Source organism: Rhinolophus ferrumequinum, chromosome 16 (genome assembly GCF_004115265.2).
Source record: "Rhinolophus ferrumequinum isolate MPI-CBG mRhiFer1 chromosome 16, mRhiFer1_v1.p, whole genome shotgun sequence".
NCBI classification, from domain to species: Eukaryota; Metazoa; Chordata; class Mammalia; order Chiroptera; family Rhinolophidae; genus Rhinolophus; species Rhinolophus ferrumequinum.
Window position 1 is genome coordinate 16,934,873 of NC_046299.1, and position 121,896 is coordinate 17,056,768.

At 39.8% G+C, this 121,896-nt stretch overlaps 2 protein-coding genes across 7 annotated transcripts; one reads left to right on the forward strand and one right to left on the reverse strand.

Moving 5' to 3' along the window:
- Positions 1-30,036: 30,036 nt before the first annotated feature.
- SMNDC1 (survival motor neuron domain containing 1) lies at positions 30,037-40,264 on the forward strand. 3 transcript variants are annotated; one of them, XM_033131296.1, is made up of 6 exons: positions 30,037-30,241; positions 31,437-31,556; positions 36,201-36,343; positions 36,962-37,123; positions 38,405-38,558; positions 39,032-40,264. In XM_033131296.1, exons 2-6 carry the CDS (start codon positions 31,437-31,439, stop codon positions 39,167-39,169), a joined length of 717 nt encoding a protein of 238 aa, XP_032987187.1. In that variant the 5' UTR covers positions 30,037-30,241; the 3' UTR covers positions 39,170-40,264. The 3 variants fall into 3 exon arrangements, with proteins under 3 accessions (XP_032987187.1, XP_032987188.1, XP_032987189.1); XM_033131297.1 differs by lacking the exon at positions 30,037-30,241 and adding an exon at positions 30,280-30,585 and having other exon boundaries at positions 39,032-39,966; XM_033131298.1 differs by lacking the exon at positions 30,037-30,241 and adding an exon at positions 34,177-34,368 and having other exon boundaries at positions 31,431-31,556; positions 39,032-39,966.
- A 5,672-nt stretch (positions 40,265-45,936) lies between these two features.
- Positions 45,937-119,025, reverse strand: MXI1 (MAX interactor 1, dimerization protein). 4 transcript variants are annotated; one of them, XM_033130683.1, is made up of 6 exons: positions 118,467-119,025; positions 100,397-100,529; positions 79,966-79,995; positions 53,157-53,271; positions 52,377-52,548; positions 45,937-48,486 (listed from the first exon to the last, which is right to left on the reverse strand). In XM_033130683.1, the coding sequence occupies exons 1-6, from the start codon at positions 118,726-118,728 to the stop codon at positions 48,323-48,325; spliced, it is 876 nt and encodes a 291-aa protein (XP_032986574.1). In that variant the 5' UTR covers positions 118,729-119,025; the 3' UTR covers positions 45,937-48,322. The 4 variants fall into 4 exon arrangements, with proteins under 4 accessions (XP_032986574.1, XP_032986575.1, XP_032986576.1 ...); XM_033130684.1 differs by lacking the exon at positions 118,467-119,025 and adding an exon at positions 101,610-101,980; XM_033130685.1 differs by lacking the exon at positions 118,467-119,025 and adding an exon at positions 101,679-101,978.
- Between the last annotated feature and the right edge of the window lie 2,871 nt (positions 119,026-121,896).

The following is a 121,896-nucleotide window of genomic DNA, read 5'->3' on the forward strand; positions in this document are numbered from 1 at the left end:
CATCTTTGTTATCAGAGAGAGACTACATTCATATAACTTTTATTACAGCGCATTGTTATAATTGTTCTATTTTACTATTGTTGTTCATCTTACTGTCCCTAATTTATAAACTTTACCATAGGTATGAATGTGTAGGAAAAAAGCAGTATAATAGGGTTCAGTATTCTCTATGGTTTTAAGCATCCACTGGGGGTCTTGGAACATATTGCCCACAGATATGGGGAGGTGGGAAACAACTGTATATCTGAAGAGGGGGCCAAGATAGAGAAATTGAGTCCCGGTGACATCATTGGAGCATTTGAATGTAGCAGCGCCTAAGCCAGCCTCCTACCCCCATGAACTTCTACACGAGACAATGAATGTCCAGTTTTTCCCTCAGTCAGTCCGAATTAGGAGTTCTCAATCTTCTGGGCACCTTCTAAACAAACATAAAGCAATGTGGCTGGTTCTAGTACCTGCTTCCAGTAGAATCTGCCCCATTGGTTGTTAGTCACACCTTGTTATATCTGTATAATGTTTTCAACTTCGTAAAGCATCTGGACCAACATGTTACTGCATTTCATCCAGCTCATTCTTCGTTTTCCCGTCTCACCTCCAGGTGATACGAGGTCCTCCCAAGGGGATGGATGTGGTGGGAGACAGAAGAGCCCTGACTCCCCAGCAGGCCCGCAGAAGACCCCTCCCTTTCCACATCCTCTTTCCTTGAAATAAAAAGTTAAGCATTTTAATAACTATTCAAGGAAACTCGGTCTGGAGACGGACATGGAAACACAGAGGTTCTTATTCACAGCAGCCTCATCCGTAATAGACAAAAATTAGGAGAACTTCCCAGCATCCAGCCATTGGAACCTCTGCATAGTGGAGTCGTATGAAGCCTTGAGCAAGGCGGAGCTCAATGTGCAATTGCCAAGAAATGCCAAGTGAAAAGGCCTGGTGTCGGAGGCAATTGTTTGAGGATTTTTAAAAGAGCAAAGCTAACGACACATGTGATCGTACACACACACAGACACTCTCTGGCAGAAGCTGGTCACAGTGTTGCCTCTGGGTAAGGGGCTGGGAGGCTGGAAGACAGAGATGAGAGCGACAGACTCTTTCTTCACCATGTGCCCCCCTTTTCACCCTTTGAATTTTGTACAGTGTACATGTTTGACCGATGTTATATTTTTAAATTAGATTGACTAATTACAAAATAGAAATACAACAACTAACCACTATAAAAATATACCCACTTCAACGTAAAGCCGCCACAGGGCTGAGCTGATCTGTGACTTGGATCCTTCCAGAAGCTTATTTTACCTGGATGCTGATGGAGGTGAGGTGGGGTGGCGGGGCAGACTGGGAGTCAACTCTGAGGGTTCCGAGAAGGAAAAAGCCTCAAGGGCTACTGGAGAAATTAGGCAAAATTTTAAATGAAATCTTTGTGTGTGGGGGGGAAGTGGCTGAAAGACATGGTTAAGGGGCTGCAGAGGCCTGCAGCTGGGAAGGAAGAAAGGCAGCCAGTTATTTTCTGGAGGAAAAGCAAGGTCCTCAGTACTCTGCACATTCATTCCATGTCTTAACATTTTCATTGTGTGCCTTCCAGCCAGGTATGAATCTGCGCTATGTCTGCAGAACCCAGGGCCTTGGCTGTCGCCTTCGACAAGGCTTCTGGGGGAACTTATTTTGACAACAGGTATATGGTTTGAAATCTTATGGGGGAAAAAGCCGTTTTAAAATGCACTGAACTCAAGGGGATTGAACACAGGAATGTAGGACGTAAGAACTGAAGCATCTTATGGGCCCAACTCCATCCCCAGCCCCTGAGGAGGTGGCCCCAGGAAAGCCAGGGCCACAGCCAGGAACAGCAGCGGAGCCAGAGAAACAGTTTGAGAAGGGCAGGCACCCAGCTTGGGAAGAGCAGGAGGGCTGTACGACTCCACCTGAACAAGTACCTATGCTTCAAGAGCCAGCTTGTTGAGGGCCAAATGCTTTTTAAATGCAGTGACAGCAACAACACAGCAATGACCAGGGGCAGCCCAGAACCCCCTCACCCGAGACCCTTTCAGGGACCCTCTCACACCCACGCAATGTCTGGGCACTCAGCAGGGGAAGGCTCTGCACACAGGGATAACTCTTGCATTAGGACATCACTGAATTTATCGGAGAGTCTGACCCTGAAATGTCCTGCAAGTCCCGTGGGGAAACCAGATTGATGGAGGGTGGAGTTGGTGAGCTTCGTCAGTGTCTTTGTCTGAAGCTGTGTCTAGATGGCCTTCTTTGCTATTTACTATTCCATAGTGTGAACAGCACACCACCTATTTATCTAGGGCACGGTTGGTGGTCATTTGGCTTGTTTTCACTTTGCAACCATCACACATCATACTGCTTTCGTCACTGGGTTTGTGCATACGTTCTTGTCGGTTCCTAGGACTAGGTCTCGGGGTGGAATTACTGCTCAGGGGTCCGGCCTGATGTTCAGCTTTAGAAGATGTGGTCAAAGAGTGTTCCAAAGGCTTTGTGGTTTATGCTCCCACCAGAGAGCTTCTGCTGTTCAGTGTCCTCACCAACACTGGGAATTGTGGGACAGCCTAGTTTTGGGAGATCCGGTGACTCTGTGGCTTTCATTGTGGTTTTACTATTCTTTTCTGTGGGGATAAGAATTTGCTCGGTGAGTACTCAATCGAGCATTAGGATTTCCCATGTTAAGTGTTGGTTCACGTTTTTTGTCCATTTTTATTTGAGTTGATTCTTATAATTCCCTTTGTAATTAATGTGCTGCAAACATGTTTTTCTCCATTCTGTGGCTTTGTTTTTTATCCTTTGTGTATCTTTTCATGAATAGAATTCATTGGTTTTTGATGTTTATTTCACTGCTTCTCAAACTATGTGTGGGTGATGGACCAGTTTTTTTTTCCCCATTTCCACCAGTGCTACATTGATGTTTCAAAATAAGATTATTAATGTAAGTTTAAAATTTTTTAAATACTAAGACAACTACTTAAAAAGAATTTTTTTTATAAGGGTTTGAGTCAAAACTGACGACATATGCTGAGGAGCAAGATCTCAAATGCTCCCAAGATAATTATGAAGGAAATCTTGCTGAAGCCTTCTCTGTGACTATGGCTTTTAATTCTTTATTAGGTTTTCCTCAAGTGAAGCACCTGTATTGAGCCAGACACATTTAGACATGTGACAGATGCTGTAGAATCTAAAACGGAGCGGATAAAGATATCACACTGGCCTGGAATGCTGAAAATGGAGCGTGGCAAGAAAACAAGAATCGAGCTACCAGACATGAAACAGAGGAACACTCAAAAACCAGCGTAATGACAAACTGTCCTCAAGCAGAGAAGTCTGAAAACAACCTGATTAAGAATGGAATATATTCTTCCCTAGCATATTTCTTGCCATATGAATGGTCTACCGGAATCAGAAACAGGGAACACAGTGATCTTACTCATTTATATGCCATCACCTAGAATGCTCTATGGGTTTCTCATTTTGAGGAAGAACTCTGCTAGCGTCAGAGTCTGGAAATGAAAGCAAATTAATTTTAGATGTGGCGAGATCATCTATTCCACTTGTTATTGCGATTCTTCATTAAAGTTTTGGTTTCATATCATCCAACATCAATTAATCTGCCCAGATGATATCTGGAGTACTCTCTAAACAACCAAGCTTTGGGGGAGTAAACTCAGTGTGGCCTATTTTAAACAGGTCTTCTTGAAAGGCCATAGTGCACATTCACTTTTTGTTGAGTTCATTTTTCCATGGGTCACTCTTCTGGGCCAACTTTTCCATACTGGAGATAAAGACAGAGACAGAAAGGCCGAGATATTGAAAAAGACAGTGCCTTGTGCCAGTTGTGTCTTCATGTGCAAGGATTACTTGCTCGTTTTTCCTGATCCCCTTTCCACTCGACTCTGATCTGGCAGATAAATGGCATAAAATTATAATTGAAAGTGGTGAATCTTTCCTGACTCATGTCAGTTTTCCACACGCTGGGCAATAATGGCAAAGGAATGGGAAGTATCTCATAGTCCACTGGCAGCACGAGTGTTCAGCTTGTGCACGAATGTGGACTGAGTGTGTTTATGGCACATGTGCATCTGTTGCGTAGTGTGTTGAGTATGTGTGTGCATTGAACGTGTGTATCTGTTGAGTATACTCGTATATTGAATATGTGTGTGAGGGTGTTTGTGTGTGCGTTGTGTGTCTGTGTATTAAATGTCTGCGTGTTGAGTGTGTGTTAAGTGTGTGGATATATTGAGTGTGTGTGTGCCTGCAGGTGTGCTGTGGTAGAGATGTGTGTGGCAAGGACGATAAAAACATACCCACTTTGGATCACACGTGCTGCATCAAGAATCCAAAGGGCTGCTCCCAGAGTCTGCTTTCTTTCGGGTGATGTGCAGCGTGGCACAAGTGGAAGAGCAGAGCGCAGCTATTATTTGTTTGGGAGGGATCCCTTGGAGTGATCTGGAAGAGCGGACAGGACAGCAGGGCTGGGCTCCGTCCCCAGCCCACACTGTGATCTCATGGCTGGTATCTTCTTAGTCCTCTCTTTCTTCCCTGAGACACAGTCCACTTTTGCTCCCTTTCAACTGAAAGCTAAACCTTAATTATCCAGAGAGAATGATTGGATGGGGCACAATTCATCAGAAAAGTGCGGGGGGAGGCGTGGGGTGAGGGCAAATTCACCATCAAGACATCGGCTCAAAGGCTCTTGGCCAGTTACTGATGTAACGGGTATAAGACCTTCAACTAGATGGAAAGCTCTTCAGCCTTGGGATGTTCCTTCACGTCCCCACCCAGCCCCCTTCCCACTTGGCACCATTAAGCTCTTAATAATAACAATGATAACAGCTAACACTGGGCACCTGCTCTGTGCCAAGCTCCACTCTAGTCCACAAGGTGCCATGTGATCCGGCCCCTGCAGACCTCATCCTTCTCGGCTCATACTGCTCCCTCTCTGTGCTCCAGCCACACCAGCTTTTTTTTTTCTGTTTCCTGACCCCACTGAGCATGTTCCCATCTCAGGGCCTTTGCGCTTACAGTTCCCACTGTCTAGAAGGCTCTCCTTCCAACTCTCAGCGTGGTCCACTCTGTCAAATACTGCTGAAAGGCCAACTGAGTTCAGAATAGAGCCGTAACCACTGAACTGGGGCAATGCAGACATTATCGGTCATCTTGACGGGGTGCTTTCAGTGGCTTAGGAACGACAGGAGCCCAACCGCAGAGCACAAAGGAAACGTAGGGTGAATAAGCAGAGACAGTAATTACAGAAACTTTTCCATGAGGGGAAGCAGAAAAATAAGGTGATGGCAGGAGAGAGATGTGGGGTCAAAGAGGGGTTTTGTTTGTTTCCTTTTAAGGCAAGAGATAAGAAAGCGGGTCTCCGTATGGATGGAAATGACACAGGCCTCTGGCATGGGGCCCAGATACAGGGGAGAGAGGGCATAATTTCTGGGAAGAGATATTTTGGAGAGGACCAAAGTGAAAACGGGGTCTGATAGGAAAACTGTCGGTTGCCAGGCAATGTTGAATTTCCTCAATAAATTTAATGCTCACAAAATCCTGTGAGGTAGAGATTATCATTCTTATTATTTTATAGATGAGGAACCTAAGGGCCTGAGAGGTAAAGTAACTTGTCCAAGATCACGCTGCAGGCAAGGGGAGGAGTTGGGATTTGAAGGCAGATTCTGACTTCTGGTTCAATTACAGGATCCAAGGGCAAGATTATGAAAGGTGAAAAGTCAACTCTTTTAAGTCAGAAAAAAGCCCAAGAGTATAAGAGCTACATCTAGAATCCCAGGTTTGCAATTCAGGTGCTAGAGAAATGGAATAGCTCCAGTGGTCTATAAATAGGAACGTTTTTAAGATTTTGTTTAGCTAGTTGCCCAAAAAATGTTATCTGTTGGCAGTGTTGTTTCTCAGTTGGGAGGTGGATGTTTGCTTTGAGACACGTTTTCTGTTTTGTGTGCTTTTCTCTGTGTGTTACATTTCACAAAGAAAGGTTTAGAAATAAACCTGAACTGCCTTATTGATGGTGGATGATATGTGACCATCTTCCCTCAAAATGTGGGCTGACTTCGTAGTTCCCAAACATGACCAGTCATCAGAACCACCTGGGGGGATTTCTAAAATGAAGAGTCACACCCAAGTCCAGGGACTCAGAATTCCCTGACCCAGGGCCCAGAAGTTGTATCATCAGAAAGCCCCCTATGACTCTAATGATCAGCCCACACTGGGAACTGCAGGCCTCCAGCACGCCAAGTCCGTTAAAAATCAATGTGTTCTGCAATGCTGCTTCCTAGGCCTTTGAGACACTCAAAATATGACTCATGCCAGACAGAAGGCTGGTTAATTCAACAATGCTGTGCGTTCTGCCCTACATCCTATCCTTTACCTTCCTTCTGATCTTTCCATTGCTTTGTACCATGGAAATAAGAAAACATATGCAAGTACAATGTGTTGTAAGAAAACGCCTTCAGCTTAAACACCAACGATCATAAAAATGATCTCATCTCTCCCCTGTATTTAGCATTCCTCTCGATAGCTCCTGGGGAAAGACCCCATGCCATCCTGAGAAGAGATCTCTGAGGGAGGTCAGGGCCATTTACACTTAAGTGGGAACCGACCAGCCTCCTAACTGAAGGGAACATAGCGGCAGTTAGGTGCTACACTTGCTGAGAAGGCCACAGCCGTGTGCTGGTCACGGAAGGAGAAGTTGTCCACACTTGTCTTTAATTTAGAGCCAGTTGAGAAACCAGAGTGACCATGGCCACTCCTGGAAGGGAAGGGCAGAGAAGCTCAGGTGGGGGCTGACGTCTTAGGAGAACGTGAGAGCTGAGGTGGCCAGAACCCGCCTTCGTTCATGATCCAAACTCCCGGAGGCCCTAAAGAAGCCAGCTTTGAGAGTATCACTTTCCCTCATTGTCTAGCCTAGAAAGAACACAATCGAAATAAGTTCCAGTTGCCACCCTTCCCCAACAGGAAAGAAGAATGGAGCGCGAGTTCAGGACTTGCTTTGCAATTTGAGTCTCAGGAATGCCTAAGAAACAGCAGCGCCTTCCAAGTGAAGATGCTCTATTGAAACTTGACTCACCCGTGGCAGTTTATTGTGTTTTCCCCCTCTCCTTCCTTGTGACACAGAGGAGTGAGGTGAGTAATACTCTTGCAGTGAGAGAAAAATAGATCCCCAAATGCCTTCCATTATGCTAAAAGCCTGTGTCACCAGCTGTGGCAGCAGGGGGTGTGGCCACATCTATTACAAGAGAAGAGTCAGAACTTCTGACTCCCTCTTCAGGGCTATTTGTGGTTCTAAAAGCGCAACAAGCAGGAACTAGGAACTGATAAGCACAGAGAAGTCTACAAGTCCTGCTGGGGGTCTTGTGAGAGACACAGGGGTCAAGAGCCCTTGCATGCAGGAGTCCCCAAGGCCACACAAAAGGAAAACAGTTGATCACTTTCTGCGGCCTGACACTGCCCTGCCCCTTTGCCACAGGCCTAAGAACTGCCTCTTCTTCCCCAGACTTAAAATAGCTAATATTTACTGAGCACTGTTACATGTTGGGCACCGTGCAAAGCATTTTGCACGGGTTATGTGAGCTAATTCGTGTGTGTACACACACACACACCCGGAGGTGGGTACTAACAGTATTTCCTTTTACAGATAAGGAAACTAAGGCTCAGGAAATTTCAGTACCTGCCCCCAAGTTACCTGGCTAATGCAGGACACAGACCCAGGTCGTCTTCAGAAGAGAGCCCTAAACAAACACAGCCATATTATATTGTCTGCTTGGCAGATAACATGAGAACTGGAGGAAACAAGAGAATATAGGGGGGGAATTCTGTTGCTTCATTTGTTTGTTTCATAGACTCTCCAGGTCTTATCTTAGAGGTAGGAATACTGATCAATGGTCCCAGATGCCCTAGAAGCATTTTTTGTTACCAAAGGCTTTGTAAAAGCAGGAAGTGGGGATGTGGTCATTGCCAGAGGTAGAGGCTTGCTAATAAGGCAACAGCAGGTACAAATCACATGTAATGTGAACCTCCTTTCTCCCTCACAAAAACTTAGAAGAAAATTGAAAAGCCTCCATCTTCCCCTATGCAGTGTGTAAAATATATATATTAAGTTCCAATATATCGGAAACATATTTTCCCCTTCTGGAATTGATCACATTATCCTCCTACCCAGCTGGAACAATGCTAGGAAGAAAAATGTTTGTCTCAATGGCATTTTCTTATTCAGCTAATTGATTTTTTAAAATAACAATAATGCTTGAACATCCAGCTGCCTAGCAGCTTTTTATTTGCACTACCATTAACTTCACAGCTGCTTTGCTGGTGACAAGTGGCACCACAGAGACATCAGCTGCAACTGTTAGTTTCTGAAAGAAGGGACATGAAAAAGGCCTGACCCCCCTCTGCCAAGGTCAGTGAGGACTTCAGGCTGATTTCAGCACCACAGTACCTGACTTCAAATGGAGGAAACTGCATGTGGAACCATGTTGGGTAGAAGGGATCTTGGAGGGGCACCTGGCTCAATTCTCTCCCTTTACAGATAAGGGGAATTGAGGTCCAGAGAAGTTAAGTGCCTTGCCTATGATCACACAGCTACCGTGTTTCCCCAAAAATAAGACCTAGCCGGACAATAAGCTGTAATGCATCTTTTAGAGCAAAAATTAATATAAGACCCAGTATTATATTACTTGATATTATATTATACTTGGTATATTATATATTATATTAGAACTGGTATATTATATATTATATTATACGAGACCCGGTCTTATTTTACTATAAGTATGTAATAGACATTTTTATATTTGTAGTAAAATAAGACCGGGTCTCATATTAATTTTTGCTGCAAAAGACACATTAGAGCCTACTGTCCGGCTAGGTCTTATTCTCGGGGAAACACGGTGGTCACCTCCAGCACTGGAACTAAAGCCCAGGCCTCCTGATTCCTTAGCTATTTTTTTTTTAATTTAAATTGAAGCAGACATACTGAAAAGTGTACACATCATACTCGTAAGTGTACACTTGAATTATCTTTGAGTGAACTCAACTAGGCGACCACTACCCAGGTCAAGACATGGACCATGTCTAGCAGCCCAGAGGTTCCCAGGCGCCTCCTCCCATTCACCACAAACCGTCGCCCTCATCAAAGGTCATCACGATCCTGACTTCTAACACAATCGTTACTTTGGCTCAGCCCACGTTCTTTCAATAAAGAGCCACTTTATGTGGAGTTTAGGTATTTGGATCTAAAAAGCAAATCTTCTGTTTTCTTGGAGTATATTAGGCAAAGTAGATCCCACAGGGATACCCCATGCCCATTAAAGAGAATGGGGTCTCCCGTGGGAGTGCTGACAATGTTTGGGAACTAGACAGAGGTGCTGGCTGCACAGCATTGTGAATGTACTAAAGGCCACTTAGTTATTCACTTTAAAAGGATTAATTTTATGTTACATGAGTTCACCTCAATAAAAAAAACTCATCACTTAAGACATGTACATTTCATTGTACATAAATTTAAACTAAAAAGAAACTGTAAAACATTCAATTAAAAAAAAAAAACTTAAAAATAAATAAATAACGAGCATATCCCGGACAAGGGCTCATCAATACCTTCCACGCGTCTAGCCCTGCAGTGCCTGGCCAGCAAGCCTCACATTGCCACCTGGGGGTTTTCCTCTGGCTCTCTTCTCCTTGCACTGCCATATGGCCTTCTTCCTTATCCCACCACTGAAATGCCCCTTATCAGGGTCATTGTCATGCGGGGTCTCATGCGGGGTCTCTGGTCCTGCTCCCCACAGAAGAACGCAGGATAGGGTGAGGCCGAAAAGGAACACCCACGGAGCCATGGATGGGAGGTTCATACCTCTCTAGTCTCGGTGGCGGCTGGGTTAGCAAACAGGAAGCAGGATCCACAGGATCTGCAGCCTTCCGCTTCTCTGCCAACCAACCTCACTTGCTAACTACAATCTGCTGCTGTACAATCTAACTGCAATTCACCACTGGCCAGCCAGCATTCGCTGCTAGCGTAGCCACGGCAGTTATATTAGTGGCCAATGGCTCACTGGTTACAGCTGACGGCCATTTGATCACAGTCAATGGCCATTTACTACCCGAGCCAGCACCTTTCCACGTGAGGCCAAGAGCCTAGAAACTGCACTCCTGGCTCTGTCCCCACATTCTACCCCTCCAGGTCTCGCCTCACAATCTACGCGACAAGCATCTTCCGCGAGGGGCCCTGTGCGAGGAGCCTGGAGGTGAAAGCAGTATTTTGGACACAGCCAGGCTCTCTAGGCACAGCCAGGGTTTCTCAGGGCACCACCAGTCCTTCTGGGTACAGCCAGACTTCCTGGACACAGCCAGAGTTTCTCAGGGCACCACCAGTCCTTCTAGGTACAGCCAGACTTCCTGGACACAGCCAGAGTGTCTCAGGGTACCACCAGTCTTTCTGGGCACAGCCAGGATTCTCAGGGCACCACCAGTCCTTCTGGGCACAGCCCATCTTCCTGGGCACAGCCAGGGCCTCTCAGGGCACTGCCACTCTCTCTGGGCACAGCCAGACTTCCTGGGCTCAGCCAGAGTTTCTCAGGGTACTGCCAGTCTTTCTGGGCACGGTCAGACTTCCTGGGCACAGCCAGGTGTCTCAGGGTACCTCCAGTCTTCCTGGACACAGCCAGGGTTCTCAGGGCACCACCAGTCTTTCTGGAACAATTATGGTTCACAGCCAAGGTGCTTACATATTCTTGATGGTGGCCAGTCGAGACATAGGAAGCAAACATTCACCAGTTCCACTACATGGTAGTACGTTGCCAAGCAAACAGTCAAGTGGTCCATCAAATCAGGGATGGAAGGCAATTCCCCATAGTCCACAGTCATTTGCCAGGGCTGTGCACTGGCCCTACAACGTGTGCCCTCCCCGCAGGGCGAGGGCTCCAAGTCTCCCCAACCTGGGGGTGAGGGACGACTCTGACCTCACCCGCATCTCCCATGGAGGATTTAGCAAGGGTTTCCTCCTGGGACTGCAAGTCCTGCATCCGGGCTGCCTCAGCAAGCACTTCCCAGCCCGCACAGCCGCAATGATCTTTGCTTTCTCCAGCTTATTCTGGCTGGGAAACCATCCACGTCTTTCCACTCCTCCACGGGGGTCCAGCTCTCCGGCAGCTGCTCCTCCTGGTCTTCTTGAGACTGACTGTTCATATGCACAAACTGCTCCACCGCCCTTCAGAGAGCTTTGGCCGGCACCGTAAGCTGCGCCATTTGTCACGCAGGGTCTCATGCGGGGTCTCTGGTCCTGCTCCCCGCATAAGAACGCAGGATATGATGAGGCCAAAAAGGAACACCAACGGAGCCATGGATGGAAGGTTCATACCTCTACAGTCTCGGTGGCGGCTGGGTTAGAAAACAGGAAGCAGGATCCACAGGACCTGCAGCCTTCCGCTTCTCTGCCAACCAACCTCACTTGCTAACTGCAACCTGCCGTGCTAAGTGCAATTCACCACTTGCCAGCCACCATACGCTGCTAGCGTAGCCACGGCAGTTATATTAGGGGCCAATGGCTCACTGGTTACAGCTGACGGCCAACTAGCCACAGCTGATGGCCATCCAATCACAGTTGACGGCCATTTACTACCTGAGCCAGCACCTTTCCACGTGACGCCGAGAGCCTGGAAACAGCAATCCTGCCTCTGTCCCCACAGTCATATTGCCAAAGCCAGCGGTTGGTTCTCTGTCCTCCTCTTGTTCAACCTCCTGGCAGAATCCAACCTAGATGACAACTGTCTTGCTCTTGAAACATTTGTCTAGGCTTCCGTGACATCATGTGTTTCTGCTTTTCTTCTTACCTCACTGGCCCTTCCTGATTCTCCTTTGCGCCTTCTCCCCTTCTTTGAATTGTACAGAGCCCAGGGCTCTGTTTTTCACCATCTCTCTTCTCTTCTCTAGCTGGGTGACCTCATCCAGTCCATCCATATGTCTATGACTTGCAAATAAGTTTCTCCAGCCTACACATCGCCCTTGAACTCCAGGTGTGGCTAACCAACTACCCACCTGACATCTCTACTTGGATGTCTCACACAGCTGAGACAGAAATAGGAATCCTTTCCTACCGCAAGTCTTCTCCCCAATTCAGCCTTCTCATTTTAAAAAAAAAAATTTTTTAACTGGGGAACAGTGTGTTTTTCCAGGACTCATCAGCTCCATGTCAAGATGTTGTTTTCAGCCTAGGTGTGGAGGGTGCAGCTCACTGGCCCATGTGGGAATCGGACCGGCAAGCCTGGTGTTATGAGCACTGCATTCTACCCACTGGGCCAACCAGACACCTGGCTTTCTCATTTTTATAAATGGCACCATCATCCATTTAGCTACTCAAGCTAAAACTTAGTCATTGTGCTTGAATCGTCTGGTTTCCTCACACCTCACTTCTAACACATCAGTACATCGTATTGGCTCTGCCTCCAAAATTTATCTTAAATCCAACCACTGTCTTCCATTTCCATCTCTGCTGCTCCAAGCCTGGTCCAGAGTCCCTCCATCATCTCTTGCCTGGACTATTTCATTACCTTCTAATAGGTCTTTCGTACTTCCCTCTTGTCTTCCTTTAGTCCAACCTTCACCCAACAACGGGAATAATGGTTTTAAAAGGTAAGCCAGGTCCTGTTAACACTCCAGTGAGTTCCATTCATTCAGAATAAAACCCAAACTCCCACAAGGTCAAGGGATCTGCTCCAGCTTACCTGTCCAGTCCCATTCCTCTCCACTGTCCCCTCACTCAGGACATTCCAGCCATACTCATCTTCTTTCTGTCCCCTGAATAGACCAATCTTATTCCTATCTCAGGGCCTTTACATTTGCTCTTCTATCTGCTGGGAGCGTTCTTTCCCAGGCTTTGAACAGCTGCCTCTTCTTACTATTATGACCTCAACTCAAATATCACCTCCTCTGAGAGACCGTTCCCTGGCTACCCTCCCTAAAAACAGCCTCTCTTGTTCATGATCCTCTTTGATCTTCTTGATAGCTCTTATCTGTACCTAAACTTTTCTTATGTATTTGAGGTTGGCTTATTTGATGGCTGTCTCCTCCTACTAGAAGATAACTTCTTTGAAGGCAAGGACTCATGGCTGTATTGCCAATGCTTTAGAACTATGTTTGGCAATAAAAACACTACATAAATATATGTTGACTGGCTGGATCTCATCAATTCATCTGAGAAGATGGGAGAGCAAAGTTATTTATCATAATATGGTCTCCATTACTTATCATTTCAGGATGCCAAGTTACAAGTAACATACAGCTAATCCTGGTTGTGTTAAGCAGTAGTAACGGAGAAGACGAGGAGTAGGCCCGTGTTCAGGCACAGCTGGTACAAGAGACTCAAGCTACATCACCACTGTCTTTCAATTTCTCCTTTTCGCTTTCTCTTAGTTCTGCTTTCCTCTGGATTGGTTCCATTTGCTGGCAAGCCCTATTCATGCAGTGGCTCCTGCCAGCTCTGTGCTTACATTCTACATTGTACAGTTCGGCAACCCCAGCAGAAAGAGAGCTGTCCTTTCCTAGAACTCCAGCAAAAATCTCAGAAATGACTTTCATTGGAACAAGCTGCATCACGTGCCCACCGTGGAACAACCACTGTGTCCAGAAGGATGGAATATGCTAATTAGTCAAGCCAAGTCACTCACCCACTCCTAGACGGGCGTGACGGGGAGTTGGCATTGCCATGAGTCGCATGGTTTGGGGGCAGAGGAGGAGTGGTCTTCTAAAGAAAACTGCAATACTATCACTAGGGAAAGAGATGAAAGTTGTAGAGAGAGAAAAAAATGTCCATCATGACTGTCTTTTTGTTTCAGAGAACTGAAGTTTTTGCCAGTTCCAGACGAACCTGCAATTTCAGAGCTTAAGGAGGAAGAACTGTCTGCCTACTGCCATCTACACGGCAGCCTGATGAACTCATCCCCCACTGAACCTTTACACGGCACTGACCTGTATCCCACCTCACAAGGCCGATGTGACCACTCCTACCCTAGAAGGGCTCATGCTTTGTCAGTCCCCTGTCTCTCAGCGGTGCTGAGTTTCATCTCTAAGGCCTGACCTCAGACGTTTCTCTCAACATCCTTGACTCTCGTTTCTGAGCCCTGCTCCAGGAAGCCCCTCCCTCTAGATCTACAGGTTTACCTTTGTTTTGCATCACTGTTAATCTTGGTTTTGCCTCTCACTTCATTGTGCCGGACTGCTCCTTCCGACCCCATCTGCTTTCTGACCAGCCTGGCTGAATCACTATGCTTGTTGCTACCCAAAGTCTGTCTTCACATCAGTCATTTTCCTCGCCAGGTGATTCCTTCCTTAATCTTCAGTGATGTGTCTGCTTACCATCACTAGTGTTCACTGCCCCAGAAAAGAAATGAGACCATCCCATCAGGTGCACAAGGAATACATGTAAGGTAGTTTTAAATGAGAGTCTCTCCTATACTAAAATATCTCTAAGGAAGGCCATTTTCCATTTTAAGCTGGAACTGGGCAATCTTTATGGGGAAGACATCCTCTCTTTGCCTGCTTTCACACAGAAGGAAGACCTGGAGATGAACTGATGACTACCTCTTGTAATTACCTTTCACACATTCACAGATTGACACTCAGTAGGTCATCAGTTTTCACTTCTCCAAATTCCATTCATTTATTTTAATCAAGTTTTCCTAACCCTTTCAGATGGTTATTCCCCATTTGGTCGCCTGAAGTTACCTGTCTTATGCTCTGGGGCTGAGATATGGTAATAAGAGCACCGCAGATTTTTCTTTGAGTCATAAACTGGGAGACAAAGTATTCTTCATAATCCCACTTGTCATTTCCAGTTTATTTAACTGCAGAAAGCCACTCTGATGGTCAGGTGAATTCCTACGCAGTGATCCTTTGGCACAGGTTTTCCCATTCTAATTATTAGGTCGGTGCAAAAGTAATCGTGGTTTTTGCAATTATTTTTAACCTTTTAAACCGCAATTACTTTTGCACCAACCTAATACTTGTTGGTTGGACCCATCTATTTGTGCAAGTAGAAACATAACGTTTATTTCTCTAGAGAAGCTGCTAACCTGACCCACAAGTGTAGTGTTATTCCCACCAGAATATAAAATCCACGATGCCAGGGACTTTGTTTAGTTACTACTTTATCTCCAATACTCAGCATATGCAGGCACTTAATGACTACAAATTCATTCATTCATTTATTCATTCATTCAACAAATGCTTATCGAGCATGTCCTAAAGACGGGACCGTGCCAGGTGATACTTGAGGTCAAAGGGATAAAAACAAGTATATCTGGGAGGCTATTTCAGCCCTAAGTAACAGCACTGTCTTAAACAATTAAGCACTTGTTAGCACACCTAAGTGGAAGTCCAAATTTAGATCAGCTCATGTTTGCTTGACCCACCACGAAGGATCCAGGTTTTCTCACAGCTTCTTCCTAAGACTTGCTCCCTCTGGGAGACGGGGAGACAGGAGGGAGAACTGCCAGTAACAGCTAGGGTACCAGAAAGAGAAAGAATAAATCTTCCTACAGGGGAAGACCCTTCCCAGAAGTCTCCAGCACTCCTCTTGCTTCTCAACGGCCAGAATTGGGTCACAGCCATTCCCGAATCATGGATTTAACCTCAGACCACTCAGTCCCTCACCTCACACTGAGGGTGGGCGGGCTTCCCCTGAAAAAAGGGGACTGTGCGGAGGAAGGGCGGCCCTCCGGACACGTGGAGGTTCTGTTAGGAAGGAAGGGGGGAGGCGCGGAGGGTTAGGGAGCAGCATCACCATGCACTGCGAGCGCAATGGGCGTTTATAAGGAGAGTCGAGGGATTGTTTAAGTGCCTGCCCAAACATTTCCATGTGATCGTTATAAGGGCTACGAAGTGGTAGTTCTCCTCCCAGGGTGAGTCAGAGTCACCCAAGTAGTGGTTCTGGTTCAGAAGGTCTGTGGTGGGGCCGCCGGGCGTGATTCTGATGGCCAGCCTGCACTGTACACCGGAGCAGGAAGCTAAGCACCGCCACCCCAAAGTGTGCAAGTAAGAATTCAGCACAGTCCCTACCCCACAAAGCTGACACTAAATGTCAAGTAAGAGATTTGACATATGTGCCAGAGGAGTCCAGGGGAAGAAAAGCTCCCCCTAAGCTAAGTAAGTTACTGGGCAAGAGTGGAACCCCCAAAGATGAGTAAGACTTCAATAGAGAACCTGGGGAGAAATGTAGCCAGAAGGGCACAGCATGAACCTGCTGGAGGAACCCTTGTCAAATTCATGCGTCACGTTTGTCAGAGGACAAACTGATCTCTGGTTAACAAGCCATGTTAGTACGTGAGAAAGGGAAGTTTTCTCATTTTGAACTATTGATGGAGAAATTGAGGTTTGTTTCCAGGATTCGGTGAATCAGCGTTATCTGATATTCCTGATACTTTGCGGCAACTATTCACCAAGCTTCCTCTTTGAGCACAAAGGGGGTTTTAAGAGACAATGATTGGGGCTTTCATGTATTTATATTTTAAAAATTAGAATCATTGGGTGGAAAATCCCTATGAGATCACCTCTCTGCTCTACCCAACCTGTGCAGGGAGGTGGGAGGCGAGGGATACACAGTGATTAGAGAAGGAGGCATTTAATTCCTTCTTAAAGCAAGCTAAGATAAACTTGATCAAATCCAGCCAGGCTGCAAAAGTGATTAAGAGGAGGTTAGAAACAACGTGGAGAATATGGAGGAAGTTTGTAAATTGGCTGGCAATTGGATTACATTTAAAGATTCAATTAGTGATAGATTCAGAATGGGGTTTCCTTTGGTGAGTTTGTTAACTCACAGGCAAGAGGCCTGGCGGTTTGCTGATAACACAGAAAATGAATCATGCGACAGTGGCTCAGCCAGGCTGGGACAAATGTCACCCACTCACTTTGATGGATGCACTCCCTGCATGGAAACATGTGGATTGATATTGATATTTTAAAACTCTACTCTTACTCATTGTTCTTGACAATTCATTTTCCATTCTTTGGTATACCTTCGTTGGTTGTACTTCTGCCGCCTCTAAACAGCGTTTTAGTGAACTCCAAATGGGTCTCCCATGCTCAAGGAGTTTTTCAGAAGCAGAAAGAAAGTTGGCAACAGACTTGCCATGCGTGGACACTCTGGTGGAATAGTGCCTCTCCCAGGTTTCAAGAGTGGTCCATATGTTATCTATTAAGTAGGTTCAGGGTGAGAACTCTGGGCAGGTCAAGAGGTATCACAGAAAGTATTAATGTGGTAACTAGATTCAGCAATGAGGAAACAAAAATACGTGCATAGTTTTAAAGAAGTCATACTATAAACTTTGTAAGAGGTTATTGTCTGGGGGCTCCTAGAAAGAAAACACCAGGCCACAGGGAAGAGGATTGGCATAAGCCAATGAGGGCAGAGGTAAGAGCTGGCTCACCTGGTTCCCAGCCCTGTACCCAACCAGCTTTGAAAGATGGAAGATGGGGCAGAAGCAAGAGCAGGCATGCGCAAGAGGGCAGCTGATGTGACGCGATGCAGTAGCAGAGGCCTCCCTACAAAGTTAAAGACGACTCACACCTGTTCAGCCAGAAGAACCAAACCTTTCTGTGGTTCCATCTTTCCTGGTTTGAGCCAGTCTCTAAGTTCAGAAAGCATGATTTCCCTAGTGTCACCTGTGTAGTCTTCTCTCCATGGTGCAACTGAAATCAATAATGCTGACAAGCTGAAAATGATTGAAAACAAAAGATAATGTTTTGAAGATATTTGGGCCTTGTTTTGGCAGGTGAGTGGCTTACACCCAATTTAGGTAGACTCATAAGGGTGCCTACTAAATCTAGGTTGGAAGCAAAGACCCCAGGAATATGAATAATGGGCATGAGTACTACTCCATAAAAAGTGATACTAAAAGCAAATAAAGATAGTCTATCACCTATAGCTGGGAAGAGTACAAAGAAAGTTTCACTAAAAAAGGTCCCTCTCCCAGTTTAAGCCAGCTGGTCTACCATCTGCTTATGATCATATAAGGAGGAGATCACCTAAGGAGGTGAATCCTTTAGCCCAAATAATTCTCTTAATGGGAAAATAAGCCCAGTGTGCCTTACTACCCTCAGGTCTCCTTACCTAAGCACGTGTTCAAAGTTCCCCTCCTTGGGTCTCTGCTCCAGGTTTTTTTCTGCTTTTCTCAGCATGATGTCTTTATCTTGGGAAAGTTTATCATGGCAAAAAAGATCTTTGTGGCTAAGAAATGGATAGAATCCATGTAATCAACTCAAACTCTGTTTCACTTGGGCATTCACTCATTCAACAAACATCAAGCACCATATTCTGGAGACCTACAGATAAATAAGACCCAATCCTAAAGGAAAATCAATGATGAGAGGACAGCGGAACACTAACTATAAGAGAGGTAAGTAAGCATAGGATGCCATGGCATCAAAAAGAAGGAGTGTGGGGACATCCATTTCTACCTGGAAAAAGGAGTCAGGAAAGCTTTCCAAGAAAAGGTGACCCTTGAGCTGAGGACAGAAGGGTGAATACAGATTAGCCAGGGAAATAAGAGAAGGAGAACCTTTCACAAAAAAAGCTCAACATTGGCAAAGCCACACAGGCACGATACTATGGCTCACTCAGAGACCTGCAAGTGATTTCGTATGACTAAGGCTGGAGATTTTATCAGAACCAGATCTTAAAGGACCTGCTAGGTGGTGCTAAGGCACAGAAACTATTTCCAAAAGAAATGGGAAAACCACTGGAAGATTAAAACCTGGAAAGTGACATGATAAGAATCGGGACTTAAAGTAATGATTCTGGTAGCAGAGAGAGCAGGATGACAATTTAGGAGGCTTCCAGGCTATAAATGATGAAAGATCAGACTAAGACAGCAGCTGTGAGAGGGGAAAGGGTTTGAGCTATGCAATGGTAAAACAGACAAAGTTGGTATCCCACTGAGGGAGAGAAGAAAGGAAAGGATGAGTCCAGAGGGACTCCAGACTTCCCTCTTATAGGAAAATGTGGCAGGTGACATCATTTCTTGAAAAAAAATATAAGAAGAGGAGCAACTTTGGAGCAAAGAAGATAAATCCCACTTTAGACCTATGTATGATAGGTGGCTCACGTAGATAACGGTCAGTTGATATTTAAAAATATGTTTTCTCAGTAAAACATGTGTTGGCTGTGAGTAGAGAAACTATATCTGTCTTATTCCAGTGCCCAAAATTGTGCCTGGCACATAGTAGGTGCTCCCTAAATACTTTTAAGAATCTTTCGGTCTTAGCAGTTTGAGTATGATGTGTCTAGCTTTGGTTTGATTTATTTAATTTACTTATCCTGCTTGGAGTTTACTAGGCTTCTTTAATGTGTAATTTCACCAAACTTAGAAAAATTTTAGCTACGATTGTCTAAAAAATTTTTCTGAATTATTTTCTCTCTCATCGTCTTTGGGGATTACAATTAGACCCACGTTGTGACTTTTGATATTGACTTCTGGGTCATCGGTTATGCCAGTGCTAGGGAGGAAGCAGCGACAAAGACTTGTCTTCATGGAGCTTATATTCTAGTGATGGGAGCCAGAGATAGAGACAGAGATAGAGATAGAAATATAGAGGTGGGTAGATATGTATATTCAACTGCCTTCTTGGCGTTTCCATTTCAATGTATAACAGGCCTTTCAAACTCAACATGTCACAAACTGAAACCATCCTACCTCAGACTCTTTGCACTTGCCGTTCCCTCTTCATGGAATCATCTTCTACCAGATATCCACACGGTTCACAATTCTTGTTCCCTTCAGGTCTCAGCCCCAACGTCAATTTTTCAATAATGCTATAAAATGAATACGGCTCATCCCCTCCTTCTGCACTCCCTATCCCCTTACTCGCCTTAATCGTTCTCCATAGAACTTACCTACTTTTTAAACTGTTGCTGTCAGTCTCCCCTCACTAGCATGTAAGCTCATGAGGGCAAAGCCTGGTCACTGCTGCATCTGTAGCACTGAGAAAGGAAACTGGCACAGAGTAGGTGTTCAGTACATATTTGTTAAGGAATGTTGAAGCTACTTGGGCAGAAGAGAGTACAGAGAAACCGTGAATGACGAAGGGACACTAGCACTCACATGCTGGGCAGCAGAACAAGAGCCTGTGAGAGAGACCAAGGTCCTGGCAGCCAAGGGGAGGAAACTCAAGAGAGAATGTGACAGAAGTCACCAGAGGGGTTTTCATAAGGATGCTGTCAAGTATTGCGAAGATCAAGAGGCATGAGAACTGCAGAGTGCCTTCTGCCCTTGCGAGTGAGAGGACCTTGGTGATTTGTGGCTGACAGTCATGTCAGTGATATGGTGGGAGAGAAAAGCAGGCCCCAGTGGGACAGAGTGGCAGCACGTGAATCATCGGGCCAGAGGCTGGGAGACAGAAGCCAAGGGACACCCAGAGCCACTGGAAGCTGGAAGAGGTAAGGACGGACGCTCCCCTAGTTCCTATAGAGGAAGCTCGGTCCTGCTCATACCTGGATTACAGACTTCTGGCCTCCAGAATTGTTGAGTAAATAAATCTCCGCTGTTTAAAAAACAAAAACAAAAACAAGGGCTGTGAGAAAGGGCTAGTAGGGAAGTAAGGCTGAGGCTGCAGGAATGATGGGATAATGATAGAGGAGGGGGGCGAGACGAGCTCAGCCCAGCTGGAGGGCTTTGCCTTGTGCAGGAAGAGGATGCAAGGAAGGAGGGAAGGGAGAGTTTGCTCGTTTGATGTACAGAGTCGAGGCTGCTACATATGGCTGTATAGCTTATGATCGATAGAGACAGAGATAGAGATAGAGATATGGACTTCTGGGTCATTGGTCATGCCAGTGCTAGGGATGAAGCCGTGACAAGCACTTGTCCTCACGGAACTTATATTCTAGTGACGGGAGCCAGATAGAGGACCACCAATTGAGGGACCCATTTTGCTCCCCAAGTCCTAAGTCCTAAAGTGGGGCTGTGTTGGCACCGTTTACTATGGAGTATCTAAACCATGCTTCTGTGGTATTGGGTGCCTTTTCCTGAGATTTACAAAAGAGGCCCTGTATAGAAGTTACATATCTTTAAATAAATACACCTACTAAACATTATATATTAAAGAAACAAAATATGACAGATATAGTGGAAAGCCTGTGTACTACTCTCTGATCCCAATACCCCTCCTTCTTCCCCAAAGAGAACCACCATCCCGAACTTGGTATTTTTCATCCCATGCATGGTTTCATATCTTTACTATACACTTGTTCCCATAAATATATTTTTGTATGACTTTAAAATTTGTAAAAGTGGTCTCCTACTGTACATATTACTCTGCAATTTGCTTTGTTTTTTGCTGAATATTGTTTTGGGGATTTATCCATGTTGACACATGTACCTCTAGTTCATGCAATTTTATTAATTTCAATATTTATTCATCTGTTGACTTTAATGCACCACATTTTTTTCCCTCCTTTTTTGGACATTCAGGTTGTGATTTTTCAGTTTTTAATTTTTAAAATCAAAGCTGTAATATATTTTAATGTGTCTGCTTATTACATATACAAGAGCTTCTCTCAGGCTGGAATTAATTGCTGGTTCACAAGGGATGCCCACCTTCAAATTAATAGATAATGCCAACTTGTTCTCCGATGTGGGTATAACAATATGTACACCCATCAGTTGTGCACGAGTGTTACCATTTTGGTTTTCTTTTTTTCTTTTCAGGATTACATTTTCTCCCATTGGATGGGTTATAGTTTTTATGGACATACGCCTGGTTACTTATAAGTTGAGTATTTTTCCTACGTCTGTTGGCCATTTGGGGTTCTTTCTGTTGTAAATAGTTCGTTCATATGTTAGCCTCCTCTGTCTCCTCATTATCTTTACTTTTCCATTGGGTTATTTGCCTGTTTTCTTAATGACATATAGGATTTTAAAAAATATTCTGGTTACTAATTCTTTATTACAAATACGACCTCATGGTCTGTGGCATCTCTTTAACTTTTTAATGGTACTTTGGTTGTATACATGATTTAAATTTTAATATAGTTATATACTTTTTTTCAATCTTTTCAAGGATGAATCAACACAAATAATTTTTAGCTGTGTGTGCTGGTAGTTATCAAAGGAAATTATTGCCAAATGACCTTTTCTTTTCTCTGTACAGTAAAAGGAGAAATCAACCAAAAGTTCTCTCCAGCAAGAAAACGCTTCAAAACATTAACGCCTTATATCTTATTACAGTAATAACCCGATGAAGAAACTGATATCACGTGCCCACGTGTCAGAGAAATATAACACTAATTTCAAGATATCTTTAGAATATTCTCCAAATTCAAATACAATGTTCACTGCGATCAAAAGTTTGCTTCTTCTGGGGCCGGCTGGTGGCTCAGGCGGTTAGAGCTCCATGCTCCTAACTCCAAAGGCTGCCGGTTCGATTCCCACATGGGCCAGTGGGCTCTCAACCACAAGGTTGCCAGTTCAATTCCTCGAGTCCCGCAAGGGATGGTGGGCAGCGCCCCCTGCAACTAAGATTGAACACGGCACCTTGAGCTGAGCTGACTCCCGGATGGCTCAGTTGGTTGGAAGGTGTCCTCTCAACCACAAGGTTGCCAGTTCGACTCCTGAAAGGGATGGTGGGCTGTGCCCCCTGCAACTAGCAATGGCAACTGGACCTGGAGCTGAGCTGCGCCCTCCACAACTAAGACTGAAGGGACAACAACTTGACTTGGAAAAAAAGTCCTGGAAGTACAAACTGTTCCCCCAATAAAGTCCTGTTCCCCTTCCCCAATAAAATCTTAAAAAAAAGAAAAGAAAAAAGTTTGCTTCTTCTATATTCTCAATTCTACTACCGTGTTTCCCAGAAAATAAGACCTAGCTGGACCATCAGATCTAATGCCGTCTTTTGGAGCAAAAATTAATATAAGACCCGGTCTTATATTAAAATAAGACCGGGTCTTATATGATACAATATAAGAACCCGGTCTTATTTTAATATTACATAATATAATATAATACCGGGTCTTATATTAATTTTTGCTCCAAAAGACGCATTAGAGCTAATGGTCCAGCTAGGTCTTATTTTCGGGGAAACACAATAGTGCCAGGCACACCTTGCCAAACGTTAAAGATGTAAAGAACAAGATGCAATCACTGCCCTTTGGACATGATGCCTAGAGGAGCTTCCCTTCTAAACACCAATAGTCCCGGGTTGATCTTACTAGATGCAAAAATCCTGAGGGAGAAGAAGAGAGAAGCAAGGACCTCTGCCTGTGAAAGCTGGTGAGCAGTCACCAATGCTCCATGAGAACTGGGTCTTTAAAGATATTCCTCCAGGCAGGAAAGTGGGGAAAGGCATGAGAGGCAGAGCAGTAAGGCATAAAAGAGCAAGGCAGGTTTGTACATGGAACGTGGGGTCAGTGCTCAGGCTGAGAAGCAGGCTGAGGCCCTGTCACCAATGGCTTGTATAGTGGGCTAACAAGTTGAGATTTTAAGGCGGGTGTAGGCATGTTTAGTGTTTCCAGAAGATCCATCTGGCAGCCCCGCGTGGAAGATGTATCTCAGGGAAGGAATCCCATTCTTAGCCTATTGCCTCAAGCTAGGTGACAAACAATGACAGCAGCACTGGGATGTCATAAATGTCAGAAATATATTGCTACTGACACTATTGATAATACAATTTTGAAACTCATGCCTAGTATAGATAAAGTGAATAATTTATGTTAAAACTCTTAAGAGGAAAGAAAAATATAAAACTTTTTTTGGGGGAAGCCCTCTGATGAATTGATATATATATATATATGTACATATATGTAGACACACATATATATATATTATGGGATTGGCTGAGGCCTCTGTTGCATTGCACCACAGATCCTTTCCCTCTGCCTACTCCTGCGCTGTCTCCAATCACATTCCCAAGGACACTCCCGAACCTCTGGCACAGAAATCTCGGAGTCCTTTTCCCAGGAATCCCAACCCATGACACCTACCAGGACCACAAACAGCCTTCATGAGCACTAATTACAGAGAATGACGGTGTCATTATAAACATACATGTCAAATGTCCTGGGTCTTGAACAAAATGAGCCATACTTCCTACTTATATTCTAAAACTGATATCACAGAGATGTTGTAAATAGCACATAAGTGATCTAAAGGTCTTTGGATATAAAGTTATTTTATTGAAAGAATCACAGTAAGGACACATACAAACATATATATTAAAACCAAGAACAGAAATTGAGTGCAGATGACTAGAAGCTCTTCATCACTCAGACACTATAAGCATAGTGGTTTTTATTGGCTACTTATTTTTCCCTTTCTCCTTCCCCCCAAAGCTGCTTGGCAATGTTCCTTCACTAAGGCTCCATCAGTGGGGAAAACAAAAAACAACAACCAATAGGACATCAAAAGATGTCTGTGGCCCCACTGCCACCTAATGGGTTCTTTGAGCATTAAGTCTCCATTTTTTAGTTCTTTTTGTTTTCAACTGCTGACACTGTATCAATAAAATGGCTAAAGGTGCGTGACTCTATCAAACTATGGGCCACTAGTCTTAATGAGGAAACACGGGGGATCATTTTGGCTCCTCCTTACATTTGGGAATGTACATCCCCTACCACCTGTTGTTTGCTAACTTGTAAGTACCATATTTCCCCGAAAATAAGACCTAGCCAGACAATCAGCTGTAATGTGTCTTTTGGAGCCAAAATTAATATATGACCCAGTATTATATTATATCATACTGGTATTATATTATATTATATTAATTATATTATATATTATATTTATTATATTATATTATATTATATTATAGACCCGGTCTTATAGTAAAATAAGACCAGGTCTTATATTAAGTTATATTATATTAAGTTTTGCTCCAAAGACGCAATAGAGCTGTTTGTCCAGCTAGGTCTTGTTTTCGAGGAAACACGGTATATTTTTTAAAAAAGATTGTTACATTATCTACTACACAATAAAAGTGATGTGGAACGTTCCAGGCTTTTTCTGTGATAAATACGCTTTTCTGAGATATGTAAATAAACTGGCAGAGGGTGGGAAACACCCAGGTAAGGAGGGTACTTTCAGGGGTTGTGATGCAGATGAATCCAATTAACTCTGGTTGTAGAAGACCATCTTATGGCTACTGCTGAAGGCTATTATATGAGAAAACCAAAAAGGGCCAAAGAAAATGAAAAAAAGCTCCTGGGACCACATCAGAGGACAAGATCCACTGGAGTCGCCCCTGTATGTGGGGAAGTCTAAGTAATTCTTTCTCATGCTTTCCTTCCTGGCCTTCAAAGAGCTCCTGTGACTGCTTTGACCTCCACTGCCCACATCTTCCTGCTAAGCCTTGACCCATCTGGCTTTCTACAGCCTTTTGTTTCTGACAACCACATACGCTTTTGTAATCTTCCGTATTACTTGAGTTAAGCTACTGCAAGCTCCTAGCACACACACACACACAGGGTGCCAAAAAAATGTATACACATTTTAAGAAAGGAAAAAACTGTATTAAAATTGTAATACTCAATATATACCGATAACAAAAGATGAATACAAGTCATATTTGACTTCTGCAATTACAAGAGATGCTCAAAGTGGTTACCATCAGCCTAATTTTAATACAGTTTTTTCCTTTCTTAAAATGTATATACTTTTTTTTGGCATCCTCTCTCTATATATATGTGTATATATACATACACATGAATGAATTTTGAACCATTTTATAATTTTTCTTGGCCGAACCATTTGAAGGTATGCTACAGATGTTATTTATGGCACTTCATCCCTAAATACCTGAATAAGACATACATAAATTTCACACCTAAGAAAATTAACAAATAATTCAATATCATCTAATATCCAGTCCATATTCAAATTTCCCAAAATATCCTCAAAATTTTTTATAATTTTTCCAAACCAAAAATCAATCAAGATTTACCCATTGCATTTAATTGTTATGTCTTTTGTCTCTTAATCTAGCATAGTCTTCTACTCTTTCTAATTATATTGACTTTTGATGTATTTAGACCAGTTTTCTTATAGAATGTCCTACATTCCGGTTCTGTCTGAGTTATTTCCTCAGGGTCATTTTACTATAAACTAGAAGTTGGGTCAAAAGCCTTGATTATACTCAGGTTAAGCATTTTTGGCAAAGTTCCTTCATAGGTGATGCTGTTACTTCATGTCGCATCAAATCAAGAGGCCTATAACGTCAGGTTTTTCTACTATTAGTGGTGCTAAGTGTGATCACTAGGTTAATAACTGCAGAATTTCTCCATTATAAGGTATATCTTCCCTTCTGTAATTATTAGTCTGCGGGGTGATACTCTGACACTGTGAAAACATCCTCCTTTTCCCTATCTCCTTTTACAGATGGGTTTTAGCTTCTACGGATGATTTATGCCCAAATCATTGGGGACTGCACATGGCGATTTTTCCAATTCTATCATTCCATCTACATTATTGGCTGGCATTCTTCCGTAAAGAAAAAAAAAATCCCTTCCTCCATCCTTGATTTTAAGCATCACTCTGGACTTACAGATTTTAAAAATATATTCAATGCTTTGATAATCTATCACAGTCATTATTCTTTTTAGTACTCCAGTTGACTCACATTTGGTTAGTGGAGTCCACTCAAAATGGTCTGTGAACTTTTGACTTGATCCTATTTGTCTTGGGACACTTCCTTGCTTTCTGGCAAGTTGTTCCAGGCTCACGTTTGTGCTTTTGTACTTTCTGGGCCTCAGACCTGAAATAAACCATTTCTCTGAGAAATGCTCTTTTGTGGGAAATGGTATTTATTATTTATTTTTCAGGGAAGAATGGTATTTAGATATCAAGATATGGGGGATCCTCCACTGGGGTAACATTACTTCTAAGAAATATATGTGGGGGGTGGTAGAAGAGAGAAAAGGGGGTCAAATATATGGTGATGAAAGGAGAACTGACTCTGGGTGTTACAATGCAATATATAGAGGATGTATTATAGAAATGTATACTTGAAACCTATATAATTTTACTAACCAATGTCACCCCAGTAAATTTAATAAATATATATATACATATACATATGTGTGTATACATATATGTACATATATATATATATATATATCAATTCATCAGAGGGCTTCCCCCAAAAAAAGTTTTATATTTTTCTTTCCTCTTAAGAGTTTTAACATAAATTATTCACTTTATCTATACTAGACATGAGTTTCAAAATTGTATTATCAATAGTGTCAGTAGCAATAAATTTGTGACATTTACGACTTTTTTGTTTTTGTTCTTTTTGCCCTCAGAATATATCCCACTAAGAATGTATGTAAGGGTACTATTAAACATCACTGTCAAATAGGTCTATAGAACTTTAAATGACTCTGACATTTCTGATCCTTGTAAAGCCTTCGACCATAGTCTTTTCCAAACTGAAGGGATCCTTGTTTTGTTTTTAGTGGCACAGTTTTGTATTCTTTAGTGGTACTCATAAAACACAGAATAGCTGAAAATGCACATCCTGAGACTAGCAACAACGCAGATTGAAGCGAACATATCAGGAATGCTATGAGTGATGAGCACCTGCATTGGTCAGCATCCATTTAAAGTTGTTTTTCCATCAACCTTAAATGAATGATGCCACACAAGAGTCATCCTAGGGTATGTTTGCAATGCACTGTACCTCAAACACTCAATAAGTACAAAAAGCCAGTAGCTTGCCCTGCAGCAAATCTCCATGCAAACATTCAAAATACCTATTATGACTAAAGAGGACAAAGGGCATAAGCAATTATTATGACTATGTACACATCTCTAATTCATCTCCTTAGGCACTTGTTGAGATAGCAAAAAGTGTGGGCAAATCTGCGGGCTACTCTTAGTCAGGAAGGGGTACAATAAAAGCTAAACTACAGAAAGCAAACTTCTGTTTAACCAACATGTATTAGTTTATTGCATATTCTTGTGTTCTACAGTGGGTTAGCACATTTCCAAAGGCAGCTGCTATACTTTTCTTTAGTCGTTTTAAAATTTCCTTTAGTAATGGAAGGAAATAGCTCTATATTCTGATGACAATTTAGAATCTTTAAATTTTATTTTCTACTGGGTTTCAATAAATACCAGGTTTAAAAAACTAGATATTTTAGATACCGTTCTTTTTGAAGAATAAACATGACTAAATTTGAATGAGAATGTTTAAAGAAAAATCAGACGTTGAAAGTAAATTTTGACATTTCAAAGGAGGTAGTCAGGACACTTGTTTGAAGTTATCACTCTTAGTCAACGCTTATACTTGCTCCAGTTTTGTCTTTAACAATACACAGAATCATTGTGAAAATTAAATGAATACATGCGAAGTGCTTAAAATGATGCCTGATACGTGCCACTGTTATCATCTCTTTGTGAGAATTAAAATTCAATATAGCTTTTTTTTCCAAATATAATCTATGCTGCACAGAGGGAGAGAGCAAAAGCAATCCTGAAAACAATATTTCTGAAATCAGGATTCAAGAAATCCTGAAATCTAGATGATAAATCTATACTAGAACTTATAATAAATATTCTATTTTCTGATCTAGGGGGTTCAAGAAGAGTTCTTCTTTGAGAGATTTTTTTTACACAACTGCAAAGTTTACATTGAAGGAAGATCCTTCTGGCATTAGTTTGTAAAATACACAACTAGAATAAGAGCAGTTGTCAAAAACTACATTATATTTTAAACAAATTTCTACTATATTAAGGAAAAGTACACCCTTCCTGGTTTGTCTTCCCTCCTAATGCTAGCTACCCACTGCTGCCCTCTGCAGCATTTTCAGTTCTTGCAAATTGCCACTCCAATCACCACAAACCTGGTTTCCAACTGTATAGGTTACCTGACTTAATATGAGGGATATGAAAGAGAGAGAGAGAGAGAGAGAGAGAGAGAGAGAGAGAGAGAGAGAGAGAGAGAGAGAGAAAGAAGACAAGAAAAGGGAAGGTCCTTTAAAACAAAACAAAACAAGAAGGCACTAAAGCAAGATGATGTCAGTCTAAAAAGAGCCCATCTGAGAGGAGGGCCTTCTTAAGATTCTAGCAAAAGACCCCAATCCCCCAGGGAAGGTTCTTTCCTGGCATTCATATAGTAGCTTCTTTGTATCACAGGCTTTAATTTAAAAAAAAAAAAAAAACAAAAAACAAAAACTTGTTTAATTGGGAATACATATATTAAATAGGGTAAACAGTAAAAAGGGTAATACGTGAACATATTTAGCTTCCACTCCAAATCTCTAGATAGGTTTGTGTATCCATCCAGGAATAATATGTATTACATACACTTAATGCACATTTCTTTTTAAACATCAATGAAAGTGTGTTCACACCACTGTTTTTCATGAGACTACAACTTAGAGATTATTCCTTATCAGGTGAGATTAACCTATATTAACTTAATTATAACCACATGGGTTTTAACAAAATAGATTTTAAATAAAGCAATCTTCTCTCCAATAGGTTCTGCCACAATTTTGCTTTTTGTTGCTACTCAGGTTTTTATTACATAAAGCGGTGGTTCTCAAGCTTGAGCGGACATCGGTATTACCTGGAGGGCTTGTTAAAACACGTTGCTGAGGCCATCTCCAGAGTTTTTGATTCAGGTCTTGGGTGGGTGTTGAAAATTTGCATTTGTAATAAATTACCAGGCAACGCTGACGCTGCTGGTAAGAATAAGTACACTTTGAAAACCAACCACTAGTACGAACGCATCATTAAACCGCGTTCCTCCCATCTCCCAGCACAGCTCGCCTAAGAAAACACATGCGATTTCTCCCCTGGGAACCTCAGGAAAGGACTGACAACACCCACTCGCAAACGAAGAACCCCACAACTCCCTACTTCCAGCCGGAACTGACAAGATGAGCTTACATCCGGCGCCTGGCGCAGCCCAGCCACGTCATTTCCTTCCTACTAAACCTTGCCCACTCTGCGTCCCCAACGCAAATAAGGGCGGGCGGCCCAGTGGGCGCTGGGAGTCACGTGAGTCGAGCGAGGTCTCGCGAGGGTTTTTAACTTCTCGCGAAACTTCACCTCCTCTGTCTTTTCCTCCTTCCAGTGCCCGGCTTTCCTCCCCTCCCCCTCCCCGCCGACCGAGTTCTTCCTTTTCAGACCGAGTCGCCTTGTTGTCGCTGCGGAGATTTTTCTGCTACTGCTCCCGCTGTTGCCTCTGCCACGCCTGGGCTCATTTGCCCTGAGCCCTTCCCGCCGCCCCGCCCCCAACCCCACGCAAGGTAACAAACCCGGTGAGGGAGAGAGTAAGGCCTCTCCGGGCCTCGGTCTCTTCCGAGTCGAAGCGGAGGCCAGAGGCCGAGGAGCCGGCGGCTCTGGAGAGGCCTGGGCCCCCTCCCACCCAGAGTTGAGCCCGGAGCGGCTCCGGCCGGGGTTGGGGCCTCCGTCCGTGGCGGCGAACCTGGCTAACCCGGGGTACCCATCGGGTGGGGTTGGGACGTGGGAGGCCTCGGAAGGACAACCTCGGCGGTTCCTGGCAGAGTCTGTTTTGCGGAGGTCCGGCACCACTGGTGTCCGCTCGGTTCGTGCGTTCGATTTCCCTCGAAGCTGATGTTTGAATTCCGAGGTCAGAAACAATCGGCCAAGTTGTGGCGGGCTTTGAGGTCTTGGGTGGTTGGGAGGAGAGCAGCTCGGCTTGCTCTCACCCTTTGGAGCCCTTCCAGATTCCTGGCTGTTGTTGGACGGGAACTGTAAGACAGAGAAGGGTCCTAGAAACCTCGTGTGTTTGCTTAATAATCGAGAAAGGATTCTCGTATCTCGTTTTTAGGAGAATGAGTCGGATTTGGTGAAAGGCACATTCCTTAGAATGCCTAAATGGGGGAGTATTTGCGTGTGGTTTTTTTGTTTGTTTTACTGAAGGAAACGCACCGACACTTTATTAGAGACTGGGTGAAAGATTTTTGCACTGGAGAAGAGCTTCTAAACACACACTCATTAATTGAATAATTCATGTACAGAGAGTTATTTGTGTCGTTAATCCAAAAGCCATTTATATTTGGAAATTTTCTTCAGTTCTTGTATTTTTTTCGAAGTCTCGATTCTTCCAACAGATTAGTGCTTTTTGAGGGGATGGGGGGGATGAAGATATAACGACCCTGTTAATTGAGCCCAACACAGTGCTTTCTCTATTACAGGAGTTGGTGAAAAATTAGAAATTCTCCTTTTTCCTCATTTGTTTTCTGTTTTTCTATATGGGATTTATCTGATATGTTTATAATCGTCGTGTCTGTTCCCTTGAAGTTTGTGGTTTGGCTCACAGCTTTTCTCTGACCTAAGAGTAAAGGCGATGGTGATAAACTAAGCTGCAATGAATTATACATTGGGAGCTAAATTGGTAAGGTTTAATTCAGGCAATCGGGGAATTATTTTATGGGTTTTTTGGTTCAATTTTCATGACCTTACCCTTTTTTCCCCCAGATGTCAGAGGATCTAGCAAAACAGCTAGCAAGCTACAAAGCTCAACTCCAGCAAGTTGAAGCTGCATTGTCTGGAAATGGAGAAAATGAAGATTTGCTAAAGTTAAAGAAAGATTTACAAGTAAGTTATGAAGGGACACTTACAGTTATGTTGTTCGGAAAGAGTATTGTGTTTTGCAAATGATTTATTGCTCAGAATCTGTATATATCCAAAGCACCCTTTTGAGGTGGTGTTTCCCTCCTTCCCTTTCTGTATATGCTCGTAGGCAAACATGGCTTTCGGAAGTAGGATTGCTTCCTCAGCCTGTGTACATCAAAATGAGTGACGCATTGTCCTTTGTTATGTAAATCTTGTATGCTCCTATAACTTTAAAAAATAAGAGTTGATTTTAGAAGTCTCAACTTTCTAGAGAAGAAATACATATCACTTTGCAATGGAAAATGCTTTTACTTTTAAAGACCTGCAAAGGAAATTTAGTTCAAAAAGGAATTAAAATTAAAGGAGAAAAATATAACCCGATTAAGATTATTTTTAATGCCACAAGATTTCTTTGAAAATGAGAGTGTGTGTGTTTGTGTGTGTCAAAGCTAGTGGGTAACCCCTTGGATTGAAAACACATCATAAAAATATCTAAAGAGATACTTGTTTTTGCATAAATGTTACATAGTGTTTGAATTTAAAGCTAGGTTTTACAGTGTAGTTGACACTTGAAGTTAAATTGAATCTATGTGAAAAGGAGATTTTAATTTGTTTTGTCTGTCATGGGAGAGATCAGTAGATATGAAACCTGCTTTTAAAAACCTGCATTGGGGTTTCAAAACAAATAAAGCCTTAATAGTAAATATCTATTGTTTCTCAGAACACTAGGTTTATTAATAAAAACACCATATATAATATTTGTAAATATGTGACTTTTAACAAATTTGAGAATTTAAAAGTCTGAACTTGACGTTTGGAAAATTTTAAAAGGTGTTTTGGTTACATTGTGTTTCTTTGCTGATTCAGTACAACACTTTAATCGTCTTCATCTTATCTAAGTAATCCTTCCCCTTCCTTTATACATATAACTTTTGCCCATTAAAATTATTAATATTTTAGGGATATTAGAACTGCAAACAAATGAAAATTACTTGAAAGGGATCCAGATTCAGGATTCTGAAAGAGCTTATCTGGGCATAATTCAGATGTTGCAAATTCAGAATATTTTCAGGTTCAAATTCTAGATTTAGGATAAACTTACAGGAACTTGCAATGGTATGTTACTTTTTAAAACACAGAAAACAGGACCCCTTTTCAATATGTAGAAGGCAGGCCAGTGGATTTCAGGGTACCAGTCAGTAAGGAAAAGACGTTGGGGAGCCGTTTTTCCCTCTCCCAGGCCAACTTGATTCTTGCCTCCGAGAGATCCTGGCATGCCCTGCCCCCCCCATCTTTTACCAATTTAAAAGCAGTCCTTTTTTCTTTGAAGAAAAGGAAACATTGTTTGCAGTGATACACATATATTGCCCCTGGGCAGTGGGAGGAGGGGTCTGTGTAGAGCTGGTAGAGGGGAAATTGAGAATGAAGGTTGAAACAGCATTATGAGGAGGTCTTAATATTTCTAGAAGAAATTGTCAGTCTCAGTAGACTTGCCTTACTTTGACATGATCAGTAGTGGAAGTATTTAAGGGGAGACCGTTGTGGTAGGCTTTAGTAAGCACGTAAATGGCTTACTTAGGGTTCAGTTAATGATGACCTGGGGGTCATTTATCTGTAAAAAAATCCTCTTTTCTAACCATTTAGGACAGCACTGTACAATAGAGCTTTCTGTGATGATGGAAATGTTCTAAATATGCTGTGCAGTACTGTAGCCACTGGCCACATTGTGGCTATTGAATATTTGAAATACAGCTAGGGTGGCTGAAGAACTGAATTTTTAATATTAATTATATAGCCATATATGTCTACCATATTGGATGGCACAGATTTAGAAGCAAAAGTCCTAACACTTTAGACAGTAATGTAATACAGGATGTATTTCCTGATCAAACTTGATCACATTTTCTTTTTCTCTTAGTCCATGAAAAAAATTCATTTTGGTTACTAGATTTAGGTCTGTTTTGAACTGAAAACTACTCAAAGATGGAAGGCATCATTTAAGGTTAGATAAAATTCTGAAAAGTGTTTGGATGTCTGCTTCCACTAGTAATTGTCTCCATTGACTACGGTTACAGCTTCTATAATATTTTGTCATGGGTTTTTTTAAAAAAAAGTGTTCTTTTTTTTCTTCTCTGCTTTCTCTGGGATATACCTCATGCCATTAATATTTAATTCTGCCTTTCATATTTGCTGAAAAGTCTGCTCAGACTGATGACTGAGTTTGTAGCGTCTTTTGTTTTCTTGTGTTCCTTTTATGGAATGTCCTTAACCCTGGTTATGAATTTGTTCACCCTTTCATTTATGACAAAATACTCAATGACTTTCATTTTGCCGGTAAGCCTTCCATTTTTATCTCTGTGTACTGTCTTTCATATAGAATAAAGTTACTCAGCAGGCAGCAAATTGGCCTACTGAAGTTCTAATTGCCTTTCTTTTTTCACTTTTGAAAAAGTGGGTATAGTAAAATTCAGGCTAGCTAGCTGACTAGCTCCCCAGGCAGTCTATGATATTCACAAAAATAGTCAATTTATTAAGCTGTTTTGCTGAATAAAACTGGTTCTAAAGGAGGCAGGGGTCAAGTCACTTGTCTCATATATTACAGTGGCTCTCTGCATCCCCGAAACGCCTTCCTTCAGTAAGCAGAGTGCTTGAGTGCATCCCCTTTGACCTGCTGATATGTAGATCACAACATCTGATGCTTCCTGGAATTGCCGATTACTGTAACTGCTGCCCATCTGTCACAATGAAGGAGCAGTTTCAGAACTCAGACTTGGGGGAGGAAAAGTAATTAATGGTATGTACCTTTAAGAACCCCCTCATACATAAAATAGTCTCTCTAATATTTTGGTCCATATGCACATGTGAGGAAAAAAATTTAGGAGGGTCTTCATAGTTTGTTGGGAGGGGTATGTGAAATATGGCAAAGTAAAGGACAACTAGGGATAAATGCTGTGGATTTTTTTAAAAGTCATTTCAGTGCAGGGCTCTGTAAATTCTTTATAACATGCACAGCTTTTCAGGACCCTCGTCTTTGGTGAAAAAGTATTTCCTTAGGAAATATAATGGAAAGATTTTCGATCCCAAGAGCAGTAGAGTTCTAAATCTGTGACCTGCAATTACAGAATTCGTATTTGCACTTTTGTAGGTAAATGATCCCTAGTTACATGGAGTTATTTAATGATAGGGATTGCATGGGCTCTTCAGTCAGGCTTACTGCATTATATTCCTGGCCCTAAAATTGGTTAATTAAAAACAAGGCTGGATAATTTACTCTACTTCTTTGTGTAGTACATGATATATTTATTTGGAAGTTCTTAGCTTTATTTGCAAACTATCATCTAATTAGGTATTTGAATGGCTACTTGGCACCTAATAAAATTTTATTGAACATATTCTCCTGAATTTTTAACTCAAATCTGAGTCATTCAGTTTTTTTATTCACAAAACTGACCTTTCACCAAGGGCTTAATATCATCCCCTTTTTAGGCTCAAATACTGTTTTTCAGAAATCAGAAGATTTAGAACCTTTAGGAGAGAGGTAATATTTAACTTTCTTGGCTACTGAATCATAACTACTATTGTAAAACCTCAATGGCAGCCAGAAGAAATTGAGTACAGAGTTTAACTTTGCTAATTTTTCTCCCAAAACACATAGTGGGATGTTTTAAGATGTTTTATATGCAATAGTGGGGGAACCAGATATGCAGGTTCTTAGATAAGATGATGCAATAAGATGGATCTTCATTAGAGTAAAACTATAGCCGACAAGTAGCAGTATGAGTACAAATCTATCAATTTGTATTATTAAGTTTTTTAACCAACCCTACCACACACCTAGTGAAGCCAATAAATATAAGCCTGAATTAGGAAAAAGTATTGGCCACACAGAAAGATATTGCCTGCCTGTGTGTTAACATTTATTTTTTCCTTTTAAATGAAGTTGTGCTAATATGCATAACATTAAGGTATTGGGATATTTCGAATCTAACTTGGTAACTTGCTTACTCAGATGAGATAAGCTTTATAGTGAATGAATAGGAAGACTATTGGCTTTTTATATACGCCTTAATATTTTGGTAGAAATATGTATCAGCAGGAACATTTTTATTACTAATAAGGCTGCTTCAAGTGTTTTGAGGGGTGTGGAGCATGTTGGCTCGGCAGTTAATACTGCAACGCCCTGGCAAACAGGACAGTTGCATGAAATGTGCGTGACAATGATGAGATAAAAGTGATCTTGAATCTAGCTCAGTCCCTCATAGTTGACTTTCTCATCTTTAGAGAGATCTACTCAGCTAAAACAGGCACTTAGAAATAATGCATGGTGTAAGCTCAAGTCTATCCTATTTTTATTAGTATTTGAGGTTAAGTTGAAAGGCAGCTGTCTGGGTTTAAATCCCAGCTCCACCCCTGTATAAAATACTGTATCTTAGTTTATACATACAGATAATCACAATACCTGCATTATAATCTTGTTCTGAACTGCAAATAAATACGGGTAGAGTACTTAATAAGTGCTATATGGTGTGAGAGCTGTCATCAAAAACTGAGGGAACTTGCTTGTTGAAAATAGGTGACAGTGTGAATTACAAAAGTAATGTTATGGTTTTTGTTTTTCCTTTGTAGGAAGTTATAGAACTAACCAAAGACCTTCTGTCAACTCAGCCTTCTGAAACTCTTGCAAGTTCAGACAGTTTTGCTTCTACTCAGCCCACTCATTCATGGAAAGTAGGAGACAAGTGTATGGCAATCTGGAGTGAAGATGGACAGTAAGTGTAGAAAAAACTCTAACTATAACATGAAATAATAAAATACAATGGTAAGATGTTTTTATTCAGTTTGAACTACCGCATTTTGATCTTTCTATATAACCAATATGGTTAGTGGAGCCAATGTGATTCTTGGGTGGTTACCATTAATATAGTTCAGTTTTTAGCTTTGATTAGGTTTTGGGGTGGAAGAATGGCTTGGATTCTAGAGGAAAGAAAACTGAAAGCAGAGGGAAATGAATGGATATTTTAAAAAATAATCTAAATTCTTTTTTCCTCAAATTGAAAATTGAGTGAATGGTTGGCTATCTTAGACGTCTATGAAATACATACACTGAAATTGTTCCTATAAGAAGTACCTTTTCTCAAAGAGATTGACTAAAACATATTTAGTAGACATGTGAAAGACTTTCCTGGCGATATATTGATTAGGACTTTCTTTTAGGATAGTAGATGGCTTGACTCCAACCACTCTTTTGCATTGTCTTTGCAAAAGGGCCATTTGATTACAGAAGTTTCATTTGAGTCACATGTAATAGTTGAATCACTGCAGTATAAGTCTTGTAGGCTGAGTACCAAACCTTTACTCACCTGCTTACAGCCATGATATCTTTACAGGTGTTACGAAGCGGAGATTGAGGAGATAGATGAAGAAAACGGCACCGCTGCAATCACCTTTGCTGGCTATGGCAATGCTGAAGTGACTCCACTGTTGAACCTCAAGCCTGTAGAAGAAGGAAGGAAGGCAAAGGAGGACAGTGGCAACAAGCCCATGTCAAAGTAAGTGACTTTTCACCATTCTAAGTGTAATCTCCCCGATTTGGGTATTTGACATGGTCTGCAGAATCTGTTCAGGCTATATTAGGGTAAAAAAGTTATAATGCTATTTACCTTTATTTTGAAGATGAGCAGTATATGCCTGGGTAAGATGGTTTGACAAGAGAAGAGGTTAGAAAGCTGTAGCAGCCAGATCATAAAAAGCCTGAAAGCCACTAATGCGTTTTAAGTAGAGGGGACGTAATGTGATCAGATTTGAGCTTTCACATGATCACTGGCAGCAGAGAGAAAGCCACTACTGCTGTGATCCAGGGGTAGATGATGGCCTGAACCCCGGGAATAGTAGAGTGAAGATAGTAACATGTATAGTTTGGGAGGTATTTAAGAGGTAGAATTAACAGTATTTTGGTTAACTCTGCGTATTTGCCACAATTTGCTCTCTTTTGGATTTGTCGAGAGTTTTGTCAAAACTTTTGTCAAAAGTTAAGTTGCTACATAAATATATTTGAATTTAAGAAAATGTCACTTGTTAAAGTAACATTTGATTTAAGCAACCCAATAAGAAAATCAGATTGTAGAACGACGTAACATCTCTATTTTTAGTTTCTGACGTCTGTGTACAAAGCCACAGTTAGCTTCATAGTGGTGATTATATGATATAGGAGTCTAGATCTTATTGCCTCTTTTTTAAAGACTTTGTTTTTCATCCTTTGGGTGAGAAGTCAGTGTTAACTGAGCAGAAATTATTGAGAAAGCTTTAGGCTCTGATCTTATTCAGTGTTTTTGGAAAACCCCAGTTGTAAGAATTGTTAGCTATGGTTTCCCTTTGTGCTGCTCTTCCAATCTAGGTGAAATAGTTTTGTCTTTATTGAATCTCTTTATACACTTTTTGCAAATGCAGCATATTATTACACTTGCTTACTGTCCATTTAGAAATTGATAAAAGGTTTAGACATCTGTCAACACTCATTCCTAAAACACAACTGGAAAAAGCTGTGTAAACATCAAATAAAAAGTCATAGTTGAAATATTTACGTGGGTAGTAAGTTAACAGTTATGTTTCAAAGGATGCTATATATTTCAAATAATATTCTTAGTAGCACAGGGTGATTGGCGTTGATGGGGGGTGCTTTTATTCATGGGGAGAAGAAGAATGTGTAAGTTTGGTTTTCTGGGTTTTTTTTGGCGGGGGGGTTGTTTGTTTGTTTTTGCACTGCTCCATATCCCCATGGAAGTCATCTTTTAAATCTTAAGAGTTGATGTTTAGCTGTTACATCCACACAGAAAAGAAATGATTGCCCAGCAGCGTGAATATAAAAAGAAGAAAGCTTTGAAAAAAGCACAGAGAATAAAAGAACTTGAGCAGGAGAGAGAGGACCAGAAGGTGAAATGGCAGCAGTTCAACAACAGAGCCTATTCTAAAAACAAAAAAGGCCAGGTTAGTAAATATTTTCATCATACTTTGTAAATTTGAAAAGTGCAACCGTCATTAAATAACTTTAAAATGAAAAGGGGGTACGTAGATTTTAAAAAATATGTAACTGGATCTTTAATTGAGAATCCTCTTCAGTCTTCAGTTTGGCTTATTGAAAAAGACCTCCGTTAGCCTCCATCTCTGCAGTAGAAACACTATGAATATAGAGTTTGTATCAGGAATTACAAAAGATCTAGGTTCTTTTCCTTCTATAAATGAAAATTTGAAAAATTATTTGCTACCTTACATACCACTTAGAGAGGGTGTGTGTTGAACCATACCTTCTTTCCTAATACACCTTATGCTGGACATCACTGGTAGATTTTATTTAAAAGAGCACTCAGCTCCCCTTGATGTATTTTTCCTTCTGAGTATATTTTGTAATTTTTATTGTTTCCCAAACTAATCAAGAATGGTTTCTGTTTCATTTCCCACAGGTAAAGAGGAGTATTTTTGCTTCACCTGAGAGTGTAACTGGCAAAGTTGGAGTAGGAACTTGTGGGATTGCTGATAAACCTATGACACAGTATCAAGATACCTCTAAATACAATGTTAGGCATTTGATGCCTCAATAATCAGAAAAACTGTTGGATTTCATCTCCGCAGGGCTTTACATTTACCTTTTTATCCTTATATTTTTCTAAAGGTAAATTATTTGTTAGATGAGTAAGGAAGATACCATTGTCGTCATTGTTTGACTTCAATAGAATGAAACTTGAAATTGCATTTGTTAACTGCTATTCATTTACCTTTCATTACTACCACCACAGTTTCCTCAAAGTTTGTTGGATAAAGCAACTTTTCTAGATAGATGCTGCTTAAATAAAGCACTTAGATGAATTCTTGATCTTCCTACTATTAGGCTCCCACTTAATGGATGGCATATACTTTTTGTAAACTCCTAACCTGGAACTTTCAGAACCTTTGAACTTGCCACATATTCTAAGCAATTCACTGGAACATCAAGGCAAAACACCAAACTGTTGCAGAGGTCTTTTTTTAATTCAGCTGTTGTCAATTAAGCCTAAAAATAGGTTAATTTCTAAATGGCAAAGTTTGTTTTGAGGTTTTTCCTTCAATAATTTGTTTCCTAAGCCTATTAGGCCATTTCTAACATTGACCCACCTCTTACTCTTTTCATTGAGTTTTAGTTTTATTAAGAAACCATGTTTAGGACCAGCTACCTTTTCTATTTTTTTTTTTTTTTTTTGGTATGTTTGCTTTTTTCTTGTGTTAATTTTTCACTTACGGTAGTGGTACCATTTTTTGGATGTGTAATGTTTATATGAGAAAACAAAAAGCTGATGTATAGCCCTGTATACAGTGTAGATACTATTTTTGTAAAAAAAAAAAAAAAAAAGGCTAAATTAATGAACAAGAGTACTGAATGTTTCATCATTAAAAATTTACTGTATTTCTTGTGCATTAATCTGACCATAATTTCCCTGTATATTATGTTCATGTAGCTGAGTTTGTAATTTTTGTTAACTAGATCAAGTTGTCAGCATTTGCTGGTGTATGTGAACATCACAGTTAACCTGAGTTAAATTTAAGCCAAATATATGCATAGAAAAGATCTTCCTATTAATGGAAGACAGTGATTTTTAGGATGTGTTAATTTCAGTTTTTGTATGTTTAACTTTTATTAAATAAAGTGTTTTTAAAATCTCTAGGGTGTGTTAACAGAAGGGTGAAGCCTTAGCTGCCAGCACTGATAGTGATTAAATGTCAATGTACTTGCGTACATCGTTTCCGCAGAAGAAAATATGGAGTATGATAAAGGTTTCAGTAAATCTTTATGTACTCCTTCCCTTCCATTAGACATAAGAAATTGGATTCTAAAGGGCAAACAAACTTTTATTTTAAGTCCTTGTGCTTTATATAGAGGTGTTTGTAAATTTTTGGTATAAGGGGAAAATAAAAATTACTTCATGAATTTTAATTTTTTTGGTAAATTGAAACTTTTAGGAGGAAAGTGGTGAGAGGTAGAATTCTTCATCTCACCCTTCCACCTTCCCCCTAACCCAGGAGATCAATGCTTTTCTTCCTTTAATTTATGGCCACAGGGTAGAGCATGTAAGATAGAATGAAAGGAAGTATTTTTTAAATACAAGGTACAAATTACAGTAGAAAAAGGGCTACTTAGCCTGAAAAACTTCTAAATAAAATATACAAGTACTAATGTTCTTGTTACTACCCTGTTTCCCCAAAAATAAGACCTAGCCGTACCATCAGCTCTAATGTGTTTTTTGGAGCAAAAATTAATGTAAGACCTAGTCTTATTTTACCATAAGACCAGGTCTTATCTAACATAAGACCGGGTTTTATATTAATTTTTGCTCCAAAAGATGCATTAGAGCTGATGGTCTGGCTAGGTCTTATTTTCGGGGAAACACGGTAGTTGTAACATCTTCAGGTACTAAGAATCAGCAGTATCCTTGAAGGATTGCAAGGGAAACCTTTTAATCAAAAAGCACTGGACAGAGATTTGGTATAATTGTGTGGCCACACAGAATGGTTTTTGGTGAGATTACCTTGGTATGTTGGAATAGTTGTTCACCTGTTGTTTGTGTAGGCAAGACTCTTTGTGTTAAGACTTGGGCCTCTTTTGACCCTAGGGGCCTTCCTTTCTGCACGTTAATTTTCCTGGAGGGCTTTGCATTAGGAGGAGAGAGAAAAGGAATAAAGGTGACCCCATTATATAAAATATATTTTTTAATAGGCACATACAGCATGAGATCAGGAGTCTTTGTGTCAAAGACCTAGATGTGGCTCTTTGAAAAGTCCTACCGTGTTTCCCTGAAAATAAGACCTAGCCAGACCATCAGCTCTAATGCATCTTAATGTTAAGAAACGGTCTAATCGGGTATAACAATAAAATAAATACCGGGTCTTACATAGTTATATAAGACCGGGCTTATATTAATTTTCGCTCCAAAAGACACATTAGAGCTGATGGTCTGGCTAGGTCTTATTTTGGGGGAAACACGGTAGTATCAAGACGATAGTGTCTGGACTAAACTAAAAGTTAGGATTCCTGGGGAGCTAGAACCTGTCTCATTGTTTGATGTTCAAGTTGAGAAGATGCTTAATGAGAAGCATGATACCAGCAGTACTTTACAAATGAAAGTGGGTAAGCTCTCAGTATTCTAAAATCAAATATGATGCTTAGTCTTAGGAAGCTTTGTTACAAAATTTAATGTGGCGTTTCCCCTCTGTCAAAGGAGACTTGAAGCTGTGTAACTGACAGACCAAAATTTAGGGCCTCCAAGTAGCTATGGTTGCATATTTTATCTTCTGAAAACTTGACATTTGTTATTGAACATTTCAAGGATAGAATAGTTCTAACACCCCAACACCCCCAAAATAAGTAAATTTAAACCTTTAATATTAATCACTGTTAACATGCTTCTTAAATTAACATGTAGAAAGGCCATGGAAGAGCAAGGACTCAAGCCAGACTGCCATGTTGAATCTGGCTTCCTCGTTTATTACCTGTGTGCATAACTCCTTTTTGCCTCAGTCTTCTCAGCTGTAGAATGAAAATAATAACCTGTTTCATTAAGTTGTACGGATGAGTGGGTTAATATGTTAAGTGTTTCGTAGAGTACCTGGCATGTGGTAAGCACTATAGAAGTGTTTGCTGTGTGAAGAGTGGTAATGGCCAATTATCTGATCTTTTTTCCTTTGAACAATTCGTTTATGCATAATAATGTCCATTGTTTACAACTGTGGCCCCTAATTGTAAATGTAATCAAATTACCAAAGTTGTATTAAGCACATCCTAGTAAAGGTTTAAATCTTTATATGAGAGTATCTTAGGACACATTTCTTAATGAGAATGGGATATAGGTTATAATAAAATCACCCCTAATGCCTGTTTAAAATTAAAGAGGGATTCCTGGATCGGGGTCTTATTCCAGACCTATCTAGGCCAAGGTATATCTGTTTTTGATAAACACCCCACAGGTGATTCTGATTTGCATCCCTGGCTGGGAACCATATTTTTGGTTAAATGTGAAAGCAAGTTTGATTTTTGAAATGAAGGAAAAATTATCTTAGTAAGTGGCAGTTTTCTTATCCCAACTGGGAAGACTAGGCATCAAACAAATGAAATGCATCCATTTATTGTTAACAACTCATTTTTTTTTAATGCTTGTTTTTCTTACAAGGAAGGGGGTGTGTGTGTGTGTGTGTGTGTGTGTGTGTGTGTGTGTGTGTTTCCATTACAATGCAGTTTTAATGCTGAGTGCGTCTCTTAAAATAGCAAAGGAAAACCATCAGGTACTTAAAGGAAAATGTTTTGTGAATTGTGTGTCTAGATTTTAATTATAAAAAGTGAAAAATACCACTTGCAAATCCAGCCAAAAAATATTTTCAAAGCTTTGACTTTTTGCCTCAATTTGGATATTAACTGAAATATAAAGAAAGAAAATCTATTAAAACCAACAAGGTTTTTACATGTTAAAATCTTTAGTTTAAATATCTGCTGATCTGTATTATACTATGAAGCAACCAATTACTATAAATGGTAATTTAAAAGTTCAACAGTAAATGTGAACATTCTTTATATCTAGGATTTTTGAGTTGCAAGTTAAACTGAATTTTTACTGCAGTGGAGAGGAAGAGCATAGCAGACAAAACAACAGGTAATATTGTAATTTAAACAAAAACCCAAGTAATTAAATCCCCTTATAACTATGATTTTTTTAAAGCATGTCTGTGTATCGATATGTTCTTAAGAGGTTCAGAAACCAATATTGACATTCTAAGAATATGTTTGGCCTAGCTAAAAATAAATAGTAGAAGAAAACATAAGATGAAAGGTGTTAGATTTCTGTGAGGTTCTTCAGTTGCCTTTTCTGCCCTTCAGCTTATGTATATAACAGCGGTTCTTTTGTGGCCTTGCGTGGGGTAAAGCAGATCTGAGAATAACACTGGGCTTGTGGTAGTTGACAGCTGAACTAGCTCAAAATACCAAATTTTGGGTACATATCTTTCAGTTCCCAGGAAATAAAAACGGACAATTTACTTCCACCAAGCACCTCACCAATTCATTTTTATGAAACCAAGTAGACAAGTTACTGGAATTATTAAAATTATAATTTGTTTCTCCAGTTAGTCTTTTCTAAGAGCACAGCTAAAAAAACCATGGTTATATTCATAAAGAGAAAAGGTTTGCTTTTTTGAAGAGCTACTTTCTCAACTTGAGGCCAAAAATTATGGTTATTATTTTGCTGGCTCATGATTTCCCTTTCTTGGTGAAACTGATGTGCTTTCCCCGCTCCTCTCCGCCCCTCCCTTTCAAGCCCTGTACTCACGTTAGCAAGATGCTGTGAATTTCTGACCAGAGAAACAGAATTCAGATTTGGAGGAAATGCTTGACTCTTTATGTCCATGGGAAACTAAGAGTTGAAGTCTGAGATCTGCAGCTAGGCTAGTCTTTAACAGATGGTCATTTGTCCAATTGTTCATTGCTCAGAAGTATGCAGAAAGTAGGCTAAGTATCCCTTTGGTTCTTTTGCCCAGTTTTGATCCTCCAAAAGCACTGTCAGGTTTAGTTTCCCTAGGTTTCAGAGGAAAAGTGATGAAGCTAATTTAGAAAAAAACTGAATTAAATTTGTGGGTTTTTAAATACACTTTAGAGACATTTTATGGTTTTTGTTATGTTTTTACAATGCTATTCTGTGCCTTGGTGTGAAAATCTACAATATCCCAATTACTGCCCTACCAATAAAGACTTTAAGCGTTCCTCCATAGCAGAGCCAAGAGCTTGAGAAAATGGAAAACATTCCAAAATTTTAGGAAGTTAGCTGGCAATACTTTAAAAGAACTTTATATAAGCTATTTCCCCTAATTTATGATTGTATAAAAAGGTAAAACAGAACCAGGAAGTTTTCAGCCAGTACATATATTTTGGCCTATACTGATTATTTAAAAGAATCAGATGTATTCCTCAAGAAAACTGATTACCTGCTACATCTGGTACATGGGCCAGGAAGATTTTTTTTTCTTGGCAAGGCCAGCACTAAATATTAACGAGGACATTTAATTATTATGCAATGGTTACTATTAGTGTATAACATACTCAAGCTCAGGTCAGACTTTTTTTTCTTAAAGAAAAGACCAGGTAATCACTAAAACCGATGATACATCAATCTTATAAAGCATTTATTTAAAAAAATTCTATAGGATATCAAAATTGACTTCTTACAAAGTATAACCTGCCATGGAATTTTGTGAAAATGAACCATTTTATTTAATAGAAAATAGTCTTTCTGCAAGACCCACAGTCAGAATAACTAAAATTCAAGATTAAGGATGAAGAGATTTGAAGGTTGCATTCATCAAAGAAAGAGAAGTACATACCTCTTCATTTCCTTTTGGTGCTACAAACTCCTAGAGGAGGGGAGATTTACATATATTGGTTTTAATCCTTAAACAACCTTTTGAGATAGAGGTAGTATTTATCACTTTTCAGGAGGAAACAGTTTCCATGAAGAAATTAAGTAATTTGCCCAAGGTCTTTAGCAAATGTTAGAACTGGGATTTAAAGTGACTCAAACTCTTGTTCTTCCCACCTTATGCTGTTTTGGGGGGAGTATGGAATTTTTGAGGTGGAAGGATCAAAGAAGAAAGAAAAAGGGCAGCTAGTTGCTCCTGGTTCTTTAAGTGGAAGAAAACAAACTCACCAAAAACAATTTTCTCAAGAGAAATGATCCAGGAAGCAATGTGGCCTTAAGTTAGGAGCTTTGCCTCAATAAACCTTACTGCCTTTTAAAATCCTTTCATAACGCTAAAAGCTGTCACTGTCACAGGGACTAGAAAAGGCATTTATTTTTACGCGAGCTCTTAACTATTAGAAATGAGTAACAATGACATCATCAGAATCTTTGGTAATATGCACTGAAATAGGATTTACCTGTACCTCTTAATATATCACTCAGACATTGTACATACAGGGTACCATAACAGATTAGTGGGGACTAAATAGGAATTTCCCAGACTTGTTTTTAATGTAAACAATATGTGTGGCCAAAGGGATTCCCTTAAAAGTTATTTGGAGAGCAGATAAGAATGACAAATGGCTTTGTCTCCTACTTGAAGCAGTTAAGGTTATCACATACATTAAACCATCTACAGTTAGGTTACGTGGAGCTATCAGTCAAGAAGGCACCTGTTTAAATTATAGAACAGGAAATGGCAATGATTCAAATTGTCATTAATTCCGGACTACTGAAGTAGGATCAACATAGACATTTAGGTGACAGATGCCTCTCAAGGTGTGGGTGCTCATTTATATTTTTTCCTAGAGAAAGGTGGTACAAAAATCACTCGGGTATTCTTCATTCACAATTTTTATTTCTTGCAATTAACTTTTGTATCTTCAAAGTCGATTTATCTTTTAAAAAATTAATACTTCTTACTCATCATACAATCCACCCCCCTCCCCCAAGGAAAACAAACCCAGGGAAGGAGTAATTTAGGGGGCAGTTGAAATAGGTACTCTAGGTTCATGACAAAGGCGACAAAGGCTTCTCAGCCTACCGTCCTATACATATACAACAAAATGGCAGCACCTCAAGTTCACCTGAATGAAGTTCCAAATTCCAGCCCTAGGCAGGTGATGCAAGTGAATGCCATGGGAATAACAAAATGGAGGCTTACTCACTGGCTTCCATTTCCTTTCCATGGCAGTTAGCAGTCTTCACACTGTCTCACTTGGGAAAGTCAAAAGTAAGCAAATATGTAGAGCAACATTTTGACTCATCCAGGAGTAATTTTAAATGAAACCAGAAATAATTTATCTGGGCCACAGAAATAAATTTGTTTTATCATGTTTTTCATTAAGTCCCCAGCACCTGAAGTACCAAGTTCTAATAATGGGCTCCTAAAGGCATGCAGTTTTTCACACATCTACTTCAAAGAATTTCTTCCACTCAAACATAGCACAATCAAGGATAAAATATTTTTGGAGGCACAGGAAGAGCACAAGAACAAGTAAGTATATATATGCTGAGGCCTTGTGTATGACCAAGATGGTAACACTTCATATATAGAAGCAGTGAAAGCTGTTAAAGTGCTACTTACAAAGGATAGTCTAACATTACACACAACTCAACTGCACTGCTAAATATGGTTGTCTTTATTTTCTTTTTCCTTGCCCAGCCCTCTCTAAACAAAATAAAACTACAGGACTGAAATTAACAACCCATTAAAATCAGCAATAAGTTATGAAAATCATAAAGCTTTTTTTTTTTTTAAGTAATTAAGGGTAGTTAAATTATTTAAAGTATACAAGTTCAAAGAGCCAGGGGTAGGGTCTCCGAGAAGGCTTCCTGGGGTAAGGGAAAGGGCCAGTGGTAAACGTGGGAGGTTGAAAGACAAAGAGAACGTGTGACATCAAAGTGCAGGCTAGGAATTCCATTTAAAATAACATTTCTGAAAATATTGATAAGAGCAACAATAGCACCTGCACGGTGGGACTGTGAGGAAGGAGAGAGACTGCCTGTAGGAAAACGGAAGCAAATCTTTACATTAAAATGAGACAAGTGCCGAACGTAACTATGTTAACTATGATAGTGTTTCTACTATAGATACCAGATGGTTAAAGGTGGTAAAAGGTAATGATTCTAAAAGAAAACAAAAACAGCATTGACCTTTTTTCTACCTAGCCCAGACCTCATTCATTTTTTGCACTATAAAGAGTGAGGTGTGAGGTGTATTATCATTATCAAATGCTGCATCAAAATAGATGATTTTTTCCCATGTTTTTCCACTATAAAAGACATCTATGTTTTTTATGGACAAGCTTTAAAAAGATGTCATTTTGGTTTTCAACACATACAAACAGTTATCAAAATCTGAAATAAAAATGCTGCCCTGGCTCAGACCTTGGCCTGCTAATCTGCGTGCACAACTCTTCTGGCCCACGCAGACATAGGCACGCGGAGCTTTTTCCTTCTGGCCCCTCAATTGGAACTCACAGGCTCTGTGTGGTAGAGGCGGCCATGCATGGACTGCCCCCATGCTGCCCAAGGGCCTAAGGGCTGCTAACTGGCGGTTGGGTGCCCTAGTGCTAACAATGCAGGATAAGGTTGGCTTGCTTAGCATGGAATCCAAAAGAAAGCTGAGCTGCATGATGATCCCTTTCAAAAGGCTTCATGGGAGTCTCTCCTTTTGCAGAGCATGAAATGAATTTTTTTTTTTTTTAAATTAAAGAATTGATCATCCACAGGCTTCACAAGGTGTCCCAGGCGGAGTGTTAATAGCTATCCAAGACTAATGCCTGATTATCTTGTCTTGTCATTACTATAGGTTTGATTTTGTTTTTAGGACCATAAATAAAGCTCAAGAAGGGTTCATATCCCATCCTTAAATGTGTCTACTCAATGTAGTACGAGCAAACTAGCAAAGAAAAAAAAGAGGATAGAATTTCCAATGTCCTCTTTCAAATCAAATCAAGAAAATGACACACAAGATTTCTGCTGCCATTAGAAATTGTGGTTTTCAAAAATGAGTATTATGAATATTTGTTCTGCTGGGGAAGCTCTGCCCCACTTTTTGCTAAGTGTTTGCTTAAATAGAGGTCTTCTGACCCTTTTGTTCAAGTATAGTTTGGTTTAATTTTAAAGAGGAGACTGCATCATGAACCCAATTTAAGAGATTGTTTGGATTGAATTGGCCCAGTAAATATTTTGCCCTGCACTGTTATGTCATGCTGGGTTCTAGGAAGTGAACGAAAGTTTGACACTGGCACTGGAGTAACCCTCGTCACTCCCAATACTCTGCAGGCTGCTGTGGTCATCAATGTCACTGATGCTGGTGGTACTGATATTGTCCACTTCTCCATGGGAGAACTCTGTGCTTTCAACATCCACTTCAATCTCCTCTGCCAAAGGGAAACAAGGAAGAACGTTAGTAATCTAGTATATGTGCACTTTCAAAAACTAACAAGGCATGAGGGAAAGTGATTACTTTTTATAGTATAAAATAATTGTTATACAGGTTATTATCAGTGATGTCTGAAGAACAGAAGAATGCAAAGGTGAAGAATGCAAAGGATATATTTTTGCAAAAGGAAATGTCTGGTGTACAGTGGTGGTCTCAATTTAGGCAGCAAGTTTACTAAAGCCTTTGACGCCAGTCTGTCTGGACCTCCCACCAAAAGCATTCGGCTTATTTGGGAATTAGTGCTTAATATTAAAAGATCCCAACCCCAAGTGGTTTAACAACATCTGTTTTCCATTAAACTAGAAACTAATTCTCACTGCTGTTTATTAATCAGAGTTGCCTTAAAAGTGGAAAAAAGGATAAACTTAATATAGGCAAACTAGAAAATTTGTCCGTCCAGGTCTTTGGTGCTATCATTCTACAGACACTTCTACAGTTTTTTAGGATTCGTCATAAAGATCTTTTGATTATTCAGTAACCAAAACAAGCTGGTCATTATGAAGTGGACTTTCTGGGATTTGTCTTCAGTTTAATTTTCTTGCATCAAATATAGCTTGAAATGAGGGCCTGACGCTTAGTGAGATCTACAGTAAAGATTATAGTAAAGGCATTTTAATGGTGGTACTTAACTTTACTTCAAAAATCAAACATGATTAAAAAAGACCCTAAATACATTTGACCCAGCTATTGATAGGTATTTTGCTAAATACTACATATACAATCACCAATAATAAAAAGCAATACACATTTAAAAAGATAAAAGACAGTTAAAAAATTGTTTTCCCCTAACAGAATGAACTCAAGGTTCTTCAGTTCTCTTAAACTCAAAGCCTGATGTTTCCTATTTGGCACTGACTTGAAGGGTTCACACTGATCACAATTGCTTTAGGAAAAGTGGATTCTTGCTGAGCCCAAGAAGACAGAGTAAGTTATTTCAAAGAGTGTAATTTTCAAAAGGGCTTGATGCTTCTTCAAAAAGTTTTAGAGATCTGTTTTTAAAATGTAGGCAGCTGTCCAAACAAGCTGTACAAATAATCCTATGAATTCATAACTATTTCGTACCCATAATGCTTCACAGGGTATTTAGTGTTTCCCAGTATCACAAACACTCATCCAAGCTACAACTGGGAGATAAAATCAAAACACCCTACCTAACAGAGCATGCTCTCAACTCAATCAAAACAACGTAAAATGATAAATTGATCTAGCCAAATGGACTAGAGATGTTACTGAAAAATACTGGAAAAGAGCGCTGCCAGATAAGAACAGACCTAGATCAGGTACTAGCACACTGGAGTACTAAAAAAATGAGAACTCTAATGATGAAGATACACCCTCTCTAAAATGTGGAGGTGGGTAGGTACAAGGAGGCAATAACAGCAGGAAGAGTAGTTCACATAGCTAGTAAGCAGAAGACTAGGACTAAGGCTGCTCCTGATTCCGGGGTATTTCTGCTACACCTCACTGTCATCTCACAAACGTAGCATGTCCTAAAGGTTCTTACTGTTGCCCCTGGCAAACCTCTGTTCTTCAAAACTGAGAGCCACAAATAAACGTTTACATAAGCAAAACATCAACAAAAATAACAAACCCAAGGACTCTTGTGTTAAAAGGATTCAAAAACCAATTTAAAAGTCTCCTACGGAATACAGGAAATTTGAGTATTAAAAAGAAAAAGAATGACATACAATGTATACGAACAGACTGAAAACATGAGTTCATAAAATAATCAAAAACAAACAGCAAAATAAAAAGCCCTGTTACTTCTGGAGGCTGCTAAGGCACCAACTTATTCAGAAAATTGATAAAGCAAAAACAAGCATTTACCCTATCTTCCCTGTATGGACTTTATTTCAGAGTAACCAAAAACTTGAGGAAATATTATTCTTTATAGATGAAAAAGTTAATAAAGAATGACAGAATTAGAAAATGACTATTTTGTAACACCTAATGAAATAATAATTGGGGCAACAATCACCAATGATTACTAAAACCATTAAATGAAAGGTTGATACGTTTGCATAAATGAATCAAGATGACATAACCTGAACCCACTAACCAGTGTTTTCACTAGAGTGGGACAACTAGACATAATATTGACACAATAGGAAGTATACAGCACCACCTATTAAGTATTCTTGCCTCAAAAAAGAACCTAAATTTAATCAAGCCACTAGATCTACCAACCAGTTTATAGGAAAATGAGAACAGAAGAACATGTTAAATGACACCATGAGGTTTCAATCAGCCAAATCTAAAACGTGGGAAATTCTATAATAAAAATGGCACAGTTTCCACAACAAATAGCATTGAAAAAAAAAGTGGGAAGGGAAAATGTTATAGATTAAAAGTATCTTAAAAGGTACAAACAAATGCAGTGTGGACTCTGGATTCTAACTTAATGGTAAAATGCCATTTGGTAAAATGCCATTTTTGAGAAAATCTATCAGAAACTGGGTATCAGATGACATTAAATAAGATCTGATTTTATTAATTTTGTGGGATATTATAATAGTATTATGATTTTGTTTTTAAAAGTCCTATTTATTAAAGATACATAACTGAAGTATTTAGGGACAACAATGGTCATGTTATCTGGGATTTAAAAACATTCCAAAAAAAATGGTGAGAATGAGGGTGGTGGAGATAAAACAAGAAATGACAGAATGTTGACTGCTGTCCAAACTGGGTGATGGATACATGAGAGTTCATTATTCTATTCTGCTTTTCTGTATGTTTGAAAATTTCCATAATAAAAAGTCAAGACAAGAAATTTTGCAAAAGTTTCTTTTTTGTTTTAGAATCCTTGAGATCTCGTGAGCTCTATTTTCCCCAAATGTAAAGCTAAAACTCACCAGAGGTATCACTGCATAAATTATGTAATCACTATGCTGTAAACCTGAAAGTGATATAAAATACTAGAATGTCAACTGTAACAGAAAAAATAAATAATTTTTTAAAAATCACCAGAATTTACCTCTGGGATCTTTTATTATGGTGTGAAGCCTAATGGAGTAGGAGCTACAGATGAATAGATCAGTGAAATTCAAATAATTTCTTTTTAGGTTAATTTTTGTTTTTAAATTCTGCCAAAGATAAATGTTCTGGGGCAGACGGAAAGAGAAATGAGGGGTGTGGTACTTTAAAATACACATATAAAGATTAACATCAACAGTAATAAAATATATCCACATCATGGATCTTCTTGATATAATAAATTGAGAAGAGCACATCATCCTCCTGATATTTCTTCCCCCAAATGTATAACCTCAATCTAATTAAAACATCAGACAAACCCAAATTGAGGGACACTGTATAACAAGCTAATATTCTTCAAAAGTGTCATGGTCATGAAAGAGAGACTGAGGAACTATCATATGCAATATGGAATCCTGCACTTATCCTGTATCAGACAAAGGACATTCAGTAGGAAAGCTGGTGAAATTTGAATAAGGTCTATAAGTTAATAATAGTGCATGAATGTTAATTTCTTGGTTTCAGTAATTATATTATGCTTATGTAAGACGTTAACCTTAGGGAAACCTGGGTGAAGGGTATACGAGAACTCTACAGTTTTCTACAGAAAATTTACAACTTTTCTCTAAGTCTAAAATTGTTTCAAAGTAGGAAATTAAAAATATATAATCAAGAAAAGAAAAGTTCCATAGTTCATATAGGCGTTACTAGACAATGTTGTGATTGTATAAAATCTAGAAGGTTAGAGTGATGGCCAAAAAGAATGCAGGTACAGTGCCTCCCAACCTACCCTCTCCTGAATGCAGACACAGGGGTGGTAGTGTTTCGTTGGGAAAGAAGCACACTGCCTACCTCGCTCTGAATCAGAACGATCTGAAGAAATAGTTGATCCAATGCTGTCCATTCGTATCCGTTCCATCTCCTGAGGACCCTGCAGCTGTTCCAGTCGCCGCTTTAAAAATCTTTGTTCTCGTTCCAAGTTCTCTAGCTGGTGCTGGCTCTTCCTTTCAGCCTCTTCAAGTTTCTAAAATGATATTTAAATTTGTGTATAGTCCAGTACAAACAGTAAAACTGACTGCTACCTAACATCTCAAAAGACTTCTTCTCTGGCAGACATGAATGAATATACAAGTACATAATGTGTACATATGAAAACATACATAAATACATATTTTTAAACACTGAAAATAGTTCTTTCTTCACTTGTTTAGTGCATGTAATGAATGCTACATTACTAGGACAGCATGGTATTCTCAAAATCTGTAAAGTTATCGCCATGAAACAGAAACTTGCTCTGCAGTGTCATTTGATGGAAAAATACTGAGGGACACAGCCAAATGAAGTCATCTCCACCAGAGGGCACAACTGCCTTCCTTCTGGGTATCTGCAGAGTAATTGTTATTTTCCTAGTATTCCCAGCTCTTTAAATGGCCACGCTGTCAGAACAATTTTGTTTAATCAGGTTATGTTGCTCCTATCAGATTAGCTGGTAAGTTTTTAGAAAGATTTCTCTTGAGTCAGTTATTAAGGAGGGCATGGTGAGCTAGTTGATGTATGTGAGTAGGAATCATTGCTTCTAATGAAACCAGGACCGAGAGAATCATGTGCAAATGTGAAAGTAAAAATTCTTACCTTGATGTGTGCTTTGGCTTTGTTGAGCAAACCAAGTGTTGTATGCCTGGTGCAGTCTGGTCCTAGTGGAATCAGAACTTTTAAGCGTTCTAAACACAGGCGCAGATGAGCTCGTCTAAGAAAGACAAAAAAGTCAAATCAGCACAGTCTGAATATTCCACTAGAAACATCGGAAACCTATTTTTAAGACAAGTAATAACTTGCACATTATTCAGTCTATAACCAATTATATGGCTAATTCTTCCGTTTCAGAGTGTCTGCAAGTGCAGGCATGCCTACTGATTTCCAGTCTCTGCCATTTCTGTTGTACTCTACAGATACTGGTCACTTCAGATTATCATCCCCAGTGGTAACCCATCAGAGATGATTTAATTTTTAACCCACCCCATAAACTATCTTAACTGTATTAACGTGGAAGTAGGAAAGCATACTAGGGCAAAGATACTTGATTCTGAATGCCTAAAACTGCAGGCTAGAGTAAGGGTTTTCAGCTGGGGTACCCTAAAGGGCATAAAATACTCACAAATTTCCATTTCCTCCCTTCCACCTTTTACACACACACACACACACACACACACACACACACACACACAGAGCCATCCTACGTATCAGATTGAACCATATGGAATTTCTGGTATTCAACCATTTCTCACTTACAAAAATGGCAACTTCATCTGATCCAACACAATAGCAAAATTCTGTGACCAGCTGGGACAGGATTAAGGCAAAATATACAGCTCTGTGGTCAATTCCAGCCACTGAAACCACATCCCATAAAACAGTCCCCTGCTTCCTAATAATCTAAGTGTACCAGCTCCTTAGCTTTTAATTTTTTTTTCTGTCTCTTTCCCTCTCCTCTCTCTTACCACCTACTTCTAATTTTCTACACATGGGAAAAAGCTAGGTGAAAAATCCTTCACTAAAAGTCACTGCACTCTTTAATCTACCCATTCATTCTTTGGGCAAGGTAGGGAAACTGTCTCCTGAAAATGCTAGCAGAGAGACTTATGGATTTACCTTTCCTGTACCCTAAAGGAAATATGATCACCATGATGAGAGTTCTGGGTACATAATTCCAACTTAAAACAATGCTAGTCCACATCTTTGGTTCTGTGCTTCATAAGGCATAACATAATTCAGCAGTTAATAACATACCTGAAAAGAAAATCCAGGAATGTGTTCATATTTTATCCCTACTCCTTAACTATTATTGAACATCTAGCAACTGTCTCAAATGTACCAGGCAAAACACATCCTCCATTTTCTCCTCAAAGAAAGCCAAAATGGTTTTATTAGCCCACTCACCAAACTATGCTTTCTCTGTCTTAATACACAAGAAATAATGTTAAGTGAAATTCTCAAATGCTAGCAATTTGAAAGAAGAGTGGCAAGCAAGGATGATTAAAGACAGGGAGGTCAGAGATGTGGTTGATGAATTGTCAAGGTTCCTCCGGTACCCTGGGTATAGCCCAGCTATAAGTTAAAGGTCTGTTAGTATTTCCACTCCAAATCTCTCGAGTTCAGTAACTCAAATCTAATAATTAGCTCCAGGCTGAAACCTGACATACCTGATATGGATAAATGAATTTTTTTTATTTTCCCTAAATTGAAGGTATACCAATGAATTCCCCTTCATGTGATTTAATAAAGTCACTCTCCTCCCCTGCTGTGCTACCCAAAATTATAGACCCGTTAGCAAAATGTTCATTTTTAACGGGAAAGCCTCTTAGGTGAGCACTCTCACATGATCACAGAATCCACAGTAAAAAGTGCCTTTAAACTCTTCATTAGGATTATTACAGCATATGCCTAACAACTGCACTCATATATGACTGGAGGCTGGACAGACTGGTAGTTCTCTTGCTAATAATTAGAGATTCCCAAGGGGGCTCAGAATTCAGTCATCTAAAAAAGTTAATAAAGCAACTAACTAGTAAAGTTGACAAGCATGTTGCCAGAAGAATAACTTGTCAATTTTGTTTAAATTACTCTAAACAAGAAATTGAGAAATTCAGTGAATATATAGGAAATACCTTTAAGAAACGTCAGAATGATTCCTTACTATAGTTTCCTATCAAGGAAAAAATGGGTGGATCAATTTTCTGTTTTGTGAGACCTAAGTTAAAGTCATATTAGAATTTGGGCAGAAATCAACTAACGTAATATTAAAATGTCTATGTTTTCTCTATTCAGTTTTATATTTATTACATGACTTTTGTATACTAGCAATGTTCCAGAGACGTCCTTGAGTGGGAGAAGTAAAAAAAGAAAGGTAAACTTTAAGAGTTTATAATCTAAACTACAAAACAAAACATATTGTTTTGTTTCACTTGGTTCATAATGAGTCATAAAGATATCAAGCACAATAGAATCTGAATAAAAGGAGAGATTGTAATTGGAGGAGACAGTCTTATAAAAGGTTGAAACTTGACTTTGGACTTCAGGGATATTGAATTTGTCTATGAAAAAGCAAGGATTTTCAAGTTAATTAAAAGACAAGTAAAGGACTCAAGTTTAAACCTCCAATTAAAAATAACTTAGTTTTTTCATTCGAGGGAAAACAACTGAGTTGGAATTCTACAAGGAAATATTACAGAGCCACGCTCGGCAGTCTGGTGATCTACAACAGCGCTGTCAAATCAGGAGCTCCCAGGCCAAGCGAGCCAGGGTGTTAAGTAATGCCTAAATGAATAGAGAAGGCAGACTGTCCTCTAAAATATTTTTTATTAGCCACTACTGAACATTTCTTCAGCCACGTGATTGTAAGTGTGCTCCAAGATACAGCTTACACTGAAAAACATACCCTGAGATACCATATCTCACAAAGGCCAGTGATGCCATTTTCCATGTTTTGTAAACACAGTCCTCCAAAATAGATAACAGTCTGAAGGAAGAGTGGTGAACGATGTCCTCTGCTCTTCTGTGGGAAAAGCTGTATCTCTGTGGGAGCCAAATGTCATTTCTTAACAGTTTTTGTACTTGCAACTGAATCAGGCATTTGGAGAGTAGTATAACAAAGGGTTAATGGCAGTTGAAGGACAGCAGCTAACCAAGAGGGAGCCACACTTTTCAAAGTTGCCATCCAAATACTGCACACAGATTTCCACATGTGCTTACACGCCACACTTTTGGGTAAATGCACCCTTCCGAGAGCAATGGATACCTTGTGACTATTGTAACGTGTATGGCACAATCCTTCTTGCCTTACAGTGACGCTGTGCTGTTCTTCACCCTTCCCCAGAGTCTCCCTGCTGGTAACCAGACTGCAAGCTTAACCACCAACAACCTAGAAAGGCCTATCTTTTGATGCCATCTGGTCTTGTCTTTTCTCGCCTTCATTCTCATGTGACTGGTGGCTCAGGAGCCTCCTGTACGTGGTTGACAATTCATGGGCTGTGAGCCACTGGTGAAAGAAAAGAGGACAAGAGACAGAGAAGAAAAGATCTTGGTTTGATATGAAAATCCTTACGCACTGAGTAAAAAATTGCAAATATCATAAAGATGATGTTTTTCAAGTCTCCAAGGAGTAGAAGAGCTGACGCAGAGAACAAAGATTCATGAAAGGCATGATGGTGCACCTTTAAGCAAAATCGGGTACGAAGGCTAGCGGAAGTTAAGGCTGCTGTGCTGACTATTCTGATGAACACCAGACGAACCACCAACAGAAAAAAACCCTGACATCGTAAAATTCATGCAACTAGACTTGATCAAAAATGAGAAAAAAAGTTAGCCCCCTGGTTAGCATTTACTTAACTTTTCACAACACGTGGATAGCACAATAAAAACTATGAAACTGAAATCTTTCCTAATTTAGCATGAGACTATAAAGCAAAGATGATTAGACACTGCAGCAGGAGGTGCCCTGTGAGAAAACTGAAATTTCCTTGCTGAGAGGGACAGAAAACGAGAATGGAGAGATACCAAAGTACTTTTATTTTCAAAGATCCTCAAGTCTGTTTTTAAGTGGGATTTAAAAGTGGGTTTTACTCACGGGGAGAGGCAATTCTCTGAGATAAACCCATTCGAGAGAAAGTCCCACACCTTCAAAAAGGGCAAGCCCCTTGTGGGAAAAGGGAACAATTAGAGTCTGTTTGGCTTTTATTTTGGTAGATTGGGATCACTTTTCCCCGAAGGAACCAATGCTGCTTTTGATTTCAAACCTTGTAAACTCTACTGCCAAACTGAAATATCCCAGAACATGAGGGGAAATGATTTTGCTATAAAATGTCCCCTCCTAGTCGCTGTGACATTTTTAAAGCACAGGTATATCAACCAGAAGAAGCACACAATGTTGAAGATGAGAGGAAAGAATTCCCTTTACAAAAACAAACAAAAAAACTGCAAGTCGCATATGATGAATGTTTTTCAAGTTGTCCCTCGAAACTCGAATCCCTCTGCCCAACAACAATGAGAAACTCCATGCGCCTGCTGCCGCCCTGGAAGGCACGGCCCTTCACTGGAAAGAACTTGCTTGTCTTTCATTCCTCCACTACAGGATACCAAGACTTTGCCAAGTAACTAAATCAAAATGGAAAACAAGTCAAGTGACAGGGACAGCACTTGTATTTTCCTCTCTGCTGAAGGTTACGCAACAGCCTGCGAGTCCTTTGAGCCACATTCTTCAAAACTGCAGTGGCTTGTGGCCAGGTTTCCCAGCTCCCTACAACAGCACTTGTGCACATGACAGCAGCTAGCTGCTTATCCTACACATTTCTCTACAATTGAAAGTGTTGAGAATCTTCTGGAAAATCTCCCACATTTCCCAAAACAAAACATTTGCCTGCCTCCTCTTATGAAAAATGAAGAAAAAAAGAAAAAAAAGAAAGAAAAATGACATTAAAAATGGATGCAGACACCAAGTACATTCATGCTGCTCATGAATTTTATTAACAAAAATCTGATCATATTCTGCTGTTCAGCTTATTTTGTTTTGTGAAATAAGAAAGCTTAGACAAGCAACTCCTATAAAATGGCATATGGTAATTATGTTTCACTTACAACTTATACTATATTATCTACTTCACAAAAAATAAACAGACTATTAAACTCTCAGGTGGTCGGTCACACAGTATCTTGATAAATGGCATTTCCCTAGCGTCAGACGTGACTGTGTTGTCATGGGGTTTGATGACAACAAAATAAAAACTCAGAAAAATAGCTGGGACCCTCTTCTCAGTTTTCAAAGAAAAGCTGCTTTCATTAATATTTCTCTTAATGCAACTGGTATCTTACAAAATAGCCAGATAGTAATATCAACAAATGTTATGACGAAGTTGCAGATTATATAAATTATATATACTATATAATATTATAATATAAATTATTCTACCATCATATTGTCTACCTCAGCACTGAAGCACTCATTTATATACAATAGGAAACAAAATCAGTAAGGCTGAGATACATGTTACTCACTCTTGAAGGGCTTTTTAAAAATCACTTTCTCCTAATAAAATCTAAGTAGTTCTTAGGGTAGAGAGCCAGAGAGTATTTAAAGCCAGAAGGTTAAATATAGTAGGCTTTCCAGAAGTCATAGTTTTCCTCAAAGATTTGGAAGAAAAACACTATTTTATATAAAAACAAGCACAGATAATGCAAAGTATAACTTTTGAGAGTAAAAAAACAGAACTTCAACTAAATCTCCCATTGTTTCACACTGCATTGCAGGACCTCCAGGAATCTATGTTCAAACCTCCAGAGTGTATCACTGCAGATGACTGTCAGAGCTTTGGGCCTCAGAACATCGTTTTCTGAATTTATGGATTTATGTCTTTCAAAGGTTTAGAGAGGGAGAAAGAGTAGAGAGGGAGACGGAAGGTGGGGAGGAGAGGGGAGAGAGATGTGAGTACTCAATAAATTAACGATGACAAAATAGTGACATATTCTTTATCAAGCCACACCGATTCCATGTAGACTGAAATTTTATTTAGTATTTGTAGCTCAGAGAAGTGCCACTCAGGAAATAACAATGATTATCGGTAAACAATGAGCCCACCCTATTATATCACTGAACTAGACGTTGTAAAGATTTTTAAAAGACGCGAGTAGTAATCTTTATCCGTTTGAAGACGCTATAATTTAGCCTTCCGCCTACCACCTTTGCAGCCCCACTTCCCATTACCTCTTGAAAACCTCTTTCACAAACCAAATGTGCCTTTGTATTTACTGATTTCTCTACCTGGAATGCCTTTTTCTCCACCGTTCACCTACTTGGCATCTGACTCATTTGTCAGCCCACAGTCACACCACTGTTTCTTCCATGAGGCCTTCCTTGCCAAACCCCTTCCTCAGATAATTACCACTTGATTTTCACACTCATCACATTACATTTTAATTTTCTAAATTAGACTGAATCCATACTTGTAATCATTTCAGTTCTTCTAACATCAAGCAGAATGGCCCACAGTGGGGAGGAGGGATGTAACAATTTTTAGTGGATATATCTGACTAGTCTCTAACTCACCAAAGTTGAGGTAACAATACTTGGGCCTCTAAACAGCATAATCAGATGCCAGGCCAACATTCATGAGAGCTCTGCTTACGGATCCCAGAACTCTGCACTGGGGTTTGTGTGTAGCTGCAGTCACCCCCAAAGACGACTACATGTAGAATAACCAACAATCTCCAACTTAACTTTTGATGAGAGTCGGTATCTTTTTTAGTAGTGAAGCACAAAATTAAGAATTGCAGCCATTACAACACAGTAACTTATCAAAGGATCGACAAGGATGGCAGACTAGGACAACAACGTTAAATGAAATTCAAAACGAATTTTTTTAAATCCAATTTTTTTGCCACCAATCTTGACTTTCCGACCTTATTAACAGGCCTCCTAGCAAGTAGAAAATCTGGCTGGTATAGGTTTGGCCTCCATTCCAGCTGTTGTTCAAGAAATAGTGGTAATAACAAGCAGGAAGGCATTTACTAAGGAGAAAAGAGAAAACAAACAACTAAGAAAACCCAGGGATGGTAGGGAAAAGTCTAGAAAGAAGTACTTCAAAATGCAAGGGAAGAAAACAACGTAAGTGAGCAGTTTGTATTCCATCTGATAACATGAGAAATTAGTCTTTGCATAGTTTTACAAGATCCGAAGACTGCTGATCAGATGAAGGCTATATAGCGCAGAACACTCAAATTCTTTTTTCACTGTCATGCATTCATCCCAAAGGAAGACCTGACTTTTGACAGCTCAGTTGCAAAATATAATTAAAATCTGGTTCCAGAGGCTTATGTTCTTCACTGAAACTCGCAAAAGGAACCCAATCTCCAAAGTGATTTAACAGAAATTGCTCACTTGATGTCCATTCTGAACTAAATTTAGGTTCCATGCATACATCTGATCCCCTCTGTTTATGAGGATTTGGTTTATAAAAACAAAACAACAAAAAAACGATCATTCATTCACCATATTTCTTCTTTGGTCACACAAGAACTTTCTGTATTCCAAGTTTCGAAGTCTGGGAAATAGGGCTACATCACTGGAGAAAACAGTGGCAATTTGTTCTAAATACAAAATAGCTTATTTTCCTTTGGCAACTCTCCAGGGGTTTGGGTGGAGGGAAAGGATACTCCTCTCTGGAGAGATCGGGCTCTGAACCTGGCCTACTGTCAAAACTTAGCTGTGGATGGGAGAGAAATTTTTTAAAAATTATTTATCTTTCACATCAATTTGGAAACTGATTAAAGATTTTTGCATTATTAGCAGTTTTTCTACTCTTCAGCCTTTTGTTGGTGTTCATCCCTATTCTGGCAGCCCCCATTGGCTGATTTAATGGTACCAAGGGGCTGAGAAGTGTTGCTGTCCAAAAGAAAAAGCATTCTCACAGGGGCTGGGAAGGCAGTCTGCGATCACAACAGTAGCTACTTGTTAATTTTCTATTTGAAACACAGTGATGTCAATAGTATTGTACCCTGCCAGCCACCATGGGGTAAAGTACATTTTGAAACCAAAACAAACTTCCAACGTGCTGGCAAGTCAGATCTGAGACACAATGATAATGTTCTGTAAGACCTGCCCTAGTTTTACATACAAATGCACATAACAAGCATGAGTCTACTCGTCTATAAAAATTTAAGTCTAACCCGCACAGCCCAGTGCAACTTTTTATTTCATCAAATTACAGTCCAGAAAGGCAGAGGGAAATGAAGAAATACTGTCACTGATCTCTACTAAACTGGCGAACCTATATAGCACAGACAGCACGCTCAAAGAATGCTCTGTAATGTAAATGTTCATTTAGAAGCATAAAATGAAAATAGCACAAGGGCTTTAAAAATGGTCCTGCTTATAAGATGATCAGTATAATAGTTCATTTGAAGGGAGTGTACCCACTTAGGAGGAAAGACACATTTTATTAAATGCAATAGTAACACTCTGGCCTAAGAATGACTAGATCCCTGGAAGATGAATATTCACAATTTGTACTAAATATGAGTAACCTGGAATAGGAAGCTAAATGATTAGAAGTGGTGACCACACTTACTACTGGCAGGCGGCAAATGGTTTGGCATTGCTGGCCATCTGCCAATTCAGTCAAGCCAGCCAGGGATTATTTTTAAAGTCCCATTTTCACACAATTTCCCTAAAATCAAAATGCACAGTTTGAAAAAATTTTTTTAATTTTGTTTTGTTTTTTTTTTTGGGAAAAGGGTAAAATTTGGGGCAGGAAAGAATAACAAAGAGCAATTGTTGGTTAATGTGTAATTAAAAAAAAAAAAAATCCTGAGGTATTCACCGGGCATTTGGAACCTCTGGAAAAATAAGATTCATTAAATTTGAAACATAGTTCTGACAAGGACAGAAAATTAATGTTTTGGAGTATGTTTTTATATCAAAGTTACTTAACTCATCTTATCTCTTTCATTATACTTTATCACATTTTTTTTCTGACCACAGAAGGCCCACAAGTAGTAGTTCCTGAGAATCATTTTTGGAGGCAGCCACGGTAACACCTGGCACCTGTGCTGGGCACGCTCTGCTCTGATACATGTTTTCAGTGTTGCACTAGGGCACTGACAGATGAGCATTTTTAGGCAGGTGGAAAGTGAACATGCTTTAAGAATTGTTTTATTTTTTTAAACCCTTCTGAAAAGGAAAAGGTAATTCCGTGGATTAACAACAATTAACAATAGTCTCCTGAAAGGCAAACTCTTATCAGTAAAAAACTGGGTTCCAATTATAACTGAGTCGCAATGCTACACTTTGTAGACTTGTTTCTATTTGTCTACATCTCAGTTTGATTCTCTTCTGGTTCAGCCCAAGAAAAAATTAAATGAGAGAAAAGTCAGAGATCTAATATTTATATGATTCCAGCCTTAACTTAATACCATTAAAGCTTTCTGTCCAAGAAGAACTGCTACTCAAGTTCCATTACACTTTGATTCTAGGAGAACAGCCCTGAAAAATCTACATTGTTCTGTGGCTTTGAGAAAAAGGAAAAGCCAGGATGAGGGAACATGTTCCATTTTGTAACCACTGCCAATCAAAATCCTGGCTGTTAATCAGGTCAGGTTGTGTGGCTTTCTCGCCTAAGTATATCCCGACAACAAAAACATAAAAACTGTTGCTCCAACCAAAGAAGGTGGTAGAGTTTGGAGGATAACTTTGCCCAACTTGACTACATTTCCTTTCAGATATTAGACATAGTACAGGATGGAAGTCTTGAAACGCCGTTCAGCATTACCAGCATCTCTAACCTCAGGGAACAAAAGATATATGAAGGATCCTTTAAAATGATGAAAAATAAGACCCAAAATTTATTCAGTATTTTCTTCTAAGCACACCGATATTTCCTGAACATTAAAAGCCAGAAAATACAGCACAGGTTTCCTTCTTCGTCTGACCCAATACATGCAGCAGTAAATTCCAACTGCTTCCAAGGGAGTTCTAAGAGCCCAGCATCACCACACTGCTCTTTAGGAAAGCTCCTCCATTCAAAACTAGCAGCTTTACAACGTTGTTCAGCTCTCGCGAAATTGCATTATGTTTACAAATGTTTTAACTGCAAAGATGGAATTTCCAATTGAAAAAGAACCTTATTTAGAAGAGGCTGGATTTTTTTTTTTTTTTTTTAGCTACGCCAAATACAAGCTGTTCTGTAAAGAAATAATTGTGAATCAAGCTGGAAGAGACTGAATCAAGATAGAAAAACCATACAGACATTACAATCCTAGAGAAAAATGCCATAATTGGTCACACCAATGATCCGAATGCCACAGTATGTTTTTGTCAATGACACCAACAGATGGCTCGGAGAAACTAATGGTTTTCCTCCATGACAATACATATATATTATAGAAACATACCCCTAACATCTTCATACTAAAGCCCAATAGCGATGCTTTATCAAAACACTGATCTAAATTTCTTTGATTTTATTTTCATTTCATTATTAGGGTATTAAGTCCCTATACAGTTAGCACTGTGTAAAATGGAACTGTCTTCTTCTTCTTTTTCTTAAAATCCAAAAATTCCTCTTTTAAGCTTCCAGGGAGTATACTCTCTAATTCTAGTCATTATGATTTTGGTGAAAAAAATCTTAGTATATGCTTTCTTAATTTCCAGATTTCTCCCTGATTCTATCTAACTCAGCTATTGCATTTCTAGATTAGAAAGCCCATACTTTTCTCATTTAATTTTAGATTATTTTAAAGGCTCAGCCTTGCTCTACTTACTTTTGGATAAAAGTATTGAAAAATAAAGCATTCTACGAAGAAAAATTTTTGTAATGACAAAATCCTATGTCAACTTCTCATATCAGTTTTGGGGCAAAGTTAAAAGACAGGTTGTATGTTGAAAATTTTAGTACAACTAAGGTTGAAGTTCTAGAAGAGCAGGCAGAAAGTTTATAAAGGAATAGGATTTCCCACAGAAACATCTTGCTTGGGGTTCTCTGTTAAAGAATAAATTGAGAAGTACTCTGATGAAATATAAGTTATGAGGGTCAATACATGATCGCAAAAGTTACTAAACTCTTCATCATATCGGGCTTACAAAAATAAAATGAACATCTTTAACAGTACTCCAAAACATAATGACATCTAAGAGATTCTGGAGAGCTAATATGGGCTTTTAGTTATCCTTATTTACCTGAAGCTATAGCAGATTGATCTGTCCCAGATGAAGCTTTTGGTTGTTTTCATAAGACACCTGGGCATTCACCAATATTGTCACTACAAAAGAGGGAGGGAACCGTAGTAGACACTCCTTCATAGGGAAAACACTGCCATTAAAAATGGCACTGTATTTTAGCTGTCTAATATTAGAGACCTACCAGGAAAGCAACTATAGATTAAGAGAATAAGAAGGTTTGATCGCATTCCCTAAATGTAGTAGTCCTAGACCCATATCTTATCCATACTGAATATCTGAAACTTCATTTTCACCCCAGAATAAGTGAAAAACTATAATGATTAAAAGAGTAAAGAGGCTTCAGATGCAGTATTTCTCCTGAAAGCCCTCTTAAACATCCTGAAAATATGTGATAAACCGTGCACGTCACAGAAATAACCACTGATAACTCAGTTGTTCATTCTAACTTCAGCCCGTGATAACCCCGATGTGAGTTTACCTCAATTCCCATCAGGAACACACACAACTTAGCACTTAATTATATCCTGCTTATAGGGGTTTTAAATATCTTTTGTCTTCTACCTAGACTGTAAATCTAAGGGCTCAGGACTTCTTTTATCCTATCCCCAGTACCTAGCACACAGCCAATGCCTAATAAGTGCTTGTCACTTGATTTGTAATTCTCTTTAAGAGTCCTTTGTCAGTGCCAAGAACTAATACGCCACTTCAAATGAACTCCCATTTCCACCCAAGATTTTAAATCAGAAACATGATCTTGGGGTTAATGGTATAGAAGACGGTTAAGACGCATTAGCAGACAACTGACCGTTACCCATTGCTTAGAAGTCATCCTAGATTGATATTCAAAGGAAGTTTAAAACAAATTTGAAACCTAAATTTTCAACATAGTTCCTAGTTATCACAAGTAAAAGTACAAAGCATGGGGGAGGGGAGAGAGTTAGAGAGAGGTCAAATTGTGCTTTAATGGAAATAATAAAACTGCTGCTAAAAAATGAATAATTATTAACTATTATTTATTCTTAACCATTGTCTGTTGGACCTGTACTACCATCTAACCTCTCTGTGCTAAAATACTCAAAGCTCTATCAAAATGTTGAGAAACCTCTAATTAACCTTCACTTGCCAAAAAAGAGAGGGCCATTTTGCAAACTGAAGCTGCCAAGTTCAAACATATGTTTGAGCTCCAGCTTTGCTATGTTTAAACTACGAAATCCTACATAGATGTACAATACAGTTCTTTATATCGTGTCCAAAAAAGTTTCTCCATAGAAGACCACTAACTGAAAAAAAATTTTTTTTAAATTAAAGCAATAAACCAAATGCCCTCAAGCTAATGTTTAAAAATCTATTTTTTTCTATTTCATTCAAATAAATATTACTAAACTAAGCACTGTTGACTACAATTTTAAAATAAAAGGAACTTTATCATAGCAAATTCTAGGGCTAATTAAAAATTTAGAAAATGACAAACAAATGCCTATTAACTTATCGCAAGTTAATCTACATATCTTTATTTGCCTGAAAATAAAAAATCTATGATCTCAAGGAAAGTGAAAACTAACCACTAACATCTTCCAAGCACAGGTCAAAATATGCTAAACATCATTTTTTCTTTAATTTCTAATAAAATGCTCAACAGAGCCAAGAACAAAGTTCAATATACCATATTTGAAATTCACTAAAGTTGTTACAGGTAACTTCCTATTTAATGAAGTCTTATTATCTCTATTTTATTTATTTCACAGGTTTCAAATGAGCCAAACTCATAACTGTTTTTTTAAACAAAGATATAGATATAGATATATAGTATATTCACACACACACACACACACACACAAATACATACATACATAAATGTTTTTAATTTCTGGCATAATAAGAATGGCTCTAGATAAATACCTATGAGCACCAATTGGCCATTTCAATAACAATCTCTTTGGTTAAAAGCATTTAGGGAAATTCTCAGCATTCTATGATGTTTTCCTAAAGCTGTTAATTCTAAACTAAGAGAAACATTAGCCTTCCAAAAAAGAATAAATCTTCCCAAGGCTCCACCCAAGAACAATCTCCTAGCTGATTATGGAAACTTCCATGAAAGAATCTGTTTAAATAATTATACAGGCTTTTAATGATGTCAAAGTAAACAGCTATCAAAATAAACCAAGTTACCAAAAAATCTGAAACGAAACAGGATTAACACACAACTGCAGATAAAAATCACAGGGAAGAGTCTATATCTTAAAAAGCAAGCTGAAATTTATTAAGATGCTAATATCAAGTAATAGAGCTATGTAGATAAAACAGGATGACAACATATCAAGGGCAAGACACTTGTATAAATTCCAAACATTTTGAGGAACTGTTTTCACAACAACAACAAAATCTATCACAGCTTCTATGTTATTCAAAGTTTAAGTCACAATTAAGTTTCCTGATCTGCTGTACCAATTCAAATACAGAAATAAATATACTTTCATCTGTAAAACCATCACACTCAAGAGGTATTTTCCTATGGTCCAACTTTAGCAGAGGTCCCATTCTGAAGCACAATCACCACATGTTTCCTAAGTGGGTCATATTACCTAGAATATCCTATGGGGACAAATTGTTCTCTCTGAAGCAGGAGTGGAGAACAAAACTAGTTTTCTTGGAAAGGAAATATACTTGTAGGGTAGCAAATATCTCACTATGTGCCATCCTAAAATACTTTCTATCTTGAAGTGGCAGAACACACTGTCTCTCTCTCTGTGTCTCTCTCTGTCTCTCTCTCTCTGTCTCTATCTCTCTCTCTCTCTCTCTCTCTCTCTCTCTCACACACACACACACACACACACACACACACACACAGCTATTTGTTTGACTTGGCATTTAACTTTTTTCTCTTAATCTACCATAAGGTGCATAGCCTACTACAAAATCAAACGAAGTATTAATTACTAATTCACTAAGCACCTGCTACCTGTAGACACTGTCAGATATAAAAACAAGCGACGTACAGTCTTCCCTCACAGAATGTATGTGATTTAGAAAGTATTACAGTATAAGGTAGTGTGGGTTGAATTCATATAAATGACACAAACAGTGAACAGATGGGTATTTAGAGGAGATACCACTCTGGATAATCAGGAAAGACTTCCCGAAAAACGTATATATTAGCTGTACGTTGAAGGGAATGTGAAAAAGTTCTGGTTTGGGAATCAGAAAATGTAGGTTCTCTTTCTGAATTTGTCATTCATCAGCTTGGTGGAGCATATATCTTGGAGAGACTTAGGTTCCCTTACCCATAAAATAAGGATGCTAGACTAGATGATTTTCTAAGATTCCTTCCAGCTTTATTATCTATGGAAATGTATGGATAGGATTACATTTATTGCCTTTTAAAAATCTTTTTTAAGTTCACAGTAATACACTCTTATTACAAAAGCTCTAACAATAAAATCAACATGATAGTTTCTCCTTGACTCTCACTCCCTTTCCCAGAGGTAATGTATCCTTCCAGAACTTTTCCCATGTTATTTCCATATATTATTGGGGTATTTTTAAAACATAAATGAGATCATACTGGAAATACTATTGTTACTAATGGGGAATTTGCTTTTTTCCTTAATATGTCTTGGAAATATCTCTACACACAAAGAGATCTAAATCATTCTTTTTATTTGCTGCAAGTGATGGATGTATTATCATTTATTCAGCCTTTCCCTTATTGATAGGAATTAAGGTTAGCTCTAATTTTTTGGTTATTATAAACACTTTTGTTATTCTAGTTCATGCCTCTATGTGCATGAGAAATTCAAAAGGGGAGTGGAGAGAGGGGAGTCAAAGAATTTGAGCCAAAAGTATAGAGATAGAAAATACAGGGGAAGATGAAGAAGTTCGAATCAGGTGTCCACATTTTCAGCAAAGGAGGAAATAGGAATCACAATAATATATAGGAAATATCTTTAGACCAGGAGTTGGGAGATATGGGTCCTAGCCCGTGGTTCAAAAACTAGATCTAAGAGTAAAAAGTGGGATTGGGTACTTGAAATCTCCAAATTTTTTGGACTAGAAGAGATCTTAAAGATTGTTCAATTCTATCACCTAATTTTATAGAAACTAAAGCCCAACCCTTAAACAAAAGTATGATATTAATGACGCCTAGCTTCGTGCTTTTGCACAAAGGAATTTTTTTATTTTAAAGTTTGAATAGTCACTGTGATAAACGCTATAGGGAAACAAGAGGTGAGAATGGTTGGTCCAAAAGGAGGTTACAGTTAGAGACACATAAATTTCTAGTTGATCCAGTCAGCACAGCTCTGATTTCCAGCAACCCTTAGCAACTCTTAAGGAGAAAAAATAAACAGTGGAGATGTCCCAAAATTAGAGATGGAGTTGGCAAACTATCAAAGCAGAGAGGACATGATTGAAAAGATACTTTGAAGAAAGATTCCAATATACTGACCTGCACCTACTTTCTCTTCAGATTGTTTATAGAGAAATGTTTTAAATAAGCTAAGTAACATCAGTGAGCTCTTCCCTCCTGGTGTGACACACCCTCATCTAGGGGTCACTGACGACTGTTCCGTACAGCAATACAATACAATAACCACACAACTGGATTTCTGGAGCTTGAGCAAATAAAAACTTGTCAGAGAATATTTTTAAAAAGTGCTCAGGATTTACCATTATGTTTACAGATTAACTTGTCACATTTCCTTAGAAGTCAAAGGTAAGTATTTTTCCAAAAGAGACAAAGTCCTAAATATTCATTAGTATTTAAATCTTAAAACTCATACACACACACACACACACACACACACACAAACACACATCTCTGTGTGTACATATATATAATATACACAGACATAATATATATACACATACATATATATATAATATATACACACATACATACATACAGCTTTGAGGAATGTGTTTATACCATTTATACACACAGACACATGTGCTTCTTAGGGAAAATTCTAGTTTTACAGAAATATTTACTATTACTATAAAATAAGTACTTAATTGTAAAATAAATTTCTATCACTGTAGCTACAGCACCATGTGTTATAATAATCTTTAGATATTTTACAAAGTTCCAAAGTTTTAATGAGGTGAGGTTCTAAGCTCATTTTTCCAGGTGCTCTTTCATTTTGTGTGTGTACATGGAGTGGGTTACATACCTACACATGTATATATTTATATCAAGGAAAATGCTGTGGAGACAAGTGTAATAATTAAGTTTCTAATTTGCTTATAATTACTGAACTTAAAACATTCACAGAACTGTAAAACTTTTCATGTAGGGAAGGAATTCAGAGATCATCTAGGTTTCCTCCTTTTACAGCCAAGGAATGCAAGACCCCAAGAAGTGAGATAATTTATATGACATCCACAGGCTACCACTAGTAGACATGAAAGGAAAAATTATCTTTTGACTTCTCGTACAATTCTCACATCAATGTATTACATATCCCCAAATCGTCTGCGTTGGATTCCAACTATCTTTTTTTTGACAATTTAGCTCCTAAACCATGTTTAGTATTAAAACCTACCTTTCTCCATTGGCTTCTCCAAAATAACAACAAAACAAGGAAGTTATTTACTTATGAGTTCATTAAGCTTCAACTTTTCTTTTTAGAAGATATGAATATAAGCAATATGTCATGTGTTTGTCCCAGGACTGAATTAATTATTTTCCAAGCAAATTTGTCTTCAAGAACTGGTTAGCAAGTAACCATATTAGGAAATTTTATTCTCGTTACTGAATCCTCCCCTTTAGACCTGTGGTTTTTCACTAGTAACACCCATGGGATTTTCAATTGGCATTATTCACTAGAATACATATATAAGCAAGTATAAAGTAACTATCCTCTGCAGAAGCTAACATGTAGCAAAAGAATCTGAATCTCTTCATTTTAAAAAGATAAATGCAAGATACTAAACAAATCTCTCACTTAATAAAAAGATTTCTTACTGATATACCTCTTGGCATGCTTGAATTGCCAAAATTTGTACCAAAATAGAAATTTCTTTAAATGAAGATGCTAATTTAAGAAAATGCGTTTGAATTGCAGTTATTATTAAACCAATATTTATCAGAACATTTACGCTGCAGTAATTACTATACACAGCGAAGGAATTTAGTAAAATAGCATACTGCTTTAAAGTCTAGTAGAATTCTACTGCTGTATAATTATTATAAACATCAGTGTAAACGGTATAGTCAGTTTTATGGATCAAACACAGTCCTCAAAGTTGCATATAAAATAAACTCTTATATACTGCATCATCTAAAATATATCAGGAAAATCTATTAAACTATTCCTTTTTTTAAATTATGAATTCAGTTTGAGAGGAAATGTTTTCTTAAACAAGTTACAACTGCACTGAGATATACACTTTGCAATCACTTGGATAAAAAGCTACTACACCTTCACTATGATATTCACCGTGCCAATTATTTAAAGTCTGACTTAATTATTTGTTTATTTCTAGACATAATTTTAGAATCTGAGTTTCAAGTTATAATATTTCTAGGTTATTTTTAAGACCTAATGATCTCATCTCTACCCATGTATCAGTTATAGAATTGATTTAAACTTTAGGAATTAGATAGCTGAAGTTCTGAGAACACTAGGTTTATAGAATGCAATCGTTGTCTGAGGCAGCTTCTGTCACCCTGCAGCCTGGGTCAAGGAGTAGAAAGCTTAGCCTTAATGAGCTATTTTTGACAAAGGTCAATACAGAAACTGTGAACCTATCTAGACACTACGGCAATGACTTCATTGCATAGGCTGCATTTTAGATGTGTAATTTTATCCTGGCTATGCTTCCTCTATTAACCATAAATTTTATCTCCAAAACCCACCCATTACTTCATCTCTATCTCATATAACATTCAATTCTAACCCTAACAGGTGCCTATCTCTGTACAGCTATTTTTAGTTGTCTACAGTTTTCAGCATTCCTACCATATAAAAATACAGTTAAAGTATTCATTTATAATAACTTGCATACAAAAATAAATGCACCGATTACATGTCTGACAAATGATATTACTCTACATACTGTTTGATGTTAATTTCTATATTAATCTGGTTTTATAGTTTCATAAATAGTGAAATTCTATTAAATAAGTGTCCTCTACTTTCCAATGCTTAGCTGGCTATTTTTTAGTGTTACATAGCTACCGTTAATAACTCAGTACTATAACTGAACTCCTACTGTCTAAAAAAGTACAAAGAATAAATTTTTCTTCTTCAAGATTTTAAAATGAATTAAAAATAAGTTTTCCATCTTTAGACTAAAAAAGGGAAGTAGCCATCACTTTTATTTGCCAAATCAGAAAAGTAGGTCAGTGGCTATTTCCTGGTCTCTGGACAATGCTGTTTCTCCTTCCCTCCACGATTATACTTTTTAAATTTTGTTGTTCAAGTTATATTTTATTATACCTGAAGTGAAACTGATACAATTCATTCAATATGTGGTCTTAATTTTGTTAGATTTCATTGTTAGAGGCCCTTAAAAACTTTTAAATATATCCTTTTTATATGCTACAGAGTTCAATCTTTCTTCATTATCTTACTCAAATCACATTAGATAGTAGTACCATATAACATATTGGAACCTTATCTGTGGTTAACCACGTATTTTCAGTAAAGTGTTGAGTCCTTTGTGCAGTTCCATCAGATGATGACGACTTTTCACACTTTTTAAGTGTGAAACTGCAAGGTCAGTGGACTTTTCAGGACCTCTCCCCCATTCAGTGGTGGCTGGTATGACGAACGGATGACCACAAAGTTGGGTGAACACCACTGTTAGCCATTATAGTGAGTATGAAGGGGTAACTTCTGGTTTTGATTTATATTTTCCTAATGACTACTGATACTGAGCATCACTGCATGTGCTTACTGGCCTTCTGTGTATTTTCTTTGGAGAAATATCTATTCAAATCCTTTGCCCATTTTTATATTGGGTTGTCTTTTTAATATACTCTGGATACAAGTCTCTTATCAGATATATGTTGTGTTTTTTTTTTAATTAAATGTATTGGGGTGACAATGGTTAGTAAAATTACACAGGTTTCAAGTGTACAATTCTGTAATACATCATCTATATATCGCATTGTGTGCTCACCGGAGTCAGTTCTCCTTCCATTGCCATATATTTGACCTCCTTTACCCTGCCAGACATATTTTACAAGTATTTTCGCCCATTCTGTAATTTGTCTTCACTTTCTTGATTGTGTCCTTTGTAATACAAATGTTTTCAATTTTGATAAAGTCCAATGTATCTATTTTATCTTTCATTGCTTGTGCTTTGGGCATCATATATATATATATGTAAAAAACGGTTGCCTAGCCCAAAGTCACAAAGATTTACTCTCATGTTTTTTTCCTAAGAATTTATAGTTTTAGCTCTTAAATTCAGGCCCATGATCCATTCTGAGTTAATTTCTGTATATGGTGTAAGGTAGGGATCCAACCTCATTATTTTGGATATAGATATCCAGTTGTGTCAGCACCATTTGTTGAAAAGACACTGAATTGTCTTGGCACCTTTGTCAAAAATTAATTGACCCTAAATAAGAGGGACTATCTCTGGATTCAATTCCATTGATTTATAAGTCTGTTCCTAGGCCTATATCACACCATCTTGATTATGCAACTTTGTAGTAATTTTGGAATTGGGAAGTATGAGTTTTCCAACTTTGTTCTTGTCAAGATCGTTTTGGCTATTCTGGGTATCTTGCACTTCCATATGAACTTTAGGATCAGTTGTCAATTGCTACTAAAAAAGGAAGCCGAGATTTTGATAGGGCTTTCATTGACTCGGTAGATCAATATGGGGAGTACTGCCATCTTAACAACAGTAAGTTTTCCAATCTATAAACACAAGATTTCTTTAATTTCTTTAAACAGTGTTTTGCAGTCTTCAGTGTACAAAGCTTTTACCTCCTTGTTTAAATTTATTCCTGTATATTTTATTCTTTTGGATGCTACTGTAAATGGAACTGTTTTCTTAAATTTATTTTCAGATTGTTCACTGCTGGTGTACAGAATCACAGCTGGTTTTTGTGTGTCAATCCTGAAGCCAGCAACTTTGCTAAATTCATTTACGAGCTCTATTAGTTTTCTGTGGATTCCTTATAATTTTCTATACATAAGACTATGATATCTGCAAACGGAAATGGTTTTATTTCTCCCTTTCAAATCTGGATGCCTTTTATTTTTTCCTCTTGCCTAAATGCCCTGGCTGGAACCTCCAGTACGATGTTGAGGAGACATCACGAGAGCAGACATTCTTGTCTTATTCCTGATCTTAAGGGAAAGCATTCAGTCTTTCACCATTAAGTATGATATTAACTGTGGGTTTTTCATAAATGAGCTTTATCAGGGTAAGGAAGTTACTATAAGATATTTTCACACTGAGATTTGCATCTTAGTAATAAACCAAGGCTAAGAAGAACTTTTGACTAAACTTTTCATAATTATCAGACCCAATCCAAATTGTACACTTTTGATCCAGCTGCAGTTATATATTTCAAACCTACAACAAAGGTTTAGATTCCTTAACCCCATGACTTGTTTTTAATGCAAATTCTGCCAAACCAATCTTGCAATTGTTTTTTCCTCCTAACAAATGTATTTTTTCCTACAATGTGCATACTGTATATAAAAGTGTATGTTCTTTTTAAATAAATGTCATACAAGCACCCAAAACATGCAGCTAAAACCAGTCAAGATATGTTTCCCCCACCATGGAATCCTAAATAGTCAGATGATGTACTAAAAAACCATTGGTTTACCCATGGGCACAAAGATTTATTCTTATGTGTTGTTCTAAGATAAGGCAGACCAAAACAATCACTCTGTCAAAATGTCCACGTCAATTGAGGACATGTAGACAATCTTTAAAAAAAAAAACTGTATTCATTATCATGTGCAAACCATTGGGATAAATATAACTAATACATTAAAAATTCTAACGCAAAAAAGCTGAAATTATTTATGATATTCTAGTCTCCAAGTATATACAAATCGTTACCTTGTAAAAATATTTACCATTTTCAACTCATGGAATGAGAAAGGAATAAAGACCTTACAAGTGGAGCATAAACTCCATCAGATAAACTGTTCCCCTTTACATAATCACCTGGTTTTGTTTTAGTACACTATATAATATCCTAATGAAGTGAAAGAATCAATTAGCCCTTTAAAAAAAGGTTACTGACTCTTTTTTTATAAGCAGGATAAAGTCCTGTATAGTAAAAATCCTTTAAGATGTTCCCACTTACCAAATTTTTTCATATAATTTATTTACATTTTAAGAATTCAATTTTCCATTTACCGTCTATGAAATTATTATATTTGTTGTGTTCTCAAGAGTATTTTACATAGTTTTCATTTTCCACTTAAGTTATTATAATTCGGTAACATATATTATTCACTATAGACACACTCAATAGCACACAGAATCATTTTTTCACTCAGTGGATATTTACTGAATGACTGCTATATACTAAGGGTAAATAAGACCAAGCCCCTGCCTTCCTGAAACTTAAGAGTCTGTGAAAGAAGTTAAATAACTCAAACAAATATTTCAAACAGATTAATGTTAAAGTGACAGAAAACGCAATGGGATACAGAGTGAGTGGGGGACAATTACTAGTCTCTAAGGAGATGGCCTGAGAACTGAGAACTACATAATGATGAAGAGCTGGAGCAAAGGCTTCCCAAGCAAAAGGAAGGGCTAGCTTAAAAACCCAGGATGGAAATGAGCATGGTATGTTGGAGGAAAAGTAAAACAGCAGTGTTAGGGAGACCCTAGGAGACAGGGATAGAGTGGTAGGACTCTGTAGGCCACAGATTTTACCTAATTGCAATGGGAAGCCAGTGGAAGTCAGAAATGACGTGATCTGATCTATCCTTTGAGAAGGTCACTCTTGCTGCTGTGGAAGAATAGAATGTGAGGAGGAATGAACAGTAGCAGTTAATGGAAAATAATATCCCTCCTTTACATGGGGTTTTAGTACTCTCTCTTCCTTTCTGTTCCCATTCCTATCACCTGCGTGCTGGTTCTTATATCCTTCTACTACATGGGCTACTTCAACAGCATCCAAATTAGTCTCCCTGCTTCTTTTCACACTTAAGTAAAACCCAAATTCCTTGACATTTCAGTAACATTCCATAATTTAATTTCAAACCACCTTTCTGGCCTCATTTCCCACTACTAATTTGATAGACTCCGTCCTTCCCCTCAATATGGTCTACTCACCCTCCTGAACACAGCTTATGATGCCATCTTCCTGCTTCCATGGACTGACCCTTTCCTTATTCTTTCCTCAGATTCAAATTCTACCTCTTCTTCATACATTCTTCTTCACGAGCCAGAGCAGTGGCTTTTTGACAACATTTTATATCATGTATATATATAAGTTGCACAATTCTACATTTAACTTTACTTAAGCAATACACTTTTGTATTTTCTATTCTATTTCTTTTTCAAACTGATTCACTAAAATGACTGCATAGACCACTAACGGGGTTCAACCTTCAGTTTCAAAATCATTTTTAGTGTACTTTTCTAGACATTCACTGGTAATTTAACTAGATCCTGGTATTGAGATGAAACCTATAATTATCAAAATATCTTATCCTTCATTTTATTTACCACAATGCCAAGCACAGGATTTATTAATCATTACTGAAGAGAAATACTGATATTAAACATAAATATCAAATTTATGATCAGATAGGATCTTGTCTAGGTCTGTTTTGTGTTCCCATCATTTTGTTTCAAATTGTAATTATGATAGCAAAAACGGCTAGTTTTCAATAACACTTTGATCTACACTTCCTGTGTTCCTATTTTACATAATTACACAATAGTATTGCATAGTGAGGGAACACAGTAAGTACGCCATAAATGGTTCTTTTCATCTCCTGAGTCTGTTATGACCTGTTATGGGTCCAGGGAGACAGGATGAGTATACAAGTAACAAATGTTCTGAAACATTAGACTAGGTTTGGTGTAACCATCAGGGTTTTAGGCAGAAAGAAGCCCCCCGACCTTTGTATCCAAGAAAGAATCTGAATTTATCAGTCCTGAACCTACCTAAACCTAAAGCTCCTTAATGGGCTATAGGCATAGTGGGTAATTGGGGACCAGAGCAAACTACTCTGGGCTTGCCAGACTCCCAAATTTCCACCGTTAGGCCTTTCTCTGAGGTCTGGAAGTATGAACCTCAACATGTGTCTCAAGGACAGACTTAGGGGTTCCACAATCTTGAGGCTTTATTTAAGATAGACACCTAGAATGACTCTGTCATTCACTAACAATTTAAAATCAGCTACTCTAATTCTCACTGCATTGCGCCGGCAGAAAACACTAACTTAGAGTAGCTTTATATGTAAGATTTTAGAATCAAGCTTAAAAAAAAAGGAACTTCTGAAATCAATATTTTGTATGTAAAGTGGCAATATTTCAACAATGTGAATTATTTCAGGAGTATTTTTTCAGAATAAAGACAAAATCAAATTACCCTTTGATAGTGAATTACTTTCCTCATATAAGCTCATACTCAAAAGCAAATGAAAGGGAAAGCCAAATTTCTATTTATTTTAAAGCTAGGTTAACTTTTTTATTTAAAATGTCAAATAAAAATGGTGCCTTGGTGGCGAAACAAACAAACAAAAAAAACTATTAAATAGAACTAGATGGGAGCTTTTAAAATGTAATAACAATACAGGCTTAAATTTTAAAAATATTTTTTATATTCGGCTTCTTGAAAATTGGACTAAAACACTCCGCCCCATTTAGATCATCCTGTACCTACCAATACTTTTGTTTTTTGCTAGGTCATAACCCAGAAACTTTTCAGAAGTGAAGTATAGGTTATTAAATTGGATTCTTCCTTTGGCACTCACCCTGACCATAACTCTAAATTAAAGATTTATTTATATTGATAAATACCCCTCTTAAAATCTAATATACTTTGGAAAGGTTAATTTTATATTACCTTTCAATTATGCCTTAAGGAAGAGAGGGAGAGAGGGTTAAAGAAAGGAGGGAAGAAAGGAGAGAGGGGAAGAAATAATTTGAGAAAGACTATCCAGGACTATATGAAGAGGACAGAAGAGGAAGAGGGAACCATGACTTAAGTGAGTTAGGGTAGGAACCAACCAGAAAGTCTTAGACCTAAGTACATAAAATGAGAACAAAAAGCCTTCACTGGAGACACTAGAGATTGTGTACAATCCAGGTTACAAAAGCCATGCATGTTACACCAGTGCCTCAGACAGGTAACAGATTAAATGATTTACAGGGTATATCAAAGTAATACTATGGGTGATAAAGTTACCAATAAGTCAGAATTGATTTGCCAAATGCATTAAACAAAATTTACTCAAAGATTTTAAAAGCTCCATTCCAAACAATTTACTGAATTCAGAGTCTTCCTCCAGTGTTAAAAAAGTTTTTGCCCATCAGGTTTCCAATGAGGGTCTCCCAAGAACACAGGCAGGTAGGTGAAATGATTTTAAAGGCACTTGGTTATCAGTATTTATAACATGTGGCCCAAAATACATTCTGTGCTCTAATTTAAAGTTCAATGTAAGGTTTTATTTGTCAAGTCATTTCTTGGTCTTTTCACCATGTTTAAACTAGCCAGATACTTCCTTTAATACACCAGAAATTTAAGGCAGAAAAGAGAGATTCTCTAAAGTGAAGTTTCCTGCCAAACTGCTTTGCCACAAACTAGCAAAACATCTTTAACTAGACCACTGAATTTTGTTTCACTTTTATTCATCACTCAATATTGAAGCCATCATGTACTATATATGCATCAAATGCTATGAAATGAGGATAAAAAATACTGAACGAAACAGAATCCCTGCCTTTGAGGCAATCATAGTCAACTGGCAGAAAGAGACATATGAACAGATAAGTGCAACACTGCTTGGTTAAGTTTTAGAACCAAGAAAAGGAATAAAGGAAGAGGACAAGTTTGGGAGAGAAGATGAGGATTATACAAATAAAATATTATATTTTTGACACAGAAATTAGATTAATAATCAACAAACTAGAATTGTCTGCACCAGTCACTTTTGACAAAAAGAAAGATCTGAACAGAGCACAGTGCAAACAGAGTGGTAAAAGTCACCAAGTCAGCCTAGAGGACTATGCTAATAAATCCGTTCAAGAGGATTTGACATTTAAATTCATCTGCAATGAGGCAGTTAGACTAGTCGATCTGTAAGGTCCCTTCTATTTAAAAAAAAGGCAAGACAAAAAGTTGAAGGTCACAGAGATTTTTTTTTGTCAAAAATGACTGGTGCAGACAATTCCACTTTGTTGGTTATTAATCTAATCTCTGCATCCAAAACAGAATATTTTGTTTGTACAATCCCCATCTTTTCTCCTAAATTTGTCCTCTTCCTATATTCCTTTTCTTGGTAAATAATAATACCACCTAAAACTTAACCTTCCGAACAAACCAGTCACCAATTTCTAATGATTTTAGCCTATAAATCTCTTCATTCTGTCTACAGTGGTACCTCAGTTTTCGAACGTAATCCGTTCCGGATACCAATGGAATTCTGAAACGTTCGAAAACTGAGGCACGATTTCCTCATAGAAAGTAATGCAAAATGGATTAATCCATTCCAGACCTTTAAAATCAACCCCTAAAATTGCAAATTTAGCATGAATTTTACTATCTAGTGATACCATAGATCCATAAAATTTACGGTGTTCATCAACAGAGCCGTTCGAAAACCGAGGTACTATTGTACTTCTATCTCCAATGGCCTCCATCATCTCTTACCTTGGAGGCTTCTAATAGCCTCCAAAAGAGTTTTCTTGTCTCTGAGATCCCTCCTCCCAATCAACCAATTCTTCCCACTGTAGCCAAAGTGATCTTTCTAAACACAAATCTGATTATATGACAACCCATATTAAAATCACTGAACTTCCCCCTATTGCTCTCAGAAAAAGCCCACACTCTTCAGCATAGCTGTCAACGTCTGGCCTGGCTTGCCTCTTTTATAAGCATATTGAGACTCCTGCAGTTTCCTCAATATACAATGCTAACTCACCATCTGTAGAGGCTTCCAAGACTCCCTTAAAAGAGAATCAGGTGACCCTCCAACATGATCTTTCATCACCCTCTGCTTCTCCATTACCATACTCACCATACTCCCTTAGGAAGCTCTAAATTCCTTAAGGACAAAAACTATCTTACACATTCTTCTATTTCCTATATAAAGTATTATGACTGCCTGGCACACTGACATATAGTTCATGTTTGATAGAGATTTGTTGAATGCATAGAATAAATGAACAAACTGAAAACAGAAATTCAGTGTCCTACTATTTGTCATAATATGTACTAGCTACACTACAGAAACCTAATCCTTTAGCAAGACCATATTTAAGCCACAAGTCTATCACAATTAACCTGTTTTCAGAGACAGAAGTAAAGAAAGCTACACCATAAACTCAAAATTCAAATCAGCTTAAAAATGTATTTACGTCTTCCAGTTTGGATAGTATAAGCTTACTATTTAAGTCATTTTTTGGAGAGCATACATATCAGAATCATGATATATTACACATTTAAAAAATAAAAATTATAACTACATATTCACTATTACATTATTTTCACAGGTTTAATGTTGAGTTTGCTTTTTAAACATAAATGAAAACTGCACCTCTTTACTGACTCACCGATTCTTTTCCAGCTCATTGTGTGTAGACCTAAAAGGGAAAAATAAAAGAGCATTAGCCATGTTTTGTTGCTCAGGGTATTAAAGGGGGATTAATTTAGTTACTGCTATACCACACCCAATGAATTTATGTAGTAATGTAATATATGATCAGACTCCTATAATCTCATTCATCAAGAAGAAATAGTCTACATTCTTCATTAGGACTATTCATTCAGATATAGTGCTTTCAGTTAACAACTCTAAATATTTTAAAACTGGAGCTTCATTGCTGTTATATTTTACTAAAATTAATACTAGCACATGTTCTCTTGCGTACTTCTAGTACACCACATTTTATTGAGTTGTAGACATTATATCAGAAATTTTAATTCAAACATTATCTCATTTTTGTTTAAAAAGAGAGAGAAAAAAGGTGTATGTACTTCTATGTCCTCTTCCATCTCTACTTAACCCACTCCTAAACACAGGATGAAAAAGTTTTAGCTAACATAGAAGCTGAAACAGGCTTGCCTTACAGCTAAATGATACAGACGAATTCAATCCTTCCTGCCTTCTGTGTGAAACATAAACAGGGAAAAGTCATAGAAGAAAGAAAAATAATATAAATAAAAGAAGATATATTAATAAAACCAAGGAACACATTTTTAAAAGACTGGGAGAATATACCTCAAAATGTTAACAATGGTTGTTGTCTAAGAAGAAAATTTAGAACAAGTAAAACAAAAACAATGAAATACCAGAGGAAGTAATAAATGAAAACAATCTATTTTGAAAGAAGGAGACTATTTACCATAAACTTATTCTAAAGAACAGTCTGGCAATCCCCTATATGACCATAAATACAAAAGATAATATACCCAAAGATAACCAATTGTTGAATTCCAATATTATATTGAGCCTATTATCAAAGCTAGCACCCAAAGAACCCATTGTCAACAAAATTAAAACAGTAGGTTCTTCCCATCTCTCAGACTTTTCTTTATTATGTATCTTTCTAAAAAACATGAAATGATAGTTAAGAATATGAACTTTTTTACCAAACCAGGCAATGCATGCGTATCTAATTATACCACTAGCAAAATTTAACAAGATTTCCAAACACCAAGAAGCAAAAATGACCATGTATGTACTAATCTTTAGCATACTGCCATGTTCTTCCAATTTTTATAAAATGCATCAGTGGTGCTTACTGCTATGTTGATGGCTTTTTTGCCTGTAATATCAAGGCAATGAATACTGAGTATTTTAAATGTTCATGACTGTCTTAGGCTGCGGAGAATCAAATATAGTCTCTAGTTGGTAAATTAAGGCAAGTATATGAATAATTATACTTCAAGGCAGAATAAATATATGAAGAAAGGTACAAAGGATTGTGAGGTGTTAAAGAAAGTAGAGTTTACTTCCAAATGGGGCTATCGGGGAAAACTATAGAAAACGGTGGTATTTAGTGTGGGACTTAAATGATGAGCCCCATGTGCTACGACCACGTTTCCCAAAAATAAGGCCTAACCAGACAATCAGCTCTAATGCGTCTTTTGGAGCAAAAATTAATATAAGACCTGGTCTTATTTTACTATAATGTAAGACCAGGTCTTATATAAGAACGGGTATAATAATATAACATAAATAACATAACAATACCGGGTCTTATATTAATTTTTGCTCCGAAAGACACACTAGAGCTGATTGTCCAGCTAGGACTTATTTTCAGGGAAAAACAGTAGTAGAGGCTGGACCTGGTAGGGAGAGGTCAATCCAAGTGGAAAGGATAGCATAAGCAAACGAGCACAGTTGTGAAGTCCACAGCAAAACCAGAGAACAATAATGTGTAGGTCATAAAAACCCATGGTATTCGAGGAAAGAAGTCCTGATTTTAAATATTAACTCTCTTATTCACACTAGCTGTGTGACTTGGGACAAATCATTTAACCTCTCTGATTAACAGTTTCCTCATTTGTAAAACTGGAATAATATCACATGCCTTGGCTGGGTTACTGTGAGAATTAGAGAAAAAAATGTAAAAGCATCTAGCCCTTTGTAAGTATTTGGTAAATGTTAGCTACTGCAAATATTCTTATTATTTTTAACAAGACAAAAAATATACCTCCCAAAACAATGTTAAGTATGCTACATGGGACAATAAATTTAATAGAGTCTCGATAACACTTGGAATTATCCTGGAAATAAACAACCATAATGTTGAAAAAAGAAACTGAAAGAAAGGATTGGTATTTACATTATTTAGTCAGCTGTGAGGACAGTACAAAGTTTAGGGTATGCCAAAGAGAAAGATGCCTAACTATACGTACACAGAGAAAATAACGATCCCGATAGTGCTGGCAATAAATGAGTAATTGAACTTATCACAGACCAGCACATCAAGAAACAACCTCTGTGCTCCTCTGAGCCTGAGTGTCCAACCAAGCCCTTCCAATAATCTACCATTGAAATATCCAAGTATGACAAATTCCCTGTAAGGTTGACACGTTCTGAATAATCCATCTGGTGAGCCCTCTTTTCTTCTCCAAATAAAATGCACCTCTGAGAACAAACACTAATGAACTATCCTCCTTTCAGACACTCTTACTCTTGAATGCTTAACTTCCAAGGACAGAGAGAAAGACATTTCTATTATTTTACCATTGAATCACAGGTAATTTTTTCACAAATAACATCCCTTTTAAAGAGACGTGCTAATGCATTACCTGGGTGACTGGGAGTCATTATCTCCACCAGATCTGTGACTTTTCACTCACTACAACACAGCTCTAATACATAAACTTTTAATTCTTTAGGGTACAGTTTGGTGGCAGTCAATGAAATGAAGCATAGAATTGAAACTGCACAAAAGAGTACAGTTTGGTTCAAGAGGAGTGCCACCGTGGAAGGAAAAGAAAAGTCCCCATTCCCAGAATTAACATTTTCTTCTAGCAAAAGAGAAGACCTCTATCTTTGCTGAATTAACGAGCCAACCCCCAGTTTAAGTAACACTTTTATTTCACTTTCTAATCCTCAAGTGCCTAATGGATTTTGCTCTCCACACAACGAAAAGAACACATTCTATGAAGCTAAATGAGTACCTTCTGTCTGCATCCTAAAGCTTATACATCATATAAACATACTCAGAAGGCAAGAAAAAAAGAAAATGTCACCCACATTAGAGCAAGAGTCTGCAAAGCACAGACCTGAAGGGGGCTGAAGAAGAATTAGTGGAATGGTAAAACTTCTATGCATATCTTCTTTAATTTTCTTCTGTATTTATAAAATGTTAGTGCAGTAATACATGTACACAATTATAAATACACACACATATATTGGGGGTATATAATTTCTTTTTTTTAACTGCTAGTAGTATAATAAAGTGGTCAATGAAGTTTGAAGAATACTGTAATAAAAGAAAATCATGGTAATTGCCAATAAAGTAATTCTTTCAAAAAGGTAGTTTTGTACATTTGTTTCTGTCAAAGGTACGTATTTTTTAAAAACCATTTAAGACAACAAAAGCTTGAATATTGCAGACTTTTGGAAAAAATGCATCATAAGAAATATATTGCTTCTTTCTTAATCATGACAAAAATATCACTACCATAACTAAAACCACAAAAAAGCAAGTGTTGAAAAAATGATGCATGACAAAAACTACAATCAATAAATTTTTCCTTAAAACTTATATATCTAAGCTGAATATATGCATGCTTCATGACTAAACATTTCCACTCACAGGCATATACCAAACTAACATATGTATATATACTCACCAAAGGACATACAAAAGAATGCTCATTCTTTCCACTAGCCCCAAACTGGAAACAACTCAAATGTCCATCAATAGTAGAATGGATGAATAAATTGTGAAACATTCATACAACGTAATACTATAGAGCACTGAGAATTAACAACTATTATGCAATTAACACGGATGAATCTTCCTAATTTAAACATAATGTTGAATGAAAAAGACAGACACACAAAAAAACATAATGTATACCTCCATTCATGTGAAGTTCAAAACTGGAAAAACTAATTTATGGTATCAAAAGTCTGAATAGTAGTTACCTGGGGGGTTAGGGGGCTTCTAAGAAGAGTCTGTAATATTTTATTTCTTCACCTTTGTGAAAATTCATCAAGCTATACACTTCAGATTTGCACACTTTTTTGTATGTACATTTTTCAATAAACAGGAAAAAATTACACATGAACTGATTCTGGTAAAAATTCTTATTTCCGTTATAGCAAATACCCTAACCTAAGTCTCTGACAAATCTTTTGGCATACTGCATAAACATCCCTAAGTTATGTACTTGGTAAAGCATAATTTTCAATAAATATATAAGTATGAAAATCACAGTTTTCTAAGCACAACGGAATTAAACTAGAAATCATAAACATAACTAAAAACATTTCTGATTAAACATAATCAGAAAACATAACTAGAAAAATAGCAATATTTGGAAGATATGCCAAAAATCAAAGAAAAAAATTGCAGAGAAATTAGAAAATATCCTGAACTGAAAAACGAAAACACAACATATCAAAATGTGTTGGATGCAGCTAAAGCAGTGCTTGGAGAAAAATGTTTAGCTTTAAATCCTTATGTTGGTGCAGGGGGCGCCCAAATTCAATGATCTAAGATTCTACCTTTAGAAACTAGAAAAGGAAACAAACTGAACCAAGAGAAGTTGAGCAATGATTCTCAACTCTGGGCTATTTTGCCCACTATAAGGCATTTAGCAATCCTAGAAATATTTTTCATTATCACAACTAGGGAGATACTACTAGCATTTTGTGAGGAGAGGCCAGGGATGCTTCTAAACATCCTATGATGCTGAAAACACAATCGGCCCAAAACGCTAACAGTGCTGAAGATGAGACACACTGAAGGAAAGAAATAATAAAGCTAAGAATAGGAGTGAACGAAATAGAAAACAGGAAACAACAGTGAATATCAATAAAACTGAAAGCTGACTTTAAAAAATCAGTAAAATTGATAAACTTCTTCAAAGACAGATGAAGAAAAAGACACAAATTACCAATACATACAAAAAAAAACCCCAATACCAAAAATGAAAGAATGCACATCACTACATACCCTACACACATTAAAAAAAAGAGAATATTATGAACTTTATGCCAATAAATTCAACAACTTAAATGAAATGGACAAATTTCTTAAAGAATACAAATTATTAAAACTGACTCAAGAAGAAAGAGAAACCCTGAAGACTTGCATCTAATAAAGAAATTGAATACATTTCAAAATCAAAACCTTCCCACAAAGAAAACTCCAGGCCCAGAGTGTTCTTTGGTAAACTTTATCAAGCATTTAAGGAATAAATAATACCAATCTTATAGGAAATCTTTCAAAAAATAAAGAGGGAACATTTCCCAACTCCTTTTGAGGCCAGTACTACCCTGATATCAAAACCTAACAAAGAAATTACATTAGAACACGAACACACACACACACACACACTCACACTCAAACACACTATCCCTCATAAGCACAGACATAAAAATTCTTAACAAAATATTAGCAAATTGAACCCAACGACACATAGAAAGTATCAGTTTTACAATAAAGAATTTGTCTGGTCTTTATCCTTACTTCCTGAAACAGAGCTTCTAAAACCTCGGAATTTCCCAAGTTATAGGAGCGTCTCCATTATTCATGGTGGCGCCCCTTGGACTACACTTGAGTTTCTGCTAAGGAGAGGACTCACACTGGAGAGTGCTCATGCCAGAAAGACCAACAATGTGATCAGAGGGTTGGAGTTCTGAGCCACTGACATCAGCCCGACCTGCTACCCTCCAGGGCGAGAAGGCTCACTAGAAATTGAGTTCAATCATATGGCCAATGATTCAATCAGCTATGACTACATAATGATATGGAATAGAAACTCTGGAATCGGAGGTCCCAGTGAGCTTCCTGGTTGATGAATACATCAATATGCTAGGAGGGTAATGCATCCTGACTCCACAGGAAGAGGACACGGAAGTTCCATGACCAGGACTGTCTCAGACCTCACTCTATAAGTCTCTTCATTTGGCACGTCTTGATTTGTATTAGCTATAATAAAACTTGTAATCATAAGTATAGCACTTTCCTGAGTTCCGTGAGTGGTTCTAGTGAATTACTGAATCAGAGGGGACTGTGGGAACCCCCCAATTCGTAGCCAGTTGGTCAGAAGTGCAGATGGCCTGGGGACTCCTGAACTTGCAGCTGGCATCTGCAGTGAGAGTAATCATCTTGGGGACTGCACCCTTAAACTTGTGGAGTCTGAGCTACGTAACTACAGGTAGTTAGCATCAGTATTGCAAAATACACCATGACCAAGTAGGATTTATTCTAGGAATGTAAGATTGGCTTAAGATTCAAAAAAACAGATCAACGTAATCAACCATATTAACAGAATGAAAAAGAAAAACACAGTATAATATCAAAAGATATAGGAAAAGCATTTCACAATATTCAGCAGCCATTCATGATTTAAAAAAAAAACAAACTCAGCAAATTAGGAATTTCCTCAACCTGTTAAACGGCATCTACAAAAAAATCTACATTTATCATAATCAATGGTGAAAGAATGCATGTTTTCCAAAGATCAGGAAAAAGACAAAAATGTTCACTCTCACCAGTTCTATTGAGCACCAGATGTCCTAGCTAGTGAAATAAGGCAAGAAAAAAATATAGAGAATGGAAAAGAAAAAGTAAAAATATCTTTAATGCAAACAACATTATTTATTGCCTATTTAGAAAATCCTAAGGAATCTACAAATTAATAAAATTAATAAGTGAGTTTAACAAAGTCAGTTTACAAGGTTAATATACCAAATTCAACTGCCATTTACAACAGCATCAAAGAATATTATATACTTAAGGATGAATTTACAAAGTATATGCATGACCCACACTCTGAAAAACTACAAAATATTGCTGAACTTTAAAAACATCTAGAAGTGAATAAATGGACAGAGATACCATGCTCATGGATTAGAAGAATCAATATTGTTCAGGTATGTTAAGTCCCCCAAATTAATTTATAAATTCAACGCAATCCCAATATTCTAGTAGGCTTTGTTGTAGAAATTGACAATTAGATTCTATAATGTATGTGAAATGCAAAAGACCTAGAATAGTTAAGGAACTTTTGAAAAATAAAAACCAAGTTTGAAGACTTACACTACCTGATTTCATAACTTAATTAGAAAAGCGACAATAATTATGACAGTGTGGTATTGGAAAAACAGTAAGTATTTAGATCAATAGAACAGAATAGAGAGTCCAGAAACAGAGTCACACATATTTGGTCAAATTTTTACAAAGGTGCCAAAGCAACTCAATGTTGAAAGTATAGTCTTTTCAATAAATGGTACTGGAACAACTGGATGTCCATTTGCCAAAAAATAAACTTCACTCTTTCCTTCACACCTACAACAATTAACTCTAAATGAATCTTAGATCTAAATGTAAAACCTAAAACTACTAAAAGAAAGAATAAGAGAAAATTTTTGTGATCTTGGATTATGCAAAGATTTCTTAGGACACAAGAAGCATGAACCATAAAAGATAAACATGATAAACCGGACTTTATCAAAATATACAACTTTTGTTCCTTAAAAGACACTGTTAAGAAAATAACAAAGGCAAACCACTGAGTAGGAGAAAACATTTACAAAACACACATGTAATAAAGAACTTGTATTCAGAATTTACATATAATTCTGACAACTCAACAAGGAAACAAATAACTCAATAGAAAAAAAAAAAAAAGACATGAACAGATACTTCACCAAGGAAGATATATCAATGGTGAACAAGCACATAAAAAGATGCTCCAAGGATGGCCAGATGGCTCAGCTGTTTAGAGTGCGAGCATTAAAAACAGGGTTGCTGGTTCGATTCCCACATAGGCCAGTGAGCTATACCGTCCACAACTAGACTGAAGGACAACGAGCTGCTGCTTAGCTTCCAGAGAGGCAGCCGGGTGGCTCAGTTGGTTAGAGCGGGAGCTCTCAACAAGGTTGCCAGTTCAATTCTCGGATGGGATGGTGGGCTGCGCCCTCTGCTACTAAAGACTGAAAACAGCAACTGGACTTGGAGCTGAGCTGCGCCCTCCACAATTAGATCGAAGGACAACGACTTGGAGCTGATGGGCCCTGGAGAAACACACTGTCCCCCAATATTCCCCAATAAAATTAAAAAAAGAAAAAAAGATGCTCCAGATGATTAGTCATAAAGAAAATGCAAATTAAAACACGGTGAGATATTATGACTCACCAACCACTAGAATGGCTAAAATTTAAAAGACTGACAACACCAAGTGCTATCCAAGATGTGGAACTACTGGAAGTCTCCTACATTACTTATCAGAATGTAAAATGGTACAGCTGGGAGAACAGCTTGCAAATTTCTTTATAAAGTTAATATACACTTACTATATGAATCAGCAATTCCATTCCTAAGTATTTATTTAAGAAAAATGAAAATATATGTCTACAAAAAGACCTGTTAATGAAAGTATACAGCATCTTTACTGATACTAGTAAAAATTATACTCAACCTAAATATCTTTCGACTGGTGAGTGGAAAGATACACTCAACAAATTGTGGTAGATCCACACTATTACTGGACTATTACTCAGCAATAGAAAGGACTAAACTGTTGATACACGGAACATGAATGAGTCTCAAAAAACATGCTACCTGAAAGAAGTCAGGCACGAGAGAGTATATATGGTATATGATTCCATTTATATGAAATTCTAGAAATGGCAAAACTGTAGTGACATAAAACAGATCAGAAGTTGCCAGGGACAAGACGTGGAGATAGGAAACTATAAAGAAACATGAGGTAAAGTTTTTAAAAAATTATTTTCTTTTTAAAAGATTTTTATTAAAATATAGCTAACATAAATATATTAGTTTCAGATGTACACCAGTTATTCAACAATTATGTACCGTAAGAGAAGTGATCACCTAGTCTAGTAACCACCAGACACCATACATCATTACAGTATTACTGACTGTATTTGCTATGCTGTATATTACATCCCCATGACTTATTTATAACAGGAAATCTGAACCTCTTACCCCCCTTCACCTTCCCCCGCCTTTTTAAAAACTTTCAATTACAGCTGAAATTCAGTATTATTTTATATTAGTTTCAGGTGTATAGCAAAGTGGCTAAACATTTATATAATTTATGAAATGATCCCCCTGACTAGTCTAGCACCCACCTGGCACTATCATGAGGTAATGTTTTAAGGTGATGAAAATGTTTTATATCATGATTGTGTTGCGGGTTACCTGACTATATACATACATGTATGTCAAGTCACTGAATTGCATGATAAAAATTGGGTACTTTTACTGAATGGAAATTATATCACAATAAAACTTATTTAAAAAAAATAATAAACCTCATCCTGAAATTGAGGCAGTAATCTAATCTACCACAAAGTACTCAGGGATGAGAGTAAAATATCAACTGCTTATCATAGGAGACTAATACTATAAAATACTAGAAAGTGTATAACTTTGGGGGAAATCTGTACTTCCATTTACTTAAAATTTTTTTTTCATTTCTGGCATGTGATTAACTGCTGTTAGTCAAAAGTACAGACAGTCAAATCTTCATCTTCCATAATAAGAAGTCAACAGATAACAGCAAGATAAGCTAAACTTCCTATTTATAAATATAAAAGCAAACAGAAGAAACTGTTAAATTATTACAAGTGGTAGTCTTTAGGAAGCAGAAATTGAATGTGGAGAGATGGGACAGGGGAATGTTAGTTTTCTTTATAAGCCATTTAATATTAATTGTCTTTTAAAACTATATATACAGTTTAATAACATCTATTATTTTATATATTACTTTATATTACTACATATATATTACATACATAATTTTAAATGTTAAGAATCAATTTAAGATAAATATATGTAGCTCACTTTCTAATCTTAGTAGTGCCAGAAATTAACAAGCATCCACTACATACTAAAATTACACATTATTTGTGAAATAACCACTTCTTAAGTGAGAGAACAATATTAGAAACTACAGAGAATTTTGAAGTTTCCAATTATTGCTCTTAAGCATATTCTCAAAGATTAAAACAGGAATTTTAAAAAGATAAACCACTAATGATCTAAACTACTTCATCAGTTGATAAATTCTATTACAGAGTCGCATTCTAAAAACCTTTTAAAATGGAGAAAATATCAGTGATTTCCTAAATCACTTGACTTCCAAATTGGAATTCAATATTTTAGGAAAGAGGCATGAAATAAACATTCAGCAGGTACTTGCTGGGGGAAAAATGAGTTGTACCACAATTAACAGCATTAGTCATAAATATAAAGCACATTTTTAGAAGTTGATCCTAATTTTTATTATTAATATACTCTGTTCCTCCCTAAAGTACTAGAAGCAAACACAGATGTTACACATCTATTTCAAAGAATGTTATTTCTAAGGGAAGTACATCACGTGGAAAAGTGATTCTCAAAGGGTCAAGGAGGATACCTGAATTTTCTTCCTCTGGGAGCGTCAGCAGCGTGGCTATGCCTTCTTCCAACTGGCTACACTCCCCACTTAATAGTTATGTCAAGTGTTAAAGGAATCATTGCTTAATATTCATTCATTCCACCTTTAGTTCTTTTTAGCATTTGTCACATATTCAAGACTCTTCATTATCTTACCGCAACCAATAATAACAATTTTTTCGAAGGTTTATTAAGGTATAATTTACATACTATAAAATTCACCCATTTTAAGTGTAGAGTTCAATGAGCTTCAGTAAATTTATACAGTTGTGTAACCTTTACCACAATCCAGTTTTAGAACACTTTTATCCCCCCAAAAGTTCCCTGATATCCATTTGCAGTCCATCTCCACTCCCACCACTAGCCCACCACTGATCTGTTTTCCATCTCTACAGTCTTGCCTTTTTTGTAAATCTCATATAATGGAATCATTTAACAAGTACTCTTATGTATCTGACTTCTTTTATATCATGTTTTTGTGGTTCATCCATTTTGTTATATGCGTGAGTAATCTGTTTCTTTTTATTGCTGGGTATTGTACTCCATTGTATAAATATGCTGCCTATTGTTCATCCATTCACCAGCTGATGAACATTTCAATTGTTCCCAGCTTTTGGTGATTATGAATAATGCTATGACCATTCACGTTCAAGTCTTGCTGTGGACGAGTGGAATACAAGAACTTCATCTTAAAGAACAGTGCCTCACCTTGTTACACTGTACTATTAACATCCAAGTTATTTTTCACACTTATGAAAATGGCCAACCGTATGAGGCACATACTGGTACTTAATAATACTAAATTTCTGCTGATACTTAAATGTTTGTTTAAAAAATAAGAAGAAAAACATTACTCAGCTATTTCGGATAATATGCGCCTCCACTTCAAATGTTAAAAACAAACATAACTTTGTCTCCAATGAGTGTACCTGCTACAAATAAACTGAAGATCAGTTTCATACAAAGCAATTAATTAAGCCTAAGTTTCTCTAAAAGTCTTCTCAAAATATGTCAACATTTCATTAAAAAACACCTTCAGATCTACATGATTGGGCTCAAAGTATTCAGCTATTCATTCAGTTAGTAAGTACTTATTGAGTGTCGACACTGATTGTATAAATACTCTAATATTACAAAGTCTCTGCCCTCATGTAGCTCACATTCCATCGTCCACTTTTTGCAAAAAAAAAAAAAAAACACTAATAAATGAGGCAGGAATTACTAAGAAAATTACAACTATATACCGCACACTACCATACTATATCCTTATATTGCTAATCATCACGTAATTCTACTTAATTTATACATACTTTAAATTTTTTCAATTTTATATAGCTCTATCAATTTGTTTTTGTAAACAGGATTAAATATAGTACTTATGATAAATTCCATTAAAATATTAGACTTTGAGCTTTTGGTAGCCCCAATTAACAATGATTCTATAGAAAAATGAGATTCAAATACTTTTTTACATATAGTGCTATTTCCAGAATATAACCTGCCTTCCAAAGGACGACTGGATAACATTAAAATTATAATATTAAGTACACTGAACAGTTTTAGAGGCAGGCCTAGAAGTCTAAATTTTGAATTGTAACTTATGTGCATTGACTGTTATCAACAAAGGCTACTGAAAAAATCCTAAGATACTCCATATTAATCACGAAATACTGTCCAGAGTTTTTGTGGAAACTAAAGATCACTTTTGTTGTCATTCATATAGAAGATATATATTATCACACAGGGCTATGGTGATCAAAACTAAAAACCTGAAAATTCACGTCTTCTAATTTCAAGGCAAACTTACTACATTTTAATCTCTACTTTCTTTTATTGGATGAAAGGAAAGGTTCTTTACAGTTCCTCAAAGAGAATACTATCTTGTCCCTGTCTAATTAATCAAAATAAGAATAAAGAAAAATCAATTGCTTTATCAAAATATATGACTGACTGAAAACTAAAATTATATTCCTCTATAATTTAAAAATGCCCATTTCAAATAGCTGCAAAGCTCTCCTCATGTGACCTCCACAAATGGTGTTTAGTGTTCCCAAAAGACTATCAAAAATATTTCCTGTGATAAACAAAGGCAAGGAAAGAAAATCTGTAACACTTTCCCCTGAAATGTATGCAGTAACAATAACAAATCTAGTAAACCAAGTATTTTCTCTTATTAAGAAATTAGTTACTTAGATAAAAACATAAGAAATTTCACTCTAACAGCAAATCAGGGAATCCCTGTATCTCCTCGAATGCATGGTAAAGTTAATCAATGAACAAGTATATACTGTGAATCTACAGCATTTCTGCAACAACCTATTGTTGTTGTAGAACAACAATCTTTTTCTATAAATTTAAATTACTCTGTACTGTCATCTGACATAAATAAAAATGGCCCTGTTTATAATATATAACTGACTTGTAATATTTACCATTTTAAAATATGCATATCATATCTTTCCAAATATAAGCTCCTCTATGGTAGAGAAGCATGTATAGCAATAGTTCTATGTACATAGGGTTTAAGTTCAATAAATTTGGTTACTAATTACCTTTAAGAGAGCAGTTTCAATAGTCAGTGAAAAAGGCAGATGAAAAAGAGCACTGGTGGAAAGACATTAAAGCAGAAGGTATAGATGACACGTTTCAGACATTTGGCAGAGCAGAAAAGGAGAGCACTAACACATAATTTTCAGGTTATAGTCAGAGTCTTAATTTTTAAGTAAATTATTACTAAGGATTGTTTGTTAATCCCAGAGGAACAAATCCCAAGGATTAGCCTCATCTCCTAGTTCTATCTGTGGAAATTACTTTGCATACCAGCCCAATTTCTTCACCAAAAAAAAAAGGGGGGGGGCTGGGAATTCCACTTTACCTCACAGACTTGTTCTGAAATTCAAATGAGATAACAATGTATGTTAAAGAGCTTTATACACAAGTAGTATATTAAATGCAAGATGTTGTTATTATTACTGAAGATGGATTCCACCCTTTGACCCAACATCCTAATTCTTCATGTTTATCCTAAGGACATAGGTGGACAAATGCACAAAGGATCTGTACAAAGATATTCACAGCAACCCTGTTTGGAATAAAAAGATGGATGATTGGCTTAAAAAATTATGGTACAACATGAAAAAGAATATCATGCTGTAATTAAAAATGATTTAATAGATGTGTATCAACATGAAAAAATTTTCAGGATAAGTGAAAGCGAGATTGCAAAAGGTTCAACCTGGGATGCCTTCCTTCATTATCACACTTGATCAGGTCCTCTGTTATATCCCTCACAGGATCCTCTATTTCCCTAGTATTAAGCTCATCACAGTTTGAAATAACATATTTACTTGAAATAACATATTTACTTGAAATAACATGTTTACTTGATAACATGTGTTTCCTTTATTAGATGGTAATGCAGATGGTACACACACACACACACACACACACACACACACACACACACGGGGGAAAAACTCTGCCAGTATTTTAAAACGTAGGAAGCCAAAATGTAAAATAAAACAATCTAGCAAAAAAATACATGTATACGCATACTTAAATTATATCAACACTATTGACCAAAAATGGGATCTAGGAATATATTTTGTCAAATCATACCATCAAACTTATTTGATTAGGTTAGTAACTGGAAAACTGTCTTCACTTAAAAAATGACAAAGAATCGTGCTATAGCCAAACGGAGGCAATGCTATTTCATGTGTAAGGAGACATCTAGAAGAGACAGCTTTTTTCAGGTGAAAAGTCCTGCCTGGTTAGAATGATGCATATACTTTTCAAATCCAGCTTGATATTAAGCTCAACCAACCGCCTATAGACATAATGCTTGGGCAAATCACTTACCATCTCTAAGCCACGTGTGCTTTAATCATAAAATGGGTGACAATATCTTATCTTCATAGAGCAGATCACTATACCAGATGAAATCCTGAATTCCTTTTCTGTGATATGTGATCTTCCACCATCATATATTTAATATTCTGGCGAAAGGCCTCTCATCAAAAAGTAACAGAAGCAGTTATCCTACTGACTTACAAGTCATGATTATGTAAGTCTCCTTCAAAAGATACTTCCATAGAGGAATATATCCTTAAGAAACCCAGCAACCATAAACTTAGGCTTGAATGAAGCATTTAATGGAAAGTCTGAGTTTGTTTAGAGTGTGGTATATAAATAATTCTTGAGAATTTTTCATTTAAACTTGGTTTTGGTGGAAGGCAGAATATCACAGAACATATCACATTGGATATGTTAATTATTCGACATCTGGAAAATACTGAAGAACAACCATTAAGAGTTTAACTGCTACTAATCTCTCCTCCTGTCCTGAAACTTTGGGAGTTTTGTATTGGACAAAGACACTGAAACTATTTCTTAATATAGAAAATTTGAAAAACATAGAAAAGTAAAACGAAGCTTCACAAAAAATAATGCTTCATCCAATTAATCTGTGAACAAATAGGTACATGTTTAGGACTAAAAACAGAAGGTATGGTAACACACTAAATGCAGAAGCACATGTAAAATCCAGCTATCTTCTACTAAGCCAGACATTAAAACTATTTATAAAAATGCAAAAAGAATAAGAACAGAAGATGTAACAAATCTCAAATTACTTTCACTGGGGAAAAAAATTTCTCTACAACTACCCTACAAAAAGAATTCACCACCACCAACTCAAAGAACTAATAATCCATCAATAAGACAATCCCAAAAGATAAATCTGAAAATCTAATACAATAATTTCCTCTAAAATATGACTAAAACATTTCATTATTCTGTAGTTGACAAAAAGTTCAACTAAAGCCTTAAAAGCAAAAGGAAAGTTGTTTTGTTTTTTAGTGTCCTCAATCTTAGCAGGTGGAACTGAAATATTGCTGCTGTGAGATTCTTTAGTACTAAAGAGAAGAACTTTTTCCTCAGCTTGAAATTCAAGCAAAAATTAGTACACACTACTTTCTAGATTATCATAAAATAATATGATTATTATGTATGTGTAACAGGAACATGCAAAATTTACTGACAACATATGATAGACTTACGGTTCTTTGCAATACAAGTTTTGGTATTTTATTTTCATGACACAGGATGAGTGCTCTTTAAAATTAATTGCAACATTCTGTAGTCTACTATAATATACACGTTTACAGAATTGGCAATTTGAAGATTTTTATTCTTCAAATACTACACATTGTTTTCCTGTCCAAATGTATTATTATTAACACCCTTTAGACTACAAAGTAATCAGTTTGCCAAACAGGAGTTGCATATTTTTCCATCATTTCTCCTTCCAGAGTCTAGTATGGTACTCAGCACATAAGAAAAAGTCAGTTCCAATTTAGAACAGTCTACCTGGAATTTGAAAACCTTCGATTCTTTGAGAAACATCTACGTATATGATAGGTACTGGGGATATAAGTAGAAGAGGTTAAATTCCTGCCTTCATGGAGTTTTCAGTCCGACGAATGAGACATGAATTAATCAAACAATCAGATAACCCTATTTCTACAAACTGTGCTTAACACTATGAAGGAAAAGTAGGAGTATCATGAAGGATGTGAATACCTGATCAACTCTGGCAGATGAGGAAAGGCTTTGCAGAAGAAGTTATAATTGAGCTGAACTAAGAGTGTTATTAGATACTATAGAGATAATTTGGCAAAAGGGGAAGAGAAATGATTCCCAGAAGAGAACAAGGTATGTGCAAAGAGATAGGAAACATGGTGTATTGAAGAAATTGAAAGAAGGCTAGCCAATATAATTCATCAGAATTGTATCTGGGGCAAAAGTGGTTGCAGGAATACCATTTAGGAGGCGATGGCAGTTGTCCAGGTGAGAGATGACGGTATCTTAGATTAGGAGGGTAATAATGAAGATAGAAAAGGAGGCAGAATCAAGAGATGTTTAGGAGGAAATCAGTGTTACACTGAAGCCACACAGAGTAGAGTTAGTAGAGCTTTAGAGATGACAGATCTTAAGATTTTTCAGTTGTGAGATGAAACAGTAAAGAAGCTAGGAATTTGAGCTTATCTGATTGCTCCTCAATGAGCAAGATAGCCGATTGCAGCCAGGTTCTCTAAGAGCAGTAACATTTTAGCAAGGGTGATTTTTAGGAAGTGTGCCAGTAGGGCATGACCAAGAATACATTTATTTAAAAAACAATTATATATTATAGGTCCCAAATGTCAGTTAAAAGGATCCCAAATAATAAAATTACTGGGATTTTCAATGTACAAACTTGTTAACATCACATTATTTTCTCTCCTTTGTACTTCTGTGAAAATAAGATTTCAAGACTTGAGGGAAAAGAGGAATAGGAATTTATATTATGAGTAAATTTGCAACATAAACTTATAAAATAACATTTTATGTTAGGAATATCATATTATACCTGACAATATTGAGGGAAAAAAGGTTAACCAACATTGTATCTTAAAGATGCTACAGTGTCAGGGAAACAAATGTCATTTTATGACATACACGATACAAATGTTCACAACGCATAATAGGGGTTCGGCCAGTTAGCTCAGTTGCTTAGAGCCGGTGCTCTTAACAACAAGGTTGCCAGTTCGATCCCCACATGGGCCCCTGTGAGCTGCGCCCTCCACAACTAGATTGAAACAACTACTTGACACTTGGACTGGTGAGTCCTGGAAAAACACACTTAAACAAAAGTTTAAAAAGAAACGCATACTAACAACAGCAACTTCCATATAGACAGCTTGTTAATTAGGAAAATAAGATATATACACTCATCACCTCTATTCCTTTCCTTGTTTCAGAGGACTAATAAAAGAGAATTTTTACAAGTCTTCTTTCTGCCTTATGTAACCAGTATAATAAAATCTCTGTTAAATCCAGTAATAGGCTTAAAGTTAACAGAAGTCTACAGTTTCCCCCTACAAATGGATTAACGACACTATTTCCCAAGTATCTCAGTACTGGAATTTGATCCTTGGCTCCCCTGCTTCACAAAGCAGAAGTTTTAAAAAATGGTAAGGAGAAATCATTTCTAGTGTTTCACTTTAACATACTAGTTTTCACCTAGAGGCCTCAGCCTAAACCCCACACGTGGGGGGTCCTTGAGATAATATACCCTGTTTCCCCGAGAATAAGACCTAGCCAGACAATCATCTCTAATGTTTTCGGAGCAAAAACTAATATAAGACTCGGTATTATATTATATTATATTGTATTATATTATTATATTAAAAACCCGGTCTTACATTATAGTAAAATAAGACCGGATCTTATATTAATTTTAGCTCCAAAAGACACATTAGAGCTGATTGTCCAGCTAGGTCTTATTTTCGAGGAAACACGGTATTATAAAATCTATTTCTCTCTCCTCATATTCCCATGAAAAATTACCTTCCTTAGTGTTAGATGGTCCAATGTACATAGTTATTTTCCCTTGGGTACTGTAAGAACAACATGGCATGCTTGTAGCTTTACAAATTTTCTGACATGCTGTGCTAAAACACAGTAATTAGCACTTTGGTCCTACATACAATGGGATCTCAACAGAAACACTAGCATGAAAGAGAAACATCAGTCAAAATCCCAAGCTGAGGGCTGGTCCCGGTGGCTCAGGTGGTTGGAGAGCATCCTTTCAACCACAAGGTTGCCAGTTCGATTCCTCGAGTCGCGCAAGGGATGGTGGGCTGCGCTCCCTGCCACCAGCAACGGCAACTGGACCTGGAGCTGAGCTGCGCCCTCTACAACTAAGACTAAAAGGATAACAACTTGAAGCTGAACGGCACCCTCCACAACTAAGATTGAAAGGACAATAACTTGACTTGGAAGAAAGTCCTGGAAGTACATACTGTTCCCCAATAAAGTCCTGTTCCCCTTCCCCAAAAAAATCTTTAAAAAAAACCCTCCAAGCTGAGCAGTATAAGTCAACGGATGATAAAGACTTATTAATTAATGACCTGTAACATAATTGGTAAAATCTAGAAATTCACATCTTATTTATGCCTGTATAATTTTTGAGTTGTGCGTAAAAATGTCACATCTGCAATGATGGGGTGGTATAGTGAGTGAATAACTAATACAGTAACTGATCTCTAAAACTGACAATAAATCAGTGCCGTAGAACTTCAAGGGGAAGAAAAGACCTTGGGTAGTATATAGTCCATCCCCTCATTTTATAAATAAGGGCAGTAAGGAACAGACAGAAAATGCAATAAGATCATACACCTGATTTCTAGTAGATAAAGACTCAATAAATACTTGTAGCATGACAGAACCCAGGTCTGACTTCCTATCTGGTATTCTTCCTATGTCTTCAAATTTAAAAAATAATGTTTTTTTAAATTCATACATGGATTATAAAACCCATAAATTCCTGAATGTAGTAGGTTTTAACTGTTGATGCCTTAAACAGAGAACCTATGAAGACCAAGAAAATTTATATTTTTAAAATACTATATATCACGGTACATATTTTCATCCCAAACCTACCATACCACAAGAAACCCTCTAGACCCACACCTAAATGTAAATATGGCATGTTAAGGTTATGGCTAATTATTTTAAAAGTTAAGTTTCAGAAATACAGAACAGTCTTAATGAAGCACAGAAGCCAAAACAGGTTTTCATCCCAAACCTACCACACCACAACAAACCCTCTAGACTCACACACATAAATGTAAATGTGGCATGTTAAGCTTACAGCTAATTATTTTAAAAGTTAAGTTTTAAAAATACAGAACAGTCTTAATGAAGAACAGAAGCCAAAAAAGGAAACATACAGCTTTAAAGATGAGTCAAAGGAAAAAATGTGATTCTTAGTTTTGCTTCAGAGATGTCAGAAATGCAGAGTAGGGAGAGCCAACCTTTTGAGCTCTGTTCTCTATGGGAGCCTCAGGTTTTCTGCATCATTTAGTAGTAAGAGCCCTTATTCCTGCTCCCTCCCTAGGCGACTACTCAACTACCTGTCCGGAGTTACACAAACCCTTCAAGCAAACTTAAGTTACCCAGAGATTGCTGTGCCCCTCCAAAATGAGTGTTTATATTCTCTAAGACAAATCTTTGGGAATCAGGAAAAAAGGTCTCATTTAATTCCTCTTATCGATGGAAAAGGCAGTCTCTGCTGATTTTAAGATGGCTCTTTGAAAACTTCTTCTACTAAGGTGAATCCTTAGAATTCACCAGCCCTCTGGAACAAAAACAACGAAGAGCCAGACAGACACCAAGAAGTTTCAAAAAACGGATGTCAACTATGACTGAGTATATCCAGACAAGCATTTTGTAGGTTTGTGCTGAATGAAGAATAAGCATCTTCCCTGTTTTCCTTTTGGGTTTCAAAGCTCCCTTACAAATTCAATCTCATCATTAAATAAGAGGTAAAACTCCCACAGCGTGGTCTCCCCCTTCATTCTTAAACAACAAATAGACCATATCCACTAACTTCCTACTCCACCTAAAACTATATCTAGTCCTTTAACAGAACACGGATTCTGCTTTATATCCTGCCTGAACTATTTCCGAGTTTTAAAAATTGTTGGGTTATTCAAGTTTAAAGCTGGCCCAAGATTACTTTTAGCATGTAGTTGCATGCATGGACGCACGCTGCCAAGTCTAACTTAATGTCCTGTCAGTCACAGACCTCCCCACTTAATCCCAGCAAGAACTTCTTTGGTTGTCTTTCCAGATTCTATTCCTTCCGTTCCATACAAAGTCAGGAATGATCCCTAGACCTTAGCCAAATCCTCAGGGCGAGTGGTAAAGGAACCCATTTGGCTGTTCAGTATCACTCCAGACTTGACAGTAGAGAAGGGAGGTCAGTAGGGCTGGCACTTCTGCCTAAGTGTGTGCTCCTTCCCTCTGGCTGCCCTTTGCAAACCTCGCCACTTGCTACCTGTTGGCAGTGCTGGTGTTGCTGCTCCCACTGCTGTGTTTCTGTGCCCGGCTCAACCTCCGTGGGGGCTTTGAATGCTGCAGCCGGGGACTCGGCATGGAGGGGAACGTTGAGGCGTAGCCATGTTCACACTCTAAAGAGACAGCAAGAAAATAAAACGTGGTAAGAGGAATGAATATACCCAAATCCATGGATCCACAGATCTAAAGTCCTTGCAGTAAAAGGTTAAAACCGGAGAAGGAAAAAGAGGTAATATGTGTTCACTCTTTTTGGTTGGAAGATAAAATTTCCAGTCCTTACCTGGCTATCCATCCCGGGACATTACATGCGGACCCAAACAACAACCTGGAAGGTGTACGGAACCTTCCTCTAACCCAAGTAACTTACCCTCTACAAAATCCTTTTGTCCAAGAATTCTTGACTCCAACACACTCATTTCTGAGCACAGATGCCATTCACCTCAATTATTTCACGTGCCTCAAAATTTCCTAAAAGGTGTCCCTCTGAGCCCCACGTTTTTGTGTACTTAATCCAATCACCTCGTTGTAGGGCATTTTCTCTCCTCCGAGTTCCTACTCTTTATACCCCACTCTCTACATCTCTGTTAGTCTCTCTCCATTGCTAAAGGATCCCGTCGCATCACACCTCGATTCTCGGATGCCTTCCCCGTAAGTGTGCGCCCTCCTCCGCGCTCGCAGCCTTTTCTCCCGCACCCCTACCTGCGCTACCCCCCACCCCTTCCAGCAGTGCAGTCCGTGCTTAGAGACGCCTCCCCTCTCAACACGCTCCCTCCCCTCTCCTCGGGCCCACCTCCCCTCCTCCCCCAGCTCCAGGTTCACCCTCTCCCGTTCCTCCATCTCCTCCCTTCCCTGCCCCTCACCCTCCTGCACAGACACAGACCCACACGCACCTCCCCTCACATGCATGCACTCATGTACACAGCTCCCCTCACACGGGTGGCTTCTCACACCCCTCCCCTCACAAACTAACACACGCACCCCTCTATATGCGCCCCCTCCTCACGCGCACCCTCCTCACACACACACACACACCGCTCCTCACACGCACACCTCCCTTCACAGGCGCACCCCTCCTCACACGCGCACCTCCTCACACGCGCACCTCCCTTCACACGTTCACTTCTCTCACGCATCTCCTCGCACGCGCATCGTCCCTCACACGCGCACCTCGTCACACGCACACCCTCACCCACCGCACCGCACTCCTCGAGCGGAGCAGGAGTGCGCGGGGTCAGGCGGAGGCGACGGCGCCCAGCCGTTACCTCGGTCCCGGCGCTCCAAAAACTCAGCCGCCTCCAGCAGGCGTTGCACATTGATCATCCGTACCCGCTCCATGGGCACCGCGGTGGCAAACGGGGCCTCTCCGCGCTCCCTTCCCCCGCCGACAGGAGGCGCCACAGGCGATTACAGTCTGGCGCCGCCCCGGGACATGTGCGGCGGGCAGGCGGGCGGGCCAACCCCGCCACAGCTCGACTTTCAGTCAGCCACCCCCAGGGCTCAGCCGCCCCCGCTGCTCCAGCAGCGCTGCCCGCAGCCCGCGCGCGGTTTGTTTACCTCCCCTCCTGAGCACGGGGGAGGGGCGGGAGCAGCGCCGTGGCCCGCCCCCTCCCGCCCCTTCCTCTACCTCCTGGGAAATGTAGTCCCGCCCCCCCATGCCCGCTGCCCGCCGGGAGTCGTAGTATGCACGCTGCTTTAGCGCGTCTGCGCTATTCCGAATTCCGCAATGGCCGCTGGGATGTGTAGTCCCGCCTGGCTTCTCCCTCCAGGGTATAAAGACTAAGAAGTTAGCTGGGCTTTGCTTCTGTGACGGAAGGGTTTGAGGGTGCTGAGTCTACTCCCGGGAATCCCTTTCTGAGCATCTCTCGGCGGGTACCCAGTAGCTGGGGAATTTTTTTAATCCGAAGTTCCAGTCCTCTATCCCCTGCTACTTTCTCTTGTAACTTCTGTGCCTCAGTTTCACCCTCTTCAAAATGTGCTGCTCAACAGGATACACAGAAACACTTGTTGTCATGCGGGGTCTCTGGTCCCGCCCCCCACACAAGAACGCAGTATAAGGTGAGGCCAAAAAGGAACACCCACGGAGCCATAGATAGGGGAGTCACACCACTATATTCTTGCTGGCGGCCGGGTTGGAGACTCAGGAAGCAGGAGCCACATGATCCGCAATCCACCGCCTGCTTCTCTACCAACCAACCAACCCACTGCAGCCACTGCAGTTATATCAATGGCTAATGGCTCACTGGTAACAGGTGATGGCCAACTAGTCACGGCTGATGGCCATCTACTACCTGAGCCAGCACCTTTCCACGTGAGGCCAAGAGCCTAGAAACTGCTCTCTGGGACTCTATCCTCACACTTGTGAAGCCAAAATCACTGTTCAGAAACAAGGGATGATCCCATCAGAACCAGAGAGGTCTGTAAGGCTGTAAGGCTCTTCCACCTCAATCTCCACGCAGAGGTAAAGTTTTTAAAATCTTATTTTTGAAAACTTCTTTCTCCTCCCTCAGCCCCTCATTAGTGATTCTAGAGGCTAGAAAACCTCTCTTGTGCTGCAAGTGAAGGATATAACTTCCTGGGTAAGTGACTTGGTGCTTAAGTCACACAGGTTTCAGTTCAAATCCGGACTCTGCTACTTACAATAGGTGTGTGGACTCTTCAAGCCTCATTTTTCTCGTGTGTAAAATGGATATAATTACTCTATTTATCAAAATGTTGAGGGCCTGCCATGTGCCGGGTACTGTACTAGACATGTACACAGTAATGATAGAAACAGATATGGACCCTGCTCTAAAGTGTATAATCAGTTGGGCTTATTGTGAAGATTAAATGAAATAATTCCAGCACTCAATAAATACACGCCATGATCATTTTTTCCACTCATGTTCTCCATAAACAGAACTGAAAGCAGTAGCTAACGAGAGCAGGGACCATATTAAAATAATGTCAATGGCTGTCCTCACCATCACCCTCTTTCCAAGTCCTCAATCTAACAGGTCCTCAAAGTCTAGACCAGAGTTACTCAGCCTCAGCATTACTGACATTTGGGGGCAAATAATTCCTTCTGGGGAGGGGAGGGAGAAGGGACAGGCAAGCTGTGCATTGTGGGATATTCAGCAGCATCCCTGGCCACTACACACTAGATGCCAGTAGCACACCACCAACCCTCAGGTGTGACAACCAAAAATGTCTTCAGACATTGCCAAATGTCTTCTGGGCACAAAATCATCCCTGTTTGAGAACCACTGGTCTAGGGAGAGGAAGGGCAAGAGAGTCCTAACTGTTGAATGCTCTAGGAACAAGCTGGGAATTGTGTAAACATCCATAACTTTTTCCCACCCTGATTATTTTAACCTGCTGGTGGACATCCAAAATGACAGGAAGCTCCTGGTGAGGGGAGAAATTCCAGTGGCTACTGCAGAAAACACCATCTCAAAATGAAAATCTTACTCTCAAAAATATCATGAGCTTTATACTACATTTTAATACCACCCCCGCTTTTTTTAAGGTGAACGAGATTTCTAATGAGGTCAAAAACTGCAAAATTCTTCCAGCTCTTTAAAACATTATACTTGGCACCACATTTAAGAATCAAGTAAATGTTCCATCAAATGCAGGGAGACCCAAAATGAGAGGTGTTCACAAACCACTGGAGAATTAATTTTTTTAATAAAGGCTTTAAAACAGGAACTGTGCTTTTTCAGCTGTTGGCTAGGTCGCTTAAGATCTAGGCTTTACCATTGGGTGTTGGTAATAATCATCCTCCACCGTCAAAAAGGGACATGTTGGGTAGGGGAAGAAAAGATTTAAAAGAAAATATCTATTCACTCACAACATCTATTAGTTGAGGGTAGAAATTATTAGGTTGAAAGTTACTTTCTACCACTTGTAGAACCCCTTTAAGCTTTAGATCCCAAATTGCTAAGAGCTACCCCAGGAATTTAAAAGAGGCAGTTTTATGACAAATAAAAGTCTACCCAATGGGAGGTAAACCGTGTGATATGCAATCAAGAAAAAAAGTACAAACTGAAAATACACACGGGTTTAAGATGGGTTTAAATCCATAGATCATAAGCTCTAGCAGGGTATCAAGAGAAAGCAGGGTGTTTGGTGCACGTGCCTGGCTTTTCACAGTTGACCCCCAGATGAATTAACCAGTCCTTTTTTTAGAGCTACGGCCAAGAAGGAGATAAGAAGACGGAAAATAGGGTAGGAGCCACCAAAAGGCCACCTGTATATGTTGAAGAAGAGGAGAGGTGATAGTGGGCAATGGACAGTGTTAAGTAAGGGCTGATTTAGGTTTAGAAATATCCAGCCTTTTCTAACAGCAATCGAAAGTGCCACTTCCTTCTCCCTGCTTTGGGTGACTCCTGCAGTTCTTGCTTGGACACTGGCCACAACGGCCTCCTACAACACTGAGCATGGATCTGTAGCCTCAAGAGAGTGATGTTTGGTACCCACAAACCATCCCTCAGCACCAGTCCCAGCCTAGAGGAACCCAGAGGCAACCAGGGCCTTTCTTTTGCTCACATGAACAAATGCAGATGGGGAAACTGAGGAAAAGCATGGCTTCCAACGTCTACAGACAAAAGAACCTGGAATCTTACCTATAGTCTTTGGTTCTGTCCTCTCCCAAAAGTAGCTCTCTCAGGGAGTCTCATTTGAAGATGGAAAAAGTCCCCCAGAGTCCTCCAGGCCTATAACAAACATAGCCCGATGGGGACAATCTGCTTTCTGAAGGAAACAGGCAAAGCTCACTGTTCTTAGGGGTCATTTCCCTGCACACTTTAGTCAATGCAGATTTTCAAATGATTTATTGTAGACTCAGGAACAATGGAGGAGGCTGGTCTGTGTCACATCTTTTCTGCAGATAGAAGAGATGGATAAAGGGGAAGGGATCATGAGGTGAAGCTACAAGTCCAAAGTCACTGTGCTGGTGACACAAGGGGCTTAAGAGAACTTCCCTGAAAACTGCAAGGTGCTTCCCATGCAGGGCACTGTTTTCTGCAATTATCTTTAAGGATAAGGGAATTCAAATAATCAAGGTTGGGGACAGGGAAGGGTGAGTCCTCAGCTCCTAAATGAGAGCCGTAACAATTACACATTTTTCCATCCCCCACCCCAAAATGACAATTGCAGACCCCCTTTCTCCTCCTTTCAGAGCCCAGAAACATGAAGAACAGCAGAAAACCTTTCCCTCTGCCCAGTGAGTCAGCCTTGCCTAACTTCACGCGTAAGCTCTCCTCAAGTCAGCAGCAGCTCCGAGCTGCGGGTCTGTGTGCAGCCGAGATAAATTTGGGTCTAGAAGGGATGACGTAATGCTAAACCCGAGAGGTAGCTGCCGCCTCCCAGAGCTCCAGTCACCAGGGCTGTCTGCTGACATCCCAACCACACGGAAAAGCACCAAGCGACCCAGGTGCCTGTGCTGGGGAGAAAGGGACAGAAAGGACATGGGGGTGGGAGCAAATAGCAGAGGAAGACAGCATTAATCTGAGATCACTGAATCTGGAAGTTTGTTGCTTTTTAACTTCAATTTTCTGGTGAGATCAGGCCACGGGCAGAGGCTGAAACAGCTGCACTTGACTTGCATCCTGGCCTATCTCTTCCCTCTTATAGAAAAGGACTTCTTACATTTTATCAAATGGACCTTATTACAGCAGCCTAGTTTGGTGATTATAATGGATTTGTTATTTGTTAATCTCTCAAATGTCCCATTCCTTCTTTTTTTGCTTTAACTTAGACCCAAGAAGAAATCTGCATTGCAGGACTCAATTAATATGCATATGTAAGTGGCTTGCTTACTCGGGAGCATCCCACGTGGAGGGACACCTGACAAGGTATTCAGGAGGATTCTCCTAGGGCCATGCCAGGTGAATGTTCCCCCAAATAACATTTCATGGTTTATTTCATGGAGGTTTATATCATTGAGCTTACTGCCCAATCCAGTCTTCAGTTTTCAGATGGGAAAACTGAGGCTCAGAGAGATATGGTAACATACCCAAGGCCACACAGCTGTCTATCACACAAGGGGTAGGACCCAGACCTACTACAGACTCGTGTCTTGTGCTCTCTACCCATCTCCAGAATTCTTTTTCTGGTTGATAAATGTTTTTAAAAATATATAAATAAATAAAACGGAGTGAGTTTTCTGGTCTTTTAACTTTGTGGAGCCCCAACCTTTAAATATCAAGTTACATTCCAAAGGGATCCCAAGCCTGCTTTAGTTTTCTATTCAAGGTTCATTCTTCTCTGAGAAGTCGGCCTCAGAATCAACTCCTCTGCTGGTGGTGATGACCACAAGCCATGGGCCAACCTCACACTACACCACTTTAATTAAAAAACCACCACAGGTAAATATTCTCTGTCGTATGGAGGTACATAGTTTCCTTCATTACAAGTGCCCTCCAAATACTTTATTCAGATGATATTTCACATTTGTTGCTGTAGTCACATATTATTATTCTCCTTTAATGTGTGATGATAATCATTTATACCGGTAGATTGTGTGACTTGCAGCCATCTTTGGCATATTGCCTGGTCAGCCAGGGTATTGCTATTCTTTTGAAACACTGCTCATTCCATGAGTTAATTTTTTGTTTAGAATTTTCACGTCTGTATTCAAAAGCAAGAATATACTATAATTTTTTGGTTGCATTTATCGGGTTTTGGATGCAATGACCTATTCGTTCAAAGTTAGATGCAACTTAATTTTAAAACCTTAAAAAAAAAAAAAAAAAGAGCTCGCCAGAGGCTTCCCCTGCTGCTAAGAGGATGCCCCACATTCTTGCCACAGCCCTGGGTAACCTTCCATCCCCTGCCAGGAGCCTGCCTAGACTTTCTCGGCCCCTACCCCTTGGTATCCCCACTCCTCTCCGGGCAGTAGAAACTTGTGCAGATAGAAGAGATAGTGCAGATAGTCTCTCTTTAAGCCGATCCAGGTACTGGACATTAAATCACACACCCAGCCTTGCTGCCTTGTGGTTGAGTTCTCAGCCTCAGGTGCACAGTTTAGAATAAAAATACCAGGCCCTTGCCTGCCAAAGACATCGGTGATCTATCTCTTCTCAATCCAGCATCCTGATTCTAGGATTCTGGGATTCTCCAGAGTTCCTAGAATAATATACCTCTATTTGCCTACTGGTAGCTGCCACATAATGAGAGCCAACTGTGTGCCTGGTGCTGCTTGCAGAGTCAGTTCATTTAATGCTCAGCACACCTCTGAGATTCCTGATTCACAGATGAGCCCCAGAAAGGTTAAGAGATTTCCCCAAGGTCACACAGTAGCTAGTGAATGGATTCAATCCTGGATTTTTCTAACTCTTGGACCCCACAGCATACAACAGGGTATGTCCAGTTGGACATAGTCAAACAAAATTAGTTAGGACAATGTTCTCAACCAGGGGTAATATCATCCCCCAGGAGGCTTTGGAAAGGTGTAGGAGTGTCTTTCTTGAGTGTCACAATGACTTTGGGGTTCTGCTGGCATTTACTGAGTGGGAACCACGGATGTTAAATCCTGCAGTATTCTGTACAAATCTGCACAAGAACTGTCTCACCAATGGCTCCCTTGTTGGGAGACACTGGGTCAGAAGGTTAAGGGCAGAAAACTCATCATTCATTCAACAAATATTCCTTAAGCATCTACTATGTGCTGGGCACTCACTTAGATGCTAAAGGTAGAATAATGAACAAAACTAATTGTGGCTCCTGTCCTCAAAGGTGCTTGTATTCTAGACTGACAGACTGATGACAAGCAAGTAAAATCATTGTCAATTGTGATAAGTTGGCTAAGGGATCAATGATAAATGAGGGTGGGGGCAGCTTTAAGTGGGTGGAGGATTAGGGAAATCACAGGGGCTGTCGGGCCAGCTTCTCAAATTTTAGTGAGCACACAAATCACCTGGAAACTGTGGTAAAATGCAGGTTTGGATTCAGCAGTTTCGGGTTGGGGCCTGGGAGTCCCATTGCTGACAAGCTCCCCGCAGACGCCAAGACACCTCATCTTCTGACCACACTCTAAACAGTAAGGGTGAAGACCATGCAAGGAATTTGGATTTTATTCTAAGTGAGACGGGAAAGAAACTATTGAAGGGTTTTAAACAAGGAAGTGACGTGAACCCAGTTATAGTTAAGATCACTCTGGTTTCCTAGATCTCGATCGAGGAAAGGAAGAAGTTGGACCTAAGCTGTTTGACCGGAACCAGCTGGCCGATGCTGTCACAGTGGCAGCCAGGGCCTAAAGCTCATCTCTGTAGCTCGCACTTGCCTCTCTCCTCTGGCTTCTCTGGCAGAAGCCCTAGGCTGCAAGGATGGGCCAGACCAGTTGTCCTACAAGCTTGGGCACCTAGTACAGCCTGACAGGGTGTGGATTCACACCCCCGACACCCGAGCATGCAGAGCTACAGGAGCCCTACTGGTTGGGTGAGTGCCCCAGGGGTTGCTGGGCAAGGTAGTGCTGCACGTGCAAGTAGCAACACCCTAGACCATCACCCTCTAGAAAAAAGGGCCCTATCTGGCTTCAGTGTCAACACTCAAATTGCTCTGGAAGAGTTTGGCTGCCCTAGGATGAGTGGGGAGTAAAGGAAGTCACTCCAGGGAGGCATTCCCCAGGGGACCCTTAGCCTGGACTTCAAACATTCTAGATTCCATTTCTTGCCTCTTGCTCCCTGAGGCTTCTCCCAGAGCTCTAAGTTTTCGTAGGAAGAAAGAAAACCCTGGGTTTGAGTCTCAGCTCCACTCTTTGTTCGTACTATGTGGCCTGGAGAAAGTCAGCCTGCCTTGCAAGGACTAAGGCTTTCCTCATCTATAAAATGAGGATCATTATAGCACCCTCCTGTTGGAGGATTTAATATAAAACACTTAGCACTGGGCCGTTATCATTATTCCTTAGGAAAACAGAGACTTGTCAACAACACCCTTGGGGCAGGTTATCAGACTCCCAGGAGACAGACAAGAATTATTTAATGGTCTTTTATTTGTCTATCATTTGCACTGGAACTGGAGTCCATACATACTGCACTTTGAAAGCTCCGGTCACAGTGTTTGGCTCGTGGCAGGTTTTAGAAATTATTTGTTGAATTGAGCTAAATTTTACAGCTGGTAGAAAGAAAGAAAGTTGTATGCAAGGTACTCAGAGTTTTGGGAGTCAAAAATATGGTAGACAAGGTCAAGTGCGGTGGAGGAAAGACGGAGGTAACACAGGTGGATGCCATAAGGTAGTTCTGAGTCCCAGTGGAAGTAAAAACAAAGCCATCTGAGCTCCCACTTGCCACCCATGGCCAGAAACAGAGCCACCTTAGGCATGCCCTCCATTCAAGTATCCTTGCTAATGGCAAAGACACAGAGTAAAATATCTCACATAGTAGGTAAACCAAGTCCCCTTTTACTGACTTTAGTTTGAATTTCCCAATCCCTCTCTCTCTCTCTCTCTCTCTCTCTCTCTCTCTCTCTCTCTCTCTCTCGTGAGAGAGGGAGATTATCTTCCTAATTTTGCTGTTTATCTTCCTAATTTTGCTGTTTAAATTTCCTTAGTAGACGCTCAAGTTGGATATTAGAGATATGTGGCCAAGGGCATGTTGTATGCGAGAGCGGGCTTGGGAGGAACACTGGTATGGACTATCCCCCAAGTACAGAATGCCCCCATCTGTAAAGAACTGAGAGTGGAATGTGTCTGTTTACAAGGCTGCTTACCCGGTACTTGGTTTCCTAAGTTCAGGCAGTTTAAAAAGAAGAAGGAGGAGGAGGAAGAAGAGGAGAAGGAGGAGGAGGGGGAGGAGGGGAAGAAGAAGTCGTCAGATCTGTAAAAATTACAAAGACAAACACAAAACAAAGGATTTTAAACATGGAGGTCATGGAGGGGCGGAAGTACAGGGAGGAGAGGGACTATTCCTTGTGGAAGCCCAAGATAAATTTTTGTTCTATCTGTAATGATGGCTAAAACCAAAGACACAAAACCCAAGTCAGATGCAATCCCACATTGCTGAAGTTCACTTTAAGACAACTGAATTTCTAAAACCTGCCAGTGGAATAGAGTATATACTCCATGAAGAAAGGGACTATACCTCGGAGACCTAGCACAGTGCCTGACATAAAGCAATATGTACTCCCACAAATACCAGTTTAATAATGGACAAAATCACCAAACCAAGAGAATTCCTGCCACATAATTCCACATTTTATAAAAACATTTGCCACAAGGGCCTTTTAAAGAGAAGCTCTCTAAATTTTTTTAAAAAGGGATCTTACTTACATATATTTCATGGAGATGTATTGCTCAAAACAGGAGTCACCTGAATTTTCAAAATATTTCACAAGCCAGGGGCCCAGCATAACATTCTGCCAAGATGAGGAAGCAAAGAAGGAACCACCGGCTTGGGGAGGATGGCAAATGCCCCATTATTTTTGGCCAGAGAGATTAAGTCAGCTGTTGACAGCTTTACCACCTCTAGCCAGGCCACTCAGGGACAATGATATCAGAGACAATTACTTCCTTTCAGTTTAGCAGACGAGCTAGAGAGCAGGTGTCTGTCCCTGAGAAATTAAGCCTCTCTCTAGTGTGAGCCCAGAGCTCTACCCTCTACCCCCAGAAGGAGGTTCCCACTGGGAGACTTGAATTCTTCCTCTTCAGTTCAGGCTTGGGTAGCCATCCAGTCGCTATCATTGCTTTCAGGTTCCACCCACTCCACCACCACCACCATCACCACCATCACCACCACCACCACCACCACCACCACCACCACCAGCACCACAATGGAAAAGAAAACGTTTTTTCTAAATGGCAAATACAAATTAGCTTCATTTTGAAAGACTATTGAGAATGTTGCAATGACCTTTGCAATAACTGGACACACCCTAGAATCAGTAAACCAGGTTTCAGAATTGCTGACTTTATGAGCACCTGACCTGTAAAGCAAAAGCCCAGTTTGGGGCTCGGCCTGGGACCCATTCTCACATCAGGCAGGAGGGAACACAACCCAGAAGGACCTGGTTGTACATCTGCTGTGTCCTCTTGAGCAAGCCACTGTCCCTCTCTGGGCCTCAGGCTCATCTGTATAGTGAGGATGATGGATGCCCTGTGACCTCTGGGGATCCTTCTGACCCTGACACTCTGTCTTACCTCCTGCCTCCTTTGAAAACAAAACCCAAAATGGAGTGGAAGGAAGAGTGGGAAAGGGAAGAGAATAGTTCAGAAGGCCAGAAGGCAATAAACCTCCCCCCATTTCTGTCTGCTGAAAATTGCTCTCTTCATTCTGCATGAAGATTCCCATTTCTTGCTGGGTAGTTGCTTTTTTACTCCTTTTTCTTTCTCTCTCTCTCTCTCTCTCTCTCTCTCTCTCTCTCTCTCTCTCTCTCTCTCTCAACCCAAAAGCCACATAACCACAACTCACCTCCCCAAAACAGGTCATTTGGAAGCCAAAGCTGTTGGGGGTTAGGTGTCTCAGGCCTGGCAAACTGGTGGTATCTAAGTGAAGACCAGGCCAGGGCAACCATGTGCTTCTCCTCCAGAAACCCAGTTTAAATCAATATTTATCCAACTGTATTTATAGAAAGTGTGGTAGTAGGGAGGAGGGGGTGGGGTGGAGAGGCAGGGGGGATCTAAAACAGAACAAGCCACAATGACTGATGCAAATCTTTGTGGCCAATTCATTTCTGCAGGGCCGGGCTTTTTTTTTTTTTTAAGGCAAAAGACCCAGCTTTTGATGAACCTGCTGTTGGCCCCAGTACCATAGCAACAGCCCCAAGTCCTCTAATATGTCCAGAGGACAGACTTGGGAAAGGCAGTGGGGGCGGGGATGGGAGGGAGGGTGTTTCCTAGGAGCCTAAACTTGAGTTAAGGCCAGGAGTGTTGAACAACTCTGAAAAACAAACCCTCTCTGGTTGGCTATTCTGTCTCCAGCCTCACTTCTCAACCTTTTCTAAGCGGGTGCACTCAGGAAGACCTTGGACAATCAACAACGTGTTTCAAACACCAGCTCTGTTTCAGGTTGCCGGGTGACCTTGAGCAAGTCATTTCACCTTTCTGGACTTCAATCAATGGCTGTAAAATTCGTAACTACATATATGGTTAAGACGGCAGGCTTATTCTAGAATCAGAGACCTAGGTTTCCAAACTCAGTCCTGCCACTTACTAACCATATGACCTTTGGATAAGTTACCCAGCATCCCTGCTCCTCTGTTACCTGCTCTGTAAATGGGTGTAATAAAATTGCTTGTGTCGTGGGGTTATCGTGGAGATTGGAAGGATAATGCATGGTTAGCCCCATACTTGGTACATAGTCAGTGCTCAATAAATGGTAGCCAGTACTGATACTATGCAATGCAATTAGTTGCTGCTGCTGCTGCTGCTGCATGCAGCCACCCTCTTCATTTTCTTTAGTTTTACCTCCAGACTTTTGCTTAGCCATCCACAGATAAACATCTTCATTTCTGAGTGTGTCAACAGGAGAGTGTTTTGGTCTAGGAGGGAAGGTAGGTGAACCTAAGGCCCTGCCCCCTTTCCCTGGATCCCCTCCACAGGGCACCCAGTCCCTGGGAGCTCTGGGACTCTAAAAGCCACAACAATGTCCTTGAAAGTCTACTTCTGGCACTTACCAGTGGGCAGAGATCGTATTTAAAACTGGAAAAAACGTTGAATCTGGGGAACATAATTTAAGATGCAGAGGAAATAGAAGCTTGATTTAAGAATGCTCTTTACACAACTGCACCAAAAATACCCCACTCCACCCCAGCATAAATCAACCCATAGAGTTTTCAGAAAAAAGCAATTGCACATAGTAGGTACTCAGTGCATATTTGTGGAATAAATTAATCATAAGATGCCTGCCATGCAGAAATGTGACGTGCTTGAACACTAGCTGCCATCAAAGCCTCAATTTTAGCATAAGTTGCCCTAATAGCCTGCTCTCTAAGCCAGTAACTGATCCGTTTTCAGAGTCACAGCTGATGATAGTGTATACACTTTCAGCTCTCCAGGCTGCACTACCATCTCTTTGTAGGCGTTGGTCTTTATAGCCCAAGGGCAGTCAGTGTCCATTATTGGGGACATCCTCCCTCCTTGGAAGAGATCAGTATTTCCCACTCTTCTCCAAGTCTTCACAAAGTCCGTCATGTATACCCCACCTTCAAACCTGATTGCTATGCCATAGTCCGTAAATGCCAAATCAAACCACTCGAAGAATGTATATTACGGGTCTCCTCTATGGCTAGCGGCATGCTATATGGAACAGTGACATATACTTAAATACTACAGATGATCTTTTCCCTTAAGGTGCTAATCACCTCCCAGTGAGGATAAAGCAAAGGCACAGGAAGCAAGCAAAGCATCACATGGTATTGATTATCAAAGCTCAGAGAAGTGACTATATGTATTGAGCACCTACTATATTTCAGGTACCTTCAATGTCTTACTTTAACATTTTAATACATTAAATGTTTAAAGGGAGTGCCTCATGCAGTTGTTCAGCAATGATGTGAGGCTGGTGCTATTGGTATCTCCATTTCACAAAAAAAGAAATGGAAACTCAGAGAGGTGAGGTGCCTTGTGCCCAACGTCACACCGCCAGTAAGCAGCAAAGGAGGAGTTTGGGCCCTGCTCTTGGTAACTGTAACGCTTCCCTTCTCTCAACTACCCTGACTGAAGAAACAGCCAAGGGACGCTGCCTAGAGGAGGTGTAAACTAGCCTAGGTCTTGACGGTCGGGTAAGATGCACCTAGCGCCAGGGGAATAAGACAATGAGGACACTCTAAAGAGAGGGAAGAGTGTGAGTCAAGTACAGAGGCATGACTGTGATGTCTGTTTGCTGGTGGACCTGCTGGACAGGAACGGAGATTAAGTCAGGAAGGCAGGGTGGGGCCAGATGATAGGACACAGCTGCAGCTCCGTCCATTAGGAGGAAAAGGCTGCTCCTTGGCTGGTTCATTTCCCTAGGACAAGACCTCATCCTCAAACCCAGGTGATCCAGAGAGCAACCCATGGCTTCTACTCCCATTTAATCATTCTTCTCTATCTTAAGCATTTTCCCCAAAAACCACCTTTCCTAGACACTGAGGAGACCATTTCCGTCCTCTAGAGCTTTTTACCTATTACAGTAGCTTCCACTTGCCTGTCAGACAGCTTTTATGCACACAACCCTTTGTGAATCTTTTTCTCTTTCAGTTTTAACCTTTTCCAAAACAGGAAGTAAATATTTGTCTAATTATCACTCAGTCCTAAATTGCCACCCCTCCACTGGACCCCAAAATGGATAGATGCCAGAAGTTATTCATATATAATTTCTGAATTTGTGATTACAGGGTCACAGTCTCCGTGATTAATATTTCTGGAGGCCTTTAATTTGAGGTTATTGGGGATTCACATCAGTTGGCCCTTAGGGACAATGTACCTGCCTATCCTACTGGTATGTTGCCCTGCACAAAGCAATCAATACTGGGTGACTTAACCTGAACCCTCTCCCCCGAAGAAAACTCACCATATCTGCTGGGAATAATTCAGCACTATGGCCACAACTTAGTGAGCACTCCTAGAACAGAAACCTCAAAGAGGCAATGAAAAGCAGTTCTAGCAACAATGTAAAATAAGGCAAGCTCTTGCCAAGTACTTCGCAAACAACAGTAAAAACAAAACGCGTGAACGCGTGACCAGGTTCTATCGGTGCATTTCGGGAAGGGCTTACAGAACCCGAAATGGAGAATGGAATCGAGGCTCAACAGCCATCTCCCGGGAGAAGAGCTTCCCTTTAAGAAGGGATTGTACCAGCTGGCCTCACTACAGCTCCCAGAGATTTCCTGGCTTGCCTCCTAGCCCCACCCCCTGTCTCTGGCCTCAGCAACGCGTGACGTCATAGGAAGCTGCAGCTGCCGATTGGCGGAAACACGCAGCTAGGTCAAGTCCAGTCAGAGGAAAGAAGTTTGTCTCCATGTGGAAACCATGTGTCTCTAGCTGGGAGGGGGAAGAGGAGGAGGCGGAGAAACTAAGATCAAGTGATTACAGGGGAACTGGCTGAAAGGAAGGCGGGGAGGTTGTGCACCTGAGCCGGCCAGCAATGACCTTTGCAGTAGTGACCTAAAAAAAGAAAAACAACCCAAAACTTGCCCAACACACAAAACTTGAGCTCTCCCATCACAATAATAATGAAAAAGCCAGGGTCCCTGCTTCCTTCCAAAAACCAGCGACCTGGGAAATGCTGGAATCCTATAGGAAAGCCAGCTGCCCATCCCTCCTCCCAACAACTGAATGATGTAAGCGTTTCGGAAAGCGGGGCTCTGAAGCAAAACAAGCCCCGCGCGCCTGGAGCGACCCGCAGTGCCGGAGCCCGGCGCACGCACGACCCGCCCCCCGACTCGCGTTATTGCTGTGCACACGCGGATCGCCGTGACGCGCGGGCATTGTGTGCAGCGAGCAGAAAACAACAGAGCGCAGCCAGCGCAAAGAAGCGCCCCCAATAAAATGAGGCAGATGTAGGGCCCGTGGTTTTCCGTACCCGGAGACCCAGACCGGGCGCAGGTGGGGGGGGGGGGGCGTGGGGAGCCTAAAGTGGCCCCCGTGGGTCGCTCCTGTTTGCAGGGAGTATAACAGAGGGCCCAGAAGATGGTCTCCCCTAGTTTGCTGGAGGTCACCCTCGCCTGCGTGAGCTTTTGGGGAGGGGGAGAGGGCCTGAGGCGGGGTCTCTGTAGCTGAGCCCGGCACGGCGCAGCAGCCCACGCTCTCGGGGAAATCTGGGGACCGTTGTCATCACGTCATGCAGAGCCAAACAGCGGCGGCGAAAAGAGGCAAGAGAGCTAAAAATACTCCCGCGGGGAGCCGGCCAGAGGAGAGGGGGGCAGCGGGGCAGAGAAGCTGATTACGCACACGAAGTTGACTTTTAGTGGGGCGCTGAGGTTCCGTGTCCCTCTTGGGGGCTGGGGACGTGCAGGGCAGACGCCTCGGGAGAGGGACCGGGAGGCAGACCCCTGGCTTTCTCAGCCTCGGGAGCCAAGCTCCGCTGCTGCTGGCCCGCCCCGCGCGGGGCAGCCGGGCCCGGCGCTCCGGGCCCTCTGCTTACGTGACTGGTGGCCACGCCGGAGCCCCGGCACGGGGTAAACAAGGAGGTGGCGGCAGCCAGGGCGGCCGGAGGTGGGGTGTGTGGGGGCAGCCGAGGTCTCCGATTGTCTGCGGGTGCGAAGGGGTGACGGGACGCGGTGGAAGCTAGAGCAGCCTCTTTAGTACACCTCGCTGGGGGAGGGGGGCAAGCCAGGTTTGCCACACACACTGCCAAGGTGCCCTCTTAGGGTGCACCCCTCGCCAGAGCCGGCGCCAAGGGACAGACTCCGAAGAATCAGGGACCCGGGCGGGGGGCAGCTAAAGAAATCGCGCCCCTCCCCCCCTCCAACAAAAGCAAACACACCAAACAAAACCACGTCTTCAGCCAGCTCCACACCAGCTCTGGCTTTTCAGAAACTATCCTCCTGACGAATACACACTCCCAACTCCCCCCTCCGACTCCCCCCCCCCCCCCGCCAATTATCGCAATCTGATTCGGGTACTTAGCCGGCGACGAGCCTTTCTCGAAACCCAGGCAGGCACTCTGAGAAAACAGGAGAGAAGAGAAAGAAAAGAACGCACCACCGACCTCCCAACACAAATCCTTGTTTTTTTTGCCTTACAGCTTCTGCACAATTGCACTGCCAACACACGCTTACTTTAACCCTGGAGGACTGGCGTGTCGGTCAGCTAAGGTGTTTTTGTGTTTGAGGGTTGTTGTTGTTGTTGTGTTTTGGGGGGAAGAGGATGCAAGATCTGACACGTTGCAATCGGACCATTTTCTCTCTCTCTCTCTCCCTGTCGTCTCATTGATCTTCCTACTTGTTCGGACAGATTAAACAGACTGGTTTTCTCTAGTCTGTCGGTCTGTCTGCCCCGGCCCCTTCCGCCTTCTCGCAGCTACGTATTATTTGTGAGGACCGCGCTGGAGACACCGCACACGCGTGCCCCCATTAGGGCGCAGAGTCGACTGCTGGGGAGGGCTGGGGGACCCGGCTGGCAGGGGCAAAAATGAAACCGACAAATACAAAAAAGGAGGCCAGGCCGGGGTGGGGCTCCCAGCAACCACCAAACCCCCACCCCACAACGCATCGCTCCCCCACCTGAGTCTGGGAGTGGGGAGGGGACGGTAGAAATCCACCAGGAAGGCGTTTGCCTTCCTAGCCCTGTGCGCTCGCTTGGGAGCCGTCTCCCGGAAAATAAAGAAACTGCACACAACAGCCCACACCTTCTTCCCCAACTATTGTTTCCTGCGAGATCCCAAAGTTTCCTTCTAGCTGCGTTCCACTCGCCAAGTTTCCCTGGAGGACCACGGCTCCGGGGCGAGCTGCTGGCGCTGCTTGGCCCTGCCGGCCTGTTTCTTGGGGGGAAGGGGTAAGCGGCACCCCAGGGCAACAGAGGCGCAGGGGCTCTGTATCCGAGGACGCGATGGCCTGAGCCCAGCTCTGCTGAGACAGGGGAGGAAAAAGCGAAGTAGACAGGAGGGAGAAGCAGAGCCAAGCCAGCCCCAGCTAACGCCGGGAAGGGCTTTTGGTGGCTGTTGTTATTGTTGTCGTGTGTGTCTGTGTGTTTTCTTTCTGGAATCGCTGAGCTCTGCCTACGGTTTCCAACTTTCGGCTTCTAATCCTCCCCACCCCACCCAGAAACGAGCGACAGAAAAACAACACTTGTCTGCCCGAGAAGGCTCCGGAAAAAAAAAAAAAAAAAAAGGAAGAAAGGCGACCTCGAAGAGATGAGCTCTTGGCTCAGTTGTCAGCAAACAACAACACCCCCGCTCCTCCGCCGGGAGGTCCTCCCAGCCTCGGGTAGCTGGACAGACACACCGACAGGCCCCCCTCTCCCCCCGCTCGTCTTTGTTACATCTTTAGCAGCTTTGTGCGTGCGTGTCCTTTCTCCGGTGTCATCGGCTTTACTGCCGAGGGCTGGATGTGAGTTGGGGGGAGGGGGCGCGGGCCAAGCAGGCGACAAGGGTCGCCCAAGTGGGCGAGGAAGAAAAAGCCGGGCGCAGAGGAGGAGCGGGGGCCCCAAAACTTACTTTTGTTTTCTTTCTCGATCTGCTCCAGGTAGCTGGCGGCCTCGAGCAGAATCTGCACGTTCTGCAGAAAAGTGTTGATGTGCTTCTCCATCGAGTTCTCGCTGGTGTTGAAAATGTCCGAGAAGGGGCACCTGAGCTTGGTCCCCGCGGGCTCCTCCGGCTGGGCCGGGGGCTGGGGCGCGGCCACTGCCGGGGGCGCGACGGGGGCCAGCCCGGCGCCCTCGCAGCGCGCCTCCTTGCGCGGCCGCCCGCGTTTGCCCATGGAGAGACCGGGATCCACTGAGCTCGTCCTCTTCAGGGGCTACGCGACGCGGCGGAGCTCCGCGCCCCAGGGGAGACCCGGCTGGCTGGAGCAGAGGAGGCGAGGAGGCGAGGAGGCGACCTGACTTCCCTAGCCTCGCTGCGTGCAGTTGTGTGCTTGAGTGTGTGTGTGTGTGTGTGTGTGTGTGTGTGTCTGTGTGTGTGTCTGTGTGTGTGTGTGTGTGTGTGTGTGTGTGTGTCGGTCTCGCAGTAGGTCTGTGTGTATGGGAGATTGAATGAACCTACAGGACAGACGGAGGCGCTCTGGCGCCTGGGTCCTAGTGCGAGCCTCTCTCCATTGGATCGGTCAAAATAAAAGGTGGAGACAAGAGAGTCAGGGACCGCCCCTAGTCGGTCCTCGCACCCTTCCCCGCCTCTCCCCTAAATTTACCAGTGTAGAGCGCGGGATGAAAAAAATATTCGATGTCTCTGAGTGCACCTGCATAAAAACAAACTACTAAGATACTTTTTTCTTCACATAAAAATAATAGCTCGTAAAGTGCCCAGCAGAATGCTTGGCACATAGTAGGTCCACAGTAAAATGACTTTTTTTTAAAAAAGCCCAAAATAATCATCACAACTAACCTGAAGTTTCCTCCCCGAATACACACACACACACACACACACTCACTCACTCACTCACAGAGGCAAGGCCTTGTGCTTTCAAAAGGCCAAATGAAATTCCCAGGCCCACAAATCCGGTTTACAGATTTACTCACCCTTTCTTTCTCCCTTCAAATGCAAAGTTATTTTCCAGGAAGGGGAGGAGATGTAAGCATCCCTCTCCACTCTCCTCTTCCAAGCCTTAGTCCAGCTGTGCAAAGCTCACACTGGGGTGTCACCACACCTGGCTCCCTTTTATTTGACAGAGAAGCAGAACTGGCAGCCTAGGACAAACTACCCCAGCTGAATTCCACCTTTTGGCTCTGAAGACCCCTACCCCAGCTGGCATTGTTTTCACTCTGCTGCTGTCACCCAGTCAGTCTGCAAGAATCCTGGATGTTTTCCTGGGCTAGGAAATGTGGTGGGAGTCAGGGGAATATTTGAGGACCTCTGGGGAGTGCAATAGAGAAGGGTTCAAGTCCCAGCTCTGCTGCATACAGACTGTGTGAGCTTGGGCCAGTCCCCTAACCTCTCTGGCCTAGGTTTCCCCAACCGTGAAACCTCTGATAAGATTCTTATGCTGATTCAATTATATCTGCACTGAGCACACTGCGTGGCCCCTACTAGTAAGATATTTTTTTCCAACCTAGACCCAGACTGCAGCCTGCGTCCCCTATTCACATCCAACGGGGAACAAGCTGCAAGAAGCAGGACTCTTCCGCACTTCGTTGGAAAACATCTCTGCAACAAGCCCATCTAAATACTGTCACCTTGCAAGGCCACCTGGAGCTTTCCTCCAGGGGAACCATTTTCATAGAAGACACGGCAAATGCTGCCCCCTGGAGTTGTGCCACCCAGTCACCCTGCTCAGAGGCAGCTTCATGTACATTTGCCAGGAAGACTCTTACTGGAAATGGGAACTTTTTGAAAAAAAGGAGAGAAAGTACATTTCTTTGTAAAACTCTCACTATAAAACACTTAGCATACACACACCCTCTCAGAGACTTCAAAGAAGTCTTTTGTGCTTTTAGAATACAGCAGGTCCTCAAATAACGTCATTTCAGTAGTTAGTGAGATGCTGCAGGAACTTGACCCTTGTTTATATCATTTAGCCTATGGAAAAATTGGTTTCGTTATAAGTCGTTTTGTTTCAAGCTGCAGAACCTATAGATGGCATTAAGTGAGGCTTATCAAATACTAATAACATGCAGCTGATTTGACAGGAACAATTAGTAACTGGCATTTTAAAGCCAATGTATTCATATTTTGGACCATAATATAATTATACTACACATACTCTGCTTATTTTCCATTTTGTGACAAATTTTGCATGGCTGATCTCTGGATCTTTTGGCTAGGGTAAGATACAGTAAGTGCGGACTTATTGTATACTATAACATGCTGCTGATATGACAAGAACCATCAGTAAATGGCATTTTAAAGACAATGTATTCTTAAGAGCTGTGAAATAAAAGTTTGCCTTCCATTATCACAACAATTACTGACTTTTTTATTCCTGTCAGAACCACAACCTGAGTTATTCATATTTAAAAGTCTATAAATCTCTAAGGGCTTGGGGAAGGTACAGTTTCAAACAAGTTTTATCGAATGCCATTTTGCCAAAACTGGTGCTTGTGCGAAACAGCTATGATCTCCTTTGTCCCAATGTAAAGTGATAGCAAGACAATGAACCAGTGAAGCCCAGAGAAAACCTTGGTTTCGTATTAATTCCCCGGTGGAAGGATGGGCCAGTGTGCACATACGCAGTCCTGCCACCTACATGTACGTATAAATACAGCCCCCCAAGACAGGCACGCCCCACGCATGAGTGCAGGGTCAGTGGTAGAGTGTTTTCTAATTATTTATTTATCCTTGTTTCATCTCTCATAGGTCTGTGAGCTTCAGAAAGCCCAGTGGGAGTCTTCAAGCTGGGCCATGGATCTGACCAAAGCCAAAATAAACAATGGCTTGAAGAAAATCTACAAAAAAGTGCTGATTTGCACTATTCCCACAGTTGGCCACAGCCCCCACCATCATTCCCATGGAAAACACCACTGCTGGTGCCAAATCAAGTTTTTCCCCCATCATAGTGGCATTGTTTTTTGTTATTATGTGAGTTCTTAGCATCAGACAATGGCACCACAAGAGACACAGTGGAAGCAGGAGAAATGCCTTTTTGTTTCACAAAGTCTATACTATTGTGCCCTGGAGCCTCACATATAGTTTAGTTGTATATATTCGTTTTGGTAGCATGTATGTGGAATGGTGAATGTGCCAAGTGGAAGCTCAAAGCCTCTTGCTTATATTTCTTCAGAGCCCACCAAGTGCTAAACCATGTTTGCATCATACTGCTCTCTCCCTCCTCCCCTACCCCCGCCCCAATTAACAGATTTTTAATAAGAAAGTTGGCCCAATAGAAAGAGTGGCGGTTCAGGGGTTATATCATGGGACAGGCATCCAGGATGCTGGGTTACAAGCTCAGCTCCATTCCCGATTAGCTTTACTTCCCAGGAGGAGCCATTCAAAC

Bases quoted from the DNA above. Each gene is read 5' to 3' on its own strand.
- SMNDC1 (XM_033131296.1), top strand. From the start codon at position 31,437: ATGTCAGAGGATCTAGCAAAACAGCTAGCAAGCTACAAAGCTCAACTC. The intron at 31,557-36,200 runs GTAAGTTATGAA...TTTCCTTTGTAG, and splicing joins AGTTAAAGAAAGATTTACAA to GAAGTTATAGAACTAACCAA. The intron at 38,559-39,031 runs GTTAGTAAATAT...CATTTCCCACAG, and splicing joins CTAAAAACAAAAAAGGCCAG to GTAAAGAGGAGTATTTTTGC.
- MXI1 (XM_033130683.1), bottom strand. From the start codon at position 118,728: ATGGGCAAACGCGGGCGGCCGCGCAAGGAGGCGCGCTGCGAGGGCGCC. The intron at 79,996-100,396 runs GTAGCAAGTGGC...TTTCCCTTTTAG, and splicing joins AACACCAGCACTGCCAACAG to GTCTACACACAATGAGCTGG. The intron at 53,272-79,965 runs GTGAGTCAGTAA...TGTCTTTCTTAG, and splicing joins AATGAGCTGGAAAAGAATCG to ACGAGCTCATCTGCGCCTGT.